The sequence below is a fragment of the Apteryx mantelli genome, chromosome 10 (genome assembly GCF_036417845.1).
Source record: "Apteryx mantelli isolate bAptMan1 chromosome 10, bAptMan1.hap1, whole genome shotgun sequence".
NCBI classification, from domain to species: Eukaryota; Metazoa; Chordata; class Aves; order Apterygiformes; family Apterygidae; genus Apteryx; species Apteryx mantelli.
In genome coordinates this window covers 7876219-8020397 of record NC_089987.1, presented here as the reverse complement: position 1 = coordinate 8020397, position 144179 = coordinate 7876219, and the positions used below count along the sequence as shown (strand labels likewise).

General features: G+C 38.8%; 1 protein-coding gene across 1 annotated transcript; it reads right to left on the bottom strand.

The window, feature by feature from the left end:
• Positions 1–61562: 61562 nt before the first annotated feature.
• Positions 61563–142042, bottom strand: ADAMTS18 (ADAM metallopeptidase with thrombospondin type 1 motif 18). Its single transcript, XM_013941257.2, has 23 exons — positions 141941–142042; positions 141706–141790; positions 139516–139832; positions 112694–112976; positions 109323–109522; positions 108499–108582; positions 107428–107587; positions 106696–106801; positions 101878–102015; positions 100232–100385; positions 99100–99195; positions 97986–98134; positions 92624–92796; positions 90526–90656; positions 90264–90387; positions 88790–89034; positions 77071–77212; positions 75415–75541; positions 70648–70852; positions 68110–68301; positions 67571–67783; positions 65981–66128; positions 61563–62249 (listed from the first exon to the last, which is right to left on the bottom strand). The coding sequence occupies exons 1-23, from the start codon at positions 142040–142042 to the stop codon at positions 62134–62136; spliced, it is 3690 nt and encodes a 1229-aa protein (XP_013796711.1). The 3' UTR covers positions 61563–62133.
• Between the last annotated feature and the right edge of the window lie 2137 nt (positions 142043–144179).

The window sequence follows — 144179 nt, the reverse complement described above, 5'->3', positions numbered from 1 at the left end:
CACATAAGGTGCAAGAGCTAGGTTGTGTACTGACAAGGGCACTGTCTGTGAATCGTGTTTCCCAGCTCTAATCCTGCTTTAACACGTCCTGTCCAGTACATCCTTGGGAAATCAGTCTCCTTCCATTTCCCTACTCTTTAGAATGTAAAATTCCAAGTGTGACTTTTCTCTAGCATACATGGGTGGCATAACAGGGTCCCAGTTTCATCTCATGACTGCAGGAGTTACAGTCATACAAATGCTATAACAGTAATAGTGTAATATAACAAATACAATAACTGTATATCTTAGTTACACAGATCTTTTACTAAAATAAATGAGAGTTTTGCATGAGTTAAGGATCATAATTCTTTTTTTAAAAATGACACTCTAAATACTCTTTGAGGCCATTTTCTTTTGATGTTTTGTTTACATTCCTTTTATGCTATGCAAACCATCTAAGATTTAGACAGGTGCCAAATTAACCTTCTCTTCCACTCCTCCAGCACCCTCAGGTTCCTGGGCACCAATCCTCCTTGTTTCATGGTCTGCATACAGTGAAGCTGCTGATGCTCTTTAGAATTATTATAATGCTCTTCCTGAGGTCTAACCTTGCTGCCTCGATTGACATTTATGTAAATTGTCACCAGAAGTTTAGGGCACATCTCTTTTCTTCCTTAATAACATGTCATACTGATGTGGCTTTATTTGTATTTCATAACGAGATGATTGATTAGAGAGGCCAAAATTAATTTAGATTGATATTCACTGGACTTTTTGTAGTGACATTGAAGTATAACTCCCCTGTATTTTGCATTTTAATTTGCTTCTTGATAAACTTTGTGACTCCACAGTCTCACCGACCCCTCTTAAGCCTTTCCAGGCAAATCACCAAATGTAGCCCTTCAATCTTCCCACCATCTCTCCCTCTTCCTAAGTCAGTATGTTACAGGGGAAATAGAACTCTGGAAAAGTATGTGAAAATGCTGTATTTGCATCTGTCTTCTCAAGCTGAAGTTTGCAAGTGCCTTGTAGGTGATAATCTGTGCAGGCCCATTATGTTCCCTTTACCGACAAGGTTGTTTTGCCATTGACTGTGATGGAAGCAAAATCAAGACCATACGCATTTTATTCAGGCAGATGAATGCAATGTCTACTGAAAACCTATCTCAATAATTCACATTTTATTCAACTTATTCTCTGAGTTCCTTTCACATTCTTTACTGTTCTCTCTATATGTAGTTAGGAAATACATTTTAGCTCAGATATATATTGGTACAGACATTAAAGCACTAACCCATGAAGCCCGATGTAACAGGTTGTTTCTTTTGTATCACAATAAAAGACCCTGATTTATTTTCAGTTTACCTAGTAGGAGAGAAGAAAATATGAAAGCTAGAGCTACTTGGGTGCCGTCCAAAAATGTGACTGATTTTACTCAGGTCAGGATCCAGAAGCAGTGTTTCAAATACTGTTATTTTATGGTCAATGTCCCCATAACCCCTCACAGAGCTGAAGCATCTCAGGTGGTAAAAACAATTTCCAAGATAACTAGCACCTTGTCACAAAACCAGGGCTTCACAGGATGGCTGAGAACTGAAGAAATTCCACTTTTAAACTGGTTTGTATTATCAAAAATGTTAAACAGAAATACAGCTCCTGTGTATTAGAGGCCTGGTCATTCTGGAAGGTATTTATCATCTTTCCAGACTTCTTGAACTGCCGTTCATCACAGAAGGAGGAGCCAATAGGACACTGTATGTGTGAGTTTGTGTCCTTTTATTTTCTCTGCATTCAAGAAAATTCTAGAAGTTCACTAAAATGAACATTTTACCTGCCTCCTTACTTTTAAGGACCAGTCTGTCCTCCATGCCATGAGTCCTTTCAAACTTTCTTTTTCCCGTATTCCTTCAGGAACCCAGAGGTAACCATTTACCCACCACAGACATGTGTGAGGAGCTATAGGGAAGAGGGCAGACCTTATGTCCATATGTTTAGGGACAGCTCTTAATGTAGAAGGCTGCAGTTTCACTTTCACTCTATGCCACATGGACTGTCTTTACTTCTCCATTCATAATGACAAAGCTAATGTCTGTGAGTGTGAAAATAACTAGCTTTAATAACTAAATTGAAAATAGTGTTTTAGTAGCTAGCATGCAGGAGTGTGCAGTGTTTGCTCCTGTGATTTGCAGTATAAAGGATAAATCAAATATCTTGTTGCATGCTTCATTGTAAGTGGCTTCTTTTGTATACAGCTCATCTCATGTAGCTCTTAGCACTATCTATGGATTTTCTGAGGCCCTGTTACCACCTCTGGGCAAGCTAATGAGTGACTGCTAGAAATTCTTACCCTACTGAGCTCATGTGTAACAGAACAAAAGGGTCAGCTAAATTCCTGTAGAGGATTCCCTATGAAAAAGAAATGCTGGTTATAGACTCAGGATGAAAAAGAACCTATGAAAATGAAGTTATACATTTGTTCAGGCTCCCTTCATTTAAAGAGGAAGACAAAACCCAGTTCTTTCCAGAGGCATCAAGAAAAGGAGCTACCCATTGTCACTAGAACCCACTGGTTAGCATGGAGTTACCTCACAAGGAAACTGGATTTTTTTCAAGTCCAAAAATAATTAGAAATGTGATGTTTATTCTGAAATGCAATTTGGGGTAAGAGTGATTTTGCTTACAAATCTGTGTAGTGAGTGCTGGCCTGCCTGTTTAGGCCTGTGCTTTTCTACATTCTTCATTTTTCTCCCTGTATATGGTTAGCCTTTCAGGTCACAAGGAAGCAGTTGTATTCTGCCAGGGACTGGAGCTTTGCTTCCCCTGGGATTTGTTCCCACAGATGTAATGAGACCAGCTGATTGCTCCTGTTGTGCAGCTTTCAGCAAGGACCACCTGCATCTCCATTTGGATGATACATCATCGTTCACTTTGACAATTCCATCATGATCACAAGAACTGAAAGCAAATTTAACACCCTGGTGATCTGAATTTGAACTGTGTCAGATCTACGACCATAGATATGATCCAGGTTTTTGCCATGGTGAGTCTGGATGAGAGATTCACAACACTGTCACAAGGACAGTGCTGACTGGGTGTGATGCTGAAGCATCATGAACAAGAGTTTCTCCTACACGCTGTATTATTTCTTAATAGGAACTCTTTATTGGCATATTTCATATTTATGACCCTATAAAGAATAATTTTAATTTGACACTAACATCTGAATATGATTGTCTGAAAGATAATAGCAATGGCAAACACTGATATAAATCAAACCAACTGATTTTCAGTTTCTAATTAAAGATGATGCTGAAAGCTCAAGATAAGAGACATATGAAGAAAAACACATTTCTTTGCAAGGAGGAAACCAAAACCATATGGGGAAAAAGTGCAAAGATATCAAGTTAAAATCTGAACTTCTTGGCTTCTGAAATGTCCGTAAAGGGAATCCTAAACTGATCATCTTCCTATAAAAATCATTTATCAGTCTCTACCACAAGCCACTGAGTAAGATGTGAGACATCTCAAGCTGTTCAGAACAACTGGGAATTGATTGTAAGTAACCTGCAACGCAATTGTTTTTACCAGTTGAGACCATAAGACAGATGGCATGAATATATTTAAAGATGGGGACAAAGCTGATGTGACACTGAGCTGGATTACTGAAATGAACAGTGTCAGTTGTGGATTTCTTCTCAGATGAAAAGGATTTAGTTCAGAAAAAATGGGTGCCAGTGTAGCCAGTGGTCTCCAGATGCCGTGGACTAGGAGAATAGACTGCTGCTCCCAGAATCTGCCCCACCATCTGCAGTCTCAATAATCAAAACTCTTAACTACTCCCTCTGTGCAAATAAGGCTTGAAATAGGTATGGCTTTCATCATGTTACAAAGGGTGTTTAAAATGTTCACAGAGGACCAATAAGGAGCAGCCTAGCTAGAGGCTGCTGATACAACTGTTATATTCTAGGCTATTTCACAAGTCAAATATTGGGAATTGCCTTATTAAAGTGCCAGTAAAAGAGGGAGAGAAATTTTGAAGGTTTTTAGAGGCTTTAAATGATCTCATGTAATATTGCAGTCTTACTTGACTGTATGTAAGGCACTCATACAAACTCAGAGCCTTGTTTTTGTTGCACTTTGACATAAAACCGTTTGCAGTATTGAGATTCACTTTTGCTGGGTTTATTGTACCATCAACTACTTGTTTATGGGGGATAGAGGATGAAGTGGCTAGCTCTACTACTTATTTGCTGGGCAGGAAACAACTCTGTCTGAAACCTGATGTCTCAGATCCTTCCTCTTAATGTGCCCTTCTCTCTAAAGACCTTTATTTTTTGCTTTAATGACAGTTTAAGCTGCAGCTATAAAAATGAGTTAACTTCACATTTAGATTAGTTCTCATAAACCTGATTTTTAAAGACCTGATTATCTTCCTCGTTTGTAAGCATAATTTTGTTGCAATAACTGAAGATGCAAATTCTACCGACTTAAAGCCCAAAGACCTAAGAAAAAGAAGGCTAGAACTAAATATATGGACTGTAACAGGACACCGAAGACAAGTTGTGAATTTATTTGGGTCAATATGAAGCCGTTCTTAGGAAAGCAAATGTATTCTTCAGGAGTCAGGAGTACCAAAATTCATGCATTATGCTTTAGTGTCTGTATTCACTAAAGAAACCTAATGACCATACTGGTATGACACAGTAAACATTGTTTAATGTTACTCTATTTGTAAAAAATAAGCCATGTTCCATCACTTCTAGAAGTTATGACATTATGTTCATAAACATAGTGATATGCACTCATGGCATAAAAATAGCACAATTACCATGGCTAATTACTTACAAGAATCAACAGTGAACACTCTTAAACAAGCACTCTGACAGGGCTCAGGGCGCTTTTAGAAGAGAGAGTGAAGAAGAAGAAGTAGTTAAGTAGAAGTTATCCATTGCTTTTATTATGTGCTAGAGAAGAGGTTCTATTTATTGCTCAAGCAGTTAAGCAGACTGGCTTCACTTCGCTTGTAAGATGACAAGTTCATAGCCTGAGGTAGAAAGTCTGCATCATACCATTCTGTTATATCTTACCAGAATAGTCTTAATGACCTGGCGTCCCAGATACAACACATCCAACTCTCTTTTTACTCCTTTTAGTTCTCAGCAGTTCCAGGGTCAACGTTATATAATCTGATGGGTGAATAAGCATCTGTGAAAGAGTTTGATATATGTCATCTTCAGTGTGGCTGGAATCAATCTCAGCCAAGTCTTCCTGGGACACTACAGTAGAATAATTTCGTAAATCTAAGTCACACTCATGGCTATCAACTTTTAAAGTTGAAAAAACCCTACTTTTGTTTTCTGAAAACCTCGGGGTGGTGGGGGAGGGAGCAGTGATTGCCCTAGATGTGACAATGGTAATAATTTGGTGTCAGGTGTTACTTCTAAGCTGACAGATCTCTTGAAACACTCAGGTTAAGGCTTTGAAGATGGTTTCATAAGGAAAAGGTACTTCAATGATCCAGGACTTTTTTCTTTACAAGATGAATTCCAGATGAAGTCCCAGATGAAGGCACATCATCATGTTAATGTAATTACAGAGAAATAAGGATTTGCAAAGGATTGTGTCAGATGAATTAGAAATCATAGTGAAAGAGTGAGAACAGGAGAGGTTAACATTTCCTTGTGCTGGTCTACATTAAAACTTGACAGAATCAGCAGAAAGTGACACTACTCGGTATGCCAAGCAGCGTTTTATCTCCACAGAACCGTCACTGCTAGGCAAATCTTGAAGGCCAGTGTAAAAGGGGTAAAATAGCATAATTGCTCCAGTGACCTTTTTTTTTAATCTGGGCAAATTCTGTTCTTTTAAATTCTGTGTCCTGAATAGGAATATAATTCATACTGTTTCCAGTGTTTTTGCTGCACTGTTTTGCAATCAACCTCTTTTATTCTTGTTGTACAAACAAATTGCCATTTATTATTTTTCAAGGGTTTTTTTTTTTTCTGAATGAAATTGTCTTAGTGAAAGTTTCCAGGAATATCACACCGGAAAGGAAACTCGTTAAGTGTTGTTGTTACACTTCTTGTTGTTACAAACAGTATAAAACAGAGACATCAGCAGAGTCCAGTGCAAAAAGTCCACAAATCTTTTTGTCAGTAATAATTCAAGAAAGTGTTTAGACACATATTTAACTTTACAGATTTGTGTGTCTTAAGCACAGGCTTACTTCAGTGCCTGACATTTTGCCTGTGCCTATTACAGCATCCACGATGGTATGTTAGGGAAATACAAACTTGCACAAGAATAAAAAAAAGAAGAAATAAAAATGAAACCTTTTTATAAAATAAGATTCAAAGAGAGACCTTAATTGTTGAGAAACAAGTGCAAACTATAAGACAAACAGGTATAATTAGAGGCTGTGCTAACTGCCTAGATTCAGCAAGAATATATCTGACATAAAATATTCCTTCCAGTTTGTTAGGAGGTGAGGACAGAAGTGGGAGTTTGCATTGCTGAAGACAAAAAGTCTTGACGACTAAATGGAACTGGAAAGTTCATTGGGAAGTGCTAACAGTGAGGTCAACTGGTTTGTAATGGGAGAGTACTGGGAGACCCTGGAACACTGTGTATAGAAGCTACAGAGGACTGGTTCTGAACTGGGGAGTGAAATTCTGAAGAGCTGCCAGCTGAAATAAATCAAAAGCAAAGGACAACCATTTTTGTTGGAGCCTTTCACTGAAATATTGGCAGCTGCTGATACATAACAAAAGCTCTGCTTGTGGGATGAGATATGAGAGTCAAAACCGAGGAGGCAAATGTTCTTCTCTTCAATTGCAGTGCATGAGTAAATGGCTACCAGCCAACACAAAACACCTAAGAGAATAAAATATTCAACAATATTCTGATAAATTATTCTAAAATTATCTTTCTCCATTTTATCAAGGAGCAGTAGTTCTATCTCATTAACTGCTTCTAGATTATTTACTGTGTTCAGCCTTTTAAAATTTCCTTTTGTAGTTCTTATTCAAAAATTGTTGTCCAGCTTTCCCTATAGCTTGCAAGGAGCTTCTCTGTTATAATGACAACTTACTGCATGAAACCGTGGAGTTAAAACAGAGTTGCACTTGGCACCTACAGCAGGAATTCAACCTCTTTGTTCTACTTAAAGAAGTACAAGGAAGTGTTAAGTTTATTTAATGACCTTTTCTGTCCTTAATATATGCATATGTCTTGTAAGTGTAACCTTAACAGGGAGATTCTTAGGTTTGCAATGTATGGCTTTGGGAATTTACAATATCCCTCTAATATTTTATATCCTTAAGTGCCTGCCACACATTAATCTGAATTTTATTTCCATGTAAGTTTTGTCAGGTAGTAACAGAAGATTATGTAATAAAATAAAAACCAACCTGGATTTTTTAAGATGAAAAATGCTGCTTTTAATGAAACAATATGAAACTATAACATATTAAGAGTTAATTTTATTATAGGCATTGTTAATTCTTACATTGTGTCATTGCGGGATCATTTCCTCGGTAAATTATTTTTCTCCATGCCATGACCATGTGTCATGGAAGCAGAATGTAATAGCATGCTCATGCAGTTTCTCTGCTCATTTGTATTAGATCTCCAAATTATGATAACTTGTACTGCAAGAAGACAGATACCTCCTCAGTGTCAGCACTATAAATTTCCATTTACTCTTTGCTGTCCTACAGCTTTTCAGCAGTGTGGGAGAAATTCAGTTTTGCAGTGATGGCAGAGTGGGTTCTGCACTGGGGCTGGGAGCAGTCGGCAAGGGCAGGTGAGTAGGAAAAGAGTGGGAGTTTTATCAGTGGGGCTTAGAGATTTAGGAATGGAGAAGGGGCTGAAGGACACAGGTCTTTCAGAATGGCTCTGACTGGGGGAGAGTAGTTGAAAGCGGTCCTCAGTTCCCACCTTCTTTAAAACATTTGCATTTCTCTACCCCCTCCTTATGGGGTGTAAAGGAAGCAGCTCTCCATCACAGCACCCCCTAGTTAAGTGCTTCTCTCAGCTTTTGGAAGGGAAAGGAGCTGCAGGAGGGGGCAGCTGGTGCTGGCAGGGGCTGTGGTCTGTACCTGTAACTGCATGTCTTGCACATTCACCCCTTTGTTGGTAGCGATACAGCATCTGCTGTAGCAGTTCAGGCTGATCTGCTGTTTAAGAGTGGAGGAGGCAACAGCAAAGCAGGGAGTCTGCCACTTCTTTTAGTCTGTTCTGCTTGTACCTTGAGCAGGCTCCACATTAGGAACCCCTGTTGAAAAGAGCTACCAAGGGGCTCCAGCTCTGAATTTTGGCTCTTGCAAGGTCAGGGTTTTTTTGTTCAGCCTTGCCCAAGCACGCTTGAAGGCAGCTTCAGCTTGTTATGTTTGATTTCAGGTCCCCTCTGGTTTCATTTTAGTTTTCAATTAAAAAGGAAAAGAAGTAAAAGTGGGAATATATGCAAGTTATTCAGAGAAAATTATCAGTTTAATTATTCACCAGATATTGCTGAAACATCAGGTAAACTACTGAAATTATGATATTTTAATGTCATCTACAGCATCTACTTTGACGTAAAATGTCAGAAAACATCCTGTAAATTATTCATGATTCCTTTTCCCTTTCTCCATAAATCAAGTGGTCCTTTCCAAAGACTGCTGATCCTGAATGAATATTCTAATTCCTAACAGGAAACATTTCATACAAGTGCTTTCCATTCAACACTTCTGACAGGGTCTCTCATGAGACACTCTCATGAAAACTAAGCTGTCAAAGAATAAGAGAAAAGGCCTTCTCATATATGAAAAACTAGTTAAAAGATAAGAAATAAAGGGTAAGAGTACATGGACAGCTTTCCCATTGAAGGAAGGTTGCTAGGGGGATACTCCAAGGATTTGAGCTGGGATTTGTACTAATCAGTGTGCTCTCGGTTATCCTGGAGGGAAGTTTCACATGTAGTGGCAACAGAAAAATTATTAGGATAGTGAAACCGAAACCCGAAAAACTTAGACCTTAAACTCACAGGAGTAATAAAATAGCAGATAAGAATTAGTACTGAGAAGACCAAAGTAACGCACAGAGGAAAATATTAAAATAAGAGAAAGGAAATAAGGATGGTCAAAATAGGAGGAGAGATTGCATAGATTAGGAGTCTTTGGCTTGGAAAATAAATGAAAGAGAATGCATATGATGGAGATTGATAAAATCATGAATGGTGTAAGGAAAGATCATTGGGAATTAGTACTTTACCAGTTTTCATGATTCAAGAACAAGATCTAGTGATCTTACTGGTGTAGGTTTAACAGAAAAAGGAGGAAGTTCTTCACATACTGTATGATTAATTTGTGGAACTCATTGCTACAGGGTGTTTAGAAGAGAAAGAAATGTATTTGAAATGTGTTTAAACTCTTGAAGGACAGGCTTATTAGTGGCTATTAAAAACACATCTGGATTCAAAGCTTTTGTCACAGTAACTGTTAACTGCTGAGCACAAGAGGTAAAGAATTGCCCTGTTCATTCCCTTTTCTTGTACTCTCTCCCTATCCATCAGTGAGTGCTCACTCTCAGAAACTGCATATCATGCTAGGTGGGCCTTTTGTCTAATTCAGTATAGTAATTTTTAATTTTTGCCCAGAGAGGTTGTGGAGTCTCCTTCTCTGGAGATATTCAAAACCCGCCTGGACATGATCCTGTGGAACGTGCTCTAGGTGACCCTGCTTGAGCAGGGGGGTTGGACGAGATGATCTCCAGAGGTCCCTTCCAACCTCAGCGATTCTGTGATTCTGTAATGTCTGTGAAAGTGCATTGTTTTTCCTCTGTGAGGATTTTTTTCAAAATACCACCTATCAGCCAGGGTCTGTCAGTGTATGCTGATTAACCTCTGGTGAGCAAGGCAAGCAAATAAACTCTTTCTATTCACAAACATGTATACACCAGCTGAAGAGACAAGCATTCACAGACATGGATAGCAATTGCATGATAGTGCCCATTATTCCACTTTCTGACCTTATTATTTTGATCCCATAGAATTGACAAAGAAATATTGGATTCTTTCTAAATTTTTCTAGTGTCCTAGAATCAATTGCATGTGGAAAGTAAAAAGTTCAGAATGAACTATTTTCTGGTGTTTCTTCATCTTTGTTAAATAAAAGAAGATACAGGCATTAGTATCTGAATGTGTGCCATTTTATACATGATGCTTACGCCTTAGATTTTTCTTTTCTCTTCTGCAGGAATATGATTGTCTGATCTTATTTTTAAATGGCCTTTTGAAAATTATATTTGAGGAGAAATATCTTTGACTGCCCTCCAGTGAATTAAAGATTAAAGTAGAGGGATTGTTTCCATAGTTGGAGGAAGATGCTATATTTTGCACTGTAATGATTTCATAGTATGTCTACATTTTGCAGTACTAGCCAACATTTACAGGTGAAGCAAACCCATCCAGTAGCCCTAGAGACCTTAAAATGTGAAGGCATTTGGGAATGTTCCAGGGAGCAGTGAAGCCAAATGCTCATAAAATGGCTCTGGAATAAGAGAAACTGGAAAAGGAAAGGGCTCTACTGACCTCCCTACTGCTTGGATATTTAGCTTGAATGTAGAGATTTTCTGTGTCTGTTTTTTTATTTGATTTTTTTCAGTCATTTCCATTTATGGGTTTTTGAATGAACAACTGATTTTTTCTCTTGCCTTAATGCTTTCTCATTGATTTCTGTAGGAGGATCTGGATGTTCATTGCAAAAGCAGGTTGTTTTGGACAGAATCAGAAAGGTGCGTGTTAGAGGGCCAGTCAAGGCTGTTAGCAGCGCTGGGTCAGGCAGAGGTTGGATGCGTTCCGGGGGCATTTTTGGAGGACTGGGCCCAGTCAGAAGGCTGCCCGCATACTAACGTCACGGGATGCAGATGCAGTGCAAACAGTGGGTTGGCAGCAGCAAGGTCCCCATGTGTGACTTGTAGTATACACGATAGAAACAGGTTTCAAGGAGAGCAGGAGGCGAGTTCAACCCCTTACATCCTGTCCCAGTCTATTTCTGCAGGATAGGTGTGTTTTCCTCCGTTCTTTTGTTATGCAAAGTTTATCTCATTTTCTTCAGTTTAATTAAACCCTTTTCTTTTTGTAACTGTCAAAATCTGTCTCTGCATCTCCAACTTGAAGAGAATGAAAATCACTGGCTAAAAAACCCGTTGTAGCTTCCAATTGTAAATAGATCAGCTGATTCTGTTATTTGATTCCTCTCAGGTATTATGTTTGTCGCTGCCTTATACAAGGTGGACCACTGCATGTTGAGGACGTTCACACACTGATACCCTGATTTCTCTGTTGATCATATTTGAACAAATATTAAGTATATAAATGCTTCAAACAAAGCACTATCAGCCAAACCAGGCCTATTTTCATCAGTCAGTTTAGCCACCTACTGTGTTGCAATATCACCCTAATTCTGTAGAAGGGGACTGCCTTTGATTAAAACTAAGTGACCCTCACTGCTGGTGAAAGTCATGTGGGGGCTACCATAACAAAAAGCATATTCATGTCTATTATGGTAATGTTCTTCTTTTTTTTTTTTGCCTACCCCAAATCAGGGAACTGAATAAAATACTATGTCTTCCATTAATAGTTTACAGATGAAAATGAAAGGAGAAAAGAGACAAAGGGATGAAATGGCATGTCCAAAATCATTGGGCAGTGACATGTCCAGGTTTCCTGATATTCTGCCCGGAACCACCTGCTTCTCCTTGTTGCTAATGATGTTATTATTAATAGTGGTATTATTAGTATGACTATCATCATCATTATATTTACTCTATGCAACTATATACATGATCATGTTTCCCTTGGAAAAAAGTAAATTATTTAAGTAGTTTTTTAATTGGGACTTCTGGTGACATAGAAACTCCAACAATTATGTACAGCATGTGTGAGTACATGCAGCCCTCAGCAAAAGAGAATGGGCCCATCCCCAAATTATTCCATCTGGCAGAGTCAGTACCTGCTGTAGTTCACACATGAATAGCATCAATTTGCATGTAAATAGAGGCCTACATGCTTCTGTGGAGCTAAAAGCTGTATTTCAACATTTCACAGTGGAATTAGGCAGTGGGCACATCACTACATGATGGTTCAACCTTGTAGTGACGTGCCAGCTAAAATCATTTTAAATGCTCTTCTCCATATTTCCCGGTAGGATTATTTATTGAAGTAGTGTGTAAGAGCTCAGAAGAATCCTCTATTGAAATGCTGCCAGCTCTCAGCTACAATTCTGACATTGATGTTGTCAACTGAGATTAAGCATTGGTCTTAATGAATGCTGACAGTCTTGTTTCTTAGGTATGGTCCTGCACTTCCTTTCAGCAAGGAACCAAAATAGAAGGGGTGGACATATAGAGAAAGATTTAGTATCAAAGATGTTTACCTGCTATTTGTGCTTTTTTTCATTTCTGCTTCTTTCCATGAGAGGTGCAGTGCTAACAGTTAACATTTTCATATCAAGATGTAACAGCAAATGACCCTGGATGAGTTTCATGTAAACAAAACATAAACGGCATATTCCTATGGCAATGGTTTCAGAGAAGCTGGGAAATTCCAAACTGACAATGCAAAATAGAATGAGACCTTCCTTTCACTATATTGATTCAGTGTTTTCTTTGAGAGATTGACTAATGTTTCCTTTCCCTTGCCCACATAAATCCCAGGTTTGATCAAATTGTCCTTAAGTTTGATCCCTTTCAGATTTACAAAACTCTGCCAGCCCCTTTTGGCCCCATGTGATTTTGCTTGGTTCTTTTTGCAAGTACACACTATCTGGACATATGTCCTGATGGTATTTAGGCAGGTAGGTGCTTAACTGAGAGGCCTGCACCTTCATGTGTTGTCTTTAAATTCACGTAGTTCATTTATACCTAGTTCTTGGGATGTGTGTGGTCTATGTAGCTCCTTGTCTGTGACTGCAAGACAGTGCTCTACTTTGTCATTGTACAAACATGCTGCTGTGTTGCAAAAGGAAGGTGACACTGTTAAATTCAATAACAACCCTGTCATGTGAAAATCCCCATGAGCAAAATCTTATGACTAACTCATCTAGTTACCTGAATATGAAAAAAAGACGTGCATCGAGGGTAATTGTTTTTGCACTGGAGGTAGCACAGAGGCCTGTCACTCTGAATACCAGCAGTGAAGCACACTTCATTTTAAAAGCCAAAAGGGTAGTGACAGAAGATATGGCCAGGAATGCATCCATCTGGCTTGACCAGCAGGGATCAGCCTGCAATAGCTCATGCAGTGTTCCCACCTTTTCCTGCACTGGGAAATTCAGAAAGAAGTTGCACAGAGGCAACAAGGGTGTGTTTCCTTGTAAACTCTTGCTGTGGCTTTAAGCCTGAAATCAAGCAATTTCAGTGGTGGGAAGATTGAAACCTGAACATATAATGTACACTTAATATTTGTCCAACTCATAAAGGGTGATACATGCTCTGTATGTTGAATGGACCAGGACAGACTTTCAGGTAGATCCCTTCAAGTAAAACCGAAAGATTTTGCTTGTCATTTTTGCTGTGTGTGGTGTTTGCAGCCTAGCATGCCAGAAGAACACAGTGAATGACCAGAAGGAGACAGCCTGGCCTTCCAGAAGCAAGTAAAGGTCTGCTGATGACCAATATGGAAAAGCTCCATCTAGGCACCTAGTCTGGTCTTATCAATGGTTTCTTGTGAGAATTGCAATAGGGTGTCAGATAAGGAGTGGTAACAAAAAGCAAACAGCAGGATCATTGTGATGGAAAATTGGAACTAAAGGACAATCAGGCTCTGACTTCAATTTGACATTGAGGTGCCAAGTTGTTGAATTTGAACCACTTGCATACTTCAATGAATGCAAGAGACCCAATTTATTGAACTTCTCCTTCAGCCTCCTCCCTCTTTTTGTGTGTGTATAGCTAGGAGAATGTCAGTTTGTTCCCTGAAAAAACGTGATGTCTTTGTTTTGTTGTTTGTGAAAACTTTTTTTTTTCCATGTTTGTCTGTCTCTTTCCTTGCTTCCTCCTTTTTCTTTCTTTCTGTCTCTATCCTTCTCTTTCTCCTCTCCTCTCCTCCCCTGCCCTACCCTGCCCTGCTCTCCTCTCCTCCCGTCCCCTCCCCTCCTGTCCCCTCCCCTCTTCCCCCCTCCTGTCCCCTCCCCTCCCCTTTCCTCCCCTCTCCCCTCTCCTCTCTCCTCTTTCTCTCTCTGTCTCTTTCTCTGTCTCTCTCTCTTCTTTTTTTTCCTTCTTTCCTTCTTTCCTTCTGTCTCTCTGGTTTCTTTCTTCTGTCTGTCTGTCTGTGTCTTCTACAGCTGTTGGAGACTTAGCAGCAGTACTGGTAGCTTAAGTATCAAGCCTGTGCAATGGCTGCAGCAGCTTAAGGTGCAACTTGAGTTTGCGTTTGATGGCCAAAAGGCTGTGGTTGCTGCTGCCTCACTGTTAAGTCCTATTAAGTAGTTTAAGACCACACTTAGCCAGACCTGAAATTGTGTAATCCAGGTTCATCAAAGGCAGATCATGCATTGCCCCTTTTTGGCACATCTTCAGAAGTCAATACCAGTAATAAAGGATTCAAAAAGTACTGTGACGTGTTGACAATTTGCTTTGTAGTTTCCCAGCAGCAAGGAAAACAAAGGGGCTAGCATAAATCAGTTTAGGCCATTGCTCCAACTCTGTTCAGCTCAAAAGACCTCTTTAGTCTAAGGGAGTTCCTCAGCAGCTCAGTGAAGTTTCATTTCTAGCTGGTTTGCACGGATAGCAGAGTGTACACACAGGCTCCGACAGAACTGAGCTTCTCCAGTGACATAGTGTGGTAGCCCTAGAGTCTTGTTATCTTCCATTGAAATCTAACTGAGATTTCAAAGTTTCCAGTCCATCTCCAGTACCCAGTTGTCAAAAGGGGAGACAGAAGTAGATTTGGATGCTGCCTTATCTGGCCTTTGAATTTAGCTTTTTCAGTAGGGATCACTATTAGGGAACATTCAATTACCATTGGGTTCTATTAGTGGGAGTTGGACCACCTTTAAAAACCCTATCCTAACAGCCAGAAGAATAATATGACCCTACAATAAAACTGAATCTATATGCAGTCCTTTATTGGGATAAATGTAGTAAGAAATGCATTAGGACAAGTACGATAGGAAAAAAGGTAAGGATTGCCTGGAAACGTTGCCTAATCATAGAAATTTCATTTCTAGATCTTTTCAAAAATATTAAACTGTATGTTTAGACTTGCTTTTTTGTTATTTCAATCATTTTGGTACTTTGATCCCACATCCGTTCATGTTCTGGTGGCCACAGCCACATGAAGAAATAAAGGCATAAACTTACTTTTAATTTAAGGGGGAATATTGGAACCTGCTAAGTATTACAGGCTGCACAAAAGCATAATAGTTTGTCTGAACCAAATAAGCATTGTTTTGGCTTTGTATCTAACTTCACTGGATCCTTAATGAATCATCACTGAGATAACTACCTGTTTTCCAACTTTATTGAATATAAATACTGATGATGGGCTCAGCTTCTGGCTTGAGGATGTACTGAATCATATTTAACTGCCTGTCCTTACTGATGTCTTCATTGACTATGAACCCATGCCCCACAGCTACAAACTTTCACTTCCCTGAGCAAGTCTAATTGTTGCTTTCCAGAAGTGCACAGACATACTGATAAATCCGAAATATCTCCTCCTCCTCTTTCTAATACTTCTTTCTTTTTCTAAGGACAGAAAAAAAAATGCTGTAGGGTAAAACCTTGTAAGTAACATGCACGCACAGGTACCTCTGGATGCACACCTCTCCTTGAGCACATCAAGAATGGATCAGTAGAATACACCAGGTTAAAAAGAGCGAAGGAGGCTACGTTAAGCATTACTCTGAATAGGCAGTTGACCCCTGCACTGCTCGTGGCACACTGGCGCTTACTTGCCAGTGATATATGACAAAGTGACATACATCTTTGGGAGCAGCCTGAGAAAGAAATGCCCCACCTGCAAAGCTGGTTCTGTGCCTATTTATTGTAATTGCCAATTTCTTTGAGAAAGGAAACAGATTAATGGAAGACCTATATTGACACTTATCTTACAGAGGTGCTATCAGGTTTTCATATTAACAAAATTCCTTCAAATGTAGGGCAATTATTGACAGTTCTTTAATATATATCTTGAAGGCAAGCTCCAGGTCCCTACTTTACTTTATTTAAACATATCGTACTATTGCAGAGCCAGGCTATTTTTACAAAGAAATGAGTTGTATCTTTATAGCAAGTGCTGTTAAAGAGGATTATAAATAGGCTTTAGACTACAGACTATAGCTTTGCTTTACAGCTGAAAAAAAACATCAATCACCTGGCTGAGACTAAATCCTAACATCTCACCTTCCTAATGGTTTTTAAAGGTCACAGATGTATAGAAATGTTCAGCTTAATCTTAAATGCATTGACTAGTCTGGCAAAAGCATTTTAGGGTCTTTTCCTTTTTATTTTCCACCAGCTATTTAAAATGTGAAAGAAGTGTCACTTATAACTAAAGAGTGGATCTTTAAGAGAAGGCAGAGAGTATCAGAGATCAGACTCAAATCTCAGAAAGGTCTCTGGCAGCTCTGCTCTGCTTTTCAGTCAATCTGATTCGTAATGTTTGCAGATTGCACTGGTCTACCCCCACTCCCCCAAATGGGTTATCAGCAATCAGCTACATGCAGGAGACAGAGAACAACCTCAAATGAGCTCTAGCCTAAAAATAGCCATTTTCAAATTAAAATCTTGAATCAGGAGGGAGAATGGGTTGCAGCTGGGACATCTTTTATTCGCTTATGTCACCAATGATGAACAACTACAACAACAACAATCTCCCCTCCGTCCTGAAGTTGTTGGGATTCTGCTTACTGGACATATTTTATTTTCCAGTGATGTAACAGAAACACAAATTAAGCTGTAGGGTGATTTTAAAAGCCTGTCAGTGAAATAAATAGGACCATTTTCAATCTGCATTCATCCAGACATAACTATGACAAACGTTCAAGTTCACCCCACCAAACTGAGCTAAGTAAGGAATATACCTGCTTTAGCTTCCCTATATATTAGTGGATATAAAGACTCTCACTGTTGACTGTATAGGGAGACTGGGATAATGACAACCCTAACTTCAGGATATTATTTTCAAGAGTTTCCAGTGAGGTGCACAAGATAAATCTGAGATACTTTCATGTTCTTGCCCTTTGTCATTTGGTCTTTTTTTGCTCCTCCTTCCAATCTCTTCTTCATTTTTTAACTTCTGCAAAGTTGCAAAACAAATTAGGAAAAAACCCAAATGAGACTACTTCTCCCTTTATAGATAGCTGTTCTCTCATCGATTGATTTTTTCCTGGTATCCCTAGTCATCGCTTCTGATGAAATGCTTATGCCACAAAGTAAATGTAGAATTCTGGTGGCATTTCATAGGGGTAAGGCCAGCAATATATGGGAGTAGCATGTCACAACAATATAGGTTTATTTTCACATCACAGCTGGATTAAGTTCTAGTTCTATGAAATGAAAAGGAACATGGCTTATTGGGCTTCATGCTTAGCCTCCTAAACATTATAGGATGGAAGGAAGCTGGATGCCCTTCTGAAAGTAATGCTGTAATTCAGCCGCAACTTCCTGGCTTTCACAGGAATACTTATGTGGGATGAAACACTAATTAATTCAGTAGCAGGATTTACTGGATGATATGCTTTGGCCTGAGCTGTGCAGGTCAAACCTGCAAGTCATAGCTCTCTTTATTTACATTAAAATCCATGAATCCTGCAAGTTGATTTAGCCTGTATTCTTTAGACTTGAGTGAGGTTATGTTTATATTCTTTTTTGTAAGGCTCAAAATAAGACCTCAAAATAAGGCTCAAATAAGACCTTAGGAACTGACATCTTAAGCTGCTTGTGTATTAAAGACTGCACAACATCTGCATAAGAGTAAAGATTTATCTTACTGTCTTTAAAATTTCCTCTCTCTGTCCAGTGTTTTTCCCCTGATGTACCTGAAATAATTTGGGAAAGGTGACATTATGTAGCTGTTTATAGTCTAAATGAAAATATAAAGAGCAAAACTATATTCCTTTTAGAGTCAAGTTACATGGAGTTAAAGTAACAGAAGATAGACTCGTGAGAGCATTGGTTTATCTATTTGTTTGGGAGTAATATGGCTGCGATGGAGTTCTGAGCAAAACAATCCTGTTCTAAAATGGGGTTTATTCAGTATCAGAGCTGGGGTGTCAAAACGAAAAATACTTTCCACACATCATTTTGAAAACACAAGATGAATTAAGCGATTCAAATGCCAAGCAATGAAGCAACCACCATGTGGACATTCTCATGTATGGCCAGTCTGCCTAACTGGGAAATTAATGAAGAACAGGCAATATTTTTGGATGAGTAATTATTTGCTAAAAATGTCGCTTTAGCCTGAGTCACAGATTTCTATCAAACTCAGCAAATTCTTTGTCTGAAAAAAAGGAAAACTAAAAAATTTAAATTTTTCATTCTTACACATGGTAAAAAATCATTTGATTTGTTGGGAGGTGAAATTTACTTAAATGTTACTCAGAAGCTTAAAAAAAAATCCTGAAAAATAAAACCTGAAACATCTGTGTTTTGAAATGAACATTTCAGTTGGCTCAGGAGGACTTTTTCATTTTGAAAAAGCCCCACCCTGATAATCTAATTTTGAACTAAACTGGAGAGGAATTGTCTTCTCATATTTCTATTTGGCTGGAATTTTACTAGCTGTAAAAAAATTAATTGTGGATAAAGGAAGATACAGGCTGTGTAATGAGGATGCCTGAGCAGTATGAAAATATGAGGAAGAACATAAAGATCTTTTTGAGGAAATCCAACTTCCTTGAAAGGTGAAGCCAGGCTGGGGAAGGTGTTCACTGGGTGAAACGGTCACTGCTAAACAAAGAGACCCAGGTGGGATTCCAAGAGTTCCTTGATCTAAGAAAGTAAAAGGGGGTAAATTGACTCCAATCTTCTCTTATAACTCAAAAGACAGTGTATATAAGTAGACATGCACTGAAGTGTATCATTAGGTATGACTAAATATGCAGATAGATTGCTTGTGGGTTTTTTTCATTTGCTTTAAATTTTTGCTACATTTGTTAATAGTATACTTGGTTAATAAATATAGTACTGGCAACAGGAATCTCAGGAGAGAAAAAAAGCTATCTGGTTTGACCTTGACATGATTGGTAATAAATGCCAGGGCATTTACAGATCCATATGAAAAACAGGAGATCTGCTCTCAAAAAATTTAAACCCTAACCCTGAATAGGTGCAGCCACAGAAGTCAGTGAAGAGCTGAAAGGGTAATTAGTTCTATAACAACAGTACTTTACTAAAGGAATATTTACAATGGTTACATAAACAAGTAGTCATTTAGATCCCCTCATTTTCCACAGCAACCTCCCAGCCCTACTAGTTCCTGGTGCACTCATGGAATAAAAATGGATATAGCCTTGAGCTGCCATCAGTTGCCATTACGCTTGTAGAACTGTCATTTGCTTTGCAAAACAAAAGCATCGTAGCAGTGTCCTTAGTTTCAAAATTACCCTTATAACCATTGTATTGTGTCTGGGCTGAAAATGGTAGAAAGGCTCCTTTTCAAACTTATACCTCCTATTATTGTGTATTGATTTTCCTACCTAGTAGTTTAGTATGTGATAGGTTTATGTATCAGGTCAGAAACAATTGATTTCCTGTCAATGGAAGGGGAAAAACACTTGGGTTGACTTAACAAGCTTAGTCTTCTGACCACAATGCAAACGGTGTCATTATTGTTTGCTTGTTATATGGCATATCCTGAACCAGCCATTCTGAAATAAGACAGGATACTTCTTATAGGAACAAAGTCTCTAAACCTTAGAGGAAAAACATAAAAATAACCCCTCCTTCCCCTCAAATCCTATTTGTATTATATAACCGTAACTGCACTTGCTTACAAAGATATCCATTGTAAAACAGAGCTCTTTTCTCTCAGCTGGAGTGGTAACTTCAACACAGATCCCTTTCTGTGAAATACCCTGTCTCCAGAAGGGAGCAGTGGTGGAAGAAGAGAGTGGTATTCAAGGATTATGTATGTAACAGTGAATCTTTCCCCCACATCCAGCAATCAGTGACTTGAGGACTTGCTGCTTTTGCATCTGGACTCTTATGTTTAGTGGTTACTAATGGACCTGTCCTTTGTGGTGATCAACTTGTCTATGCCTTCTTTGAACCCATTTACATTTTTATTCTCCATAACATATTATGACACTGCATTCCATAATCTAATTAAGCATCTTGTGAAAAAGTGCTTTCATTTTGTTTAATAAGAACCTGCTGCCAGACAAGACCATTGGGTACCCCATTGCATGATGAAACACTGAGTACTCCCTTCTCTAGTCGTCTTTTCCATACCTGGCTTTAGCTCTGCCATCTGCCAGATATGCTGTGAGTGGTCCTTTTGCAAACTCTTCAGACTCTGACTCAGTTCCCCAAACGGAAATGGAGATAAAAGTACACCCTCACATAAGAACAAGATTTATTTATTTACTGTGAAGAAAATAAGCTGCATGACTGCAAGACTCTTAGCTATGAGGGACCAAATATGTACCTAAAATAAATAAAATGCTTATGCAAGGCTTGTGCTAATTGATCTATTTAATACAGCCAAATTATAGACAAATGACAATTGGTCTTAAGTTTGATTTAAAGTTGTTTGACATCTCATCCAAAGTGCTGCTCCACTTCTTTCCAGCAACTGATGGTAAAAGTTATAAGACGAGAAGAAAGGAGGGAGAAACCGGATTGGTCTCTGTCTCTAAGAGCTGAGGTGAAACCCCTTTGCTGTACATTCATGAACAGTCAGGCTGCAAATATCAGTGTCTAAGGGACACACAGAGTGTCCTGTTATTCCTGCCATGGAGACAGTGAATTCCAGCAGAGGAATACGGTAAATGGCTGGAAGCCATAACTACATCAGTTGTCACAGGTACATGTAGAGATGGTGATGAAGCTGAGGTATCCACTCTTATGCAGGCTCTCTGAAAGGAGTTGGCCTGAGACACTAAATTACAATTTATATGCTTCATTAAGCAGATACTACACTGAGTAAGTCTATGGCAGCATTTCCTCAGGAGCTCAGCTGCTTCGGGTTCTTTGTTGATAACACTGTTTAGTGAGCACTAACCAAGTGTGCAAGTCAGGTTTTCTTAATGTGTTAGGAACGTGAAAAATACTTAATAAACAAAGTAGTTGAGCGATCTGGAAAGAAATACAAAATATAAGACAGATTAGCTAACACCTATGAAACCTAAAAGGTAAACTATGCTTTAGGTAGTGGAATGATACATGGATCTGTTAAAATGGCACAGCTTAAAAGACACCTCTGTTGTACTAAAGTGGCTTTTTGCAAATCTTGATGCAGCTGGAGTCAATATCAAAACTCCAATTGCCTGCAGTAATTCTTGGATCATGCCTGAGAGACTAATGCTCCATTGCTGCATCAAGTCTCCTTTAACTTTTCATTACAATAGTGTCATATTATGTAGAGGAAGAGAATGATCTCATTTGTGCACTTATAGAGAGAAATAGCTGAAGTTAATTGGCCTATTAAACAATTAATTCAATAAAGGGGTGTTGTACACTAGCATTCAGGTTATGTGAGGTAAATTGTCTAAAGCATAAACAGAAACTATGGTCCAAAATAAGAAGGGAAGACAAGCAGGGAATAAAAGAGTGAGAGATGACATATAAATAAGAATATAGTTTGAGAGAGACCTCTAGTGTTGCTTAACAAGATATTACATTACACAATACTGTTCTGCTAAAAATCAGAAGTACTCAATTCTGTTAACTCTCATTTACCATTTCCAGGGTGTTTTTAATACAATGTATCAGAAACGGCTATACATTTTTAAGTGTAATCAATATTAGCCTAAATTCCAATTTCTGCTATACTAATAGCACGGATCATCTAAGGCTGTCTTGTGGCCCTAGGGTAACAGAGAATCAGAGCTATATGTTTTCAAGTAGATGTCATTTTGATGCAGGATCTTAACAGGAATACATTATTATGGCTTGTTTCTTTTAGCAATCTGTCAAACTATTGTCTTGCTAGGTGTGGAGTTTCTTCAGTTCAAATAATTGCAGTATAATAAGCATTATAGCAAACATTTCTCAAGGCATTTTATTTTTAAATGGTAATCTTGTATGCTTTGAGATAGCTAAAAGACCTGATCTTCTTACCACCTATGAATGTGAGGAATTTTCTTTGCGTAATTTATGTCATGCATGGCATTAACTGCATAAGAAAACTTGTATAAGTTACTGTATATGGGCCTACACAGAACCTACTAGGACCAAGTTGATCTGATAGACAGTAATGAATGTCTGTGACGGTAATTTTCAGGATTAGTCCACCTCCTACAATGCACCTGTGTAAATTAGTCTGATTTTCAGTAATCAGCAGAAGTACATATAAATAAGTGCATTGTTGTGTATAGAAGTAGGTCATATTAAGGTAATCAGCATGTTCTTTCAATTTCAGAAGACGTAAAGAGATTCTGTGTGAGTACTAAAAATAAAAGACAAGTAATACTGACCTCAAAACAAATTATTTGTCTTGACCCTTGCTTATTATACTGAGCTGACAGGGAGAGAGCAGAGCAGGTCTAGCTAAAAGAAGAGAACCCCTTGAGCCAGCTTGCCTTCAGATCTTGGGAGAAATGTGCTTTGTAGCGGACTACAAGGGCTCTTTTAAACGTGGACCAGTGTGACCCCTCTCCTAACACTTGCTGCTACATGCAGTATGGCAGCAGCAGTATCCAGGCTGTCATGTCCCCTTTGCTCTGGAGGGCCAGTCATAGATCTTCTGGTGCGAGAAGACACTTCCATGTTTCTCTGGGCATTCAGCTCCTGAGAGCAACTGGCTAGAGGAGATCAGGCTGGCTTTCCTAACTGTACAAACTGTATCCTGATAGCTTCATATTGCCGAGAGTGATAAGAAAATGCCTACCAAACCCATACTAAAAGGGACAGAGGAGGAAATGAGTGTCTTAAAAGCAAACAGCTCTCCAGGATCCCATTTAGCACTGGGCATTCATTGTCAGCTGCTGTAGTCTCTGCTAATTCACTTGCTCCCACAGCTAAGATTTCAGATTACCCAAAAAGCCTTCATGTTGGCACAGCTCCTCTGCTAGTTATTTGCTGCAGTCTTCATATGGGAGCTGAACAAATGCTTGGTTGACTATCCAGGTTGACCATCCCCATTTTAGAATAAAGTCAGTTTATTTGATCTGAAGGTGCAAAATCCCCTTGTGCCCTAACTCCCTCCTTGTGTGAATGCCCTAAGGATTTGTTTCATATCCTCACAGAGATAACTGCATTTAAATAAACCACTGAGCAGCAATATAACTTGTTTGTGATGTAGCTCCATGGGATTTTCTTAACCCACTAACGACTGAGTGTTCTACTCCCTTAGAAATGTGCAAGTATTTTAACAATTGAGAGAAGGTCTGCTATTACAAAGGAAAAGAATGTCATCCTAATCTTATCACAAGACTATAGGGATGTCTTGGAAAATGAAGATGTTTAGGCTCCTATTAGCCCAATAGTGATGTTACTGAACAAGGATTTGATATTTGCCCAAGTTCACAAACTGGTGAAGCTCAGCTGAAGACAAAGCTGAAACACAGAGAGAGATGGACAAAGTGAGCTGTGATGTTACACGGCAGCTGGGGAACAGTGAGGGAACAGTGGAGAAGAGTGAACTATTGCTGCTCCTAGAATCAAACTTAATCCAAGCAATATTGTATTTCTAAGACGTGGGGGGGGGGTTGTTTTGTTTTGTTTTTGCTCTTGAGATCTCTCCTGTTCTTTTCCTGTTGATGGGCTTTTGGTCTTTTTCTGTAAGTCTAGGATATGTTAGGAAGCTTTGGGAAGTGTATGGTGGTGTATGGATGAGCTTTCATGTGTCCTTTCCAAACCAGGTGTCTGTCTCATCTGTCATATGCCTGCTCACTATTGTAGGGGTGGCCTCAATGAGTCAAGTAGCCTGTTGCCATTCCATGCTCTTGAATATACTGTTCTTAGTATACGAGCAAACAATTGCAAGAACTTAGAAATGTTTCAAAGAAGAATGTGTATGCTTTTCTCTGTCAGATGCTTCTGGTGGGTTAATAACTCCATCTACAGTTTGCCACTGAAATAGTTCCAAAAGTGTTGGGACTATGAGCCTGAATCAGGCTACTAATGAGATAAAATACAAATTGTGTTCACATATTAAGCAATGGACTACGTAAGGAGAAAACACTAGTGTAAGGGTAAGAGTGCAAAGTTCTGTTTTGTTTCACTGGAACTGCCTTGTTCAGGGCGTATCGCAATCAGGCAAGGTAGCAGCAAAACCAGCTGGTTGGTGTTCACAGAAACATTAACCCAAAATTGAAGCCATTCTACAGTGAGTGTTGGCCAATTTCTCTTTTGGCAATGGAGTCTTCAGGGTCAGTGGATAGGGCGTTAATGGTCTTTCTCTGAGCGGGATAGGTGCTCCCCCAGACCTTACTCAGAATGGGCAAATCTTTCCCCACAGATTCCAAAGACCTGGGCTAGGATGAAGGAAAGGAAGAGGTTCACAGCCAGCTGGCTCAGGACATGCAGTAGAGGCTTGTCCAAAGCTGATGTGCCGATACAGCTCTAGGCACAGTGGTCTAGTAGAAGATGAGCAACAGTGTTTCTGATAAGGTTCAGGGATATTTCCATCTTATATATAAATCAATATTCAGAGATTATTCTTCTACTCTTATTTGTTGGTGTACTTCTGCTCTTGGCTGTAGACCTAGGTAGTATTAAACAAATGTAGAGTCAATTACATGAACTACATAGAGAATCTGTGTTGAGTGTTTTTATATGTGTGCTTACTGTTTGTGACCTGTTTCCTATGTCCAGAATAGACACGTACTAAGAATTACTAATGTGTGTTAGTTAACAATGAATAGGCAGGCCTAGTAGTGACGGAGCTCCAAAAACTTGTTGTACTAATAATCAGTTTTTATTATGTCTGAGTTTGTCAAATTTGTAGGCATCAGTTTTTGTATCTATGTCCACATGTGGGCAGTTGTATTAAAACAGCTATGTTTTCAGAGAGGCTTAGTCTTTGCAGCTTTCACTGCCTTCTCTGCTGTGGGAATTCTATGCTTCTGAAGAGGAGATCACTATTATGTAGAAGGCTAAATAGGTGTTCTGGTGTATTAATTACTTCAGGCTCCTATGTAATTATTTAAAAAAAAAAATAGCAGTTAAACCAGCTGTAAATTTGTTAACAACAGACTTACACAGTAGGTAAGTTACTTAAAAAATCAGTGTTAACCAATTAAGGAGGGTAGAAATACAAAAATGGTTTTCTGAGCCCCAAAAGCAAGTAGGAAATAGAGCCAGGATATTCATGGTACTCAAATACCTCTCATTCTTATATTTTTTAGCAAGTTCCTAACGTAAATCCATTTCCTGCCATGATAGCCCTGTGAAGTATTAAGCTTTTGTGCCGTACTGCATTATAGATGTAAGGTAAGACCAGTATAGAAAACATGACCAAATGCCTTTCATTTTCCTGATAGATGTGTTCTCACTGTTGCACCATCTCCTTCCTATGCGGTTGTCATTCAACACTGTTTACTGACAACTTCAGCAAAAACTTTTAACAAAATATCTCTAAATACATTATTTGAACTAGATATTGAAGAAAATAATGTAGTTTATTTTACAGTTCTAAATGATCACAGTGACTAAACATTTTTTTGTAAATCATTTTTTTGCTTGGTATTATTTGCTCTTGAAATCCTTGGGAATTATTTGCTAGTGACATAACACTGCTGCACTTAACATGTAATTAGGAAGGGATAAAAAGAAAACAGAAAACAAAGTTCATTCCAGTCTAAATGTACTTGAAATGTGCCAGATTGATAACTCTGGAGAATTGAGTCCTCTGTTTATCCTCTGAATTAGCACAGCAAAATCAATGGCAGCATAAACTTGCTCATGTCAAGCTGCAATGTCTTAGGCATATTCAGATGTGAGGGCAGCCTAGGCTTTGCATCGCCTATACAGTCCTTCGGATCCCGTTAGGAATACTATAAAGGGTGCCATCCCATGATGGAAGGAGCTATACTGACAACACTAAACTTACTTTGAATAAACTTCTGAACATCCATGCAAGATCAAACTTTTGGTTGTACTTTGCATTTTCAGTATGGATTACAAATGGTGATTTTGAATTAAAAGGTTTTATAGTACATTTCCAATCTCTTAGCTATCTAGTCCCCTGGTGTGTTTTATTTAATGCATAAACTTCCATTGACATGACAGAGCCAGAGGCATTACAATCTATCATGTCAAGGCTTCATACATTAACAGTTCTTGTTAGCACGCATTGGCACAATACACTGTAATAGTTCTGAATTATGCTAATGATCCGTGGATAATGGGTCACAAGGAGATTTTTGAACCGTACCTTTAAACCAATGCCACAGTGCTTTTAGGAAGTGTCAAAGTGCATGGAGGCTTGGCACTATAACACGCTTTAATGCATCTTCAGAGCACCTTATCTTGTATGTTCTGCTTTAATTGAGATTAAATGGCTTTGAAGGACCTAACAGAATTTCAAGGACAGTGCAATATCTCATATTCTCAATGAAAGGTTTTTAATGTATTTCCTTAAAACCAAGACAAATATTCAGTACAAGCACATTACACCAAACTGATGTTAAAGGTCTGTCTCAAACCCGGAGAAGCCAATACAATTAGAATTAAAAGCATGGCATACTGTTCCTTAGGATATGACTAGGATGGGGTGAGAGAATTGCATAGGATCTTGTGTTCTGCAACAGCACCACAAAGCAATGAAGCAATGGAAGCAATATTTTTGAAAGGAAAGTAGAGGTGCCTAGATCCTATTGAAAATCAGATTGAATTTGTGCCAGGGAAGGCTGGTGAGAGTATTCTTCTGGGACGGCATGCTCTGAATCCCTTGCATGATGTCAAGGCAGGAACAAAGCCATTATGAAAGTTTGGTTTAGTTTTGTCCCCCAATCTTTACTACGTTCCTATAATAACAGTTTAAGAAATACTAAATAGATACTACAGGAGAAGAGAAATGACAAAAAAGAGACTCAGGCCCCTTCCCCCTTTTTTTGTAACTTCAGTTTAATACTTAGCATTTTATTTAGTTGCAAACTTGTCCTCTCTGGCTTGCTTCAGTAATGATAAAAAGGTGCTGCAGTATCTTGGAAGATGTTGTTGTATTCCAATAATGATAACTGTGTAGTTTCATGACCCTCCTGAGCTTACATTTGAGGACTCATTGGAAAAAATACTGTCATATCACAAGAATGTGAAGTGTAATACTGCCAATTTTTTGAATTATTCATTAGAAGGAAAAAAAAAGCAACCAAGACACTGGCTTTTTCTTTTTATTTGTGGTTTTACTACTCTTTGTATTTTTTAAGTGAAGGGAATACTATTCTTCCATCTTTTCTGCAGCCACAACTCATAAAGAAAAGAAAATATGTATGCTTGAAAAGTTGGGATTTCTGGGAATACATTTTCTTCTTTTAACTTGCATTTTAACATAAGGTAAAACATTTTTTTGACAAGGTAAGTAGAGTAAACAAAGATCAGTGAGAAAGTAGAAATTATTGAAGTACTGGAAAAACTGCTGCAGGCTACTTTTTCACACATTGCTGCTCAAGTCAGGATTATGCTATGACAGTTCTAACTCTCCTGCTGACATCCTTATAGACTCTATTACATTATTTACTTCTTGTAAAATAACATTCTATTACAGCTCCTTCATGTCCTGCTGCTATTCTAAGTTCAAGGGGAAGAAATTCTGCTCAACCATAATTCCTCGCTTCCAGCTCGTTAATATGGCTCTGAGATCATTATTAAAAAGACTGATATGTGGCCTCTATTTCATGCCCCATTTTCTGTTGCAGTAACGACTGTATTTCTACGGTGTTGGTCTTCACTTAAATCAACAGCGCTGCGTAAGATGCATTAGCCTGTGTCTTGAAGTATCAGATGAAGCATGCTCCACCCTGTGCTGAAGATGTAATGTCATTTTTATGTCAGTAAGGGTGAAAGCTTTCAAATGGTTCTTTTGCTTTTTCATTGCAAGGAAAAGTAAAGCCAGTCATGCAATCATACCTGATTTCAAAAGAAAAAGAATTGATTCTCAGTAGACTTGCCAGGAACATCTGTGGATAAAACAGGGTTAACAGCAGACAGGTTACTTGAACACTCTCTGAAAATTGGCTTAGGTCTCTTTTTCAATGTCAGGAGATAATCAAACACATATCACTGAGTCCCACATAAGGAGTCTGTTGAAACTTGTTTGCTGGGAAGACATAACTTGTTAGGACCCAGAAAATGAATTTGCCTACTGTCTCTGAATTCTCAAGTCTTTCATCACTGTGAGTCCAGTTAGGTGTACCACTAGCAAAATATTCCCACAGTATGGTAGAATGCTCCCAAAGCACCAGCCTTTGAAAAGTAGTACTTTCATGACTGCCTGAAATCACCCTGGCAAGTCAATCATCAGCCCTGCTGCTTGCAATGTGAATCTTGAAAGCAGCACTCAATACTTGAAGAACTGGCATCAAACCAAACAGCAGTGACCACATGCTTTGAGATGGTCAGAGGACAGGGAACCCCCGGCATTACACATGCAGTTCTGAGCACTGCACTTCATCTTTCAAAACCTATTCGGATCATCCTTCATAAAACTAAGGTAGCATTTCATCAGTAATAATACAGACGACATGATAATTATCTAGGTATCTAGTCCTTGGGAGGAGATACTTAATAAACTTCACAATAAAAAGTGAATTACAGGTGCTCTTTCTTCAAGGCAAACAGTGAAACAGCTGGAAAATCAGCACCAACTACAGTAGCATTTCATTATATGTGTGGTGGGTCCTGATAAGAGCAGTGCAGAGCATTTGGCCCTTGATCTCTGAAGACGGGCAGGGACTGTGTGTGAAGTCAGTGTGACTTTTGCCACTTGCCTTTACCTGAACATGACTTTAGTCACTGTCTCTGTTATTTTCCCAGTTTGCTGCACAGCTTAAAGTTATGGCACTGAAATTGGGGATGAAGTTATGTACATGAGTATGCTGTGTCAGACATTGGTGACTGCTATCTCTCTTCCTGGCAAAGAATGTGACTAATTAAATATCCCAATCATGATGAAAAGATTCTCTGATGGTCCTTCACAGAGACAAAAGGTGAGAGTGGAAAGAGGTCCTATTTAAACAGAATGGTTAATAATTCTACTACAGCAGGTGAACAGGATAGATACTTGCCATTTCTTTCAGATATGGGGCTACTGATCAATCTGAAAAAAATATTTTGATCCCTGGCACCCCTTAACTTCAATGGTCTTTGGGACAGGTTTGCATTATGTTGCTTCACAGCCTTCTCGGTGGGTTAGTCTGTGGAGTCCCTGGATGGGTGACACAGGCAAAGACATAGGCCATATATTTATTACTGGCAAAGAAAAAAGTAGGTGGCTTGCTAGTGCTGCGCATTTTCATCTCCCTTAGGCATGAAAGATGGTTCTCTTCTTCATCCCCTTGCCTCTCAACCTCCCCCTCCATCACCAGTCTGGCCTGTTTCTGCGGTCAGAAGAGTGCATTCTCTTGGAAACACATTTTTGAAGTAGAAATACTGTGAATATCTGAACAGTTGTTGAAGTCATTTAGTTCAAGTGCCTGTGGGATGTTTTTAAGATCCAGTGTCCTAGCTCAGTTTGCTCTGGTAATCCAGCCTCTTAACCAGGGAGCCATTATACATATCTCTTGGGGTTTGGGTTTTATATACCACCAATTACTCTTATCAAAATATGTTAAATGAACCATGTTCTAGGAAAGCAGATAATTTCACTTTAGACTGGTAAATATCTGATTATAAATGAAGCTACCTTTTATTTATTGCAAAGGCTAGCACATTCATCAGCATGCCTAATTAAAATTTAACAATTAATAAGCAGTGGCAAACCCCGTACAAAGGTCAGTAGCAACCTAAGCAAACTTATCAAAAATGCAAAGGGGTTTAGAGTTTTTAAAAAGTTCATTCTGTCCTTAATTAACAGATCTAATTACAGCTCTGCCATAGCAAAATGCAAAATGATCTCTTCAAAAGACAAGAAGTCAAAGGTTTAATAGCGCAGATAACCTTCTTCTTCAGTACATACTGACCCAAGTGTAGAAGGGAATTTTACCAGGCAGTCAACAGAGTTGATGAGATGGCTTTGACAGAAATTAAAGCTAAGCAATACATAGAAATCCCAAAACAGCAAAGGAATTGAGAGGGAATAAAAACTCTCTCATGTCTTGGGATTTGAACTAACACCAAGTCAAGACTTTGGATAATCTCCTTTCTTAGTGAGTTGTCAATGTATTTATTCTGTGACCTTTGCTGGTTAGTTTTGAATAACACTTTCTGTTCCATAGACTGCGTATGTTTAATTATCACCTCATTCAGCTAAAATGAACAGTGCAAAAATCAAGGATAATACAGTATAGTAGAGCTAAATACTATAGAGCTAAGCACTTTAAATTCCTGCAGCTAGTAGTCAGCATTTAGGAGCTGAAGGGCTATTTTCCAGGTTTCACTGAAGTGTTTAGCTATGCATTACTGCTTCAAGAAGACTAAGGAAAAACTGCGCATTACGCTCAGAGTTTTGCAAGAAGAGGTTGGAAATGAACAGAACTGGATTCATCAGTAAGCAAATGAAATCTTCCTGGTTGATTTATGTGGGCAAGGGTCATTACATGTGGGTAATATAAAGTGGCTGAAAGAAAAATTAGACTGCTTAAAATTAATAATATATAGCTGAAATGAATTGTTACTATTCATCTTTACGTTTGGATTAGCAGGAAGAACACTAGTGTAAGAGGCAAGATCTCTTCAGGGAAACCTGACCTATGTGAATATCCTGATTGTTCCCTTTCATACTCTGCCGGTGACGAAGTGAATGTAGACCTATGAAACATAGGTACATAAAGGAGAAACAGTTGAATTTCAGTAATTATCTTGGAGAGGCTCAAAAACACAGTAGCCCTATTCATCTTATACTGGAAACAAAGTACATCATAACAAATATTTCAACCAAAAGGCCCATTAAACGCAACATGAAAACAGAGAGTCTGTTACGAGCAATCTCCATGAACTGGCCTCTAGCTTTTCAGCTGCACTATCATGACCTGAATTAATTTCATATGGCATGATAATTTTCTGTTGGCTGTAGAAGGAAAAAATGAAGCCTACTCAGATTGATGAGCATGTTAGGACTTATCCATAATTTCTTTACTTAAAAAGAAGATGATATTCAGTTTTTTATTTGCCTGGATTGAACCTGTAAGTGGCATCAACCATCAATAGCATACCATACTAATGTAGCATCATGCTGGTCCTGTGCAATGTATTTGAAAGCAGAGATGGTGAGGCTTTTAAATGTAACAAGTGTATTTATTTTCTGCCCAAAGGAGCCAGACTCCCTGCGTGGCCACACCATGATCCCCACCTCACCTCCAAGGAGATTACAGTGATCTCTAAAACTCAGGTGCTCAAAAAGAGCTTTTTCTGCTGTTTGATCCTTCTATGCATCCTGCCTTAGTAGAGGAGACAAAACTGGGTCTGCTGCATTGCTTAAAAGCACAGATAGTGGAAGACACAGCATTATGACATTCCTTTCTTTGGTAATACTTGCTATAAGATAAGATAAGAAATGAACATAATTACTTGAGTTCTGTTGATGGGAAGTGAAATATAAGAGGTATTACTGTTACTGTTATTATTATTGAAGTAGCAGGAAGCACAGTGCTGTAAAAATTCTTCTAAACAGTCACTCCCTCTCACAGCCCATTAAAGGTTCACTTCACACTTACATCTCTTTTTTTCAGACTGAATCCTGAATCATTAATTTTGCACTTGACATTCCTAAAAGAAAGCTTTTTTGAAGCAGAACCTTTTCTTGATGTCTGAATGCACTCTGAAGATGTTAATCACCAGAGCCATAAATTCCAGACAAACATCCATCCAGGTACCTTGAATTTATGGAGACTTGAAAGCAGTAGGATGTGAAGATTTTTGTTTCATTTTCCAGCACAAAACAACATCCAAGCTTTAGACAATATCCTTTATTAACAGCAACAACCTGAGTAAGCAAAAGTTGTTTAATATATGGCCCAAAACATTATATGAAAGGATGATAAATTAGATTCAGGAAGAAAGAGAAACAAATCAAATCCTTGTTTCCCCTCCCCACCAAAACTCTTCCAGGTTACTGATCAATTAGCTTCAAAGCTAAAATTTGTAGAGAGAGTTGGCGATAAAAGGCAAGTACAATCATTGGGCTGTGCAGGTAAGATACCTCTAACAAAGAGATAAAAAATTTTATGACTTCTCACTACCTCTATGATCTCTCCTTTGCTCTCCTCTCCGTTCCTTCTCCTTTTCCTTTTCCTTTTCCTTTTCCTTTTCCAAGAGATCTTTCTCTGTCAGCATTTCACTAAACTAGAAAACAAACTGAGGGATCTTTAAATGTTTTTAAATATTATGTTTGGAAGAGACAGATATCGCTGTATGCAGATATCCTTCCCCCAGAAAACTCACCTTTTTTAAGAATATAACACAAATGTGAAAGAAAGCAAGCAATTATTTCTTTCTATTCATTTGTGAAGCCTTTTCTTCCTCCTTTCCTATCCCAGCACCAGTTCTTTGCAAATTAAAACAAACACATGGAGCAAACAGTTGTTGAATTTTGTTTAACTATTAACAAATGAAGATCACCCATTTCAGACCTTTTCAGGCTCGCAGATTCTGAATATCTCATGCATTGTTGCCCTCTAGTGTTACTTTAAAATGTATGTAAAAGTTTCCATCTGTAGAAGTGCTCAGGAAGTGCATGTTTCAAAGAGACAGGACCAGATGTAAACCTGAGGAGCAGTGACTGTATCTGTGGAAAGAGGCATTTTGCAATACCTTCACTTTGGTTGGGTCAATTATCTGAAGATCTTTGAAGTACCAGTGCTTTGAATAGCTATTTCCACATGTAGGGACGGGGGGAGCACAGGGATCTTGACTTTTGTCTCTATATGTCTGTACACATACTCCAAAGAGGATGCCACTGGTGCCATGCAGGAATTTTGATCTACCCCCAGATTTCCTGTGGCAAAAATTTCTCAGGGAGTATAAAATGCTTGCTTTAGCAAGCATTTATACTGACTTTGGTCATTATAAATGAAGCAAATAAACATGGCAGTGTAAGCTCAAAACAGCATTGTAGTTGAAGAAGCATGAAGAAATTGAAGTGTGACCTCTTTACTATTTTTGATTCGTCTGTCTTAGCTGTGCACCAGACAATGGAGAAAGAACAACTGATTATCATTTTCTGTGGAAATATTCCAAGGCTTTCCAGTTCCAAGGGAAATTCGTGAATTGAAGTGAGAAGAAAATTATTAAGTCCCTATTCGATCTTTCTATCTGAAACAAAATCCATGAGGCAACCTTCCCACACTGGGAGGGAGTGTGGATCCGGTTCTGCCCTCTCTGTGAAGAGGGGGGCAGAATAACCACTGTCCACTCTGCCAGAGAAAAAATTTATTTTAGTAAAGAGGCTACTAGCAGTTTGCTAGAGGGGATGCTGAAAATTATGATCTGAAATCAGTATTTAGGTAACTCATTAAAGCTGATCCAATGACATGCTGACTAGTTACAATTCTAAGTAAAAGCAATCAGGACTGTTCAGCTTCTTTGAAAATCAGACACTTAAAATCATGTATCAGTTGATATTTACATCATGTTCAGTGCCATTACCAGACAGGCACCAAACGCTGCATATTTATTCATCGTAGCAGTCTGTCTCCTCATTTGATGGGCTGGAGGATGTATCGTGTGGCTTAGTGGATAAAGGTACCTGTGAGACGTTCATAGTTTGAATTCTGGATTTAGTGGATCATGTTCTTTTCCTCTGCTTCATTTTACCCATATAGAAAATCAGATGATGAAATAATTGTCTTTTGTAGAATACTTTGAGATCTGTAGGTGATCTGTAGTTGGTCTATTAGAGCTGGGTATTACTAAATAATATCCAGACTTCCTCTAAAAGCTCTAAGCATAGTAAGATGAAATACTAGCTTTTTTCATTCTCTCAAAACTCATTATAGTTGTTCAGAAAAGTTCTCTAACCTTCATGAAAATTTTGAGCCAAGATCAGCAGATTAACGCACTTTCCTCAAAGCCTGGAACATTTTCATTTTGCTACCATTTATGGTCTTGTTTGAAGGAAAAATCTAGAGGATTCCAATCAAGAGACCCAGTCCAAAGGGCTCCATGCAAAGTATAACTGCCCGTTGTCTCACAGGTTGTTTCATCCTACGCTTGTGCAGCAGCTCATGTAACTGAGATGTTTTTAAGGTCAGCAAGTTCTATCAGTGCATGCACCACTGGACAAAGATTTTCCTGGGAACATGCTGATGAATTCCAGCCAAGAGCTCTTTCCTCATTTCTCAATCAAAATCTTGAAATCCCTAACATAAGCTGAGTCATGACACTCAATCCTGTTTACAAGCAAGAAATGTTCGAATTTTTTTGTATATTCATGTTGGGCAAGATTTTCATTTCACACTGCTTCTACACTGGTGTAGTGCAATTAACTTCAGTGACATAGTGTGACCTGTATCAATAAAAGGAACAGAATCAGATCAATGTTAAATATCCCATCAACATTTTGTGGTCTCTTTATCTGTTGCTTTAAATGTGCAAGATGTCCATTCTGTATATTCTTCTGCCAGTCATCTGAAGGCACTAATGACTAGATTTTTAAAGTAATTCAAGCACTTGCCATGCTCAGTACCTCCTGAGATTTTCAAAACACCTGAGATACTTACTGATCTAATTGATTTTGACTAGAGTTAGATGCTAAAATTTTTCAAAACTCTCAGTAGGCTTTTATCTGCATCTTTAGAAATGAAATGTCTTTCAAAGTCTGACCTTAATCCCTTAAGCTAACACTTTTTGAGAAGAGCAGACCATAGTAGGCCAGCACTGGGTATGTTGTATGACACTTTTAAAACATGCTTTGCGAACATTTTTACACATCTCCTTGACTTGACTGCCAGAAGCGTGTTTCCATTTAGACAACTTTGAAAGAATGATTTAAAATTTGATCTTGAACAAGACACTATTTTTTCAAAAGATTGCAAATGTCTCTAACATTTCATGCTCTGATGCTTATTTTTTTAATGATGCTCATAACTAGATTTTATGGTGAATCTTTATGATTCAGGCAAATCAAATCTCAGAGTGATTTGTGTCCCCCTTTGGCTATGGTTATAGCTTTATAGTAATCTTAGGATGTGCACTAGTTGTTCTTTACATTCAAGACCTGTTACAGGATTTATATGTGAAGCTAAATGGAGTAAATGTACTGCAGATTGCTCAGTTCCCTAGTAGATCATGAGGCCAGTTGCCTTCAAGTGTGAAGCCTAAGTGAGAAGTTTCCCACAGAGGAGTTCTGCTAGAGTCAGGGAAAACTTCAGAGCAGCAGCAAAAAAGTCTGAAGATTTACTCCATAGTGCACAGTAGCTGCAGCCATCTCAGTTATAAACACTTGTCTCCGTAGAGGAATCAGTCAAGGGGTGAGCACAGCATAGAAGCACCTGGCATAGCTCTTCAAATACGTTAAACACATTTGTATCAGCATGAGAGGAAGCTCCACATGTCTGGGCAAAAGACACAAACAATGTGGAAATAAGCTCTGGCTTCTTCTGAGCAGAACACCTGTACCGATTGATACTAATGAAACTGCAGTTCTGACCTCTGAGCAAAGGAACTGAACATGGTGCATACCTTCATCTGCTTGCTCTGGCATATAGCTGCCTTTGGACCATGACTGGATTTGTCACACTTTAGAGTTACTATTGAGCCAGTCAGAGTAGTAATTTGTATTAGGAAGGTTACACCTGGGATAGTTTTCATGTTCGGAAGATAGAGGTTGTTTTAATTTGGGGAAATTTCTGCAAAATTCACCCTGAACCAGAAGGTCAGCTGCAGAATAATGTAAGAAAAATTCACTGAGTTCAGAGAACCCACAAGTCATTGCTTGCAACTGCCTAAACAGAATTTTGTCCCTGTTTTTCTCCTCTCCTTCTGGTCAAAAATGCAGCTACATATAGTGATCCCTTCACACCCATTAGATCTGTTCTCTGCATGTCTTCTTCCTTTTCTATGGCAAAAACAATTTCTGGGATCTCTTTATTCTTGTTAGTCCTGTAGAATCAACAGAGCTGTAGGGAAGTAGTTTGGTCTATTTTTTATCTCCTACATTAACAATATAATTTTAACTAAGACGCCACTTCAGAAGAGCAGTAATGAAATGCACAAGTCAAGGAGAACACGGCTGTGACTTTCAGAGTTTGCAGGGCTGTCACCTAGAGAAAATGTATCTTTACCTGTAAAGTGGGCAAATTTATTCTGTAAGACTTTCAGAGAAAATAAATTTGGAATTTCACAATGCTCTTTATTCAGAGTCACTTTTCAGCATATAACCACTTCTCAAATTTCTCATAATAGTCAGTAGGAATCTCATAAGCATCTCAATGTGCCTTAAATTCTTACTTCTGTCAAGAATCAGCAACCAAGTTTATAACAAGACCTATCTTCTTTTATTTTGCTGGAGAGACTCTTTTAATCAGTTCACAGTTGCCTGGTATGTGTATAATTTTATGCAGCAAGAAAAAGATGAGCATATCTGTACTGTTGTAGCAAGTTCAGAGATATTTTGCTTTGAAATTTACAAGCAGATAGGATATCCATGACCAGAATTACAAATGTCATTAGGCACAACACATTCAGAATTGCATTTCTTTTCTTCTAAATTGTTCCTCTGCATCTTGTCACTGCTTGTGTAGCATATCAACAGACTCAGGACAGGCACAATAACATAGATGTCATTGGGCCACACTGAGACTAAGATGCAAACTCTGGTTTTATATCTACAAACACATATTTTAAAATCGTACACATTTATGAAGAAAGCTGTGCATGAAACATATAGGGGCATAACAAAAAAAGTTCAGCTTTAAACACATTTCTGTCGTTATGTCTGGAGAATATCCACTGCATTCTGTACAGTTGAAATCTGTAGTGAGAAGAAAATTTGGCCATGGAGAGAGCATGGACCATGCTGTTTAGGTCTGGCCAGGAGCATGCTGAGCTAGAAGGAGAATGGAGAATTGGATCTACATGGTTTGAGATCACAGTTTCTGCCTTGAGTCCCATAAGGCAGAATGATAGAGGGAGACCTATTTTAAGCATCCTTCTTGGGCTGAGGGGCTGAAGAGTTCAATGTCATAAGGCTGTTAGTTGTGTTATGTATACCTCCAAGCAGACATCTAGCACCTAAGGCATTTTAATGACGGGAATTTAATCTGAGACTTCAAATGTTCATAGGGTTAAGTGACAACTCATTTAGAGATTTGAAGATCCAAGTAACTTTAACCTTACTGGTTTTGGTACCTGCACTCAGGTCCCACTTTGAGTTCTTAGAGTCATATCTATTCCTTCTGTCTGCAAGGTCAGAGCACACATGTGAGCTGGTTTCCTATGCCCAGGTTTCCTTAACTGGAGAATAAGAGAGGGAAACAATATGTAGGGCTGTATGTCTTATTGTAGAGTTTGGATCCCAATCCTCCAAGGTATGATGCTTTCAGCTGGCTTGAGATGCAATAGATAGATAGATAATAGGTGCTTAAGCATATTTAGGATCTGGGCCTCACTCTAGTTCCAAAATTAATGTTGGCACTAATTAGCTTCTTAAATCACTGCAGAAGGAACATGCAGAATGAACAAACTTTTTATCATTATTATAGTCCTTTCCAAATTAGGACGAGATGTTTGCCAGGAAGAGAAAATATCTTGAACATATTGTACTTCCACTGTACCTGTTCTGTAACGAAGCAGAGATCTTGGACACCTGGCATCTCTCCCAGACTCTGCAGTATGCTCACTTTCAGTTTGAACCAGTTAGTAGCAGAAGATCCTGCCTTGGCAGTGGCTACAAATATCAGAATTCCCACTATGAGGAAAACTTTAAGTATTCAGAAATTTCCTATCAATTGGGAAATCAGTTGAAAATCACTATAAGAAGTTCTGCTCTTGTCCCTGTCTTTTATCTTGTGAAGAAGAGCAAACCCATGAAACTTTAAGGAACAAGTCTGTCTTTGACATTACCCCAACCATCCCTTGCCTGGTTTGGGCATATGAATGTATGGAACTAAAGGCTTTTGCTAGTTAGAAACTGAATGTGTTTCAGTTTAATGATATGGTATCCAGCCTACTCACTCACAGTAGCAGAGCTTGATCACACTAATAACAAACTCTTACAGATTTGAAAGCTGTATTCAGCTGTGGTAGACTGATGTTTGCTAGTGCTTGCTGCTACTCTGTCTACCTCTTACAGGGCACTTGAGTATCTGCTAGTTTGGGCAAATTTAAGGTTGATATTATCTTAGAGAGGTAAGAGAAGTCTACGGCTGCATGCCCTAATTACAGTTCCCGAAGAACCTGAACTGGGCCAGCTATGGGTAATTAAGTAAATATCCCAGTCCCGTATAAAAAGGATCTGATGAGTACTGTTCTGGTTGACTGTTGTTTTGATGGAGGGGAGATCTTTAGAGGGAAAATCTTTAGGGGCAAATGGTAGTAGAATTTGCAGAAATTTGCAAGCTGAATATACTGACTCTCGATTACATTTTTTTAGTGATCAGGCTGAAGAGAATTGTGTCTTTGTCCTTAAGCTTTGAGTTTAGGGTGTAGGAAATACACTTGTCTTTCTAACAGGCTTTAACTGTAGGCTCTGAAACTGTAGTTGACTTGGTATGTTCCTGGCTTGCTGATTCTGCTTTATCCTCTTAACAGAATAAATGATCTCATGTGATAACAAACCTGACAGATCTTCATAATTGATCACTATTCCTCACAGATCAAGGGCACAGGATGCAAATGGAATGAACGCTAGGCAATGTAACTATTGATTCTTTTAATAGCAGTACTGCTTATCTCTGTAAGTGCCCACCTCAGCAATAGGAAGTTACAGGGAAAAATAGAGGGGGAAAGTAAAATTAGAATTAAATGAAAGAAAAAAATATGTAATTGATAACTCAGTTCCTGCCAAGTAGTCTCTTATTGCCTAAGGAGTCAGTTTTACATAAAGCCCTTAACCATACAAATAGGTTCTTTTTGGACTTCAGAAGGCCAAAGTAAGTTTAACTGAGGGAAGAGTAATGAATCAACCTTGCTGGAAACAGACACAAGTTAGTGATATTCAAAACCCCTTCATACAACTGGAAGGACTTAGAGATGAGTGATGGCATAGGCTCAGAGGTGCCATGGGTAATGGATAGAGTGGTGTGGGGAGGGCTGCTCACACCTCTTACAGCAGTGTTAAAATCTAGCAAATTCTGCTTTTAGAGCCTCATGTCCTTGATAAACAAGGACTAGCAGAACTTATTAAAGTGTAGTCCAATCACTGTTGTATCCTGATACCGGAAAAGATAGGTGTCAAGTTCTGTTACTGCTTAAGTTTTCATGGCATTCAAACAATCTCTTTTTAGGTTCTGGGAAGAAAGCACGTTGGCATAATATCTGCACACCTATTCCCAAGCCTGCAAAACCACTGCAGGAACCCTTTAACCTGCTCCTTCATCTTCTCTTTTACATTACCGTTGTCTCACAATCTGCTCCCGCTGTGCACACTGCAGTTGTCTAACGAATTTCACATTCAGGTGGTTGACTTGCATTATGCTCCACAGGGTCACATAACTGTTCTGAAGCTGACAGTTGTGATTACAAGTTAGTTGGGTAACAAGAGGACCCCTGGGCACAAATCTCTGATGTACCTGAACATTTTTTTGGCAGCAGTGACTAAATCTATCCCAACCCTACAAGGTCAATTTGCAGCTCGGTTGCTATCCATATTTATTTGCCTCACACATTGAAATTTTACTATGACAGTGATAGGAGCTCTAGGAAATACCTCAAGTAGATTGTTTCCATGGGTATCCCGTTATCCTCATTGTCTTGATACTGTCTTCCAGGATATGTCAGTCTCCTGATGACACCATCTTAGGTTAAGTTTAAAAAAAACCATATTCTTGTAGTAATGGAATTCACCTGGACCTCAGGTCTCAATGGTCTGTAACATAGTAAGCCTTGGCCCCAGTACTGTCACCAAATATAGGCTTTGTTCTGCTAAGCAATGGAGGAAAACAGCTGGCTGGTAGAAGTGACAAAGAATACAGTGTAAGATCAGTATTACATTACATTTCTTAAATTTCTTCTGTTAGCTGTGATACCTTGTAGGTGATATTACTTAGACACTTAGGAACAGAAAAAATATGGAAGAGAGGAAAAATCCTTGTTATATATGCAGCATCTCTTCTCCTAAGCACTTCCAGTTTCTGATTATTTGTTAGTAGATATTCCTACTGAGAATTAATGTATTTAATCACAGTAATAGTATGGTGAAACCACCAGATGACTACAATTATGAAAGGAATCTTTTCTATATGTGTCATACAGAAACAATAAGGCATTGGACCTTCCAGGAGGGAGCAAAAATCAGACTGCTGAAACTGATTTCAAGGTATTTGGCATTGAGGCTGATATCTGTGAAGTGTTCAGCTGAGTGTCTTGCCAGAGAACTGGTTCTCTCGGTCCATGGTTCATGCAAGGCAGCACATGTTCTTATGTAATGTAGGTAGATGCCTGACATGGAGGGAGGTTTTATCCAGGATTTTGTAGGTAACTAAATGAAATGGCCGGTTATTGTCAAACCCCCAACACAATCAACTTCTGAACTGGTAAATATTGGAAAAATGGAAAGAAAGGTCATTGCTTTGAAGCAGCTGTTTAATATTGAGACAATGCAGCTGATATTTTTGTCTGATTTTGTATGTAAAAGTAAAGCAGGATGCTTGGTGGCTTGGAGAAACTGTGGTATTTATGGGTTAGGGTATAAACTGAGCCCTGAAAGAGAGGGAAAATAAGTTTCTCCAACTCTGTCTTATATGTGCACATTCAGTTGTGGTATGTCCATGTAGCATAAGGTCTCAGGAACTTCAGCATTCAAACATTGTCACTACAACTGATGGCACCAAGGGCCTAATATAATGCATGCTGAAGTCAACAGAAGTCTTTCCATCAGCTGGAATGGATGTTGGATCAGGTTCAGCACGACACAGAGATGCAAACTCTGCAGCTCTTGCTCTCAAGGAACTTTCCACTTCGTCAGCTAAAGTGAACTCTCCATTAGCCAGTTGATATTGTCATCTGCGATACTGAACGCATAAGCAATTCTGCAAAATAAGCCATCCGCTAGAAGATAGTGATAGGCACTAGATGCAAGTTAGTACATCTCAGAAGCACCATCTCTAAATAGTGCATGCATTATGCAAGGCTTCTGCTCAGCAGAATTAGTCCTTTAATTCCGTATTTTGTAATTTTGATGTTTAGTCATAAACCCTAATTATAGTTGCTCAACAAATAACAAATGTTACAAACAAATATGGAAATACAGTTTTTTTTCTGAACCCGTACGTTGATCTCCCTTGTGATCTAAAGGCAAAGTTACTTTAGCTCTTTCTCCTTCATTATTCAGTTGCTAAATAGTAATAATAACAATTAAGGGTCACAGAATGCTAACAATGTTCTATCATGAATGCACCTTCTTGCCATTAGCAGCTTGGAATCCTAGTCCTGCAAAATTTAGCCTTTTATTTACAGCTAAGCATATTTCTAGATATAGATGATACAGTCTCTGTCAAGGATAAAAACGATAAAATATTACTATATAGCTGACATCTCTGAAGCTATAATACAGCCCAATCAACTGACACAACTGATAAAATTCAACGCTGCAACTTTTGCAAAGTCTTTACAGCACTCTGAACTGCTTGAGTACAGCATGGTCCTGAAATCAGTGTGATATTTTTGACATAAAAACACTACATCAGAGCCAGAGAATAGCGTCCTTCGTTGCACTCATCTAGTGCTCCATGCCAATTCCATTCTCATCAGGAATTGGCCACTGGAGGTAACTCAGCTAGTGTTTTGCTTCTTTTAAGTAAGAAATCTAAATTAGTGGAAGTTTCACTACATTTTATTTTGCTACATAGAAACCCCTTGCCCTTTGCATCAGTAAAACTGATTGATTCTAAATTTGCTAATTCTGTTGAAAATGGTTTTATTGTGTTCACTCTATTGAGTGGGGATGGAAGGTGATAGTTACAGTAGGTGCAGTATGATATAGATGGCGAGTTAGAATTCCTGAAATCCTGCACATAGCTTTTTTTCTTTCCTTGTTTTTTGCAAGTAATCTAGGGCTAGATTATATGTTTACCTGTAGCCCTAACATATGCTTTGCTTATCACTTATTTCTTGAAGAACTAACTTTTGCATTTTTGCTCTGCCCACTTGATGCCTGGAGAAAATATTAACCATTTCTGGCTTTGCAGTGTCTGTAGTGATAGGATACATAGCTTCGCAGATTTTATGGTCAAAAGGGACCACCTAATGCAATCGTCCTATATGAAACATGTCAAAGAATTTCGTTGATTTTTGCCATTTATTGAGTCCAGAAACTTGTTCAATAACTATCTAACTCTTAACCACTTGGTTTTCTGTCCTCCCCTCTACTTCACAAGAGCAATGTAACTTTAAATGAAAGATTTGCAATGTTTTGAAATAACTTGGCAGATGTTAACTGCAAGTGTCAAATACCATTAAACCTGATGTGAAGGATGAAAAAAGACTGCGCAAAAATGCACTGTTTGTAACACAAGCTCACAGCAAAACTTCCACCCCAGCATGTTTCCTACTGCTTTTCTATATTGCTGCAGGTGATACCAGAGAGCTAGAAAACGAGAAACGAAGATTTTACTTTTTCAAAGCTGCCTCTTTCCTTTTTTCATCTTTCTTCTCCTCTTATCTCTTTTTGTTGTTCAGGGCCTCCTCTAGGAGCAAAATTAAAGAACAATATGGAAAAACAAAGGAAATAGTAAGAATATTTTTTTAAGGAAACCTTTCTCAAGAGCCTCTGCTATCAAATGCTTACCTTCAGATTGTAATTTTGCTGTTTGTTTTTGTGTTGAAAGACATTTCATTCTGTCTTAAACACTCCTTGTCCCATTTTCAGTGGCAGGAAGGGAAACTTGGGGCTTGAATTGATTGTGTAAAGGTACAGTTACAAGGAGAAGCAGATGGAAGATAAAAAACTGGGTGAGATTTTCTGTCCATCTAGCTACTGTTCATTTATTGTTCATATCCCTCTGTCTTGCCTGGCTTTCAAGATTGCATTGTGTATTTCTTTAAGTGCTGTTAAGTGCCGGAGGTTTGATGGAGTGCCACACTTGCGCTACATTAGCTACTTCAGCAATAAGAAATACTATTTGGTTTTACTGATTTGGTTTTGAGTTCAGGGTTTTTTTTACAGGATTTTTTTAATGTATTTGTTCATGTGTCTGCAGAAGGCTTTTATGACAGGTTTATTGTGTAGCCCATCTTTATTGAAGATATCTTACCTACAATGTAGCACCCATGCTTGAGGGTTTTTCTTTTCTTCAGTGCTCATATCTTTATTTGCCTTGAAAGCTTTAAATCCTTATTCTCACTCTTCAGTTGGCTTGACTCTTTTTACTTTTTGTATTTTTTTAAAGATTTATTTAGCAAAATAGTTTTTTGCTAGCATGGGAAACAAAAGGATTCAGTAAGGTAGGTGGGACTGGATTCGGGATTTAAGAGGACTTTTCTGAGTTCTAAGCAAGTATCTCATCCTAATGCTGAGTGTCTAAGTGTTGCTGTAGAAGGGACATAAACTTCCTGCCTCTGTCTCCCCAGCTGGAGCATGGATATGTTAATGCCACTCTCTCAACGCAAATGGCTAGTTGAGAAGAATAGTTGAACAATATCAACTATTGACTGTTTTATACAACATCCTGAGGGTTGTAAAGTGCTGCAGGCTCAGAAATAGTCTCACAAAACCTTATATTGTGAAACAGACTTGCAAATTTTGTTCAGATAAATACCAGTTTTACATGTAACATGAAAATCTATGTATATACCAGCATGCAAAGTCTGTTGTGTGCATTACCACCAGCCTCAGGTCAGAAGACTGCGATGACCCAAAACAAAACCACTAAAATGTCACAGAATTCTGCTTGGAATTATAATGATAGAAATGTGCAATGAACTGAATGATGCAATGTTAACCATTCCAGGATACAGAAAATAAGGTATGAGTACTGTAAGGTTAGACAGCCAGAGCTAATGGCCAGGCAGTGATGTCAGGTTAGAAGAGCTTTTGGGGAAAGGCAATGGGAACTGACCTAGGTCAGATCTGCTACTGAGAGGGGATGTACGTATTCAAGAAAAGATCAGGAGCTGGAGGTAAGGGTGCTTACCATTGGGTCATCAGAGCAAGGTGATAATTTCAACGATTTAAAAATACAAACTCTGACACCTTTGAACACCTAGGTGGTGACTGCTTTGTTCTCAGTGTGCTTCTCTTTAAACTGTTCAGTCATTCATCATTTCTCTGCTTTCTTGTCCTGAAGTAATGATTGTGTGAATTGACTGAAGAATGCCATGAAGTTACGTAAGGTTTTGACAAGTTCTTAACCTTAGGGAAAAAAATCCTTCTTCTCCATATTTCTTGGATTCTTGTCCTCCCTCCTTATCTTAAGAATAGGTGCCCTGATTTCCTGTCAGCTCTATTTGGAAAATACTTAAATACTTCTAGGCTCTTTGAGCATTGCTTAATAATCAGCTCAGCCATGATATGCCAGAACCTTATCTGCAATTGCTTTGCTATTGTGAAAAAAAATTGATATGCAACTTATTTCTCAAGTTTGACAAGCATCTCTTTTGTTGTCAAGCTTAAATATATTACTAGTTGTTTCATATTATTTTTCACTCACCTGAGAATACTTCTTTATGCAGTAGACTTCAGTGAAAGCCATATAAGTAAGAATTATATGATTAAGAAATGTAGGATTAGGAACTTTGTGCACAGATGAGTTGTTGCTTTCTCTCTATACAATTATTTTCCTAGAGAACAACTGGAAGTTCCCCAGAACTCCGTGTCTGAATTTCTGAAGGAGTAATTTCATCATTGTGATGATTACCATATGTTTTGTAAGGAGAGAAATAGCTGTCTGTACTCAATTTGCTTGAATGATATGCATTCAAAATATTTATTATATATTTATAGCGGAGGCAGATACAACGTGTATCTTACAGTGTCTTATAAGACCAAGCTATAGCAACAAACAGTGTTTTTTTGTCTGCTGGCCAATTCCATGTTATAAACCTTTCTGAGACACCATCCTGTTGAAATCTTAACTGACATGTTTTGTGTGCTGCTAAGATGTTCAGAGTGAAAAAGAAGAGAACCTGGAGTTTGTTTTCTTCAATCTCTATTTTACAAACCTGGCAACCCTGTGGTATAAAGTGTTTTCTACGTACTCTCATGTGAATTTCCTGGTGTGAGGAGTCTCCAGTCTGTGTAAAAATACAACAACCAGCTTCTCTGCCATATTCCCTTAGAGAAGCTGAGCACATAGGAAGAATGTGTCTAATGCATGCTGAACTCTAACCATCTGCATATGGGAGATGTCAGGTTGGAAGCCACCCAGTGTAGATTAAGACTAATTGCTCTGACTTGCCTGACTATTAAGACATTATAGTTGGGTTTCTGTTTTCTCTGACATAGTCAATCCCATCTGCAGAAAAAGTTTTCATGTGGTACTCCCATCAAGCTCTACCGTAGCCAACTTCATCACCATTTTCTTTGGCACCTCTCTGTGCAGATGCAGATAACTGCACTTTCTAGGATGTTATTATGAGCTCCCTTAGGTAGCACTAATTCCCTTATGACTGACACCAGTTATTCCAACAGCTCATCACAACATAGACACTACTTGCATTTCCTGATGCTGTTTTTCAAGTAAGAGAATGTTTCTGTGTTGAGAAAGATACTGCATGCACTACATTCTCTTTTAAGTGTTTATGAAAGAGGAAGAGATAGCTGTTACAATGTCATGCAGGCTGTCTTTCCAACCCCACAGTTATCTGGCAATAAGCACTTGGACAGGAGAAAGCTGAAGCTGTGAAATCTAATCATGATATCTCAACAGATAGTCAGAAGCAACCTAAACATGAGGAGAGTGCATCATATGTGGAACATGACTCTGAGGAGAAGATTTATACAGTTACGTTCTACCTTAAAAGGAAATACCTTTGCTAACCTGGATCTGTACTACATTAACTTTCAAAGATACTCAATATCTCCATTGCACTCTAAGGTAGGTTATTGGTTCTTCTGAGCCAGGAGGCATGTGAAGAGTGAGAAGAGGGAATAGACTCCTATTGAATTTACCAGAACAAGCTGATGAATTGTATATGAAAACAGAGGTGGGAAGTATAAATATGTTATACATCCTTTCCATGACAGGCTATGGAATATTTATTATAAATGGAGACATAAAGCGGGAATAATCTTCCCCATGACCTCACAGTGACAAACTGGCTTTCTAATTCTTGCTGAGTGCTGATTATTACTTGGCTAACACTCTGAGCTAAAGATGAAGCATGTGCTAAGTTGCAGGAATTCTTACAAATAGACTGAGCTATTTTCAGAAGGGCAGTTTTAAGGACACATTCCTCTTTTTACTTGCAGGAGTATTCTTTTCCTTAAAGCCTGCAAGTGAATTCACAGATGTGCAAAACCTTCAGGCAAATGATATGAATGCAATTGCTCATTTATACATTGCATTTAGTACCTGGTTCAATGAAGTATTGTGAGGTGGGGGTTCGATAGCTCGGTTACACTCTGTGAAGGTTTCTCCCTTTAAACGCCGTTTCTGGAGGTGTGTATCAAAGGAACAGGTGTAACATTAATAAACTTGCTTCAATTATAATCAACTTGGAGGGGATGCTGCTGGCAAAGGAGCTCAGAAATAGGTGGATATAACATGAAAAAAGGTAGAGTTAAGAGGTTCCTTAATGAGTTTTGTCACCTACTGGAAAATTTTGAAATTATATTCAGGTACAGACCTTCCTCATGGGAGGAAGGAAGGACTCTGCTTCTTGTAGCAGTGCAGCTGTTTTGCCATGTGCTTCTATACGGTGCTTTCAGAAGGCCAGAGAGAAGAGCTACACTCAAATCACAGAAAGAAATAGGAAGTCATGACTAGTACCATTAAATCAAATAAGAGTTTTTCCATTCTTCATGCAAGGTTTCCCTGTGTGCCATCGTGGTGATTTTGCAATGATCTAAATTCAGCCAAAGCTACTTCTAGTCTGAACCTCAAAGGTGGCAATACCCTTGAAAAAAACTCGCCAGGTCTGTCTGGCTGGAACTAGGCCATCTGCTCTCCAGACCCATAACTGTAACTGTGAGGAAGCAGCCTTGCCAGTGTGCTGAGAGCAGCGTAACCAAGACTTTTTACAGTTTAGATTTCATCTGGACACATGATTTGAATGTAGCAACACGTCAGGCCAGCCAAGTCTACCTGAGCTTGTTGCTCCCTGCCCTCCCCGTGCTGGGGAAGCTTTGATGGTTTCCTCTTATGCTTACATAGCAATGAACTATGGTAGGGAAGACCTGTGCAAGCTTCTCCTTCCCATATCTTCAGAGCCTATTAATAGTAGCCATGTTGTAGTTATGTTCCACAGACCTCTTCATGTGTGGATGCAAGAACAGGAGAAGAAAGTGAAAAGTTTTCAGGTCTCACTGATGCTGTACAGCAAGAATAGCACACTTTTGGGGATGGTTGTTTTAACTTTTCTTATAATAATGTCCATAAAGAATACAGAGGAAGGATTTATCATTCACTTTTTAATAATCTAAACACCTGTAACTTGCTTTTAAAGTTTTCCCATATGGCATAAGAGTTTCTCTACAGCTTATTCTACCATCTCACCATGCAGTCTGCTTCTATGATACAACACTTCTGTTCTGAAGTTAAGACCACTAGGTGAGATCAATGGAGGGAATTGTCTCACATGAAGAGTGTAAAATATCAAATAGCATGAGCAAACACCTCTTTTAAGTTCTAGATGAGCCGTGGGAAGTTCTTGCTTCTATGAATTTTCACAGACTGCCTGAATTTAAATCCCCTAAATCTGTGAAAACAAAGAGGTTTTTTTCTTTCAGATCCAAAATACAAGACTTTCTCCATACCCAGATAGGCTCAGAAGCATTGAGCAACACTGACAGGAAGGGAGAAAAGCTATCTCCAAGCTCACTAGTGTATTTCTATTGGCTCTGTCATCTGAGCTTCTGTGGTATTAGCAGTGCAAGCACACTGTTAATCCATGTAACAGTATTAAACCAGTAGGCATATCTCCATTTCTCAGATGGGTCAACATTTCTCCCATTCCACAAAAAGTCTACCAGCTTTGTCTCCCTGAAGTTGTTTTCACTAAAATGGAACAAATCAGTCTTTGCAAGGAAATCATCCAGCAAATGTACGGTGTTTTTTTTTCTCTTATTCTTGTAGTGACTTTGAAATTTTGCTTTCTGCAAGGATTCTCAGGCAGTCATGGCTGCACAGCATCTTTTGCGAGCACACACTGCAGAAGGTTGGTTGATTGTAGCCCAGGTGAATTTGTCAGAAATTTCAAGCAAATATTAATAATGAAATCTGTGTTCTTGTATGTCTCATTTTCACAGGATAACACAAACATTTACATAAATATACTGAAGATCTAAACATATGCTTTCCTAGTACTATGGGTTACTCTGCCCCATTCTATGCCAGCATGTCAGTTTTGAAAATGTAAAAGCAGAGTGAAATCATTTCCAGTACATGTCTAATTTTACATGCTTGAGAGCATTTTATATGTTGATCTACAATGTTATTCCTATAAAATGACTTTGCCCCGAAATCAGAGGTGAATTTTTAGTAGTTCCATACTTCAGGTTCTCACTGGCATCAGCTGTAATTTCATGTTCTTGCATGCCTTGAAAACTTAAAAAGAATAACTCTGATTAACAAAATAGGGATAGAAACAACAAAATAATCCAAGCTCTGTTTTACAGCAGATCTAAAAAGTTTTAAAATAAATGTTTCTGTAGTTAATGGCCTTGGAAGCAATAAAAATCCACCAAGCTGTCCTCTACAAGAGAATTTGTAATTCTAATTTTGCTAGTCTATTTCTTACAATGTTTTCCAGAAGCTTTGGGGGATACCATATTTACATTTACAGGGATAACTCACCAGAGGGAATGGTAGAATTTCTTTCTAAATTAGAAAACCTGGAGAAGAACTCCAGAGAGATATTTACTCTGAATTATTAAGGGTTAAACCCATGATCACAAAGATCTTCAATCAAGTTCTACCCTATTTTCAAACCAAAGAAAGAGTGACGCAGCTTAATAGTCATTCATATGAGAAGTCAGATATTTTTCTAGGGCCCACAGAAAGTTGGTCTCCTGATGACTGAGCCAAGGATCTTTTCAGTTCCTGCCTAGATTTTTCACTCCATATGGCAGAAAAACAGTATGAAACAAATTATCAAACAAATGAACAGAAGTCCTGAAACAAAACTCCTTATATATTAATTTGCTAGACTCCTTAGTTTGGCATTAAAAAAAAAAACAACACAAATTCAAAAGTCACTGCAAGATCTACAGTGAACCCTTGATATGGCAGATAAAGCTTCCTAGTAAACAGCAGTCATTCAGCCCAGGATGAGGCTTGTGTCGCTTAGGCACTGGGCATGTTTGAACCCATAATGCACCAGAAACCCCAAAACAGAACCCTATGCATAAAAACACTCAGGGCCAAGAAAGGAGAAATCACACAACAGACTAAGGGACCTTGAGAACTGTGACAACCACTATCTGTTGTATTGAGGCAGATGAAATTATTCTATTATTTTGGGAACATTTCTAAATACCTAAATAGAGCAAACTGGATAGCTATATCATTCTCATGCAGTACCAAGTTTAGTACTTGTTGTTAGTAAGTATGGTTGGGACAGGGGGAGGTGCAGGACTGTCCTTTACAGATTCCCCAATTATTTAATGCCAAAGCCTCCTGGTGAGCATCTGAGTTGGAACTGGGATGCCGAAAGGTGCCCATCTCACATGTCTTTGCAGCGGCACAGAACACCACAGCAATATGGCACAAATTCCTCCCCGGGTGCAAAAGAGAGGAAAACTGGGATTAGTGGTGGAAGACGGTAGAAGTGTTGACCTTGTCCGGATGTGTTGTGTCAGTGGTGGTGCCCACTCTCCCTCTGCTGATAACCCTTCAGGAAGGGGCAAACTGCATTGTGCAGCAGCCGTGAGGATTTAATCAGTAGTGCCCTGTGAGGTGGGCAGTGAGATTTGAGTTTGTATTCTAGGTGCTGGGCTGATAGCAAAGCTGGTTGTGTCTGTGGGAGGATAAGGGGGTTGTAACTTTATTCCAAATAAATAAATACTGTTTCTCCTCCTGCACTGATTTGTGTAAAACTTTTGTGCGTATGCTGAGCTTCTCCTACACAGAGGCGTGCCATATGCACGGGCCATGTCTTCCTGAGGTATAAGAGAAAAGAAATCAGCAAATGGCACCAACCCCTGACATGTCTGGGGAGTTTCAAAACCTGAGTTCTGAGGGCCAGATGAAAGTAAATTCCTAACTAATGCGGAGAAATCAGGACAAAAAAAGGAGAAACCAGTATGAAAGGGGAAGGAGAGGCCTGGACCACAGTGTGCAATCTCAGCGTGACTGAGTGTTTTGTAGCAAGCTGTGCCATGAGACGGTAGGAAGGTTTTGAGTGAGACCTAATTAAAATCATCTGGCCCTCATGAGAGAGATGTCTTTTTCCTTGCAATTTTTTTGTGTGTATTGAGGATATTTAATTAGGCATGTAGAGCTGATGTTTCTGAGAGGAATTAAAAGCCAACTTACAGCTATTTTTAGTATATTATTTTATTGTTGGAGTTGGGGATTACAAACATTATAAGTCTATAAAGAAACCCTGCATCGAAGGCTGCAGCAATGGTTTAGGATTGACGTGATCTGCAGCTATGGCAGTTCTCTGTATCTGATTTTTGGAAGGCACTAAATTTCTGCATAGCAGTTCTACAGTATCCCATATAGATTGTCATCAGTTTGCAGAAATGTTGGGATATAAACATGCCAGTGAAACAGACTCTTTATGCGAATTCCCAGGGGCATTTCTGAGGATCTCTCCCTTTGGGCTTTGACCATTTTTTTATATTGCATGGTGTAAGAATTTTTAGTCAACAGTAGAGTTTAGATGCAGAAATTGGTACGTAAGAAAAAGGTGAGATGAAGATATATATTTCTATAGATATAGAGATATATAAACACATACACATATACTTGTTCTTAAGCATAATTTTGAAATGCATTTGACCCTCAGATATATCTTCTTTAATAGTCTTAAACTCCCTCCCAAATCTTCATTTTTAGAATTGCAAAGTAATGAGGAATCTTGTCTCGCAACTGTTAAGTAATTCAAAAGCATTTCTGCTATGCTACTGCATTTACTTTGAGTAGAAAAATCTACAAAATGTGTTGCTAATTGTAGCACTGTATTTGCAGTGTGACTCCTATCTCCGTTAAGAGTTCAGTAAATTTTCTTCCAGCTCTGTTTCTTCACTATCCTCACTAGGTGGCTGTCTAAGAACACACATATTCCTCCATTTGCTGAAAGGCAGCTCGTTCGCTGCTGTGCTGTACCATGATTTCACGCTGGAGAGCACTCTCTCATCAGCCAGAGCAGGTACAGGTGCCAGCTGCAAGGTCTCGGTTCAGAGAACCCAACCACAGGCACTGGACATCAGATCCCCTCGGTTAAACCACTTTGTCTCCAGGAATGTGGGAAAGTCTAAGGAGCAGAATTAAATATTTATATCAATTAAGTTCAAGTCTTTCTTGAATGACTTCCTTACATCACCACTTTTTCAAATTCTATGGGATATTCGTATAAAATAGGTAAAAACAGGGACTAGGATAAACTGTCTGTATGTAACTAAGGCTAGTTTGTTCTTCCAGGAAGCTAAAGGAGTGAGACAAAGCAGCCTCCAGAAACTGGAAATTGTGGTTTGTATGTGAGAGGATAGATCCAGAAAAAATGTATGCTGGTCACCTAACATCTTTCATGTTGTTATAGTCCTTACTAGCAGATGTGGTTTGAGTTTGGCTTGTACATGCTGATTTTGTATGGTTATGACTCCATTAGCTTCAGGGAAAATACTTCTGATTGAGATGAAAATGGGACCCCAAGGCTCAGGCTGAGCTGAACTTCAGGCATGTAACTAGGTTTTTCCAATGCTTTTCACTGGAAACCCTGACTTATGAAGGAAAGTATGCATGGATCTCTCTCTTGTCCTGTGTCATCTCATTGTCTTCAGAAATGCCGAATATAAAGCAAGGAATAAGACCACACAGGAATGCATCTCTCTAGAGCACCTCTGAAGCTTAACTGCATGATTTGTGTTGCTCTGTTCCACCCCAGAAACACGAGGTAGGGAATATGCAGCATCTCATCTCTTTGTCTTACTGTAATTGCAGCAAAGCTGAATCAGCACAGAGCTGGAAATGATATTAATTGCTCATGTGTGGAGAAGCGAGGGGGAGGATGGGTGAATAACAGGGAATATAAATGTTATCTGTACTAGATCAGTTTTTTCCCATCACTGTGTTTTCAACAGCAGACTTACATTCCATAAAACAGTAATTTTTCTTTTGGTTTAGTTTTGTTGAAAAACTTAGATTTACCTGACACTTTAACAATTTTCTGTTGGAAACACTGAAATGAGATACTTCAGTCTGGGGGTTGGGTCAAGCCTGTATCTTCCAGAAAATCTTAGACTGTGAAATAGTTTGTTTCCTGTCATCAGGACACAAAATGCTGATGTACAACTCTCCAGTGCCTCCTGGGAGTTGTAATTTGCTTGTTCTCTGCCCAGCTCTGGTATTTTTTGGCATCTTGCAAGTACATGATTCTTTTTCCACATGAAGATAAATGCATGGTTTTAGGCCTTCATTTGCCATAAATCTTAATTTGCATATTTGCAAGTTTAGCTGGAATAATAACAAATTGCAGAAGTGTTTTTGCCTGGCCATCAGGAGAGTATGAAAGCTAGCATTCTTGGCTCAGAATCTACGGGATTAATATGAAATGCTAAAACATGATACTGGAGCTGATCAAACCATGCAACCTACACCTGAGGGGAATTTTTCTCATGGAATTCATAAAAACGTCTTTATTTTCTCTTGATTAGATGTGACTGTTAAGGTTTAAATGGAAAGCAGCAACTTGTACATGGACAGCAGTGGGAGCTTTACTCTTCCAAAGCCATAACTTTTAATCAACATAGTTCCCTGTCAGAGTGGATTACCCCAAGACACTTCACAATGGACTCTGTTCCCCATCCCCCAGGGGCTTTGGGGGGAAGCTCTGGAGCAGGAGGAGAGAAGCAGTGAAAAGGGGGATGCAACTGCCCGAGAGAAACAGAACTATGTGCCAAAATGTCTGAAGGTTTCAGGACTGCATGAGTCTCACATTATTGGAACTTTATTTTTTAATCAACCACCGTTTTTAAAAGGACAAATTCACTACTTGCATCCCTCTTCCATATAGTTAGTGTGTTACAGTTACCCAGTCCGGACATTGAGGTATAAACTGTCCTTTCAAAGAATCCTTTGGTAGTTGAAAGATGCTGGCTGGGATCCAGTAGGCTTGAGGTTCAGAAGGTTAATGAGAAGATCAGGGAAGAGCATTTATGAATGCCAGCACAAGAATAACCCAGTTCTTGAAGTACTCCATTATTAACTTGAGCAAAGTGTGATTGTGTCATCTAGTTGTGAAACTACCTTACTCTGGCTGTTTTCTGAATAAAAATGTATAGCATGAAATATTTATTTTCATTTTTTTCACCATAATTGAGTTGCTCATATTAAAAAAGAAGAGCTAAATTAACAGCCTTGAAGATATAAGTCTTCTATTTATATATGCAGATAAGAACAGTTTGGGTGGTACTTCTAGCATCTGCCTTGATAGAGGAATAACTGTTCTGACCAAAAAGAAGAATAAGATTTGTAACATCCGTTTAAGTCACCATCTGTCAGCAGATCAGTACTGTTATCAGTATCAGTCAATAAGAGGGCTCTATTGTGCTAGACTCCATGCAGACATGAGGTGAGAGTTGATGCCTACCCCAAATAATATTAACCATTTAACTCATCAAGGAGGGGACAGGGATATACTGAACTACAGAGAGATGGTCAAAGGGCTGTATCACTTGGTGTATCAAATCCAGTCTCTGGCCATAGGAGGCTACCATGTCATAGGTGTAAAGTCCAGGATGAATGAAAAGTGTCTGCTGTTGTGTTCCCTTTCCCTCTTCCTTCCCCAACCAAGTACCAGAAGCTGCAAAACACTATCTACCTCCTTATAGTAACTTTGATACAAAAGATCAAAAACTCAAAACCTAATAATTCACAGGAAGATTATTGGAGAGGTTAAAATATGTGCAATACTACTAGGAGTGTATTTGAAAATGTCCAGATGATCTTAACTGGTTGGGAAAACATCCTCCTTCTTGACCATACATTTAGCAGTGGGTGTAGAAGGAGTGAGCAAATCACCTTAGCGAAGAACAAAAGAGTATCAGCATATCTCATCTCTGCCTTTTGTCAGTCAGAAGATAGCTTCCCTTCCATTTTGTGTTTCCAAGTTATGCATCAAGATGAAAAACCTATTCTTGGCCCCTGCTGAAGACCAGCAGGAACAGTGGAGCATGGGTCAAATTCAATGCAATGCAAATACCGTGTAGCAAACACAAGTCAGTCTGGCCTCTCTTCAACCTCCCGGTTGTTGATCACAACAGGTCAAAGCTCAGAAGCCTTGTAATCTCAAACTAATTTATAGCTCTGGCATCAACCCACTCCTGTTATTTAAGCAGTTCTGTGAGCTTCTGGCTTCTCAGCTACTTAGCCCAGATGAAGTTTTCTCACCACTGCTCAGAACTAATCTACAGCACTGCCTTGTGCCATGGAGGCAGGGTCTCTGATTTAGCTCCAACTTACCTTACAAATAACAAGATGACTGGTGAAACTGAACAGGATTCTCAGAAATGTAAAAGTTTGAGTGTAGAATCACTGTGCTAAGGAATAAATAAAATGCCTGATGAATGTGCCAGATGTTAAATGTGTCTTAGTGAGTTATGTGTTTTATATCAGCTTCCTGAGAGTTGCACTGGTATGCTCTTGAATCAGTATGGCTAATGTAATGTAGGTCTAGTCTAGCTACAGAGTAGTAGACTGTTTACAACATTTGAGCAAACTGTACAGTTATCTGAACAATAAACTAGCTATAAGTTCATGATTTTCATTATGACTTCCATTGCAATTGAAAAAATGTCAGCATTAGATGTTAACTGGCCACAAAACACAGTTACAGTTCAAGTTCAGAACACGTAATGTAGATGCATATCACAGTAGCCCATATACCAGCTTAAAATCTCATGCAATAGCTGAATGTTTTTCAAAGGAGCTGTCCCACTTTGTTCATATGCAATTTTGGTTTTGCAACTAGTATTTTAGAAGTGGACACCAAAACCCTCAAAATTAAATTGTGGCAAATGACACGTTTTGAAGTATATACTATATCTAATTGGAGAGCTGTGTTTACAGCCTGTTATTGTCTGTGTTGGTTGACTTTTCCCCATAGACCAGCAGAGATGATAATAAGTCATGGTACTACTGGGCAACTTAGCATTTGCAGTGTATTTTTAAAAAAGAGCTAATGGCCTTTCTGCTTACAGGCAATGTCAGTGGCTAGAAATGACATATTCTGATCCAGTTAAAATATTGTTTATAAATGGAGAGTGCTGTACAGTTAAATTAAATTATTTGGAAGTTACACTTCCTTTAATAGGCTCAGAAGTAGAGTATCTTTTTTTGGAGGGTGAAATAATGATGTGTAAATTTAATCTTCTTATCCAGCTCCTGTGGATAAATTGTGACATATCATTAACACAATTAATAATCTAGAAGCACTGTCTTTTCTGCAGGATTCATCTATTTGTATCATTTGGGGGAAAATCTGTGACATCATCTGTTTGGGTAGTAAAAATATAACATAGAACACTTCTGACTTTTTAAATCAAAAATTATTTTTCAGCTGTGGAAAGCCCCCAAAAATGAAAAACATAAAGCATTTTGTTTTATAAACTTAGAAGAATCATTTTTGGTGGTGCATTATGTGAAATACAGAGAGCTGATTTACTTTCTACTTCCTCAACAGTTACACTGAACGTACAATGTGGAAATGTGAGTTCTAATGCTCTGGGGAACACATTGCACTGGAATGGCTTTTCTTGTGAGACTTGGTTATATCTGTATCCAGGGAAAACAGTAATGGAATTTTCTCTCATCTTTCCTCATGGAAGGAAAATTTACTGTTTCTGTTTTCAGGGTCCCCCTCTCTGCTTGAGGGGGACTTGAACCCTCCAGGAATCCTAGGTCTCCGCGCAGTTTCCTGCAGTGCTTGAGATGAGGAATCAGGATGGCTGGAATACATTACCTTGCTAAAAGCCCAATGGAAGTTAGTCAGAAAGGGCATTATAGATAGGTGTTGAGTACTTTGTACAAGAGCAACTCTTGAATCCTGCAGTCATCTTGAACTGTAAGCTAAATAGAGCCAGTAGAAGTCCAAATTTCCGGTGGAAGCACATGAGTGTGAGCAGGAGATGCCTGCTTTGGGGAGAATGCCTGCATTAGTTTTCCGTACTAGACAAACATAATTCAGATAACGTGGTGTAGTTAGAAGGGGAAGTGCATAAGGGGAAGATCCCAATGAGGGAGTTCTTGTCCGTGTTTTTCTCTGAAACTTGTTTGCTTTCCATAGGTAAGAATTTCGTGAGTAAACATTTCTGTTGTAAACCCTTTCGTATTCTTTTTGAATGAGCTTTTGTGTCAACTCTCCTATGTTATTATGAAAGGATTACTGAGCGTTATCACAAAAGAACATAATAAATTAATGCTTGGCAGCCCAAGTCATGTAAAGGATGCTAAGGGGCTGTCTTAAATCCTGGTGAGTACCCAGTGCAGTGTTAAGGGTGAAATGTGTGGTGACAATGGCTTGATTTAGAAAATACGTTTGAAATTTAGGGTTGGCTGAAGGTTTGTGCCTCCGTAGGTGGAATCCAGAAATTAAAACTGAGTCTCTTTGTGATTGAATACTTTTTATCACTGAGCACAAAGTGTATAAAATATTTATTCATTTGAAGTATAGGTCCTATAATAGATGGTTTTCTTCAGGGAACATGAGAAAAACTGGTTTTGGCATTACTACTTTGGGTTGGGAATCAGGAAATTCAGGTTCCAGCTCTAGTTCTGCTCAACTGTGACATTCAGACGTTTTGGAAAATGAATATGCAGCTACTTCCTTTAACCCTACTAAGCGTGTGTGGCTGGTCAGAAGGCACTCTTTGGGGCAGAGTGCATGTCTGACCCCCCCTAGCCAGGGCAAAGACAATGACTTTCCACAGACAATGCAAAACAAGTGCTGTAAATAGTAACCAGCATCTGTATCATCTGAAGTGCCTGTGAATGCATGGGGCTGCATTATCAGTCTGTCACTGCCTGTGCTCCTGGGAATCAAGGACTATTTGTAAGTTAGAAGCTGAAGAAGTTGGGCAGCAGATAAATCCCAAAGCACGCCCTTGTAGCCCCAGCCTGGAGTGCCCCTGAAGAACAGGGGATTGAGACTATCTATGACAGTGGTGCACAATGTGCAGGAAGTAGACAGGAAGGTCAGCTTGATTTGGCTGATGTTCAGATGAGATTGGCTAGGGAGGAATTCAAGGTATTTTCTAGCAGCTGTATCTCCTTATTTCAGAACTTTTTTGATGGAAAGAGGACTTATTGTCTTGCCAAAAGCTCACATCTCTGCTGTTCCTGATAACTGCCATGCTAACTGTTTGAATGATTCATATTTATTGCTTTCCTCTAGTGCTAGCCACTATCTTTGGTTAGGATTCAGTATTGAGCACACCTCATTTTTGATTCATTCCACTGTATTCCAGCTTCCCTGCTGCCTTTCCCCTCTACTATCCTCTCAGACCTCAGTAATGCTGAACATTTGCTTTCAAAACAGAGTCATGATAAAGTTCCTCAGTATTTTGCTCTTTCAATGCTTATCTGCATGGAGATTCCTTTGAAATCTTCTGCAATATCCAGACAGACAGTAAGCCATGAGCAACACTTTTTCTCCTAATTATGATGATCTCACTGTTAACATGTTATTTTCCTATCGTTTCTTGTTATATACTTGGGACTGTAAGCCTTTCATGATGTGTATACAGTGTTGTACACAATGAGACACCAGTCACTGAGTAGTGTGGGACTTCTGAAAGTTGTGTTCTAAATGTTAATTTATTTTATTGATGCTTTTGAAACGGATTTGCTAAAAAATAAAGGAAATATGGATGTGGATCATGTTACCATAAAACCACATGCAGCGAAATGTTCGTCTGTCTCCAGCATTTCATGTCTTCTGGGCATCCAAGGTAGCTGTGTTTGATTTACACAATCAAGCCATTCATTAAATATCTGTTTGAGTTTTAGGCAGATACATCCTTTATCTAGTGATGAAATCTGACTACAGGAAACGGAGATAGTCCTTTGTGAAAAGACCCCATTCTGCTTTATAAAGTCAGCCTTGCAGCAATATACTCCTTGGAAACTGCCAAGCTTTGTATACCAAATATCATTGTGAGGGCTCAGCAATAAAATAGTTGCAGACTTGGGGTTGATCCAACTGCACAATAGCACATTTTTATGCAATATTTCCTCTTTCAACATCCATCTCCAGCATTGTAATTCACTGACAACTATCAGTTCATTTTAATTCCAAAATTCTAGCCCAGAACACAAAGCAGTTTAGAGCCTGAATTCTCGTACAGGCATATTAATTATTTAAATCACTAGTCCAGCTCATGTTCAAGAGAACACTTGCTGGGATTCATTCAGTAGCAGACTGACCTGTTGTTTACTACTGCCTGCTAGATTATACTGGAAGTTGGAAGTACACGCAGTACTGCCTATCAGCAATACTCCATGGAGCCTGCTGTTGCCAGAGAACTGCATGATGGTGGATGAATGGACAAGTGGCCAGTATGTTAGAGAGTATATATAAAATGATCCAGTGAAGAGATGTAGTCCCTACCAGTCTGTATGAGGGAATGGCACGGAAACTTCTACTCTGAGTCATTTTTAGAAAAATTAAGTCTCCCTGGGCAGATGGAAGAGGCTGTAAAACCTAGTGCTTTGTTGGAAGAGGCTTCTTATCTTGCAAAGCACCTTGCAGATAAATACGTGCAGGGGGCAATGGTGCTGGTTCTGTGATACAGAGCTTCCCAGTGTCTTTGGAGAGACAGGTCAGTTAGGTCAGTTTTGTCTTGCAGAAATGGGGGTAACTGTATTTTTGTGTTTTTTAATTTTTGTGTTATTAAAAAATAAAACCATAAGTTGTGGCCATTTTGCCTTTTTGTGCCTGAAATGGGCTCAGCCCAAACCAGCTCAATGGTAGGGTAGTCATTCAAATGAGAAACTTCTTCTGCCCCTAAAAAGCAGCTACAATATATTTATTCTGTTGAATAACCAGCAGTGCATTCCACACTTACCAGTATAAAGGGACCTTCAAAAGTAGAGAAGTTTCACATGACCTTAGTACCTATGACGGACTTGAAGCGCCTTTAAGGAATGACCTCCACCCCATTCATCATAATGGCTTGTTGACACACGAATCCAGTGTTTTGAGGGTTCCCCACCAATATTAACCCATTGCAAAACTTGAATGGTAAGGGCATGGTTGGGCAGAGAGGTCACACACAGCTGTGGTATCTGTGTTTCCATTGCCCCAAAGATGGCCTTTTTTGTGGGCAGCCTTTGTTGCTGCCACTCCACAGAATTCGGGTAGGTTCAGAGTCACAGACGTTTGGCAGTTAGTTACATAGCAGAAGAAAATAGGATAAAATAATATTTTACTTACAGATACTATGGATATCAACACAGATGCAAATAAATGTATATACCACTTATATTACTTGATATTTACTTATAACCTCCATATTTTATTCATGAATTTTACAATTCCAAATACAATGAAACCGTTAGAGTATTTATTACAAAGCTTATAAAATAATTAAATATTACACTTATATTTTGGGGTTTTTTTTACACCATAATTCATACTTTGTGACACTACCATTTTCTCTTCTCAGTTGTTGTCACTTAAGTGAGCAAAGAAATATAAAGGAAAAGCTATGCATTAATAAATTAATTATTTTACATCAAATAATAAAAAGGACACAATTATAAAAACAAAACAAAAAAAAATTGTAGTTTTCCTAGAAAAAAGTTATAGTTATACAATGTCCAGTATCAAGACAGAGCCTGTAGACTGAGATATGTTTCCAATCATCATTTCTTAAAAGTATCAGAGGATACATGTTTTTCATTTAAATTGTTGCAAAAGAAACTGCTAATTTTAACTGACCACTGTCTGGCATTAGTGCTGAGCTGGCTAATCTTACACTGAAATGATACTTTAAAAAGCAGTAAAACTGGGCTACATTCATCAAAAGAAACTGTGGGATTTGGTGGAATTAGATAAATACGTCCCTCATAGCCACTCCCCAGAAAATTACAGTAGGACACAGCTCTGTCTCAGAACGGTTTTGGCAAATAGGTTGGGTATTTTTTCAACAAAGAAACTTTTTAACTTGTACCATTTGATACACAGTGTCACCTAACATCTTGATACTAAATGGTTACAAATATCATTGTGTTTATAACATTTATTTTGTTTGCTCGTGGATTCTGAAGTGAATAAAAGTATTTTGAAAATGTATAAAAAATAGAATTAACTTTTATTTGGTGAGAGCAAATCATCACTTTTTTCCAGTTTTTTTCATATCGCCTGTACGAATAAATAACTATTTAGGGAAGTTTGTCATGAATTAATGGACTGTCATATTCTTGGTATTTTCTTTGGGTACTGATGAATCAAAATTTGCAGAGAGGTTTGAGATTAAAGAGAAGACGTTCTTCAGTATCTCGGCATTCAAACAACCTAGCTTCTGGGAAAAAACTACTTTAAAATATCAAGTTTAAATTTTAAAGTTATATCTAATGAGCTTAGAAAGTTGAAAACGTAACCACTGAGCTCAATAAATCTGAGTTCCTTGAGTTAGTTGAAATGTGAAATTCTATTTTACTTGTAACACACAGAAATATTAAAAGTCCCAATGTTCTAATGCTGAATATTTCTAGGAATACATTTCAAGTTGCTAGTTAACCACCTCCGAGTTTCTACACAAAGCAGAAAGTGAATTCTTCAAAACAATAAAAACATTATAATGATGCAAAACTTGCTTTTCCAGCAGCAAGTATAATAGAGAAGCACCATATATCTTCGTAGTGCACCATTTACTTCTTGTGGTCACACGTGTGACACTGCCTTCTCCAAACAACAGCCATTGGAATGTCTTTCCTGTAAAGGTGGCAGTAAACAACTTCCTTACTCCAGAAGGATATTATCATAAAAAATATGAAAGGAAACACTTTTGGTAGTGCCATCTGTCATGCTGCCACGCTGTGACTTTACTCCTTCAACTCCCAATCTCCTTCGCTTTGCATTCTTATGTATTAGCCAGCCTTCCTTGCCTTAATTTCTTCCTCATAACATATGACAGTGCAAAATGACACTTTTAAAGAAAGAAGAACTGCCCCTTGAGTCTCAGTGTTCAAGTGATCCCTAGTACCCTGTACTTTAGTGAGGTCAGCAAGTAAAGAAAAAAAAGAAATATTCCTTTTTCAACATTTATGCACCAATTACTGTACCTCAGACATTCCCTTAGAAAATATGTCTCGTCTCTCAGTGGTTTATGTGGCACCATGTCCTGCCTCAAAGCAAAGTTAATTCCAACATAAATTGAAGAGGAGACTCCTGTCACTGAAGGGTTCAGATAACATTTTGCTGTCAGTTCTTCTTCGTGCATGATTTACAACATTGCTTGCCATAAAATTTGTGGTTACAGACACCATGCTGGGGTACCAGATGACACCAAGTGAAGAAATCCACACAAGAAGGATCATCTGAAGGACAGAAATCCAAGCAATATGTTAAGACAGTGTTTTAGCAGTTCTACAAGTCAGGCAATACTTCCACATACTTGTATGCATTGGTAATGTTAAAAATATTCAATTCAAAGACAAGGCACCATGAGCTACTTTTCATCTCAAAATTACTAGTTTCTTTTTAATTTCTCAAGTTATATTGATAGAGCTAGAGATAATAGAGCTAATACAGTAGTATCAGAGACTAAAGAAATCAAAGAACTAAGGGCACCACACTTCAAAGTTCAGGAAAATAGGAAGAAATGGGGATTAGACCACTAGTGAGTGGATAAAGAAAGTCATCCTTGTTCTCATTGCTGATTATAAATGTTGTTCTTAAGCCAAGTACTTGCACAAACGAACCCGCTCCAGTGCCCTAGTGCTTGTCAGCATAAACATTGCCTGGAGTTTACCTGAGCCTCAGACAAGTGTCAGCTTGGAGCATACCTACGGAAACCTGAATGCATGGACTCGGCGCACACAAAATGCTTTGCTAGGTGTTTGTATTCCAGCACTTGCCAGAGGCTCTTATATCTCTCCATTTGACTATACAGGAAACCTAAGCAATCTCTCTTCTAACTCGGACACTTCAGTTAGGTGTCATGAATCAGGCTTTTAGGACTCTGAATATGCCGTGTTGGTGAAATCTTAATCAACTGTAATGGGAAAAAGAGACAGGCTGACAATGTTTACTTCTGAAAAGCACGGCTTTTAATTACAAAAATAAATAAATCAGACTTTTCAATTAAGATTTTATTTCACTTATATTTATGTACAGATTATTTATGCTCACAGTCCAGTAGGTTTAAAAATATTTCATAGCTGCTCCTTTCTACAGTTTTGTAGTGGATGCTTTATGTTTCTTTAAAAGAGCAGAGTGATGATTCATATGGATGATTTATAAACAAATTCACAATGTCTGAGAGAGCAGTAAGACATTTAAATGAGATTTAGCAAAATTTATAGCTAGACTGAAATCTCCTATGAGCATGGGAAAAGATTCCATTCAGCCCTGAGAACTACTGTTTACATGGTCAATGAAAGGAATTTACATGGAGCCACTGTTGTCTGCGTTCTCAGATCAGCCACGTTGAGACACAGAAGATAAATGCTGCCTCACACAGCACAGACAACTTCTTCATTTTCTACAGTCCAGGAGTCATTTCAGTCTTTCTTATATGAAGTTCTTTTGATCATTCATCACTTTTTGCTTTTTTGATTCCCTTTTTTTAAGATGGCAAAGGTGATTTTTGGATACCTTTATCACCCTCATATGTATTTGTATGAATACAAAAATCAGAAAAGAGATGTCATTTTATTCCTCATTTTTTTCAGAACATATTCCTCCCTGTAAATACTGATGTTATATAAAGAAAATACTGTCCTTAAACAATTCTCCAGGAACTAGGAGCCTCAATACCATACTGCAGCCTTCGCTCTCAACAGTGTGACATTTGTATTCTTACTTGAGTGTCAGTAAGGGTGAAACTGGTAGCTTAGCCACATCTAGCCACATTACTTGAGCTACTGTCCACCACACAGAATTTGCCACAGGGAGGACCCAAAGCAGACAGCAGATGAAAACCATGCAAAGCACAAGGTGAGGAAAGCCTATGTTCTCGTTAAGCCAGACACAAGATCGCTTGCCATTTAAGGGTAAATTTTCCAAAGTTACCTATGACTCACTTTTTTAAAAATTATATAAGCAGTGAGGAGGCAATGTCAGTCAATCTTCATGTCCCTTTTGAAGATCAGAGTGCAATGCTAACATTACAGAGGTATGACCAAAAACTTTACTCTTGGGACCTAAGCCAAAGGCCATTGAAATCAACAGAAACACTCCCACTGACTTCAATGGGTATGGATCAGGCTGACAGCTCCTTATTTCCATTTATTCAATTATTTTTACGTTGTTTTAATTTTGATCCATTTCAAGCACTTAGATTTGCTGGCTAGGGGTTATGGTGACCGTAACTGCATCTAAGAGAGGGATGGAAATGACCCAGCCTGTCTAGGGAAGTGTGTAAACTCTCCCTGAAACATTAATTTCTTGATGTGTGATCACTTGTGATCACTGAACTGGAGCTGCATGGCTGATACTAGAGACTGATTTGCTTCAACGTGATTCCAGCACAGCTGGTTCCCTCTCTTTTTGCTAGTTTAGACAGAAAGTTAGAGAGCAGTGAAGAGGTAATTGATCTCTAGAGCCTGACGACCCAGTTATAATAAAGGAGAAAGGGCTCCTGCAGATGTGAGGAGAGAGAGAAACAGGCCAAGGCCAAAATTAGTAACAGACATTACTCCAGACATGAAATATGGCAGAGGGAGGCTGGGGTGAAAGAACAGTGTTTGCTATATTATGACAAAAAAGGATACAATACAGAAATTCTGAAGTACAGCAGAACTTTTTAAGAAAGTTATTTAGCATTTTAATTATTAAGACCATTTAATTGCTTATAAAAACAGCGACACTGCTTACTTTTCCCTTTTAGGACCATTTCATCTAAATATTCAGTCTAGCTGAGTTTCAGCTGACTGAGAGGAGCAGTTTGGATTCAGGTCGCCAGATAAAAGTTTGATTCTATGTGTGTCTTGAGTCAATGTAGTAGAGTGGTCTACATTAAGATATTACTCAGTTTTACAGGGTTTCTAGGCACACTGAATGTCTTGAATCAGTATAGATGAGAGGGGAGGTTGGCTAATTTTAAATTGCAAGATACAGGGCCAGAGCTTGACCTTTAATCTCAGCTCTGTTACCACTTTTCTCTTCCAATCCAGCCTTATAAATATTACTTTCAGCTCCCTGCTTTAAAAATGGTAACAAGACAGTTAGTGTAAGGTTATGTATGTATATAAGAAAGTTAATAATGTGTGAAGTGCTTCAGTATGCTTGGCTAATTGGTGTTATATGGGACTAACCTGGACCTCCATGAGCTTTTTTCCTCCATTAAGAAGGAGCACAAATTGTAGCCAGCTTGTAAGCAAATATATGGGAGGACAAATGCCCTTTTTCTGTGGTCCTTCAGAGAATTCCCATTCTGCTATCCAGAGAGACACAGAGCCTCTTGCTCTTCCTACTCTAGAATTGTAAAACATGCTAAAGAGATGGAGAGGGATACTGGAGATATACAGGTGCAGGTAGAGCTTAATTCTGTGTTTCCTGGCTGCACATGTCATACACTTGATCAAGAGCAGAGAGAAGAGCAAATACATCCTAGATGAAGCATTTTTGGACAGCAGGGAGATGGGTGCAATCTGAACCTTGGGTGGACTTCAAAACACCAAAAATAAATGGCATGTTCTCATTGCTCAGTTCAAAAGTCGCTATTTTTAATCATTTATTGGTACCAAGATAGGATGTATCAATGTGATTCAACAAGATAGTCTAAAGATATAGGTCAGATGCAGGTCAAACCCAAAAGGCAAAGGTTCCTTTAACATACCCTTTTTTTTTAAACATAACGCTGTTTTTAAAATCTTCTCCCGTCTGCCTCAGTTATACTCTGATGCATGCTTTCAGAGGGTTCTCTTTGAGAAGAGAGATGCTTTAGTATCAGTGACAGTAAAGCTGGAAAGTTTGGGGAAGATTCATGTGTGCAGGAACATGCCAAATATTAATCTCCAGTGGGTATAACTGAACAAGGTGATTTTTGCTGGATATAGAGTTCTAAGCAATGAACCCTTCTGCAGCATGTAGAGCTGGGTTTTACCTCTTTTGACAGGGGCTGGGCAGAAGTTTGTGTTGCAAGCTCTCAGGATTGCTGGTTTCTGATGGGGCAAGCACCCAGAAGCTGGTCTTCCTTGGCGCAGGCACTGTACGCGCCGAGTTTGCACTCCCCCTCCACATGTTACTGTACACTGCCAAGAGGAAAAAATGAAAAACCATGTTTCATACAGAGAATCTCTCAGAGCTCACAAAATCCAAAGGAGAAACATTCAAGGGCTTTGGATGAGACTATCAAAGAAAGAGAGGTCAGGATCAGATGTGCTGATGTTCAGCAATCCCCACCAGGCCTAGCTTTTCAAAGATCTGTGCATCTGTTCCCCATGTTGAACTCTTCAGAAAGTTTGGTTATTTAAGGACTCAGCTGAAAATATGGTTCCTTACTTTGATACCTAGACATGAACCAAACATTTTAGAAAACCTGTTCCTGATTGTCTGCATTGATTTCTTTTGAACTCTGAGCCTCTGGGCCCAATCCTGCTGTCTGAACAGAGATAAAACTCCTGTGAGAACCATAATAATGACAGTACCTGGGGAAAAACACTATGTATTTGCAGGAAGATCTATGAAGTATTTTAAAATGAATAAGCCTTACTTGTATGTGTTTCATGAAAAGTTGTCTTAAAGATAAATGTGATCATTTTCATCTGATTACAATTATCAGACATACATTGTTTCATGTAAATGTTACTAAATAAGTGTGTGTCTTATTGATATGTGACTCATAAAGTAGACAAGTTCCAGAAATACAGAAGCTTGTTTGCAAGAATGTAGAAACAAATACAGACTGATCCCATAATTAATCATAGTATTTAGGGAATTCCAGACAATCTGTGCAGATGCTCAAATACACTGTGCATATAGGTATGTAATAGTTCAACCACAGTGCAGTTTGAAGAAGCCTGAGAAGGAAGAATTGGAAAATGAGCATGGAATGTAGTGCCTCTGGAGCACAAATAACATTTTTAGGTGACATTCTTCAGTTCCAGGACAAAGAAATGAACTGCACCAAAATACCTGATGAATATGGAGCAGCTGCATCAGGCTTCAATGTCTGAGTGGTGTGACCTTCCTTAGGGAATGGCTACGTGCAGGAGACACCTGTGGACTGTTATCCTTGTGGATATCTCCTCAGTACAATCAGACGTTTGATTGCAGCACATTTAGGTAGACTGAAGCTAGCTTTATTCTAGGTAGCTCAGACTCATGTGGCCCTAAAGACAAAGCAGCATGGACTTCAGTAGTTTTTGCCCCTCCTGCTGTTTATGCCAACCCAGCTAGTGTCCATTCTTTGGCATATAACACCATAGCTCCTCTAGGTTTGGTGTCTCCAAGACTAAAACTGCAACCCCACCTTCTCATTATGGTGGATAGATTGTCTGAGAGTCAACAGTCCCATTGCAGTTGTTTTCTTCTTCAGTGCTCTGTAATGAAAAGCTCTAGGGGATGCTGTTTGAACTACTGTGCAGAGGAAACGTGTGCCTTTTATAAACTCCTCAAGCCAAGATATGCAATTACTGCTGGAGACAGAGTGTTAGGGCAGGGAGGGAGAGGCAAGAAAGCTACTCATTCCTACCTGCTGCCAGGGGGAGGAATACCAGCCAGACACCATGTTATACAAGGTGCGTGATGGACAGGGCCCATTGTTGCAAGCTTCTTCCAGTTCTATATTTGGTTTCTTGATGTTTCTACATCTTCTCTGAGGAAAGGTGATCAATTTCCCATGGATGCTTTTCTCACCACATTTCAGTTCTCGCTTTTGCACGCCTGGGCCACAAGAGGCTGAGCACTGCAAAAACAAAGTACAAATTATGTGAAATTACAAAAGCATTGTACAACTGAAAACACAAAGACCATGTTCCAGTCCATAATCTGTAAACTGAAATATGGATCCCAGCCAGTCGAAAGTTGAGAAAAACAAGGACATCAGGGTACATCTAACTACATCTTGATGTATAGACCTGTGTTTTTTATAGGGCCTTGCCTAAAACACCTGATTTTCAAATGAAGCTCAGCTTTTTTTTTCTTCCATGTGGTTTGTGCATGTCCTGAGTCAACGTTCTCAAACAAGACTAGCAAAGGAACAGAGTCAACCATGTAACTGCACCATGTTACCTCACTCCAGGAAGAAACCACCCACTGGAGCCGGTCATTTTTGGGGCATCGTCCTAGCACGCAGGTCTGCTGGGATTCAGGTTTCTGGTCTCTGCTGCACATGCTCTCAGGCAAGATCTTCTGCTTAGGAGGACTGGTACTTTTGCAGTAGACATCCCGTTTCTTAACACCTCTCCCACAAGTCTTGGAGCACTGTGATGGAAAGAAATACTCATTTGAGCTAGAGGAAATGAAAATTGGCATTATTTGTATTTTACAGCAGAGCATAGAAAACAAAGTTAATGTGCTATGTAGCTGCTATTATAATACAAGTAAACTTGAAATTCTGTTGGTATATGTGTAGTAAAATGACATTTATATGCCACTTCTCAAACATTGTTCTAAGTGATTTCCTTATGTAGACTATCAGCTTTTATAGCCCGCATGTAGGACAGATAGGTAATATCTCTCTTCTGTAGATGAGGGAAGCTGGAGTTATGAGCAAAATGCTTTTTTCCCCGGACAGCATAGTTGAAAGCTGGTCCTAACCTCCCATCTCAGAAATCTCTCACAAGATGTTCTCAGCTATTTGTTATTTTGTCTTTACCTGGGCCTAGAGGGATGAGATAGAGGCAGAGAAAACTACCCAGGGAATCTTTACAGGACTCCTTCACCAAGTTAATCTCACTACAAGATAGACTGTGATACAGACAACAGTTAAGATGTTTGACCAAAGATATGTTAATTGCCAAGGTTACAACTGAAGCTTAGGGCAAGTCACCAGTGAATAAATATGCATTGCTAAGCTGTGGTTCAGTTTAAAACACATTCTATAATTTTCATTGCCTTAGCAAGCAACAAAATGCATTAATAAGTCATTTCTGGTGAAACAGGGAAATAAATGGCCCTGAGATAATGCTGCTGGCTTTCTACTATGTTGCACCCTCTTTCAATTGCTCTTTTTAATAATAATTAAAACAGGCACATTCCAGTGCAGAATCCTATGCTACCACTGTACGTATTAAACCATAAATGTTTTAAAGAGATTTCATGAAAGCAGAGTTGTACTGGGGATGCAACAGAAATATCTGCTTGTTGAAAAGCTATGATTTATAATCTTTCCCCTAAACAAAAAAAAAAACCTTTACATTTAAAATGACTCTGATTTGTGAAGAGAGACTGAGTATTTTCCTTTTTTTTTTCTTTTAACTCTTTTGAGTCTGTGATATAGCAGCTTTCAGCTGAAGTCTTAAAAGCTTTGCTAAATTGTTCAGTAGGCCTGTCACTACATTTTGGCAGGACTTGGGGACCTAATTTTCATAGACCTCCTTTGAAAAATCCCAACCTGAGGCATGTATCTCCTAAAGAGGAGAAAAGCGCATACTTAGGGTTTTAAAGGAAATTTGAAAGTATGAATATGTTTGAAGAGTGTGTTCTTCTCTTTTAAGCATCTAATCATCTTCTCTGTTTTTTATAAGCTCATGCCATGGTAAGAACTCCTTCACATACACTGGAACAAAAAAATCCTTTTTGAGTGTTAAAACTCTGTTATGATGGACTACTGAGTACTTACTTGTCTGTCTTAGTACATGACAGCGTATTCTCCTCGAGGGGTAGTCTGCGCTTCTCAATTGGGATTGCTTTGGTCAAGCTCTTCTTGAACACTTAGAGAGTAACTACCAAAAAGTGTGCACAGAAGTAATAGATTTTGCAGTGCATTTAAATCTACCTTGAATCTCATTAAATGAAGATGGAAAAACTCAAAAATTATGTAGCTCCTTTTGATATAGGCATACTGTTGGCTCTCTCTCTAATCTACAGATTTGCCAGTACTTCATTTATCCTTATGTTAGCAGTTCACACCAGCATCAATAACAGCGAAAGAAAGAGCAGAAATGAGTTTCATTGAAGTGTGTGTGTGTTTTTTAACTCAGACCTGTAGACTGTCAGGCCTTTCCTAGGCTTGTGAAGGAGGGTGTGTACACACAGGAATCTGCCTAGGGGCCCATGGCTACTGCCTTATGCTCCGATGGCAATTAACTGCAGCACTACTCTATTTCTAGGAGAATAGTTACACTCTTAACAAAGGCAAAAGTACAGAAGTGATTATTGTACATGTAAATCATAACTTTATCAGCCCATAATTCAAAAATGTGTGTACATTAATATGCAAATCTAATCCCAAATGATTCTTCATTCCTTGACTGCCTCTCATCTCTAAGAAAAGTTAGTATTGCTGTGGGAATTAATCTCAGGGAGGGATTCATGGCCTTAAGGAATCCATAGAGCCTTAAGCTATGAAACCAGAAAAAAATTATCAATCTGTTTGTATGTACTAAAAAGGAACGGATGTGTCCACTTCCAACAAGCCCTGCTGCCTGATCATGTATAAAGGCTAGTTAAAATATATACATAATTTACATATTATTTTCATGAATGGAGCCACTTGCAAAGTATTAGTCCTTACAAAGTTTGTCCTGTTCCCTCTCTTTTAGCAGAATTTTTGGCAATATTTTCATTATGCTAGCAAAAGGAAAAGTAAGTTTTTCTCCAGATTACCTGAGACCACAGTCCAGGGCTCCATTCAGGTGGGCAGTCTTGATTATTGCACATCTGCACTTGTGTAGGGGTGCTGACAGGACACAGGGAATGGGCCACCACCTCCTCTCTTTGGAAAGCCTTTTTCTGGACACACTGAATGAGACGACTTTGCTGCCCTCCTCCACAAGATTTGCTGCATGCACTCCATTCCCCTGCCAACCAGCTTAAAGGAGAAAATACATATTAGAAACTAGGAATCCAATTAACTTCATAAAATCAATGCATGTGAGCCACCTATCAAATGTGAATTATTCAGTGATTCTGCTTAGTTTGCTCTACTGATACACTGATATCTTTTCAAGCAATCAGAAAGCCTAAGTTACATAATCTATCTTCAAAGCATAGAATATTTTAATAGGGATGAAGTATAAATCATACAAATGGAAAAATGGCTATTACTTATTTACAGTTCTCTTCTACGAGAACAAACTTGTCTATGAATCTGACTTGGAATTTGTAATTCCATGGGGATCAGAGTGATACAGCCATTGAGAGTGGTAGAATATCTAGAAAATCTAAGGATCTGGATAACAAATCACCATTCCTTCTTAACCATGTCTATGTTTTTAATTGAAAACACTCTCTCTAAAACAGCAGAAGAAAAAATCTTGTCTAAAGAAATGATAGGATGATCTCTTCTGTCACTTTAGTTGCTAAAGAGACATCCAAACGGACTAATACTCCAGAGGAAGAAATCAGATATGCAGAGAAAGAGATGGTCAAAATTCTGTAAATAGATGAGAGTGGGTTATTGCCAAGTTCTGTCCTTTGTTACAGTTTTCCTTGTTACACTCTCTCTCAGAAGGAGGAGGAGAAGAAAGATTCACCTATGCAGATGCTAAGGAGGAAGCTGGCAGGGCAGGCAAAGAATAGGGCCAGTTTACCTGAGTATGTGCCACCAAATGCATTTGTACGGAGAAGCATTTGCATATGACTATAAATGTCAGCATGGTGCTGTCCAGTGATATTTATGTCATGCCTTAGCTTTCCTCTGTTTACAAAAAAGAATTGGCTTGTTAAAATCAGCAGCCCTGTCATTAGTGTTTGGAGGATTTAAATGTCCTCAGACAAATATATTTGTCAGCCAGATGATGGAGAACCTAAAAAACCAATATGAATTTAACCAGCCAAAAGCTATTGGGCAAATCTGTACTTGAGTCACAGGCAAGCTTCAGTCATGCACGATTATCACAAAAAGTACCTAAAGGCTGAAGAAGTATTGTCAATTGTTTAGGATAAGCTCAGTTTTGAAACCTTAAAAGCTGCTCAGTATTTGTATTATTGCAGCACTGGGCGGGTCCCCAGCCTCTATGTAATGTTGCGCAAACATACAGCAAAGTGTCTTTGTCCTCACAGGCTCACAAGGTAAGTGCAAGACCATAAATAACAACTGGAGAGGAAAACAGAAGTGAAGAAAGCAAAGGAAATTATAAATGACTAAATGATTAGTCAAGATAAGAACTCTTATTCAAATACCCAGCACGGAATTTAAGGTCAGGATTTTAAAATAGCAGTTTTATGCATTTTTCATAATTTATTTCACAGAAAAGGTTCTTGTCTCAAATCCAGCTGCTTGACCTATCCTGCTTGGTGCTTTTTCACAGCATTAGCCCTGTGACAACTAGAATAGCTGCCTATATAGAATTTTAATGACAGAAAAGGCTTTTTTCTTCTCACTGTGTAAAAGATGAATAGCATCCCATTTGCCTGTTCTTTCACATCTGTCTGAAATCAAAAGTAATTTTAATTTGTAAAGATGTGTTAAAAGCCTATCTTGGAAAAACTCCTTTGGGAAAAGAGGAAAGCTTGGCTCACAATTTAGTAACTGCCAAAAGTGTTGGGGAAATGTAAAAGGCCCCAATTAGGACAAAGAAATGTTAGTGTGAAAAAAATCAGTAGTTATGTAATTCCTGAAAACTTCAGAAGTTCTCTTTTTGTCTGATTTGTAAATATTTGGAATATTGAAACACAAACTTCTGGAAAGAAAGTATAGTCTTAATCCATGCTACATCTTACAATTACTTTGCCTTGATGTTTCTGGTGACTGATTGGTAGAGCACCCGAAAATGATCATTTTAAGAGTTTACTCACCAAAACTATCAAAAAAGTCTCCCTTTTCACAGAGGAATGGCCAATAAACCTGCTTTAATGTCCTCTAGTAAACTGCCGTTTTCCAAGATTATCTGGGCTGTGATCCAACAGTATCTTTCATTAGCTCAAATATCTAAATAATTATGACCAGATTTGGCAGCTCTGAAATCCAGCAATAACAGTGTGCAGTTGTGGTGCCTTTCTGTGTTCGTACTGTTAGGATGGTAACTTTGCTCCTCCTCAGATTAATAAGTCCTTGTTCGTATGCAGTAATTATTCCTCACTGAACTTTACAAGTCTGGAGTCTTCGCTTTTATGTCACAAGACTGACACACTTGTATCTCCATCTACTGTTCACCTCTTTCCCCGCCTAGCATGCCTGCCTCATTTGTTTCTTCTTTATTTGCTCATTATTAAGCATGCGCTTTGTTTCCTCCATGGTAGTTATTAATACTACATTTTTTGATGTTTGGCAGTCTCAGTTTTATGGGAGATACTACATGCCGTAGGTTTCTGGCAGATTCCTCAGCAGAGATAATCTGGTTTAGTTCCATTCATCATTCAGTTCAATGGCAATCTGTTGATTTAAGACATGGTCCCACATGTAGATCCGTCATACATTTAATGTATTTTGAGGATTTAAAAAATAATTAGTTACTTGAATACTTTCTCTGCAGTTTGGGGGCATTAGGGTTTTTGTGGTTTTTCTTTTTGTACTTTTTTAGGGTTCAAGTCACTAATTGTGCTGTAAAGTACAATAAGACTACTAGAGCAGTACAGCATAAAAACATTACATTGCATGTCAAAACAGATATTCAGATATTTTCAGTGATAAATTTATCAGTGGATCTTCAAAGTATATGGGGGCCTCCAGTTAACAGAAATGGAGATTTTGTGTGTGGTCTAAATGGACCGAATAGAAATGAAGAGCATGTTTGTGAAACTTTATACCAACACGATGCCACATAAAATGAAGGTGAGCATAAACAGCTTAAAAGGTGTCCTGGAAATATCATAGAAACTACGTTTCTGTCTACATGATATTGAGTCCACTGGATAAAAATACTTCTGGCAGAAGATAAGTCACATACAAACAGATTGTGTTTGGCTACAAAGATTACTTAAAATTAGTATTCAGAAAATCATGTGGCTAAAAGCAATCTAAAGAAACTGCTGAAGCAGGAACACGGAGCTCTCATGTGACATGCTGCCATTATTTAAACCTTATCTCTATCCTTTTGTGGTCATACTGTATAATTTGCCATTTGGATTTTGTGTTCTCTGCTGTAATCTTTAAATTTTGCAGGAAATTCCAAACTATTACTGGACCATTTTTGAGTATGTCGAACATATTGCAAACTATGGATTTTTAAGTAAAAACAAAGCCACTGCACAGCCTATATGTCTTTTCACTTTACCCCATCATCCTCTCCTGGATTGGGAGAGATAGGGAAAGCCTATTAAACTATTAAATGTGCTGTTTTTATATAAGTATGGGAGTGGGCTTGGCCAATTGCTTTTACCACCCATTGCTGTTATCACTGCAGAGTAAAAACAGCAGATGATAACAGGACAAGAGCTTTCCTCCATTTCTTCTGCCTTCTGCTGCCATGCACCACTGCTGCATCTCCAACTATTTTCACTTCAGTTTCTCACTGAACCACTCTTAATTTTTCCACATATCTCTTAGGAAAATCCACTGTTCCAGAAGTCAAATGGCTTGTCCAACATAATATTAGCTTTTCTGATCTTTAATATAAAACCAAAATAATGCTATGGCTGCAAAGTCAGGCATGCAAAAGTGAAAAAAAACAGCAGAAGAAAGACTGCCAATGTATCCTTAAATCTACCCATTTATATTCTAAGCCACATGAAACTGTGTTTAATTATATGAACACACAACATTTTTTTCCAAAGGACCCCTACCACAGCTACTAGAGATCAGTGTGACGCCCTTGTTTTTAAAGGAGCTCCACTGATTTATGCCAGCTGGATTCTAAATACTAATCTCTATGTCACTGTCTTCCTTTGCATCTCTCCTTTCTTATGTCTTTTAGACAATAAGATTGTTAACATAGGAAATGTCTCCATATTTATTTTTGTGGGCACCAGGAGCATTGCTGACAATTTATTTGGCTTAGATAATCTTCTTACTGGTATCATAATACTCTATGGCACATTTTGTCCAAAAATCAATAATTACACTTCACAAGATTCTTTTAACCTAATCTAATATGCGGAATCTGAGTCACGGGGCCATGCTTCCACATGGGGAGTAGCACTTTACTCAGGAAATGGTCTTATTGATTCAAGGTGAGTAAAGGTGGTAGAACAGGCCTCTAAGTAACTGAGATTTACTCAGTGTCACATAGCTAACCCCAGCATGGTGACAGAGCTGCAAGCAATCCTCAGGAGGTCTCGCTTAGCAACATTAGAAACACCGCCTCCATTATTATCATTGGGCAAAAGCCTACACAAGTAACATTTTAAAACAATTACTGTTTTAAGTTACAGAATAAAAGTGGGTTCATCTAGCAGGCTATACAATTCTGTGTACCTATCAGAGAGGACTTCTTCCCCAGCAAAGTCCGACATAAGGCACAGCGAAAAGATACAAAAATAAAGTGCACTTACTATGCTGGGCAGGGATTAGTATTGCATAGCTTTGTTTCAGTTAAAGGCTTCATCCTTGGGCCACAAAAAGAGGAATTAACTTGTGTACGATGATCTTCTAAACAAATTGCTTTTGCTGTAATGTGTCCTATAGAAGTATTAGAAAGAAATATAGTAAAATAAGTGATTATTCAAAATGCAAGAGAAAATGTAGTAGGAAAGAATTTTAATCAAACAAGTCCAAGCTCATGCTTGGTACAATTCCACTGACTTGAACTATATAAAATAGAATTTAATTTGGCAACATGTTTTTAGCACTAATTTTCTTCTCTGCAACACAAGTACTATTGAAGTCAGATGAAACATTTTAGTTATAAACAACATATTTGGAGACTCTTCCCCCAGCAGAAATTAGTAATACTTCAAATCCTGATTTCCCGCAGAAACAAGCAGTACTTTCTTAGGGCTTTCCTCACATGTTTGCAAAAACATTTTGCAATTGTTCTACTATGTCTTTACAGACTTCAGCATTCTGGAAGCTCCTGTACCTCGTGTCTATCTAGTTTCAGCAGCAGGACAGATTAGAGAAGGCTACAAATGCCTTAAGGGATTAAGTGATTTTATATATTTATCCTTTAATTGAGATGGATCATTTACTTCACACATGGTTCATTGGGCACAGCAAGCCAAATTAGGAACACTTTTGTTTCCATTGTCTTTATATGTATGCTGTTACATTCATTTGTTTAAAGGGAAGCAAGAAAAATACAGCTATCATATTTTATACCTACAGTACTCCTGGTGGCACTTTTTCCCACAGGTAAGCTATTGATATGCTAGGAAGCCTGACAACATACCAGCAAGATAATCCCAAATGTCACCTGGATTTTTTTTTGCCAATACAGGAACATAGCTTAGCACTTCCTTGGTCAGACAGTCCAATTCTTTACTATTGAAGACAACTGCATCATATTATCTTGTTTATATGACCCAACTCCAATTGAAAAGCCATTAAATTTTTAATTCTCAATTCTTTTTGCAAGACTTCCCACATGCCAGTTTTCTGCTTTCATTAAATCCTAGAATTACTTTCAGTGACAGAACATCCAGAATTTAGAAAAATAAATACATGGTGTGAACGGAGTAAATACCTAGAGGAATACGGTAATAAGAAATCTTTAGTTTATATAGAATTTCAGAATTTGACCTGGCTTAACTCAAATATTTGTAATTAAACAATGAGAAGATCAGGGTGGAACTGTCAGTAAAGGTCTTGATAATATTTTGGTCTTCAATTACTCTCTACAGAGAGATACATTTTACTCCTTATTATTTGTTTTCTTTCTATGTTCCCAAATTACGACTACATCAAAGCATGTATTTAATTCCCACATTACTTCAACAGGAAGATATTATATGGCTACAATTGACCTGAAGAAGAAACATTGAGTCACCTTAAGTGACATGAATTGAGATGGGGATGAGTTTTGTTTACTCTAAAGAAAGTGTGAAAGTACATTTATGTGATAATTTGTCACATAAAAAATAAGGACCAGGCATTCAGTGTAATCCCCTGTATCTACTGATACAGACTTGTACAAAATTGAAAGGTGCTGAAATGTTTGAGATGTCTTTAAAAGGAAAAAGGGGAGGATTGGAGACTGGAAGGTTACCTACCGCCGCCGCAGGCAGCTGAGCACGCTGACTGCACCGTCACCCAGGAGTGGCTGGGTCTTTTGACAGATGTCTTGTTCTCATGCGTGATTCTGGAAAATGTATATTCCCAAGCAATCCCAGGATTTTTGCCCTGTAACAGGATCTAGAGAGAGGTATTTGGGTTTTGTTTAAAAAAGGGGGGGGAGAATAAAGAAAAAAGTTCTGTCATTCTGAAGGAAGTGGAACAACACATAATACATACATAATATATTTATACACATCACATTTCTGACAGAATTTTCAGGGGACCTAATTCTTTGTTAAACTAAAACCACAAAGGTAATTCCTAAACAGCAAAGTTTTTGCAAGGACCAACACCTGCAGGGCATATAAGAGAAGAGTGCAGAAATACAGGATTCAGTACAACGCTCCTTTAAGGCAGAAGGAATTTGACTGGAATGATGAAGCAGAAATGCCTTCAGCTGGTGTGACCTATCCTCCAAAGACTTATCGCAGTGCAGTGTCCGTCACTGTCCCTGCCCTCTTGCTCAGTGCTGCGCATGGAAACGGCCGTGGACGAGGGGATCCCTCCATTCAGGAGCTTGCTTGCAGGTATTGGAGTTTGCTTGTGGCAGTGCTGTGGATGGAGTAAGGATTTGGTGCCGGGAGAAATTTTCTGTCTTGTACTAAGCAAAGACTAGTCTAGCTGAGCCTTTCACAACACCTTCTACACATTCAGAAGCGTTTGCCCGCTGGAGTAAACAAGACTAAAATGCTTTACTGCAAGGAGCTTGAGGAAAGTGGTAGTATAGCTGCGTGGGGAGTGGGAAGAGAGCTGGTTAGAGATGGCTTCCAGAGGCTGATGGTGACATAGCATTTTTTCTTGTAAATAAAAAGTTTTCCTGTACATATCTTGCAATAGGGAGTCCACAACAAATGAAGATGGGTGATCAGTTTTTGTTGGGAAGACCCTCAGCTGGTGGTTTTGTCATGATGATTGAAACCGATAAAGCTGTCAAAAGTTATTCCAGGAAAGGACCTGTCCTTTACAATGGGAAAGCACTGGAAAAATCTTTTATTTCTGATTTTATCAGGATGTTGCCTGTAATAGAAATTTTATAGAAAGTGTGATTACTGGCTACAGTAACAATCTTTGTCACTTAACTCAGGGAGCCTAGCTCTTGGAGGTGTTTCTCAGTGTCTGTTCCGCTATTTAATATTTTAGTGGCAAATTATATTGCAGCTTTCACGTAAACAACTTTCTACAGTTCACTGTATTCATTCCATCAAAGTCTGAATTAAAATCAATGCAAGATGTATGAACATCTGACACATATCTAAATTTGGGGAAATTTTTCTATTAAACAACATTTATTTTAGAAAGCATTTTTGGCAGCTAAGTACCTTTATATTCATACTTAATAGAAAGAGTACAAGAATTTACAATTATAGAGCTCTATTAAGTTTTATTTCTGCATCAGTATGGGTCTGGTCATACTAATATAAAGAGCAGGTGCAGTTAACCTCACTTCCTAAACATGCTTTTTGATAAGCACTAGCATTTCAAGTATGATTCCGGTCTATGTTAATGATTACTATTCAAGATATTCATAAAATCTGGCAGGCAGTATGTCACATGATATCTGAACTGAGTGGGTAAGCACATCCATGTAGGTAGAACTGACCTCTATATAGATAGGTTTCAAAAAACATCAACAAACTTACATTTATGTCTTTTATGACCAAGAAATTTAATAACATTTTAATATGTGGCCAAGTGCTTTAAAGTATTCAAAAAATGTACATATTGGAAAAGAGAAATTACCCATGACAGTGAAAATTTAGACCAAATTTACATGAACTGGAGCTCAATAATATTGAACACATGAAGGATCTGGACTGCATACTGTTTACTTTTCTAGAAGAAAGAAAAGCGGATGCTATATATTCCATTCTTAGCCAAATATTTTATTTCAGTCAGTGAATCTTGATAATGATCCAAACTAAGAATATAGGAATTTAGAACTGTAAAAGGCAAAATACATTCAAAAGAAAAGGAGAGTATGTGCCTTCTCATTGAAAGATTCGGATTAGAGAACCTGCTAAGGGTAGGTAAATTGAAATATGTAAACAAGACTAAATGCTTTACTGCAAGGAGCTTGTTGCATGAACACCTTAAAATACCTGTCCCTATTTCTAGTGAATATTCCTGACAGAAATAATGTTACTATATCTGCTTTACGGAAGAGTCATATGAGTAGATCACAACAATTTTACAAGAACAGAATTAAAGTCAAGCACTCGGAAATTAGAAAACATTGGAACTGAGACTGCTGTGCAACTTCAGGCTGTCCTGCACAAGCGCACTCTGAATCTTTGGATCACATTATATCTTCCAGAAAGCTTCTAGCATGTTCACTGCTCGCAGCACATGGTGCTCACTAATGAGCATATTGCAAAGTTTCCCATAGTTTTTTATGTTCATTCTTCAATAGGCAGTTTCATGCCCATTTGCTATGCCCTGTTCAAATCCTTATCACTTTTTCAGGACTCTCTTTTTCCCTTGGCCATTCATCACTATTTGATACAAGTGTTTTATAATATTTATCAGCCTCTTCAGGTGAAGGAAGATGTCTCTTCCATATGAATTTTGATTTTTGTGAGGCAGTATAACTATGGATTGATCCTTTGTCCTCCTACGTTTGGGGATTTATACAAGCAGTGCTGCAGTCTGTGTCATTGGCCACACTTAGGCAGATTCTTAAAGTGATGGGAAAAAGTCCAACTCTCTTACAACACTACTCCACAATCACTTTGAATCTTGAACTTAAAGACCATGGGCATTAGAGTTCCTACAAAAAAAAGGCTGCAAGGTTTTATTTTAAAACAAGCAACAATACGTGTTCACTCTTCTCTCCTTTTCAATTTAAGACAGACATCTAATGTGTGAAGCTCCAGAACACATGCTTCAGTAAAAATTGTGTGCATCAACCCTAATAAGAATTGAGCCCTGGAAAACCATTCTTTAAGAAACTAGTACCTTTCCTGTTTCTTCTTATAGATCAGACCTCAAAATGCTTTAATTGCCATTTACCACTGGAAGATCCTAGGAGTCCAAGGTATTAGCACAGATCTCAGTGTCTGAGGCAGCCAGAAAATTGTCTGTATCCCAAACTATTATTAGTAAGAAGAACATCCTGTGTTCATTCAATCAGTAGAAAAAGCTATGGTTAGTCTATTTGCAGTGAACGTTTTGTTGACCAAGTGCTGCCCTGTGAAGTGGCAACTGAGTAATGAAGAAGGTTATACCTTCCCTTTTGTGAAACTGCTTTACCTTTTCCAACCCTGTCAGAGCACAGAAGGTGCCAAAGGCACACAGTGATGATGGGACTAGGACAGTATCCTTTGATATTCCACCATGCCTACAAAAGTAGGACCCTGATGATAATTGCAGCCTTTGGGCACTGATCATTACATTTTATTTATTCATTTGCTTTTACTTGCTCAATGCTTTTTTCCTCTGCTTTATTTTAATGAGAAACCTTGGTCTGCTGGTGCTATGGCTTTAGGAAGAAGAATTAATTTGAATCATGAAAGGAGACTGATTTACTGACCAGAGCTGGGTAAACAGGGAACAAGCCTGAACCACAAGAAATTTATAGTTTTAAAGACATCCCAAACTTAAGATATGTGGCCTTTGAAGAGATATATATGTTGAAATTAAGCAACATACCTAGGAAATATATTTTTAGTGTGATTATGTTGCTATTAACTAATTGTCAAAGGTCAATGAAATAAAATAAGAACAAGACATGAAATCAAGTGTTAGTGTAGCTACTGTGCTTTCAGTGTGATTATCTGGGGCCACTCTTCCTCAATGCACTTTTTTCACAGTAATGGGTGGCATAAAGCCACTCTTCAAAAAAGAGAATATTTAGTGAGCCTATCCAAATACAGGGAAGCAAACAAGTTTGAAAAGTAACTTTATTTTCTTCTTATGTTGGAAGAGGTCTGGCAAATGTATGAATGGTCAAAGTCAGGTCTCTTTCATGGTCCTCTGAGGATGCACTTTCTCCCATGTCAGTAGATGCTCTGTGTTCCTTCAAGTGCTGAGGCTGAAATTCTACTGGGCCTTCTAGTAAGCCAGGTAGCAAGGAGGAGGATGCTTATTCCCACTGTCTATATCTCAGGACCATGTGTAAGGGTCAGCCCTTGTTTCTAGATTCTGACAACTGTCATAAAACTGCTATGTCGGTGGCCAAAATAAATAGTCTTCTGAAATAATAGTCTTCTGAAAAGTACTATTTAACTGTTCTTTACTCTGTGATAATAGAGGCAAGAAACAAACAAATGCACCTGAGCAACAGGATTCAGAACCCACAAGAGGGAAGATGAGAAGATAGAAGAAATGTGGCAACCAGTTTTATTCCTGTTAGAGCAATATTCTCCGGTGCTTCAACACAGTGGTAGGAAAGAGAGCAAACGATCTCTCACAAGTTGGAACAAGACATGTTAGTATCTATCACTTCAGAGAACAACCACACAGTGATGTAAGAAAACAGCAACCTCCAACTGAGTGAGTGCCTGTGGGGTAAATCCTGCTCACCGTGCAAGCTGACCTGTCCACATTTTAAGGCATTGGGCTGCATCCCCTTCTTGTGCCCTGGACAGTAGACACAATTATGACAGGCAAAGTCTGTAACTTCCCCTCTTGTTCCTAGCCAGCAGCCAGAGCTAGAGCCCCTTCCCACCCATTAGATAACAAGAGGGGATGTTTAGAGAGCAAGAACTGTATCGTACTTATGTCTCCTACCTCCTGTATCATCCCATTTCAGCTAAATTGGGAACAGTATTGGAGACCAAATATTGCAGGGTACAAAAGCATATAATTTAAAGTCCCTTGCACTCAGCTGAAAAATGTTATACAATGTATAATGTTCAACCAAATTTTCATCAAGAATGCAATGCTATTGCAAAGTTGCAATTTTGCCAAAGTAATGAGCATATAAAAAGTTTTCTATACTTTCAAACATTCTTACTTTCAAACATTCATTATAAAGCCCTTTCTTAACAACCCAATAACTGCAGTCTGCATATACAGCCAAGTTATCAGGCCCACAAATTTGGAAAGACCTCCAGTGCTAGTCTACTTAACTGGATGCATTCCAGCATCTTTTCAGCCAACTGGCATTTGCTCCCAAATTTACAGCTGGCAAACAACCTCCTTAAACATTTCCAGTTCCTCAACAGAACTGTTTAATGTCTACCTTTAACACACCAACCACCTGACTTCAGACACAACACTCAGCAGCTCTGACCGCAGGGCGCAGAGTTATAAAATTTACAGCTTCTTGAGTTCGAAAACCACAGACTCTATGGCTGGAATCTGCCAGATCTATTCTGAAGAAAAAGAACTGGCTTTTGCTTAGGGCATAAAATGTTAAAACAATGGATAAATTGAATTCTCCTGAGTAAAGAACCTTTTCCTTTTACTGCTAATTTTGATTTCAAAGCTAAACCAAAACATTTTCTAAACTAGCTGTGCATCTGCTCCTCTGTCTAAGATTCTTTATTTTCTTCTTCTTTTTTTCCTTTCCATGGCTATCTTAAGCCTCCAATAAAATACTCTGTTTTGGGGGGGCAAATTTTTAAAGTGCCTATCAACACATCCTTTTTATGATTGATTTGTGCTTTTAAGGTATGTTTTATTGTAAGATGTGTATGTGAAGTTACTTGCAAATACACTGAATTTGGAGAGATTAACTTAGACAAGATAAAGTCCTTTTTCCTCCATAGTATTCTGTCTAATGTATAGGAAAACATAAAAGCGTCTGGCATGTAACAAGTTGAAAAAATGAATGATTATCTCTGTGAAGGACAGATAGACATTTATCACTTATGGAGTGAAGCTGAGCTTAAAAAAAGAGCAAAATAAAGGAATAACTACTGTTTACACACATGTGCTTCATGTATTTTCAACTTTACTCATTCTGCATTTGTATAACTTACAAAATGGGCATAAACCCAAATTTAGAATGCCAACATATATGGTGGCTTTGATCTGAGTATTCAAATTGCATCTACATTTCCTGTGTCTCTCCCATGTTTTGTAAATCTTTGATAATTTCTTTAGGCAGGTATAAAGCAGTTAGCTTTCTCGAGGAGGGCAGACGGAGAAGTCTGCATGTTTGAAAGAGTGGTAACTGGTGGCGGTATTGGTATTTTCAGAAAGATGCTTGTGAGTCCTGCGTTTTCATCTACTATGAACCTACATGTATTTAATAAATACTGTAACATCCAACATCCCGAGCCAGATTCTGATTTCTCTAATTAATCAAGGTTTATTCTGCTGACTTTCATGGATTTACTTTGTTTGCAGTAGTGCAAATGTAAGCATAGAGCATATGATGCTGGGGGAAACTGTTAAACCAGTTTAAAAACACAGGACCCTTGTCTAGAATGGGCACTTATTGGATGTTATCCATGACAGTGGCTAATAGCAGGAGCTTCAAAGGGAAGTGAGAGAACCTGCAGAGGAAAATGACAGTAAAGGAAGAACTACCCATTAGTTAGCTAGCCAAACCTTAAAACAAAAGCATTTTTATGCCTTCCATATTTGTAGAGTCACTTTAAAAACAATCTTAACTAAAAGCTTATGAAAAACTATTGTTTTTCAAGAAAGTCCACTAAGGTCATTAAAAGGAAAAAAAAAAAAAAGAAAAAGAGTATCCTTGAAAGGTCCTGTATGATCTCATTTCTGCTTCAGCTGTTTCAAATTTATCCTCTGTTGTTACTGGGTCTCCATCTTTTTACTGTTCACATGCTAAATGTACAACCTTCAGGGATACTGTCCAGCTAATCTCTCTTCACTAAAGGAGAACCCTTTTATCCATTATATTGCATCAACATCTGTATCTTATAAGCACATCTTAGCTCTCTTTAACTTACTTTCTCTTTAGGGGAAATCAGTACAAATTTATCATCTAGTAGCTAATAATAAACGTAATGCTTTATAACTGCAGCTTGGCTTTCTCCCAGTGGCAGCTAGATCATCAGTAAAGTCATTCCACCTGGCTTCCTTTCTCTTTTTCTCCCTATTGACAAGGAGGAAGTGATTTACTGGTTTTAATTAGACATTTTCCTGCTTTGAAGCTCCCTTCACCTTCCCTTTCTGTGAATGTTTGCCTCTTTGTAAAGCATCCTTTCCATCTGTTACCTATTGCTGTCAAGATAAACATCTTTCTTCACCAAGATTTCATAATTCCCTGATTCAGTATTTCACCAAGTGTGAGGCAGAGTTCAGTGAGGATACTGGTTCTATCTCATCCTGAAAAACTTTACTGTGCTTTCTCAAATCAAATTGGAGTCTCAAGTCAATCCATTCTTCATCAGCTCATTGACGAAACAGAAAACCGGATTATCAAATTCCCTTGTTTTCAAGTTAGTTTACTAATTCACACTCATGCAGTATTTTTCATGCCCACATAACAGTTGAGTTTGTTTTGCCCTCTCAAAACCTTGCTCCCAATCCCAGTGAGTCGGGGAGGGTGCCTGAAGATTGCAGCAAACGGCAGGCACGACCAACCGCCCAGAGCCCGCCGGTGGCCCTGTCCCTGGTGCTCTGCTAGCTGTGGCTGGCCTGCTATGGAAAACATCTTCATCCATCAGTGGACCACTGTCAGCCCTGATTTCCAGAGCTAGATAAATGACTGCTGAATTACAGTTTATCCTTCCTTAAGTTACATCTTTTTCAATTACCAGAAAAACACTGTCAAGGTCTTTAAATTAAAAGTGTTGACCTTAGATTACCTCTGACCAAATGACAGATAAATAAATAGGCTGGACATATTCAGCTACATTAAAAAAAAAGCCAGTATGTTTCCAGTTAAGATGATGCAATGACATTACAGGACCCATATTTTAAGAACCTGGTATTAATTCCTGATCCTAGATTATCATTTAACTATCATATTTCTCCCACTTTGAGCTTTGTCTGTTGTTTCATCTAGCCTGAATCTGGCCATTTTGGGAACTGCCTTCTGAATCCATAAAGATTTTTCATTTCAGCTTTTATTGGTTTCTACAAACCCAAAATCACCAAAGTATCAATAATAAAACCGCAACTTCAGAACGATGCACAAATTCTAAAGGGCTCTGATTCCCTGCCTTAACTGTGCTGCCTTCCCTCTATATGTGACTTTACTTCTTGAACAATCCAGGAAAAGCTCTGCTGAATTCATAAATCTGGCCATACATCTACACTTCCAGTAGCTGTGCTCCAGAGACACTAGTCCTCCACATTTCATTCCACAATCTTCTCACAATGTTCTCCTCCTCCCCAGAAAATATTCAGCCAGTGAAGTTTGTATTTTTTCTCTCGCAACCTAGCTAAATTACAGAGTCACTGCCCTTTGTCTTCTTTGGTATGACTGGTTCCCATAATTATATACCTATATTACATATAAATATATATATATAATATGTATATTTATTTTTTCTAAAGTTCCAATATAAATATGAAAACACTGTATCATTCTTTTTCTTGTCTCTTATCCATTTTTGAATAATGTTTTAGGACTGCAAAATCTGATTAAATGATACATGCTAAACTGAACCATTGAAAAACCTGATAGAAAAACACAGATGCAGATGCATAGGAACATACTGTACAGTAAGATATCACAAATATGAAACATTTAGTATGACTGCAAGACTGGACTATTGCTATTTTTGTGGTATGCAAGAAAATAGGGAATTTTAAGAATTTTTTCTTACTTGGGTTGCATCCTTCTCTCTTAACACATGCTTCAGATGTCTCTTTCAAGCAAATAGTTTGGAGAATAACTGCATTTCAAAGGAAGTGATAGCCTTGAGCGCTGACTTGCCAGACCTGTCTGGACCCATACCTGGAGAGCACGGGTCCCTTCCTCTTTGCGAACGCTGCTCAGAGGACACGTATAGCCTGAACTCGCTGGATCCATGCAGTCTGGTTTGCATCCAGAAACTCAGTGAAAAACTGGACTGTTAGGTTCACCACACAAATGTCCAGCAAAACTATGACTACAAAATTAAACAAGCACAAGCTCTGTTCATCTATCATACAGACGAGCACAGTGGACCAGCAATAAATACACCTACAAAAATTTGTATTTTGTGTCCACCTGAGTAAGAAAAGTTCCTGCATTTAGGCATGCCATTTATTCAGTTTCTCAGTACCTGCAGTGTACGTTTCTACAAGGGCTCCCATTGAATTCTTCTGGAAAAAAACTAATCTAGAAAATAATTATTAAATTGCTGTTGAATACAACATAATTAAAAATAAAGAAAAAATACCTAAATGTCATGGGAAGAAGTTGAGGGCTTACTTCTGGAAAGCCTTATCTGACCGAAAAACAACTTATTTGGATAAAAAATTGCTGGCAAGACTTGTTTTGTTTGCTTCTCTGAAAACTACAGAAGACAAAAAAATAAAAACAAAGCTAAAATGTAGTATGCTCCAGTGTTCCTTTTATTCAGCCTTCTATCAGTTTCTAGCATTTATAGTTGACATAGGAATTCTTTAATTATTACTGCTGCAAACAGATCTTCAGCAATATGTGTGTTTTATCATAAAAAGTTATTTCTTCAGTTTTCATTGGTATTTTTGCTGCTTAGAGTTATTGAAAAAGCAAAAATTGGCAAATCTTTGAACACATAAGATTTTGCATTTTTTTGAGAATTCAGTTTGCTGACTGTTGCTTAAATTATTGAAAGAAAAAATATTAACTACTGCTCATAGATATATATAATTGGGTAATACGTGACTGTAACATTTTTAGTTGTTAGAATCCCTAGTTACCAATGCTAGTGGTGTAGGTATTTCAATAAAAATACAAGGGAAGTTAAATAGGCTCTCATAGGAGCAATAGCCTCAAGTTAAATGTTAAATCTTAATAAAACTGTTTAGCATAATTTGATAGGATGAAAATAGAAGTGTTATTTGGCATTAAAACAAAATCGTTTTTTTCCTTTAATCTCTATTCTGCAAAGTATTTGCACAATATGCAGCCAAGTAAGTCATCTTGTAGGCAATTTATTATTCATACTTTAGTTCTGTAATAATGTAGTTCAATTTACTTTGTATTATGACAAATAAAATTCCCAAGAGTTCAGTTTAACATTTCATAGTATTTATAAGTGTGCTTGCTGGTTTGGTGTAAGGTTATTTTGGAAATGATTTGCGGACAGGGAAGCATGTCTGTAACTTGTAGACCAAACTCTTCTTCGGACTAAAATATCCTTATTAACATACACACCCAGAATGAAAATTCTTCAATTGAGAAAAAAAAATGTTTAAAAAAGGCATTGCAAATCATGATAATCACTCGTGAAAATACTCACCGTTAGCCCATGACAAGTTGTCCATCCTAAAGCAAATACTTAAACAAGTTCAAGGTCCATGAGCTTCAATGGCTCTTAAAGATGAATTTAAGTACATTACTCAATCAGTATGAATGTCAGTAAGGCTCTTAAGTATTCCAAACAAAACCTGTACTGAATAGTTGCAAAAGTTCAAATAATCCTTGAAGAATATATTTCATAATACAGTCTGTATTTACTGTGTTTCTTAGTTCAACAGAACAAAGATGTGTAAGAGAGGATGCAGAGCTCTCGGGTGACCATTCCTGCTGAACTTCGGCAGAGAGCAGTTTTGAGTTGTGGTGTTACGGGCTGGAGTGAGGAACCACAACTCGCTGCCTCGGCGAGCGGCTACGGCACTCAGTCTCCTGCTCCTCAAGGACACTCCAGAGAAAACCACGGGTTTGGTACCAAGCCGACCAGAGTACTGCTGGCAGGTGTGGGAAGAAACTGAACCCTTCTGGGGAGGGCTCCTGCCTTCTCGCAGGGAAGGACTCATCAGAATGGACATAACAGATGAGCTACAAATCCCGGGATTTGCTAGAGCTTTCTAACAAAGCAGGCAAAGTAATGTAGCTAACAGTCACTAAAGACTTCAGCCAGCAACTGCCCATCAGATATTCTGATGCATTTTCAAAGACAATCTCGTAAAGCAACCTAATGCGGAAAGAGATTTTTCTTAGAACAAAAGTACTTACAACCAGTTTCAAAATTCTAACACTGGAACAAACCATATAAGCACCAAATTTATTTTCTGCTAAATATAGTTCCAACACAGGGCATCTGGCAGATGGAGTAGGTATAAATTTGATTAGGAAATAAATATATGTAAAATTTATTATTCTAGATGCTGTCAGCAATAAAACTGAATCAAGAGAAATTACATAGGAGCCTATGTGCAGTACTCAGACCATCTGTTTCCCAAGGAAGATGTAAAAATGGCTACATGTGCCTGAAGTTCAGAAGCATTATTTGAAACTGTTACCTTTAAGCTTTAACATGATGTTAGACTTTATTTTTACATCAATGAATTTTATTGTATACGACTTACGGGATGGACTTATAATCTCTATTACCATTGCGCAGCAACTGAAAAATAATGGTACATGGTGTGCTTTACACATTTTTCTTTTCTCAGAACTTGTGACACTTTACTAAACTTCAGAGCTTGATAAACCAGTGAAAGGCCTTTCAATCTAGCATGGCTACACAATTAAATCTGAACGCTATTATGACTCAGTGCTATTCTTGTATCTCGCTGAGAGCAACAGCACAGAGCTAAAGCTGTCGTTACTAATTCTGTAATAGACATCAAGGAAAGAATAAACAGCAGAAAGCTTACTTCAAAGACTAGCGTCTCATTAGTCGGTCCTGCTGCATATAGACTCTCCGGATGGTTAAAAGAGCGTTGATAATCAAAAACGGTTCCAGCAAAAGAGAACTTTCCTGGCCAGTCAATTGTCCAGTCTCCCATTAGATAATACTTTTTACTGAGGTTGCGCACTGCAAGATAGCTGGTTGAGATTTGCATTTCGCGGAGCTGTATACTGCGTGCTCCTGCTGGAATAGTGACCACGGCATAGTAGTCTGAAAAGAAAGACATAAGCAACAATTTTGCAATTGTCATATAGGTAGAGATGCTTTATCCTTTCTGAGCCAACAGTTTGAAAGATACTGAAGACAGCTGTTCTGATCCACCAAAAGTTACTCCACTTTCACAAGGACATACCAGTTCTGATTTTAAAACTCCTATGCAGCCTGTAATCAGAGTAACTCAGAGGTGTTTCAGTTCCTGGAATTATTCTTTGTGACTGAAGACAAGAAAAAGCAAGTTCACCTTAGAAAAATGCATATCAGACTGACGGTGGTTTTACTGTAATGGTTTTACCATGTTTTCCCTGTAGTTCCTAGAGTAGCTGGAAGGTATTATTTCAATTACAGACGAGTTTTGGGGGTGAGATGCACTCGGACGCAGAGAGCTTTCACAGAGCCCTGTATACCACTGGATCTCCCTGCTGTGACCAGCTACACCCTGAGCATTTAGAAACCTCAGTCGTTGTAAAGTCTGATCAGACATCCCTGACAACCTCCAATATGCACTGCACATGGCTAATTTTGCAGAGCATTCGGTTCAGATTATTTTCCTAGCATTGTATTTTATCTCTATGTAACTATATCCTAAATACTTTCCTGGCCTCTGTCACTGTAGTATTGACATGTCTTATGATTATCAGTAAATGAATCCTCAAAATACCCCTGAGGGTAAAGAAATATTTATTATCTGCAATTTATGCCTGGGAAATAGAGGCAGAGAGAGATTATTTCCCAAGAAGCCTGTGACAGTCCAGTGAAGAAAAGTCCGCATCCCAGTGACTGGGTCATTCATTGAATCAGCTGGATAGCTTCGAATGAATTTAATTTGAAAATGGACATGGAAGTGCTCTCATGTTTGGCATTATGCTGTGTACCACTGTTCATATCTTCCACAAGCTCATTCCAGACAGAATTATTTACAGCTATTTTTTCACTTGCCTGAATCCTAAGATCTTTTTTAACAGAAAATTGAAATGTAAAAGGAAAAAAAGTGGCTTAGGAAACAAGAGGAATGCCTGCAAATTAACTAACCAAGACTTATGTTCATAGCTTTCTTGTTACCAAGGAACAGGAGAAATGTGAACTCTCCTCTCACTCTCCCTGTGATTTTCAGTTCACATCTGGACTTTCAGCCGCTGCTCTAATGAGCAAGGAGTCATATATATTACATGGGGATACAGCAGAGCAATGAGTTGATGATCATGTGGAACAGCTTTCCTTACCATTAGCTTTGTGCTGGATCAAGTATTGGCCTTTAAAGAACTTGCATGTTGAATTATCTCCTTTACAAACTCCACAAGCATCCAATACAGCTTTGGAACCAAGTCCATGATCACACCCTACTTGCTGCAACCAAAAGGCAGAAGTGAAGGACTCAGACACAAGGGAATTTGAAGAAACAGCTGCATTTTTGATAAAGGAGTCAATTGCCCATAAAAAAAAAAAAAAGACATTAGGATTGTAAGAAACTTAATTTTATCTTACTTCACAAATTCCATCAATGCAAACATCGTATTTATTTGGAGAACACAGCGTTCCATCCTTCACTTTGCTGGACATTGCAAAGAAAAAGTCAAAGTCTTCAGCTGTGCAGTACAATTTACATCTATCTTCCTCTGGGAAAAAACAAGACAAGAAAGTGTTAGCAGACCAAAGAAAGTTAAAAAACCCCAAAACCTAAACTCTGCTATTATTTCTTCCCACATCCTAGGTGACACTTGGAAGCTACAAGGGTTATCTGTGGTTGGTCACATATTAGGACCCCAAGATAGGCAGAAGTACAGCCAAATACAGTAGCTTATATTATGCTATTTTAAAATAAGAGGTGAATTTGACAATCCAGACACTCAGATAGTTTAAAATTCAACACCAGTGTGAAAACACGCATATTCCATTAGCTGTGCTGTTGATGTGGCCCTAAATTTTAGCAGCACTTGCCCACAGTTTCAAGTTTCATTTTTTATTAAGAGAAATGGGAGATTTGTAATGTTTTCATTAATTTTTAAGTAAAAATTGAAAAAGAAATAAAATGGCACAAATGATAAGTTTAGCAGGAAGCTAGGACTGGGGGCAGGTTTTCCCTTAATAAAAGCACTTTTCCTCTAAAAAATTCACAGCATTGTCAATCAGATTTCTACTTCTATATGGATGGTATATTATGCTTATGAAGGGCTAATAAATTCTAGGAAAATCCAGTGGTGGTATTGAAATATTGTAACAATTGCTGAAGAACACAATTTTCATGCAAGAAAAGGACTAAATAAAGCAACATAAAAACATTTTCATGAAATTAGATTCAAAATACATTTTGCCCTTAAATAAGCAGCTGGATTTTGGATAGTACTTAGCACTCCACTCTTTCTACAGAGCCACACGTGTAGCAATTTTGAAAATCAGCTCATGGTTTTAGGAGCACAAATATAGATCTTGGGGGAGATTTTGAAAAGCAGCTAGGAGAGTTAGGACAGTGAGGCATTTTTAATTTCAGAGTTACGTGGGGACTTCTTCCTTTTGAAAATTATGTCCTTTGTCCCTAATTTTAAGCTCCTATTTCTTTTGCTAAACATATCCCTTTTGCCTTTAAAATCAATGCAGGTTAGCTTAGTTGCTGTTAAACAAGATGCATCATTCTGCCTATAATACAGCATCCGTTGTGACATGCTGTGAAACCATATTTCCTCTTTCCTCCATTCATAATGGCTGGTACAACATAGATTTCTAAATACCAACCAAAGTGCCTCCAAAATCTTTTGAAGGACATATAAACAGGCTATAAATAAAAGTTATATGTGTGCATGTATAAAATTATACATGTAATATCCTTCAAAGCAAATTTGTACAGGACTAAACAGAGCAGCTACAATGTGATATACACTAGCCACTTTTATTTAAGTAGTAACAACTGCACCTATAAACTGTGCTTTCAAACTGCAGAAAATATTGGTAATATAAGATAAAAATGAATATTGATTCTAATTACAAAATAAAGATGTGTAAAGGAAAAATGAACTTAACCTCTACAAAAGACAAGAAATAGTTATGGAGACCTGACCTTTATAAAGATCTAGTAGTAAAAGATACCCTGAAAAAATTTATGTTCAGTACATTATTTGTTTTTCCAATTCTCATGGGACTATACCAGTAGAGAAGTCAAAAGGTTGATTTATTGTTACATTTAGAAATCTGAGAACATTCCAAATGAAGGAAGAGTCTGCTAGTGTTATTGTGGGAGCTCATATTTCCCATGCTGAAAAATCCATGGAAATTTTTTTGCTGTTTTGTTTTGTTTTACACTAAAATATATCTAATATAAAATAAAAGAGAGGGTAGCAACAGCCAGGGAGTCATGCCAAGGACAAAGATCTAAATTCACAATCAAAATCAACTGCGTGTTCATACAGGCAGTATCACACAGAGGGCGAGATTCAGGTATGCTGGAAAGCAAACACATCTCCAAATAAGCCAACTGAATTTCTGTTTGCTTACATCAGGGTGATATTTGCCCAAAGAATATGGATGAATTATAGATCTATAGCTTGCTTCCTGCAACTGACGTTGTCCATCAGAGCGGTGCTGTAATTACCTTCCACTTTAGTGTACGGCTTCCATTTGTAGTACCACCCCCGGAAGGGTTTGCTGTTGTATTCTGCACACTGCTGGGCACGGAAGTCCAGACTGTTTGGTGGACATGGCTGATAATTGCAAAGTTGATAAATACGACTTGAGCCTTGACAGAATTTGCCGCCATACTGTGGCCTAAAAGAGAAAAAAATCTTTTGCACAGCCTACATGATGTTACACAGCCTGTATGATATTACATGTGCATTGACAAAATGAGAACTTATTGCCTTAAGAGATCAATATTTCTAATATGGCAATTAATTTTCATGGTTGCTAAAACCAAGCAAAGCAGTTGCCATGCAATACCTATGTGGATCACTGCAAACGCAGCAAAGATGCAACCAGCCAGAGGTGAATCATGTTCTCACTGATTTAAATTTATAGATCTATTTTGTATTGGCTGGTTTCAATCTTGTTCTTTAGCTATTTTTACTTTGCTGTAATCCAGGAATGAACATGTGCAAAGAATTACCTATCACAGGAAGAGTTAATAAGGGATAACATAAAACTGATCAAACATAAACAGAATGAGTAATTACATTCTAGTTGCTTGTTTTGTAAATCACTGTAAAAAAAATGTACTTTTAAATAGTCAAGGAAACAGGGACTGTGCATAATTGCCCTGCTTTGGGAGAATACTGAAGTTCATGGTTAACTTTAAACACATTGCATCTACTTCAGCAGCCCTTACCTGGGCATTTTCCTTAATTCTGGCCAGTATGAAAAGAACATATTCTGTTACTTTCCTAATATCTTACACTATCAGAATAATATTTTTTTTAACTATTGGATCTATGTACATGACTGTAAACCAATTTTAAACATAAGGCTTGTTCTTTTCAAAGTGACCGAGAGGTCTCATAAGCTGCTGAGTAATGTATTCACTCACACTCATATTCCTTATGGATCTACATTGGAATCCACTGATGTTATTGTTGCAGTTTCACAATCAGATACACATCTGCAAGTATTGTGCCAAGTCTTCAAAACCCCAAACTATCGGAATGTGTGTGATATTGTACTAATTCTTGCATTAAGAGAAAAAAAATGTAACGATTCTGCACCTGCATACATTCATATCATGATTTTTAAAAACTTAAGGGAATGGACACACTTGGAAGACAAGCCATCTTTCAGCGGATGGCTTGGCCATGTTACACATTAAGGAAAAAAATTAGAATAATTTAAAAGATACAAGATTTATACAGTTGCAACAAATATAATGGAGTTGTTTGTCTAAATCCCTAAACTGTATGTGAAAATTTTATCCCATATCATGCAATTTCTCTTAACATGCATCCTGCTATGGAGTAACATGGGGACAGCTTGGTACAACATGGATGAGAGAACCCAGGTTCATTTTATTTTTACACTATTTCCTTATTGTAAATTCTAACCCTCATACTTTTCTAACAACAAGCTGGGGCTTGGTTTTCATGTTTTGCCTCAGCTTTGAAGGTACTGCTGGCTGAAGGTATAGCCAGCTTTGCCAAAAATCTAGGCTGCAAAACAGTCGGGCAAAGGAAGGGGTGGAAACCCCTCTGCTAGTCCATTTATAGCTGGCTAAAGCACCAGGGAAATGTGCTGTAGGAAAAACCTTCCACTGACCTTTCCTGAGGTTATCTACTAGCTATGCCGATGCTGGGTCCAACAGCAAAGGTCTTAAAAAGGCAAGTGTTCTGTCCTAATTGGTGGCAATCCAGTTTTTGAAGGGCAGGGAGGATGTCTCTTTAAATAGTGAAGTCAGGCAGTATTTATATTGACTTTGTGCAATTGCTGGGAGCTTTGAGTTAAGGCAGCCAAGCTGTTGGGTCCATACTCAATTCTCTACTGACTTTCTTTACAGCTTCAGCACATTTATGTGTTTTTCTTTTTAACCTCCTTCATCCTCAGAGAACAAAACTTCTCAACTGTAAGGGAAAAAAGCAACCTCTTTCCAAGTAAATGCCACCAAACAAGCAATATAATAGGATTATTTATGGCTAGATCGTGACTTCTAGCCACAGTCTTGCATTTGAGGATGATGTAAAATTCCACCAAACTAAGGGAGTACTGGAAGAGGTGTTCTGCTTTCCAGCTCTGTTGCAGCATTTTAATAATACAGCATGCTCCCATCACTGAAACTGCTGGCCAGAGAATTGATGGACTTTTCCCCACCTTCGATTTCTTACCAACAAGTTGTCAGTAAGAATTATGTAAGCCATAGGAAACTACGCTAAAGATCTACAAAACTGAATTTCTGAGCAAGGCTATTATCTGCACTGATAAAGTCATGACATTTATACTACTAGTAGGGTTTGGTTCGACTGTCCGCAGAAGCTCTTGTTAGTATAACTGCTCGTGATGGAAAGCTTTGCACAGAGGGGATGCCAATATTTCTGTAGCAGTCCAGTGCTCCTAATGCAGACCTAGCCTACGCTTTCCAGCTACCTGTGTACATCCCCAGCTTTGGAGCGCACAGGTAAAGATCCTTGCATGAGTAGGTGCGGTTAGAGCTGAGGCCTTACTGAGGATTATTGAGAGGAATATTCACTGGAATGCAATACAGAGTGAGAAATCATGGAATGATATGTATAGTAATCTGATCAAGGAAAATATTTCATGTATTATAACGGGAATTAGACCCTGAGATTCTGGAACCTTATTTTTTCATGGTTTGTGATCATTTATTCAAGTGTGAACATTTCTGCTTGTATTATGACCATATTATTAGAAATGACCATAATGTCACAAAGCTAGATGATTTTTCCTGCATGAATTCAAAGGTCTTACAAGGTCTTTCACAATTTTCATTTTTAATTTAATATTTTAAACAGCAGCATTAGTTTACATCAGTTTACATCTGCAGTGTCTGCAGTCACTCTTGCAGTCATTGTACACAGAAGATTAAAAAAGGATATGTGCTGAAGCAATTTTATTGATTTTGTCTTTTGGTTACATATATGCCTAAAACTGCATTCTACTCGTTTTGTGAGCAATGCACTGTTGTGAAGTGGGTACGATTCAGTCCCACAGATACGACTAAGGAGTTAATTTAAATCTCTGGGGCACTCTTCAGGTTCTTTACCAGCTGAGCTATTAAATTACGTAATCTATTTCTTTCTTGGAAAAATATCTCAACTGTAAAATGTTGTGATATACGAAAACCAGATCCATGAAATTACACTGTGGCAATTTGTAGAAACATAATGATTTTAGCAAATCTGCATAGTTATGTGTACTACAGTTGACTTCCATAGGTGTTTGTTAGTATGAATTTGTACGTAACTCAGGCGGTAATTCAGAAGCCATATCCAGAGCTGTCCGGGCATGACGACAAGGTCTGCCCTATGACTGTCAAGAAAAAGAGAATTGAATTGGTTGGCTTTTATTTTCAAGAGGAGAATTGCACACACCACAGATGAGAAGTTTTCAAAAGTCGCAGCCTGAAGTTACATTCCTCACTGGTGCTTAAGCTCCTAAATAAGAAGTGTCATCTTTAAAATCACTGGAAACCTACAAATCTCCCTCAATGTCCATAAGAAGTCAGTTGTTTTGAAAAGCGGACTACTTATTTAAAAATCTTATTTTAGAATTCAGTCAGTCTTCAGAGATCCACAGCCTTTGTCCTGATCTCTTACAGAAATATATTTTATTCTTTGTCACCTTCAGAATTCTGCTATCCAAAATCTTCTAACAAGCTTTTGAGCAAAATAAACATTAGCTCCTACACAAATCTGGATTAGGAAAACTGAAATAAATATATTACATATGAAGTAATATATATACTGAAATACATAAATGTCTGAAATATATTTACGAAATTAAAAAAAATGAATCATTATTTGTTGTTTATGTGTAGTTATAGAGGTTAACAATGAACAGTGAGTAGGTTATTAATCTTTCCATGTAGTTTAACATTGAAAATGGATAGGATCATTTTTCTAATGAATCCACATTTATATAAAAGCACTGTTGGTCAGTGATGTGAAATGCAGCTACACTGTATTATGGATGGCTTGCTTACCGTCCTGTCATTTCATCACTCTGAGAAAGATTTACAGTCTCTTCTCTTTGCTCCAAGTTAATTATCACTAATGTAATAAAATTAAATTTAGTAGAGACATGATCTAGTTCTGGCGTCAAGTCTTATATGAATTCATATTGAAGTTAAAACAGACAGATCACTCTCAAAGCAAGTTCTAAATACACAGAGCTGCAGTAACAGACACATTTCATGCTCAAGAGCTTTAGTTTTAACACCATTTGAAATCATGATCAGTTCTAACACTGAACCAAACGGAGACATTCCAACTGCCAGACATTCTGCTGTGGCGTAGGGAGAGCAATCAAAGGCGTGAGAATCAATGCAGAGAACAATGTGCCTGCATGCATATTTAGCAGGAAAAACAGGGACCAGAGTACAAAAATGAAAATACATGTATGACATGCAATTGAGACCCTGTGTTCTCTTGCTAGAGATAACACTTTACATCTCCTTTGAAATAGTATGTAAGGAATAGTAGTATTTATGGTGGTAAGATATTCACTAAAGGAAAATATCAGAAATGTTTCACCAGTTAACATACAGTTCTAGCAGTCAGTAACTTTATTCTGACCTGTGAAACATAAAAGAATGCAAAGAACATGACAGACATGCAAAGACATCCATCGACAACTATCTGGAAATTGACTTTAAACATTTCTGGTTTACTCTCCTGGATAGTATGATGTCCTCAGAAGTCTTTAATAGCTTATAAGAGTTTTTTCAGTTAGTTTTAAGTTATTAGGTGTGAATATTTTTGTGTGGCATTTCTTTATTTCTGCAAGTATGTGCAGTTGCACAAAATAAATTGCATTTAGTTTGCATATTTGTTCCAGAGGTGCATTAGAAAATTGTTCTGTGGATGGTACGCGTTTTAATGTAGAACATACCTCCAATATAGATATGGCATTGTACAAATACTGCATATGAACTTCAAAAGAATTGGGAGATTCATCTAAGTTAAAATGCAATGCAATGAGCATGAAAAATTCTTTTCGTCAAAACATTTTCCTTTTTGTCTTCTTTGATGAGCTCTGTGTAGGAATCATTAAATCCTAATCATGTGAAGACTTCCTTATGTTCTGCCAGTCTTCAGACAAACCTCTACTTTCTAGTATCAGAACATATACTGTCTTTTGGTGTTCCCTAACTACTGATTGGTCATATTGGAGATGAAGAAAAATCTTAGAATGATTTCCACACATATTATTTCCTTACAAAAATGGACTCTATTTCTTTTTTGACTTAATAACATAAATAATTAGTATAAAAATAATACCTTTTCATATCTATGTCTTACTTTGGATTATTGCAGTGTCTTTCTTGATACGTGACCCCACCTTCACAAGTCCGAGAACACTCTGACCACTCAGACCAGGCAGACCATTGGCCATTGACAGGCTTGGGTCCATGTTCACCATATTTGACACACTGTCCTCTTCGACACCACTGCCAAAAGAATGCCGAAAAGTATCCCATCAGTTAGTGGTAACTACTAAGTGCAAAAAAGAAAAGATCCACTTTTAAAAGCCCCAGAGCAAGTGCTTAATCCTGTAAACATGAGGTCTCCCACTGGACTCAATGAGATTACAGTAGAACAAGGACTCTGAAGCAGGACATTGGTCAACGCAATGATATATGTAAGTAATGTCCTAAAATTTGCCCAGGCTCTGGGTTTAAGATCTCCAAGGTACAAATCTTTAAAACTGTACTCTAACTTTTCAGCTTACTCGTTCCAAAATGTTCCATGTTAGTTGATGCTCTTGGGCTGTCAGAACCTCAAAATTGCCCATGTCATTTAAAAATAGACTGCTAAAGTTCTGTTAAAATTGCTTCCTTTTATCATTCACTTATTAGACATTGCAAAAAGAGAGAAAGGGAGATACAACATGATATCAGTAACTGAAAATGAAAACAATATTCTAATGGAAGAAACACGTTACAACAAAATAAAATATTTCATGTAACTATAGCCTTGAGTAAATTACAGGGTTCAATTAAAACAAATAACCGTGTTCTTTCAGTAGTGATCACTGATGATAGTATGCATGACGACCTTAGTTTGTATAGCAAATTTTATGACTTAAGGAATGCTTATTGCAGAGTGGAATTTGAAGTCTTGATCTAATTTTTGTTATAATCAGTGGAATTTCTTAATGACTTAGATTTGCCAGAAGTATCTTATTGCATAGTTTGATGGGAAGGGCATCACTCGCTCCCATCATGTATGTGTCACTGCAAGGAGCAGTCTTTTGCAATGCAGTCTTTTACTGAGCAATCCAGCAGCCCATACTATGAAACCTGCAGTGATCTGGATAAAACTGGTTTTGACAGGAGTTAGTATTTGACCCAATACAGTCAATACAGTCAACAATAAGTTAGAATGATGTAGTACTATTAATAAAATAACATACCATACTTATGCCACAAGGTGTTCCTTCTGCTGCTGGCATGAACTTTGTCTCACATCTGTGACCCACTTTGTGACACCAGAGAGACTTGCATATATCCTGGAAAGAGAAAGAAATTGTACTCATATAATTGCCCATTATTTCCTGGTATTTAGAAATAGTGATAAATGATATATGCCTTTGCTACCTTAAAAGCCATATGAATAAAACCTTCTTCTGAACTTAGAAAATCTGGAGTTTAAGATTCTTAGCACAGCAGTATTCTGTATATTGCCTTTGTGTTCATGCACCGTTTCACTGGATTTTTTTTTTTAACTTTTTTGAGTGTGAGACTACAAGAGAACAAAAACTGTGGTAAAAAGTTCAAGGTCAAAATTAAAACAAATCTACAGGGGTTATGAAATTCCGAAGAGACCTGGTTTTCTAAAACACAGGAGATGTCTGGAAACACAGTCTCTTCACAGTGCTGTTCACTCTCACTTCTTTGTTTATTGGCTATAGAGGAAAAACAGCTGCCATCACCTGATAAAGGCAGTTAGTATAAAATAAATCAAAATACCGCAGGATAATAATAGGAGTATAAGAAATGACAACACTTCTTTTCAGAATGAGCACTCTGGATTATTTAATAAAACATCTTCTCTAAAGAGATCAGCAAAGGGTATAATAGTCACTAAAATAACAGGTTAAACTAGGTTAATCCTCAATCAAAAAACAAGAATATAAGTTACATTTTATTGTTCTAAAATAACGCTATAGATCTGTTCCAGACTTCCATGCCAATGTGTAAGAGTAAAACAAAACACAGTGAACTTCTCCCTTCACCCTGCAACACTCTGTGCAAGTTTTGATCAAAACTGCACTGCCTACTAATTTCCCTTAGCATAGCAGGCACTGCCTGATGGATCTTTATGCAAACTTATAGCTCCTGAAAAGAACATGTTTCTTTCTGAAACTCCCCTGGGATGGTGATATTCCTCAAGGAAGGCCAATGCTTTCAAAGTAAATTGCCAGGCAAGATAAGGTTGAGAAACAGCCTACCCTCTGGAGAACACTATATTACTTGTACTTATTGATAAATGCACTGCAGTTCTCTAATGTAATTTTAACTTTTCAAAAGTATATCAATAGGTACCTTTACAAAGCTGAGGTTGCATAGTTTTGCTTTCATTCCAAATTGCCATTTGCACTGGGTATCAGCATCATATATCTGCCCTGGCAGTTTGTCAGGGTATTTATACTGTCCTGTTTGCTTGGGTTCATCAATCAGGCAAGCAGCTTGAGCTGTACTATAATGAGAAGGTGAATTAATCATGACTATCATGTTTCTATCAGAATATTTTATTTGCTACAGAACAGCAAAAACACATAGTACAGTATACGGTACCTTTAACTAGCTTTATTGGCATGCACTGGAATAAGAATATCTACTGCAGAAGCCAAAATATCTTGACATCTTGTTGTTAGCCTGACCTGCAAAGTTTTAGGACACAGGAATTTCCAGGCCTTGGCATTATTATGACAAGAAAGAATGCTATCAAATTCTTTTCTCCCTTTATTTCTGTGTAACCAAGAACAAGGTGATCTGGTCTGCTGCTTTCCCTTAAATGGATTCCCAGAATCAGGATATAAGACAATGTACAGAAGCAAGACGAGCAGTGTCCCATTCACTTCATGTGGATTGACATACCAAAGGCTGCTGTGGCTGTGTTGCGTGCTTTGGCTTGGCTGCGTCTAGCTTAAGACCAAAGGTACACTATGGTCTACTTCTTTCCTTTGTATATGCTTAAGGACCCACATATACAGAAGGTCAGTCTATGCTGGATTTATCTTCCAAATATATGTCTGTTGGACCATACTGCATGCTGGAGGGCTTATATGACTTTGTAATTTGCAATTTGCTTGTGTACTTAGAATATCTTTGATCATTGTAGCAGCCAAAATCACCAGAACTCTGTCATCTTTCCCGTCCACTGGTCTAAAATACTAATTTGGAGTGCAAGGATCAGATCCACAGAAGTATCTAGGTTCTTGATTCTGACTCTAATTAAGGAATTAACATCTAAAACACCTTTTAGGATCTGGGACTTAGTACCACTTACACATTTTTTTTGGAATGAGGCACATTATGTCCATGTAGGACTAACAAAATAAAATAAATTTGTACAGGAAAGAAGGACTGCAATTCTCATGATATTAAATATGCATCAAAAGACAGCTCCTTTAAAAGCATCACTGAATAATGCTGACATGGTGGAGAAACAATTGATCTCTCTCTCTCTCTCTCTCTCTCTCTCTTTTTTTTTCCTTCCCAGAAGCAGTATATGGAAAATGTAAAATGTGCTTACTCATGGCATGAACTAGATCAAAAGAGAAAATTCAGGGAGAAAGGCCACTAGTGTTAATTTACATCTTGTAATGAATTTGGTAGCACTGTGTCTGCCTTCTTTTGTGTTCACTTCCTACTAATTCTCTAATAAACTGAGCTGCGGACAGGAATGCCTGGGAAAGAATGGCATGCCAGTCATTACTGCAGGATATTCATGGAGGGTGAAATTCATTCTTCTAAAAAGAGGCAGGACAAAGACACTTTGCATACATAGCATACCACTTATACGCCTCATAAGTCCAAGTGTGTGGGCTCAAATAGTACATTGGTTTGAACACATTTTAAAAAGAAGTGAATTTCACACTTAAGTAATTTTTATGTCTGTTCAAGAGTTCATGCCCTGCTACTAAGATATATTCCCTGGCACTGGCCCAGATTTACATCTGACCTACCTGAGAAATTTGTTGAGATACTGCCTGCTGCACACAGACCAAGAAAACACTCCATTGTTTCCTGTGAGTGTGGGAGACATTATATTACCCTCAGCTTTTCTACAAGGATTTCCTTCTCCATCATGAATCATACCAAAGCTGAAAAGAGAACCATACGTGAGAGTGGAAATCTAGATTAATCAGAAGCAAGACACAATTTGGGGCAGAAGAAACTCTTTCTGGGCAACATCTCTATGCCAGAATTCCACAAAGCGATGAAAACATATGCACAAACTAACATACAAATGACTATTAGTACGAAAAAAGCTCCAGTTAGTAGCATTCAAATGTTGTTGCCATCATACACTTATCTGATTAGAGAAAGGTCATCAAGTTTCCAGAAAGACCCATATTGGTGATGCACAGGAGCTCTGCAGTGTGAGTTAATGACAAGACACTGGGACACAGACACCAGAGCTGCAGGCTGTGAGAGACGTTTCACAGTTAAACAATTTCCTGAAATTCTGCCTGTTTATTGTATCATGCATTGCCAATGAAACTTATTATCTAGGAGCTATTTTGTGGTGCCTCTGAAATGAGTGGATGCATTCAGTCATGGAAGTGTTTCACCTCACATTATAAAAATCACTATTGTACTTGGCTGCCTTGTTGGTCATTGCAGAACAAGCCAAGAACTGAGGTTACTTGGAGTCATCTTCCTCACTACTAGCGATACTGCTCTTGGAAGGAACTGCTTGGGGTAATAGGGGAAAAAAACTAACATGCCACTGTCTATAATAGGCCTACCCTACAGATAAACAGATGCCAAGTTCCTTGCAATATCGTCGTAACACAGGCATGTTAAGTCAAAACTATAGCTCTTTGTCTTTGTAGCATTAGTCAAATGGGACGATAATATACAAATCAATGCCAAAATCAGGTTTATACTCTAGGTACCATACTGTCACATGAACAATACATGAAGTACCTTATTAAAAAAACAAAACAAACAAAAAAATCCTTGTGCAGATAATTGCATTAGAGAAATTGCCTTGAAGACACTTTTACTCTATGTGCCCTTCCATCTGCTAATCCTGCCCAGCAACTTGGTTTCTTGCTTCCACCAGAATTTTCTCCTCTGCCACCAAATGAATCAAATCTGACAATAGCCCCATGATGGACTAAATAACCACCATAATGTACCACAAAGAATTAAAGCTAGTTCCATTGCGCCATGTATCTCAGTAATTACTGAATAGTCTGCAATTTGACTGAATTTTTTATATCAGATCATTTTGTGCATTGTGCTGATGACACATTTAGGAAGGGGTAAAGAATTTCTTTGCATCATTTACAGTAATATCCACAATGATAGTATTTTTCACCTTTTCATCCACCAGTTCATAAACACAGAAACCTCTTAATTAGTGGATTAATGCTAAAATCGAGTCTGTCAGAGTACATCACAACCCAGTTTTCTCTGTAATTATTTCAAGCAGGTTTTTTATATTGTGTTTCTATGCAATTTTCTGAATGTTTTTGGAACAACTGAAAACACAGTACTCAGGTATGCTTGAGTATGTATCTCTTGTTGATATCCATGCACAATAAAGAGAATGGTAATAGCACCACTTCTGCCATTCTAATCAAGAAAGACCTTGCTAATAGTTATTAATCCTTGCAAAAGGGAAGATGCACATTTAGGGCATGTACAAAGAGGATCCCATTGAGATAGATGGAGGTAAAGCACTAGTGGATCTTATTTTCACTCACAGTTGTATACTGCCTATAAATCTATCAACTTAAAACATGCATGCAATCTGAGCCTTTCTTATCATAGTGACAACTCCCATTAACTTGAATGCCATGGAAACCTGAGCCCCAGCAAAATATCAGTGTAGGAATAGAATAAAACTGTTCTCCTGATTTGAAGGAAGAACTATAAAGCTACATTCAATCTGTGCTGCAAAAGAAGTGTGATTAAATGAATAGAATACCAGGTATTAACATAAACATCTGATTCCATTCCTTATTTTGGCTATTAAATTGCTATATTATCTCAGTCAAATCACTCGCTTTTCCGTGCCTCTGATTTCCTCTCTCACTTACTTTGTCTAGACTGCAAGCTCTTTAGTGGGAATACTGCCTCTTACTGGGTGCTTTGCGCAGTCTGTAGTGTCACACGGCCCTGCTTTCAGTAGCAGAGGTGCTACCATAATATAATGAACAATAAGCAATAATAAAAGCCACATTAAAAATGATAAATGATGTGGAATTTATGGTTATAACAAAACTAATTTTCAGGTTTTTTTCTTTCAGTGCTTTATATTTACTCACTGTACAGGACATCTGTGAATTTCAATGTGTTTTAAATAGAAATTTCATAATCTGCTACTTCAATGTTGTAGTACACTAGTGACTTTATGAATATAATGTGTGCATGTGCAGGGAATATCTAATTTACTGGACTTGATCCTCTACTGTTATAAATCATTGCAGGTCCATCAGAGTTACTACATGTGTTGCCTCCAGCTGAGGATGTAAAAATATGGCTCATTCTATAAATGGGCAAAAAACTCCTAACTGAGCTAATATTTTGTAATGCTTTAGAAAATAATAATTTTGTTCACATGCATTGTAGCCAAAGAATCCACAGATTTAATACCCACTGACACAATAGGCTCCCAAAGGAACTACTAAGCTTTCAGGTAAAAACACAAACTATTTAAAGAAAACCATAAAAATATGTAATAAGTGGAGCCACTGAAAGTGTGACCTCTACAGTATGCAGTATTCTCCTATTATGATATCCTTAGCTAAATATTTTCACAGTGGACCTCATCACCTCCAGAGCTGTCACAGTTTTTCATACATGAGCACCCTTTGTTTCAATGGATCTGTTTACATCCTTTATATGATGATATACTGTTTTCAAAGCTGCATTCCCACCCACTCTCTGATTATTAGTGAGATTGTGAGGTGTAAATCCTCTGGACATTTTTCTTCCAGGAATCTGAGTATCATGGAGACCAAGTCCTGTCTTCTTCCACTTCATAGTAATCAGTCGCAGCAACATGAGCATGGACAAATGTTAACAAAGATATTTTGTATCTGTGGCAGGTTTTTTTCTTTTTTCCAGGAGATAAAATGTATTCTATTAGACAAGATGCAAGAGTATGGTGCAGGAGCATGGAAGTAAACCAAAGACAGGCTGAATAGAATGGCAGCGGTGAAAAAGAAAAAAATCCAACAACACTGGAGAAAATCCAAGCATAAGATATATAATTAATATATAATTCTCTCAAAGAGAATAAGAAGAAGATAAAGAAGAAGGCAGGCAACTAAAAGACTAAGGGGGATAGTTCTTGAAAAATAATCTATGGACCTGATTCTCTCCTAACGCTGAGGGAGGGGCGTTAAAAAATTTACTGAGGTCAGTGAAATTGCATTAGTGTAACATGAGCATCAAGCCATAGGTATTTTACTTATTTGGTCCCATTGAAAGCTTTGGCACAGTTCCCATGGACTTCACTGGTAGCTGGATTATTCTTTAATTCCTTGTTTCCCTTCAGATGTACAGAAACCTGTGAAAGGGTCACTCATGTAGACATTAGGTCATAGTATATACTGTAGAGCATATCTGTACAATGAAAACTAAATAGTCCTGATTCAGTCATGCAGAATTGGAAGGATTCATGCCTTGACTAAACAGCAGAATACAGTAGCACTGCCTTTCAAAAAGGTATTCTGTGCAGAAATGTTGCTGCAGAAAATAGCGATCCTATACCCATGTTTTCTCTAACCCTTGATTTCTTGTTTGTGATCTGTACCACACAGAGAAGCTATGCTTCTGTACTGCCAGTGGTTAGAAAGAATTCTGTTTGAGCTGTGTTAGAACTGAAAATCAAAAACTTGCAAAAAGTTGTGAAAAAGTAATTCAAAATCATTTGGGAAAAAGAACTTCAAAACCTAATCACCTTCATTAAATCTTAATTCAACAATTCAGAGAGTAGCTGAAACTCCATGGAAGATTCTTACTGATTTTTTGAGACCACAGTTCTTAGAAAAATGACAGTCTTCTTACCATAGAAATCCAACAGAAAGCCAATGAACATATATGCAGAAAGGCAGAAACCCCCACAAAGGTTGTTTTGAACCAAAGCACCCATTAAATAGGTACAGAGAACAAAGAAGGAGGGGTTGAATGGTATGAATGGATCCAAGATCCTATGAACCATGGAGTCTTCTGGGAAAGAGACCTTTAAGAGACTCAGAGAGATTGCATCTCCATACTGTAAGCTGCTGTGTCCCTTCTCTTTTTGGAACAACCGCACTACTACTAGGAGCAATTTGTCTACTGGCACATGATAGGAGCATGGGAACATTGTAGATTATTATTGTCAGCTCTTACTGTTTGCTTCAGTTATTTACTAGAATATATATAATGGCAAAAAATAAAAGAACCCCAGGCAGCCAGTTCACCACTTAATGCTACAGGACACACGTCTGAGTGAAGAGCCTTGATTTCTGTTTGACCTAAAATTGTCTATAGCTTCCTGCCAAAGCAGGAACAATAGTGATGTACCTGTGTCAGAATAGGGTCTCTTCACCTACAGCAGCAAAATGGATGAAAATCTCACAGTGGTTAGTTTTATGATTGCTGAAGAGATGATATTTAATAAAGACCAACACATTAATGGGAAGCTCTATGTATTCTAACAATTATATTGCTCTGTAAATGATCTATAATTAGCTGATTTATATTAACTGATACTGTTTCCATTCATTTACATACTTATTTATAGAAAGAGAATGCAAGATTCATGAAAAATAACTTACTTGTGTCCAGATTCATGAGCAATTGTAAAAGCTAATCCAAGGCCTGTATCTTCATTGATGGTGCAACTACGGTATTTACTGCACATACCACTGATAGGGGCAAATCCTGGAGGAAGGAAGCATTCAAAGAGGTTGTTCCTCTACAGAATGTAAAATACATATATCATTTGCACTGGTCCTAATAGGTCAGTATTTGTCTGTTGTGATGCATAAAGATAGTTTTCTGCTTGATCAGTTTTATCACGGCAGAATTTCAGCAGATTTCTATTTGATACTAAAGAGATTCCTGTAAAAGAAGTATATGCAAATCAAGCCTAACCCAAAAGAAATGCATTTTTCCAGTAAACATTATTCTTTCCCCATTCATGCCTCTACTGCTCCCAAATTAGGGACAAATCCCATTCACAAAGAGTCAAGTATTCACAGAAAAACAAAAATCAGCATGGTCCAGAAATATTTTCAAAATCACAGATGTTCCTTGAAAAGGTGACAGTCCAGAAGGATGTCTTCTGAAAGCTTATTTTGCCATTTTTACTGGGACAAAGATACCAATAATTCTCATTTTCTTCTAGGTACCTCAAAGGAAAATGTTAATACTGCTCTGTCACCTTCAAGAAGATTATGGTTATGTGCAAAACTGGCCTGTCCTTATTCTAAAACATTTCAGTTTTATTAATCAAGATGCTGCTGTTGACATCCATGAGTTTCTCAGAACACATTTGCATACCATACCTAAAGTATCACAGGGCTCATTCTTCCAAGAGCAGATATCAAACCCCGTAAGCAAGATGGCATGGTCATGGCGCTTTCCATTCTTCCCAACCAGAGCAGATTGCCATTGACAAAAGCTGTTCAGTGACTGGTCCGCATGGTGGTTAATCAATAATCCACCCTGTAGATATTTCACAGACACAGAAATAAGGTGCTTCCACCAGTACTTGAGGAAGGTAAATGAAGGAAGAAGAGATGGGTAGGGAAAAGGGAGTTATTTTTTTCATACTTGTTGCATATAAACTTATGCATTCTCACGTTAACTGTGATGACCAATTCTGTTGATTGATGAATCACAATTATAAAATAAAACTGAACCTCTCCCTAGACACATAGTTATTTTCAAAGCTAGTGGTTGGAATTACAGTTGAAAATGAAAGGGTTTCATCAGTTTCTTAGTGTGTGCAAATATATTTGGTTGTTGTCAAAGCTAAAAGCTAAAACATTTTCAGCCTTTTGTTTAAAATGTTTGGAGATTTCTGTGGAGGAACAGTATTATCCAGCTAGATTGGCCCACCACAAATTCATATTTCTTTTTATCAAAACAGATTTTTTCTTCTTTTCTTTCACCATCATTGCCCAAAGAATAGGCTCAACTCCCACCTTTGTTTACATGCTGTCTTCAGTTTGGGACTTTTGACTCCTTCCTCCTGATCATACCCTGGAAAGCCATTCTTATCTAGGCCCACTTCAAAATCTTTATTTTAAATCTTTAATCATTTATTCAGATACTTCTTAAGTAGACTTCTAATTCCAGCCCTCTCCCTTCAAGAACAGGTAGGGAATTGTTAGTGGAAGCATTTCAAATTTCTCAAGAACATTTTAACCAAAATCATGATTTACTATCAAAAAAGTAGAAGCAGTGAAATGTAGAAAACGTGATTTTGCAGGTTTTTGTGATATCAGTCTTCCTCTTGTGCTTTATGTCATAAGCAACCTCCAATGAAAGTTCATACATAACCTGGACACATCCAAGACTCCCTGTGAACAGTGTCAAATAAAGTGTACTACATAATAATTATGACAACTTACAGGCTCTTGTTCCAAAAGAAGAAGGCTCACAACGATAATGTTTATGTCACTTCCGATTGTTCCATCTTTAAACAGACTGGAAACCTGTAATGATTATTCAAGCAGGAAATATCACCTACGTGTATAAAAAAAACTTTTTAAAAAATTGACTATATGTATTGGGTTATTACATTGGGCTTCAGTTTTCAACACAAATTACTGTAATTATATGCCTTGTAGGATTAATCCAAAAGAGCTTAACTCAGAAGAATTTTGCAACAAACCACTGCGCTTATTTCAAAAAACTTGAAAAACTTCTATTGATTTCACTGGGTTTTGTTCTGTCCTTGTTCTTCTGGATCAAGTGTAATCAAGTTTAGGTTTTTGCAGTACAAAACTAAAGAAGAGGAAATCCTCAAAGGAAAAAATATTTCCAGTTAAATTATTTTTCTCAGAATAAATATGTGCTTTCTTAGAAATTTTTGTTTCAAGGAGTGACATCGGGTGAAACAAAGTAAAACTCTTATAATACTGAGGGAAATGAAACTTTCAATGAGTACCTGCTTCCTTTGTACTACAACAGAAACACTTTAATATTTTAAATATTTTTCAAACATTCCTATTTTTTGCCCTGTAGTAGTATTGCCATAGCCGTGACAATCTAAGGATGCATTTTTAAGCAGCTTTTAAGCATAAGTAATACATAAGACTAGGCTTGAAGGAGAGCTTGTGTATCTAAAGTGTGCATGCTCTTTTTGCTATTGCTGTTTGTCTGATGAAAGGTGCTACTTTGACATACCAATATTCCACAGGGAAGGACATACTTCAGTAACATCAGATCTTACCATATTCATAACTGTTAAGATATAAGTTGTTACATTTTCCTTGCCATGTTTCTCCAACATTTTTTTATCTGCCACAACAAGAGTTTCAACGTTTAGACTCCCATTCTTCTGAATTTTAGCAGATGATCTTTTGAACCTTGGAGAAGTCCCATATTCATCTGAGCGAATGTATGTCTCTTCTGTGGGTGGCTTAGGTGCATCTAAAAGGAAATAAAATTCAGTTTTGGAAAGGGTTCAGATCACCCATAAGCAGTTTTATCAGATAATGAAATAACACAAGTTTAGAGCCTTAGATTATTTTTATAGCATGTGATTTAATATTTACCGGTGGGAAGTTCTAATATATTTAGTAAATAAGACCCAATTCATTCTTGAGGGGAGGATAGTTACAGGGAGGGAAGGAAAAGGGAGAACCACATTTGTATGCAATAAACAGTTTAACATAAGGAATTAATCTAATAAAATGGCAGCATTTGCAGCAAAAGATATACACAGAATTTCTAACGGAGTATCAACATTTATTTTGTCTGGCAGGTAACTTCCTGAGGTGTTTGGCATGTGCTACTTACCTAGCAGTTGGTTCAAAAACTCCTTTCCACAACAGATGTCCACCATGAGTACAGAAAGGAGACACATGCCAAAAGCAGGATTCCTGTCGGAGTGCTGTTTGACTGACATTAGCCTTCTATGCAAATTTGCAACTGAGATTATCCCTGCTGGGAATATATTTATTTAGTATAGGAAATGTCAGGAAGCAGCAATCAAGGCTTGGTCAACAGGATATGTATATCCAGCCTGCTCATCCTAATGTTGGGGTGCACTTTTCCCCTTTGTATTTGTATAATTGCATGGTTAAAGAAAGGACTCAGTTTCTACAGAGAGACAGAAAATGGGAAAAGAAAGCTATATCCTATAATTCTCTTGCTGCTCATAGCTTCTTTTGCATATACCTGTGCTTCCTTGGCTTCAAGAATTAACTCAAAGGTCACTTCAAATATTATCTGGATAACAGTAGGATTTCTTTTTTTTTGACATAGGGATGTAATATGGCACAAGTGAGGGAGTCTCAGGTAATTAAAAAGTCCCGTCTATGCCTCATCAGAAAGATATTCCAATGGCGGGGCTAAAACAGTAGCTGTCTCCTTCCAGGCCAAACTGGGAAATCAAGAATACCGTAGAATGGACAACAGTATCTACTTTCAAGAACTGAGTCACTCTGAACTATATTTAACACTACAAGTCCTTGTATTAGTAAGATTTTAAAATGCAATATTCATTATAAACAATTTTCTTTTACAAGCTCAAAGAACTCCTCTTCTAAAAACATGTCGACATGCCTCACCCAAGAATGAAGCGTGCAGTTCAGTGCACATCACTTTCCATGTACTATTTTGAAGGCAAAACAACTTGAAGGCACTTAACTCATAAAAAATCGTGTTCATATTCACATGTCCTGTAGACTGATCCACAAGCAATGTAGTTTTGCTCTCAGATTAACTTTTTGGCTACTAATAAAACATGAGCAGCAGCAATATCTTTCAAGTATGATTTACTGACTACAGACCATTCAGTTTGCATGATCTAAAAACATGTAGATTGTGAGGAAGAGTTTGAAAGATGATTAACTGGCTTCTCTAGTGCTTACAAACTGCCAGCATATGAAATTTTAAAAGATGGTGAGTGGGACAAGCTGCTTTTATGCCATTAAAAGTGACAATGTGCTCTGCACTCTTACTGATCAGCAAGCTTGGATTCATTGTTAGCTTAGGACGAATAAACCTTGAATATAGGCAGCGTTAATAACAGAGGACTGTCTTCCATAACACTGCATTCTCAGTTCTTATGCCTTTGTTCATTCAGGATGAAATTTTCTATTCCAGGTGTCCAGACTGATATTCCTCAAAATTTCAAACTGATATGACTTCTGATTTCAGAACAAGACCACAGAAAAATGTAAAAACTACAAAAAAAGGGGAAGAGGGAGAAGAAAAAAAAGTGCCTGCTTCCGCTTGTGCTTCAAATAATCATAGAAGGGGTGTCGCCTTTACCTGAGTGGTATCTTTTCTTCTATATCCTTTGTTTGACCTACTCAGTTAAATGATCATATGATTTTATTTGGAAAACTGCATTCATTCAATGAACATGAGTTATACTTGCTCTACAGATTAATGAAGGCTAGGTAGAGAATTAAGCTGTTATTTTTTAGAATTCCTCTTTCATTTCTTTCAGAAGGTCACAGGTATGTACTGTTTGAAGTGGAAGACTATAGGATGTGGAAAGAATGAGTTTCATGGTTAAGGTAATTAAATGCTACCTTATTTAATTGGATTCTAACAGTGCTTCTGACACCAACTTCCTAAGTGACAAAGGGTAAATCACTTATACTAAACTCTTCACTGTTGGGTGCTAACTGTGTGTTCTTCATTTAACGTAAACCCAGTCAGAAACTGCAGCTAAGAACTCATAGCCTCAGGTAGGCATCAGTTTCAGCCACCTTTTCCACCACCTTCTTTCTCCTTCCTTCCTGCTATTTGTTTTCCTCTTTCTTCCCTACATAGCCTTTGGAAAGGAACCTGCTCATTTTCTCAGAACTCAGGTAGGAGGTTGGAAGAATGTAACTAGCCTGAGACAATGTTTTCAATACTGTGTGCAGTCCTGGAGACTCTCATTAAGAAACTCAACCCAGAAGCAGATCAGCTTTCAAATGGAATCAGCTGAATGCTATAAGTACAGCTATATGCTCCAAGGGAGCTCTAAAATGTTATGCAATCTGAGGGCCTAATGAAGGCCTCAGAATAGACCTTGGCAGGATAATATATTCCAATATGTTTTTTAAGAGGTGGCTACAAAATTTTATTTGAACAATTTATGTGGGAGGTTCTTTTTGAAAATCTCAGTTGCTGAAAATTTCATTATCAAATGGTGAGTTCTGAAAGACATATCTTCCATCCTGTCAGAACTTAATGATTCAAAAGGCTTTTCCTTCATCCTCAAGCCTAATTAATTACATATCCCAGACTAGCAGAGAACAGCTCAGGGAGCCGGCATCAGTAATTGTGCAAAAGTGGCAATCTGAAGCCGAATGGCCTACTGAAACCTAGGTCAGCTTCAAGAAAAAGTCAAGCAAGAAATCTTTTAATTTAGGTGGAGAATAAGAAAACTAATCAGTGATTCTGATGGCTTAATAACAAGGATGATGGCTTAAATTTAAAGGAGTAATCAAGTTCCCCATATCTATTTCCCTTTATAGCCATATTATTTAAAATTATGACATCTCCATCACAAAGGTGACTACAAACCACACCTAAGAATCACCATAGTGTCTCTAAGAGCCACTATCTCAAACAAGGAGAGAAAGTTTCCTTACATACATTTCTTGCGACGTCCACAAAAATGTTGCTTTTGAAACATTCCATGGTGGTAACCATTCGCTTGAGCATGAGACTTGTGGGAAGTGTGAATTCTGTGATGACGAAGGGAAAAGTATTTGGGATTGGACTCTACTGTGTACTGATGCACCTTCTCTTCTGCTGTTCGTTTATATAATACATGTGGATGGTGTCCAGGAGGTGATGTGTAGTTGTGCTCCTTTGCTAGCTGCTGAGGTAATGGAGATATAAGGAATTCGATCTTCTGTGTCCTTATTAAACCTGACTAAAAAGCAAACACAAATTAGAGGAAAGGCTGTCAAGTTTCACAGCTGGAACATGCTAGCTCTTAAAGTGATCTCCCTCCAAAGGCTCTAGGGAGACTGAAACGTTCTCTGCCAAATTAGTTTTATTCAAGATATAGTCTAACTATTCTCAAACAAAATATGCTTCGCTTCCCTTTGGAGGTGACCAGGTTTCATGTTTGGCACAGAACAAGAATGCTTCAGTCTGTCGGGTTGTCAACATAACACCTTCATATGGTGCCAGGACTAATTTAAGATGCAATATTAATCTATACTTCACAGTATGTATTTGTGTGTGTACACACATATACATACAGGCTATATAGTCTCAGACAAAAAGAAAATGCTTTTGAAAGATGGGATTTCTAATAAGTGCATAGATTAGGAAAGCAAAAATGTTTGAATTAAGATTCGTTTTTTTCAAAACCAAATATTACCAGCCAGGAAATCCAGATTTAATGTTTCTCTAAGTAGAAAGCCAAACACATTGTGGTGCATCAGTGCGAAGTTAAAGCTTCGAAACATTTTAGTACCATTATTCAGTAATCAATTCCTAGCAATTTATCATGATAAAGGCAGTTTAAATTTTATTGCTTCATACAAGATAAAACTGATCAGTGAAAGCAAGCATCTTTTTGTTTTCCTTCTTGTATCCCTAAAAGACAGAAGTAAGCATGGGAAAACTATGTTGTATTTTTCACATAGTATCTATGCATAAAACTGCACATGTGATGAAGTGTTTCCAGGATGAGGGCCAGAGAAATGTGGGTGGCACTGAGGAAGTATTTCCATGCAGCTCATTAATCAGTTATGATTTTAGTTCATTTCTTGTTTTTGTGAAACATGTAATAAACACTCCTTTTTACCAAGTCGAGAACCAAGAAGTTGTTTCATCAGGTAATTCTATTACATTATATATGTAATACTAGATACAGATTTTTGTTTTGAATCAGTGAGGCTCTACCATGTGCCAACACCTTTCTGCCAAAATTGACATCCCACGAGGGCTACATATCTCTTTTGCTTCAGAAAAGTATGTGCAGACAAACAAATGTCAACTGCAAACCATCTTGCCCGACATCTAAGTCCTCCCAGATCATGATTCCACCTCCTCCCTCAAAAAGCATTCTTTGAAAATGCAGGTATTTTAGACATGTATCACATAATCCCTTCTGAAATTAATGCTTTGCTTTTGCCTGAGCTCCTAGGTCCAGAATGCCAATGATATCAGAAAGAGAGCAATTTCAATACCTAAGACCAGCACGGTATTTCTTAAGGATTTGTGGAATTTTACGCACTTTCAGAACTGTTTCCCAGGAGGAAAATTCAACAGAAAATGTAAAGCAAGTGAAAATAGGAAGTTACATGTGAAATCTTCACAGCTTTAACTGTTTACTTAGCTAATGCTAAAACTGAATTTAAGTGCATTCCTGTTAAAAGGATTTACCAGAGATATACAGGTTCTCAACACTCTGCAATCAGACACCATGCCTTTTTTTAATGAAATTCACTTCTGTCTTCTTCCAGATGGATGGAACAAGATCAACAGCATCTTCACAGTACTCCCCAATATAAGCATCTCTCATGGAAACCTGCTGCAACTGCTCACAAGATCACACCATGCTCTTAATTTTGACAATAAAAGAGGTTCCATATTATGACTTGGGAGGGTCTAATTGCTTCCCAAATGATAATATGAAAACAAACATAGAAAATATTCTGAAAAAAAACTTGCCCATTCTCTTTCCTTCAACATAAATTCATAATTACATATCTCATATCTACTTAACATTCTACGTGAAGGATAAAATTGCCTTTGTCAATAAGAGAATAAAACAGGCTTTTCATCATTGACAAGAATTTAACTTGCCTGCTCACTGCAATAAGTTGGCATATTTCAAACATCAGATCACATTTGGTCATGGCAAAGTACTTTCCTGTAGGGAAGACAACTAATATTTTAATCCTTATGAGGTTTGTCATCACATAATTTAAAAGTGATTTTAACCAAGAGGCAATTTTTATCTGTTAGAGAGCACTGATAACTGGGCACTGCTAAATGATTTTTTTTTTTCTGCTGGAAAACAGAAATGGAGTAAATCTGGTTTTTATTTCCCCATTTTAAAGGTTTCCACATTTGAAATTATTCCTTTAGGATTCATTTTGTAAATGATTCAAACCATATGGAACAAAGGATTTTCTAAATTTTCCTGTAAGAAACTGTCCCTGATGTACACCAAGTTTCAGCCCCAAATGTAATTTCTATATTTAACATTATAAGGGTGGATTGAGAATTCCGGAAATAAACGGTGAACTGAATTCTGGACCCTGTGCTGAATGTGTTTTTCTGCACAGTTTTCATATGCTGTAACTGGCTAACAAATATATTCAAATTTTTCCAGCAGAAAAGACTGTGAATCTCCCAATAAGACCTCTTTCCTTTGGGTTTTACATCAGACAGGTCCTCCAAATTGAAAAATGTTGTGTGAATGAAAGATGTCTTCTTTTTTGATAACGTTCAGTTTTATGACATTGTCAAGAAGAAAAGGTGAAGTGTCACAGAGCAGTCTGAACACTCATTCAATCACAGACCATTTTGCACTTCTTCCAGTTATGGGCTGGTTTCAAGGATTCTTACTAAAATAATCTCTTCAGTAATTCCAAAGCAATGCGGAGAATGCTGACCTGGCTTCTGACAGAGATGCAGCCTTCCGGGTTGGTAGAAAGTGGGCAATCGGGCAATAACTGCCAAATCCTTTTCTTGCAGGTTCTTGAATTTTAGCCTTAGCTAAAGTGGCCTATGGCTATGGTTAGGCCAACTGGAGCATATGCCAGCTGAGAAAGACCAAGGCATAGATGCAGGATGGTGGCACAGGATCAACTGTTCTAACTGCACTGCCAAGGAATTCCAGCTTCCTGAAGAAGGCCAGATTTTGGCTATTCTCTACTCCTGGGCAGTGTTAGAAAAAGTGTCGTTTGGAACTTTTTCTACAGAAACATCACCAGAGTCATGACTTCGATGCAATACGTTTCTCCAGCTCAGATATTTCTGTAGATGAACAAACACTGTCAAAATTGTCATGGAATTTTTTTGCAATAGGTCTTTCTGCTGCCAGTGTAACTTCAAGTGTACATGTGATTCTCCTTGAATCAGAACTTGATACCTTTCCACTAACTTTGATGAGTTTGGGACCCAAAAAGGAGGGGGTCAGATATGTCCACACTCCAATTTTTCTTCAGATTTTCTGTGTTTATAACACTGTGAGAGGAAGCGGTATGACAAAATCTAACATTTTTACTAAGTCTAGACAACACAGCATGCAAAAGGCCAGGGACTCCTACCTACTCTCTCTCTCCCACTGTGGCTATCACTAACAATAGCAGCAATTGTGCGAACGTGGTGGGAAGGAAAACCCAAGAGATTCCTCAGCTGGAATTTGCTGTTCTTTTATTCTTCCCTCACAACACAAATTCGCCATCCCTCTGTAAGGGATATTGCACACCATCGGAAAGTAAACTGAAAGACATAGGTTGATCTGTGTGGCTAGCAAATAATACTGCAATCAATAAATTAGAGGAACTTGCAGTTTGTTTGCAGACCAGTAGAGAAGAGATGAGAAGGCAACATTCCTCCCATCCTTTATTTGTTATGAAATGTTTGCTTAGCTCTGGGCTAAAGGAATTTTCAGACTGGAATACGCCTTTGTAAAATTCCTTAGTATCAGGATGTTATCACCAAGGCAAGGCACTTGTTCTTTTTTCTTGGTATTTTCCAAAAGGAGGAAGAATCTCAAAATGAAATTTGGACAAGGGAGATGATAAAAAAAATCTGCTTCAGGATTTTTTTAACTGACATTATATTATGAGCTGAAGAATAATGGGAATTTTTAAACCACTGAAAGTTTGTCTAACTATACAAAAACAGGTAAATATTCCACTGATTTCAGACCCACATAGAATGATTTTGAGAGTCCCGCTCTAAAATATCATCTGTTCAGGGAGGTTTCATTTGCATTTTACTGAACCAGCATGGAGGTGCTTCCCTTGAGCTCTTAGACTCTGAGTGAGGTCTATGGGATCTTACTGACTTGTAAACCTAATTCACTTTGAGGTTTTCAGCATCTCCAAGAAACAGACTCTCCATACAGCAAGGACTCTGAGTGACCCATCACACTGAGGAGGCTTTTCAGAACTTACTTTTCTTGCCTGTATTTTAAGAAATCAAAGTTCTGAGATAGCAGAGAAGCCTTGCTCAAAACTAGAAGGGCTTCATGGCTGTGGGTTCTATGTTTGCATACAAGGTATTTTCATTATGTGCTAATTAAATTAAAGGCAACAGCTTGGCCATATGCATATTAAAGTTACTGGAGTTTCATAAACCAGATGCAAAAAATGAGCTAAGAAACATAATGAAACTGAAAACTAAAACACATGAATAAATGAACTGCAATGTCTCTGCTAAATAAAAGTGCTTAGTACTGACTGATGCAAAGTTAAACTACACTTTGTATGATGACAGGAGTATCTAGACTAAACAGAGTGCTACAAAATATGTGCACATATTGTCTAAGCAACACTGCTTATTTCCAGAATGCTTTATTCAGTGTTATAATATGAGTATATATATATAAAACTAAGAGTGTTAAAAACCACTCTTTTGACTGATAGCAGTTAGAACAGTGGCCAAAGAACTCATGAAGTCTATACCATTAGATGAGTGCGCATGCACTCAAGATGAAAAATTTCTCAAAAGGAAGAGTTAAATATAGTTTCACACCCATTAAAATGGTTCCAAATATTCACACAAAGTTTTAAAGGATTTGACAAAAGGCCAACTGAAATTGGCATAGAGCTTTCCACAGACTCCGGTGGACATTGATCCAAGACCTCTGCTGTTTATTTCCAACTGTCTAGCTCCTAAAAAACACAAATCATTGATTCAAACACATCTTAACAAGCATTATAGCACGTACCAGAAACATAAAGTACAGTTTTTAGTTCTACTTAAAACACAAAAATATAAATGAAGAACTTCTTTGAAATGGAAAGAATCAGAACAAATGATCTAGAAACTATGGTTGCTAATTATTTGAAATTTTCAGAGGTCCACAGCCAGGAGATGCCTAGATATCTAGTAATCCCGTCACGATATTACTGGGACCATCTCATGTCACAGCATGTTACAGTCTTTTCTCACTCACTCTGCAGTGAAAACTCATGACATGATCTTAGCTGCAGGTCATTTTAATCAAAGCCACACTCTCGTTTCCCGCCCTGAGGTTCTGCTAAGTCTCTGGCCCTTTGGCACGACAAAGGAAGCACAAAGGACCTACCTCTGCCATCAGGGAGTTCCCTTGTTGCAGGAGGGACTCCCCTAGCTCCAGTGTCCTGCCTGTGGGTTTTGCTGCGAAACTGTTTTCCCTTCTGGAATAATGAGCGTATTAGAAGCAGAATGAGGATATGATGGAGTTCCAGCAAACAGTAAGGTATTCACACAACTTAGAGCTACCTCAACAGCTGTAACTTGCCTTTGGGCCCAGACTGGCCTCTGGAATTGGGCAGATGTCAATTTTCAAATACCAACATGCTGCACTGCATGCTGCAAGAAGGGAGCTGTCTCGCACAACCCTTGCACCTCTGCCCGGATTCCACCACGGAACGATGGGGGATGAGCCCCTTCCCTCAGGTTTTATAGCCTAAATAGTGGTAGTCACCTCACTAGGCATAGAGCGGATCCACACGTTTGCAGTCAGCCCTCTGTCCGTTCTGCTCGTGCTCCAAGGCAGCTGGAGGCAAGCCAGCCCAAACCAGAAGCAATGCAGCTGCTGGGAGACTGGGCTTATTAGCTCAAGCACAGCACAACACTAACGTGTCTACATGGTTTTTTGTAACAGAGCTAGCTGATGGCCAGCAGCTAGGAGAAGAGGCAGAGTGATTTCAGATCTGTCTGCCAAAGGCATACGCAGAGAAACCTATGTGGAGATGGCAGTCCACTATGCACATACCAGCAGCCCGACACAAAATCCATTCAAGACAAAGGAAAAAGTGGCAGCTGGTTAGAATAGGGTTTGGGTCAAGCCCTGAAAAGGCAGTAAAGATACAGTTGCCTCATACATGCCAAGGAAGCCCAGGAAGAATAAAGTCCTGGTAATTCTGCCCGCATTCATCTTTTGGATTCCTCTTTCCCCTATAGCAGGGATATTCTGTCACCCAATCCTAGGACAAGGCTGTTCAAAGCAATCCCACATCATGTGAACAGTCCAAATAAATTATTGGTTTTTTTAGAGAATGAGTAATGAAGCAGACTCGCACCTCTTGGGATGGGTTAAGTTGGTAGTCTGAAAAATATGCAAGACTATAACCTTACTATAGTCATAAGCAAAACTATTTCCAAGAATTACAGCCAGCAGTATAGTACACACTGACCTAGAATTGTAGATACCTGATATCACTAACTGACTTTTTGAAAGATGGGTTATTGAGCACCTCTCAGGTTAGGGTCAAAATGTCAGTGCTCTGGAAAATATAATCAAAATGAGCAAATTAAGATGTGAAATTAGGTAGGAAAAAAATGACAAGCAACATATCTGGCAAAGCAGAAAGTAGGAGCTGAACTGCACAAAGTGTTGCTGAGGTGAAAGATATCTTTACCCCCAGGACGCAGCATGAGCAAACAGCCAAACCAATGGCAGTAAATCACAGTAATTAAATATGTTCGTTCCCTCTCTGCTGTGACCTACAGCCCCTCCCCATGGGTGGCAGCTCCAATGGGGACACCAGCAGCTAACAGGGCTGAGGCACGTTTTGCCTCCAAACACCGTTTCTGTCCCCTGCAAAAGGGCGCTTTGCACAGATGCACCCATGTTATTGGTGTGCTGGGTGAAGTTAAGGAATATTCTGAGACACAGCAGCAGGAGCATGGCCCAGGATTCTCCAACAAAAAATATAAAATCTGGCCCCTAAATCCATACATACGTTGTTAAATAAATGACCTACTTTTAAAGAGTGCTAAGCACCCAGCAGCTCCCACTGAACTGAATATCGTCTCTTTACCAGAGTGCATTTAAACCAATCTGGGAAAGAAAATGTTCTGGGAAACTAGTGAGAATTGACTCTCATGAGGTTTCCAATAATACACATGTATTATTGAAGTCAGAGATCCCACGAGTAAAACTCAGAGCATTTTAATTTTTGATCCTATCCCAAACCAGGCAGCGCAAAGGCATGTGAACACACTAAATGAAAGAGAGAATTTAAGTTAACTAAACTTTTCCCTAGCTTTTATGTTTGTCAAATAAATTCACTCATCCTTTAGGAAAGTATCAAGTCTGTACATGGGCAACATTTGCTGATGACTATCCCAGAGCCAGGGGACAAATACAGTATTTCATTGGACTGGGTCCTTGTCTGATGAGAATAACCTCAGCAGACCTTTACTGATTTTCACCAGATTGGAATATCTGGCTCTGTACCACACCAAATGTTTAGGTTAAGTTAATGGCTTTTATACAGACTAAAATATTTCAATCATGAAAGAGGCATTAGAATCACCGGTTGCCTATTTTGACTTGAGAGTTGTACAGCAGATCACCTTTTTCTTTAGATTCCAAATGACTCACAAAAATAACTCACTTCAGTCTGTTTTCTAACACAATATAGATTTCTTGCAAATGTAAAATGTTGAATTCTTAACAACATAGCAATTTACTCTCCTTCCATCAGGTCCTCAGACAGTAAGACCTTCAAATTGCCAGTCTGAGTTAGTCATGAAAGACTACTCTGTTCATTTTCTCAAAAAGAGTGCTATGCAGAACATCCAGCAATTATTAAAACAAGGTAACAAAATTGCTTGTCTTTAATTATTCCTATATGAACAAAGACGGAGTTATCTCTGAATAGTGCCTTTGTATTTTTGCAGTTGACTGAACTTGTTTAAAACATCTTTATGCAATCCTCTGTCAACATGTGGCAAATAAGGAAATATTCTTATTTGTTCCTCCACTTAAGGTAATTGAACCAGTCACATTGGTATTTAAATGTATTAAATTGTAGTATAGAAGGGCAATGAGAAATTCTAGAACTAATACAAATTCAGTTGCTTTACCACAAATTAAATCCTTGGTATCTGAGGATCTGAGCTTCCTCATTTCTCATGCTTTTAAAAACCCAGCAGTATACATCATAAATGAACAGGAAAAATACTAATGTAAACTGCAGCAGCATGACATGAACTATACACTAATCACATTTAAATTAAGTGACATTCTAGATCCCTTTGTTAATGATTCCATCAGCATGGGCCCAGGGTAGCAATCAGGACAAGCAAACGCACTGGCTGTACGGCTCTCTGCCTTGTTCTGATGGTTCCAGAAAGCAATTAGCTAAAACCAACAGATCGAATTCAGACTTGGTACTTACATAAGCAGTTGGGTATAGCCTGTTTAAGCAAATCCCTGCAACTGTAAGATAAAATCTAGATATTTTATTAGTTATGACAGTTCTGAAAGCAAACAGGAAACAGCAGGATTATTTTATGAATGCATTTATGCTTCACTTTTCCTAAAAAGAGACAGCCCACTATTTGCCCTGTGCTGTCTTACAGTTGATTAGTTACTTATGGTACATCAAGAGTAACTGAATAACTGACTTCAGAAGGTAGCTTAGTGCCCTAATCCAGCATCCCACTTAACAGAGTGCATTGCTGGATCAGGGCTTAAGAGAGCCCTTACAGTGTGATAGCAGCTACCTCTGGGCAATTTTAAAGCATAGAAAATGCAACCCTCCCCTTCATCCCATTCTGTGGAGCAGCACAAGATAAATGCACCTTTTATATCCCTCTCAAATCTCTAAAACTTGACTTCCGGGTATCTAGATCTTTAGCAGACTTTTGGACAGAGCAAAATTTCACCCTGAGGATGGTTTTCTTTGAATTATCTGTGCTGTTCTAAGGAATCGGTGCAGTGAAAATGCACTGGCAAGATTCTGCTCCTCCTCTGTGTAAAGCTAATCGATTCTGTGTGGTGAAATTCAAATGGACTAATATTCTAGGGAAACTACATGCCTTTGTAATGAATCATCTGCTCTTGTAATTGTGCTAAAGGCAAAAACAATAAAATTATTTTAAAATAATGAAACAGAGAACAAACTCCTTAATAAAGAGAGCTGATGACAGTTAACTAAAATCAGTAGTTGGAAATTCTTTTCCATAAGTATTTAGCATTATCAGAGGCTTGCTTGAGTGTTTCCGACTAGGAACATTCTTCCCCATCAGATGTGTAACTCCAAACATTAGAAGTCATGAATCAGGCCTTGCAGGAAACAAGACTATAAATCACCAGATTTTTTTAAATAATGCTGAAGGGGTCTGGTGTTTTGCTTGCTTTCTGATTTCTTCAGCCATTGTGGATTGAGATTTTAAGGTTCTTTTTTAGCCCTTCATGATCATGTGCACTAGAATCATACCCAAATTTTTTTTTTTAGTGAAAACTCAGCTTTTCCTATGGTGATGGGACTTTGGCAGCCAGACCGTTCAGAAGAACAACACATATCATGAGCCTCAGAGTGGCTCACAAGCATGAAAGACTCCCTCACTCTTACGAGATACCTTGCTGAAGTTACAGCCAACAGAGAGGCGCTTTCTAAACACGCTTGGACACCCCACTGTGCTAGCTGACAGCAGACCCTTCCCTCTGAGAGAGAACAGCAAAGGTCTCAGCTTCGGAGTGACTTACCCTGCGTGAAATATCCAAGTCCCAAAGGGACTGCTCTAGATGATGAGGGTTCACTACCCAAATATACTTGTCTCCGATCAAGATCCAGATAAAAGCTTTGGGCTGGCAGAGCTGATGAAAATGAATTTAAGGGGGCAGAAGATCTGAGCCTGTCTGACCTGGGATAATTTGCATTCAAACAAAATATATCCAGCTCAATTCCCATAACAATTTTATTTTGCTATGAATAGTTCAGGCAGCTCCAATAGCAAGGAGCTCAGGTTACATCTGATTGCCAGCTGTATTGCTTACTAAGAAGTTAAATCAGTGGTTCCCAACCTTTTAATTTTCCTTGTTGGAGTACTCTTCGCTATGGATTAGTTACATGAGAGAGTGGTCACAAGGAACTCTGCAGGGAGCAAAGTATCAGCTTTGCTGATATTCCACACACACACAGACATATACATATGCTGAAATATCTATGTGGGAAGGAGAAGGGGACTGGAAGAAAGGCCATCAAGGGAGCAGCAATCAAAAAGCACCGGCAGTAAAGCTGGCCTAGTAGCCAGAACGTCAGGCTAGCACCTGGAGCCTCCCAGTTCTTCAGTCATTTAGCTTGCCTGTGCCTCATTTCTCAGTTTTTAAGACAGGATGTTTACATTTACTTTCTTGGTACAAGAAAAGATAAAAAACCCTATAAAAAGTGAATTCTTCAGGGACTATGGTGTAGTCTACCCTGCTCAAGATGCTCAAGATGCTCAAGAGTGACTTGTGAAGTCTCGCATTTAACCCCAGTGGGGTTGTTCTGTTAAAATGCCTGTATCTCCCTCACTATAAGCACATGGTCTTTCTCCTGCCACAGCCCCAAGCTTGGGGATGCCGCTGAGTCGCTCGAGCTGTGACCCATCGACCAGCTGTGTCACGTGAACACGGTCACTGCCACCTGGTGGGTCACCCAACAGGGTTCATGCGGAAATGTGCCCTGTTCAAAGACTCATTCCTCAAACACAGCTCTGCCCTGGGGTCTGTCCCTTGTCACATCCCTGGATGGACTTGTGCCGTGAGACCCCACTCACAGGAACAATGCTGCTACATGATACATGACCCAGAAATATGCCATCACATTCAACGGAGTCTGGGAAAGTTGATAGGTTTGCTCATGAGCAGGAATTCTCTTGTTATAATACATTCTACTTTACATATGCCTATATACTACACAGCCACATTGCTTAGCATCATTGTGAAAGGGGGAGCAGAAAAGAAGAAAATTCCTGTAATCACATCTTTGAAAAAGGCTAACAGTCTAGGCATGGCTGAATCTTTTTTTTTTTTTTTAAGAAATGGCAAATCAGTAAAACTTTGGACATAATTCATACCCTCAAACCTGAAAGGCACAGCAGCAACATTCCAAAGGTCCACTGACTTAAAATAAGATCTCATCATTTTCTCGGTTTTTCACAACATTGCAAAAGCTATACAAGGACAGATATATGCAATACTTAGGTAAACAGTAAACCATCCTTACCATCCAGGTCTTAATTTAGAATGGGCATTGGAATAAGCAGTGAGTTATTTGGCACAGTAAATGAAGTAACGTTCATCTTGATTCCATGTCATGAAAAAGCCTCATTTTTGTGGGCACAATTTACACCCATAAAATTTCCATTCACAATATTTCATGAGTCAAGTGCACTGTGGGTCCAAAGAAGATTCTTTGTTGTCCTACTTGTAGCTAAGTGCAGTAAGCCAGCAGCCAGCAGAGCACAGATATCCTGCACTGATTCCTGTCCCGGCTTGAGTGGGCACTCATTCACACTGCTCTCTCCCACAAATTGGCCCACATTTCTATTTTAAGGGAATGATGCACAAAGGGGAGCATGCTAACTGCTTTGCTGATGTAACTGCACTGAAATTAAAAGCGGGAAAACTGGATGAGTTTGTCCTAGTCTAGAAAAGTTTTTAAAACGATTATAAATGAAAGCTTGATGAGAAATAATTTTCAGTACCATTTTCTAACTACAGAAATCTTTGTAGTAGAAAAAAGTTTGATCACATGCAAAAACTGCCCCAGATATATCCTGGCTTGGTATAACATACAGGATCATGTCAAAACTGTCTTTGTAGAACTGAAACAATAATACTAGCTTAATGTTAGTCTGTATTTTCAGTATAATGTGAGGTAAATCCATTAAAATCAGTGTATCTACACCAATTTACATCTGCTGACATCCTGTCTACTGATAGGGTCAAAGTACGAGATACAAGTCTAAACCAGTATTTGGATTCTTAACATAACAAAGACTCCAAGCATTCAGATCTGGGTGCAACTTGTACTTACTGACTAGGCCTACAAAATTAAAATAGTCATGATTTTATCATCAGCACATTTTAGTATAAGCCTGTGAACTACGTGACTCTCTAGCTGTGATGAGTCTTAAGAAAAGTAAGAAGAATGGTGTTGGAGCGTTTATGTATTCATTTCATTGAAGAAATCAGTTCTATTATACTTCTTAGAATCAGAGATGAGAACAGAGGACAAAAAAGAAGCTGAGGAGAGGACAGAAACGTTCCCATTTTTACAGAGACCCATAAACTGATCCAAGAAAGGAGGCCTTTGATTCCTGTGGCAGCAAGCAAACATTTGTTGTTGGTTTGAATCAAGTGGATAGCATTTCTTCATGAAAGCACTTGCACAGTAGAGTGTTTTCAATGTACTACCTACCACATTAGGTTCCCCAAGCATGGTCTGTGGATCACCAGCAATCTATGTAATTCTGTGACGGTTTCTGAGACCTCAGGAAATGGGAAAGATAAAGTGACAAAGGGAAGCTGTGCTTGGAAGCAACTTCTTCTTTTAGGAGACAGTCCCTGTATGATATCAGTCCAAGAAATTTAGAAATCTATTACCATCATATTAGTTTAGATGCTAATGCCGAACCCTCTAGGCCTTCTTACTGAAAGGAAAATACAGTACCGTCTAGGGAGGTACAATTACATGGAATCTGTAGGCTGCTTAGCATGCTGCAAAGTCATAAAGGAATGGCAAAACACCATTAAAAAAAGTTTCAGCAGAAGATTTAGGAGGCCAAATTTCCTAAGCGGCCTGACGTTCTTTCTGCAATGAATCTACTGTAGGTTAAGCAAAGGTCAGGTTAAGCATAGGTTAAGAAAAAAGCTCCAAGAAGAGGAATGTGCTGCCAGGGTCACAGAGGCTCGAGGACACCAGGGAAGCATATGAGAGCTGCAGACACATCTCGTACGCACCTCCTAGTTCCAGGGCATGACCAGGCTCTCTGCTGTGACCTGCGTGTGCTTCCTCCGCTGCATCCCCGCGGCCTCCTGGGCCATGCCGCAGCCAGCAGTTGCTCTCTGTGGACCTGAGGCACAGGCCAAGAGGCGCATGGCCCAGCCTAGTGGCCGACGGATCTTGAACCCTTACCTAGAAATCAGGATACCCTTTGCATGCCGCAAGGTACTATGTGAGTCAAAGCTGCAGTCCATCAAAGAACTCCATCCCCCCAAAGCATGAGATAATTTGCCTAAATTCATAGGCAGGAATTCAAAAAGAGAAAATGAGGGGTGAGAAATGTGTCATCCTCCCCCCAACTCTGAGTATCTCAGAACTTGCACAACCACTGATTTATCATTCCCAGATTCAAACTCCTCTGCTAAAGCCTGTCCCAACCCCTGCCTCTCACATTGGAGCTTATCCTTGAATTTGCCCAATGTGATCTGGCTGCTTGGTGGTCACTCAGCCTGTCTCTGGCTAAAGGGCACTCCATCTGCACTGCCTTCCACAAGGCTACTGGCATGAAGCTAGTCAAGCACTATTCGTGCCTAAACATTTTCCTGTGTAGAAGATATACATGCTTCCAGGAGTTAAAGTGCAATCCTGCCACTTCTCAGCGTGAATTTGCCCAGCTTAATGTGTCATGACTAAAGATGTGACTGTTCCTGCAGTCCATCTGGATCATCAGTCATTTACTCCACCTTTTCTTCTTTCCAGGTGGTAACATAAACAGAGGAAAAGCCAGAAGGACCTCTCGTTGTGAAACATTTCCTCTCTTCACAGCATGTTACACTATACACTCCTCCCACAGCATAAAACCAGCAGTGTTAATGTTCTATGGAAGTAAATTAGGCACAAATAGCACCATAGGGAACTGAAATACTTTGAATGTATACCATATAATCAGGAAATGCCCACCCTCTTTATCTGTCAGGAGCAAGGAAATTGAAAGCTTTGTAATTTTAAACTGCACATCAGTTGCTATGAATCAATCAAACATCTCACTGTGGAGAACCACCATGCTCAAGGAACACTGTAAGATAACAGAGAGTTTAAACTGCACTTCCCATCCAGTTGAAATAGTTTCAGCCCAAGATTCCACATCTGATCACCTCCGGGGCTGCTATTTGTACACCTCCTCCACTGAGCACCTCAAAAGCACTACAACAGGACATGGACTCACTTTTTTTTCACCCCATATTATTTATATTATAACACATTCTCACAAATTTCATCAATCCTAAATGTATTTGAAATTTTTCGCAGAAAGTAAATCAATTATAAGATAATTTATGAATTCTTAGTGACTTCTTCCTTTAATATATGTTGATATTCTTTGTAATGATAGCAGTCATGCAAGACTGATGATGACTAAAGATGACTAAGTCATCTACATTGTTGATTTTTGCACTAACCGCACATCCATCCATTTACTAGAACAATCAATCTAGGAGAGATAAATCACATCACCATTTTTAAAATTTAAGTCCCTTCCTGGAAGAAACAAGAAGGTGTTTATTTTAAATAATAACTACTATTTTGCTGGCACATACTATTGCTGTTGAATGGCAGAAGACAACAACTCCAAGGATCATGGTCTTGCGCTACTTTATGGAAATAAAAATATATTAATATTTCACAGATGATGAACACTGAATTGCACAATCTTTTGTAAAATCAAGATTAAAGATTTGGCACCAGTTCAATGCTTTGGTATAGATATGTGTTTATATATAAATTTCTTTCTCTTCATTTTTATTGGCAAGTTAAATGCAAGAAGTCAGGTCCAGATGGCAAACTGTCATTAAGGGCATGTGGCATATCCCCGGGGGTATTCTGGGGCACAAGGGCACCACTGAGGGGAGGCTGATGGCAAGCAGGAAACATGAGTCCATGGGGGAACGCTCCATATCTTGTTTTATTAAATCTAATACAGAAGTAGGGATGTGGAGGTAGAGTGACTTTAGTTATGCACAAATGCTGGTTTGTAGAACAGAGACCTTCATTGTGGATGAATAATATTCTCTTCCTTCTGTTTTGTTTCTCATATTAGAGTGTGTTCCTGACTTTCCCAAACTGTAATCATTAGAATGATTAAATGAATCAAGTGCAGACAAAACAACAACAAAAAATATTGTCCCCTCAGACCCCAAGCTATTTCTAGCTAATGTAGTGTTGTGCAACTATTCTGCACACCAAATAGCTTGTTTTCAAGAAATGCTTGGAAAATAACAACAAAAACAAACCTCTCAGGGCAGTATATTCCCCAAAGCCATAAACCTGTAAACAGAAGGTCAAGACCAAAGTCTGGCACGATTTGATCACCAGCTTCAACTGTCTATGGTAATTTATCAACCTCTCTTGCTGACTCAGCTTCTGATCCAAATTGTCCTTTTGTTGGTATTTCATCTGTCACACAGACCGATGAAGAAAGCAAGCCTTTGTCACCATGCCATCAGTCTGATGTTCAGTGACACAGGGCACTGACTGTAAGCTCACACATGGTATTTGGGGTATGCACAGCCTTCACCAAGTGAGAAGTGCAGGACCCTCTGTGCCTCAAGCAGTTGAAACGGCCGGCCAGGACTCCCTGGTAGAGAGAGGAATCACAGCAGATGCACTATTTCTATGAGACTACATGTCCTCCTCTCTGAAGCTACTCAGCTCTCCTACCAAGAGCAGAAGATGGATGAGGTTAAGTCTTGCCAACTACATGCACCCCCACGATGACAAGTGATAATGTCCTCGCACAGTTCTCTTGCAGGTAAAGAACTTATGTCCCTGTCTAACAAGGGAAATAAACCTCAAAGCCACTTTCCTCTTTTACTCCAAATGCCAGACTTAGGATTTTGACTTCACCAGGACTTGATCAGGATTAGGCCAAGTGACCTCTTCAAATTTACTCCTAACTTCACATTTTTTGGTGGCCAGTATGCTTCTTTTACCCCTTCATTGTCATAATACTCTGGCAGCAGAGCAGTATTTGGCATTAGTACACTGAAATGTATCTGGCAGCTGCAGGCCCCAGATGCCAAGCATTTCAGTGCATTTTTGTAGCAGCAGTAGCAGCAGCTGGTTCTCTGGGTAGCTGCCGGACCTCCCACCTCCTTTCACTTCTGGCTGTTATTAGTCAGAGTGGTCCAAGAGAGGGTCTGTCTGCAGATGGGTTTCTTTGCCCTTCAGTAGGCTGTTTTCCTGCATCTCACTTCTGATTCAGTGAAATCTGAGTATACAGCACTACCTTGGATTATTTACAAGATGTGTTTTGGAGTCTGTCAGTGGAAACCAACACGTTTCACTTTCTTGATGAGCCAGCAGTATTTTCCATTTGCACAATGTCGTTCTAAACCAAATAGTAATTGTAGTAATCTCTCCCACAGAAATGGCATGCCTCCTGGCTCAAGGGGCAAGATGATATAGTGAGGAAGAGAAGGGAATGCTTCCAGGGCCAGGTTCTGATCATTCTTGATCCAAAGCAAGTCAGTATGAATCTTTTTACTCACTAAACAGGCTTTAGACAAAGCCCACAAACCAGCAAATACCTATAGTATTGTCAATGGCAGGGGAAGTTCCTGGGCTGCAGAAAATCAGAGGACATTGGTTGCCCACTTCTGTCTCAGCCTGGAAATTGCACTTTATTTCCCTCGCTTTTCTCTGTGCTTGGTATTTGGCTTTTGCTGCAGGAGGCTGGTTAAAAGTCTGATCGTCAGTGCATCATGCTGGGAGTGCAAAAAATGCCCGCACAGCCTTCAACATAGCTTCCAGCATAAAGAGAAGACAGAACCCAGAGAAAGGAGCTGTGGCCTGGACATACTGTTCTGGCCAGCTCGTCTATACAGTGATTTCACAGACAGACATTGCAAACAATGTAATGTAGAGCAGACTATGAAGAATGATCCTCTCTTGGTCAGAGTAGTAGTAAAAAAGTGCAAAAGTGACAGAGGCGTTTTGCTTGTCTCTATTGTGATCACCCACAGTGGGCTGCAGAAAACTCAGCTTGGCCCTAGTCCAGAATTGGTGCTTTAATCCTTAATGTATACCTGCATCTATGAAAATAAATAGCACATGTTTCTGCCAAGTGTTAACAGAGAATGGAACTGGGTAGATACATTTTTTAGAAAATTTGAAATTTTCTTCTCTGTCACTGTTTTACACCATTTATACCTACACTTTACCATGACAGATTATATTTTAATTACAATATTAACTTAATATATTTCTTGAGGTTTAGTCTAGCCTAATGTTAAGATTTATGGTTTTGATGACTTCTTAAAAAAAAAAAGTGGCATAAAAACAAGCCTGCTGAAGATAGAATTATTTTTAAATGCCATTCTTTTCACTACAGTGCAATTATTTGCATGGAGAAAAGAGCAAAACTGTTTTTCATTTCATTATTTTAAAAAAATCTAATTATATTCTGGTGTTATATAAATTTTATATGTCATGGCAAAGAAATTACAGATCTGAGGAGTAATCCATGTTTCATTAGTTTGTGTATTCTGCCACGGAATATAATATTACCTTCTTAAATTAGTTGGAAGCCACACTGTGCTGCAGAGTATAAAAACAAAAGCAAAGGCTCAAGCTAGGTCAAGCATATTTTGTATAGGGCCATTAAAAATCTCATTCCATTAATATTAATAAAGACGTTGAGACACAAAAGTCCTTCAATTAACATATATTAGGCAGGCAGGCACAAGCATTCAAGTGATCCCACTGTGAACAGCAAGAATCCAGTCCTCACAGAATAAATCCGTGAGTGTGCTGTGTACATAGTGGGGTAGCTAGAAATGCTAATACCACCGAAGAGTGAAAAGGCAACACCCTGCCGTCTGCGCAAGTAAATACCACTTTATTGCCTCAGCTTTCTTTTCTATTGAACAGGTTGATTCTGGGCCTTGTTATTCCAGGAGGAATAACTTCAAGATCCATCACCTTTGTCATCAAATTGTTTTTTCTTTTACTAATTTGTGACAGGAACTAGCTGGGCAGCCACACATAAACTTCAGGAAAAGGATCTTCATCTGACTGCGCAAACTGTCTGAAGATTCCCTTGGCTTATGAACTAACATAGTAGAAGAGAAATGACTCCGGACGATAATGGTTCCCACGGTACCAAGCTTCAGCCATCAAGGCTCATTCACTTGCGTATGACCTGATTATTTGACATTTCTTCACCCTCATTCTTAGTGACTTCCGAGCAGGATAAACAATAAAAGGTGACTGATGTCAACCTATTATGAGTCAGGAGGCCTTTCCTGTCTAACACACAGCCCAGCCGTGTACTGAAGCTTAATTAATACATGTTTGTAAATTGTGCTGAGCGGCAAGGTATTATGATTTCAGCTTTCTGTAAATGTTTACCTCCAAGCTTTAGTCAGTGCTCTACTGTCTGAAGCAAAGATAAGTTCTGCTTCCATCAGCTATTCACATAGCTGGTCAAATCACTGTCAGAGCAAATCAATGGGAAATTCCTTTAGCATACTGTAATTTATGGTAGACCTGCAGCAACAGAATTGGGATTAAAATGGGATAAGAAAAGGCAAGAAAGAACCAACATCTCTGCTCCCAGTGACATGATCAAAAAGACAGAGGAAAATCTTGTTTGTAATGTAATTATCCATTAAAGTTCAAATCAGATACCACTTAAGGGCTAGTCAGGGCCCTCCTAACACAAAGTGAGTGGTCTTTTTAGAAAAAGATAATGAAGTCTGACCTTCAGCTGATATAACTCAGCGTAGCTCTAGTGCTCACTCTCACTGCTGAGATAGCTCAGTTTTAACCTCTCCTGCTAGCTCACTGAGAGAACATCATTAAAAAAAAAAAAAAAAAAGTCACGCAGAGCTAACAGCTTCTGTGCATCGTCAGGAATCAAGTTAGAGGGGACACTTATGCTGAATAAGAAGACTGTTGACTTCAGTGGGGCTGTTGTCAAGTGATCATTAGATACTGCAGCTTCCAAAAAGAAAACAGGTATTTTCTAGAATATCCCTAGACAGCTATAAATCCATATGTCCACAACATTACTCATGTCCAGGAGAGAGTGAAATCAAGTGCAAATATCACTGAAATTGTTTTGGAGGACCGACTGATACATTATTTGCGTCACAGCTCAGGATGTCTTTTTCTAGTATGGCCCCACTTTTTATCTTGCCCCCGTCCATGGACTGCAAATTTCAAAACCACAGAGGTTGAGAACAGTCTTTAAGCCTCAGCCCTTCTCTCGCTGTCTACAGTACTGGCCAGCAGCCCAAGTGATGAAACTGCAATCTCTGTATGTTTCTGAGTATGGTGCATACCTCACGCATCAGAAAGACAATCCCTGCCCTAAAAAGTTTCAAATTAAAAAGCATTATTTTGAATATCCCCCACACAAACATAATTGTGACTTAAAGAAAACTGTAGTGTTTCTAGAAAACTTTCTTTCTAGAAAGCTGGAAGTGCCAAAAGGACTGGGAGTGCAGGGAGTTTGTAACAACCTCCCAGTGACCGTCCAGACTGATCATGATCTTTTCTGCCAGACTGGTCATGACCTCTTTTGGGCAGCTTATGTTGAATCAAAGTCAAGTTCTCAATTCCGTTCAAGCGTGCAAATCACAAAGCTGTTATCGTAATCAGGGCACTGGTTTTGCATAGAGTCTAAGGAGGAGGCAAGCTTGGAAAAGAAATACTTCGAGGACAGTTTTGATACCACTGTTTGCTCAAATTAAGTGGGCTGTGCTGCAGGGGCAGGGCACAACCAAGATACTCCTGTGCTTTCCACTCACTCTACTGCTATGTGTCATTTGCGGAGCTCTAGGAGCGGGCTGCTTGAGCTGGACTTGAACCACAGTTTTACAGACTGTCATTGTGTTTTGGGTAAACAAAAGGCTTTTGACTCCAGTTCTGCAAACCTGGTATCTTCCTCAAACACTGAATTCCCTTAAGTGGAAGAAGAAGGGAAAAGAAAGAAAGAAAGAAAACCTTGTTTAGGTTAATTATTAGTGACTAAAAACTGCTATTAAAATCTGCCTATGGAAAGAGAAATATTTTAGATGTTCAGCAATTCAGGGCTGTGGAGCAGAGAACGTCTTGCATCACAAAAGCAGAGATGGTATGGTCCAAATAAAAATAGTGGCACTTAAAATAAAAATACTCATTTACATCAAAGGCATCCTGTTATGAGGAGGTCAGGTCCGTGCAGACAGGTCATCCTCTGCTGACCTTTGTGAGGGCATTTGAGTATAATCTTCCCTCTAATGGGCTATGAGAACTGTGGGAACTAAGCTTTGTGGAAAGTCTTTGCTACAGCAGGAGAAATGCTGATGTTTCAAGGATAGATGATGAATACTAATTCCCTTACAAGTTATAAGACTGTTTCTTAAAAAAGAAAGCTGGGAAGAACCGCCTGTCTGTGCGAAACAGGATGGCTCCCCGATTCTGGAACTGATTATAGGGTGCAAGCCGTGTTGCTTGCAACAGCCTAAAGCTTTCTTTGAAATACGCTGGCAAACAGCTTCCATGCTCTTACTGCCAGCTGAGCAATAATGGAGCAGGCAGAAGCCTCTGAGCTAGAGGACTACCTTGCTCCTGCAGGCAGTCTTGTGAGCTGTTCTACATCTGCAGACCGCTGTGTTCAAGGAGCAATCCCATAAAACTGATGACACAGTATTTGCTGTCTATATGTTCAAGGGTTCCAGATTCTTTTATATAGATTTGGAAGAAATACATTCTCCGTTACTTCTGCTGTCCAGTGGGGGCAGATTATTTCTCCAGCATTCTCTATAATTCCGATTCTCACCCACTAGGAAGCAGGGAGACCACAATGCCCGAGATAACACTGCCTTGGTCTTGCAGAGTTAAACCCAGAGCTAAACAGAGAAGTTATCAGACAGATATAGAGAAGGGCAGTCAATAATCTAATCATGCAGTTCATTTCCCATCAGCAGCCAATACAAAGCTGGGACCAGAAATAGTTTCTCATAGTTGTCTAGTACAATCCTCAAGAATATAGCTTTTTCTCTCATTGTCACCTCATTTTCCTTGAAAGATTTTTCTTCCCTTCGTCTTTACCCTATTATGGGGTGAATAATGGGACAATGTCCATCCAAACAGTGGACAAAATGATGACCCTGTAAAAAATAGTTTGTGTTTTATAAAGGAGGGAGATGGCATGGTCAGGAAAGTCAGAGAATGTGTATTCCAGATGCTGGTAGTGTTGTTTTGGTATAAGGACAAAAATTATAGGATTTGTGTATTGACTTGTGGAGGGACTAAAAATAGTTTTGAGAATGAGTCAAATTCTCAGTTCTGTACTCAGTTTCTCTTCAAAGTCCCTCTGGGCCAAACTTTATCCTATTTTTACAGCTGTAGGTTTCTACAGGAACTTCATTGCAAACAGCAATTATTTTGTACTTTTACTAGCAGTCTAGCCCACTGATTTTGATGGGAGCTTGTCTGAATAAGGACTTTGGGATTTGTCTCAACATATTTAATTGGACTTAAAGTGTGAGCTCTAGGAATAAGAGGCTGTTGTTAGCATGAACTCAAATAATGCTAATACGGGCTGCAATTAAATGACTACAAAGAATGGGTACATGAGTCGCCTTGCCTGCCTGCCTCTTAGGTGGCCAGGCTGTGTTAAGAAGCTTTAATTTTGTGGCTTCTTTGATACTTTGAGCAAAGTCCTCCCCTCAGACATGCACGCACAACTTCCATTGAATTAATACATCTCCTGTTTATCTCTCAGTGCTACATCTAACCCTTTCTCCAGTTGTAGACTCCTCTGACAGCTCAGCGAGTGTAACATGATTCATCCTTTCCTCCTCTTTCTCTTCCCTTGACTAGACACTAACAAACACAACAGAACTTGAGACAAGAGAAAGAGGCCCCTTATAATGAAAGATTCAATCACATCTTACCAAAAACAAAGGAGGGCACTAGCCAGTGCGTGAAGCTGACACCACTGCTCTAATTGTGGTACATAAATAAAAGGGAGAGAATGGCCCCCATTCACCTCCAGTGTAAGCAGGTGCAGCTCCTCTGGCCTCTATGCTAGGACATCTGTTTAGCGCTGAATTTAGCCTAAATAATAAAACTGTGTATCATACAGTTTTAAAGGGCCAGACTCTTTCCACTGAATTATACTGATTTTCTCTCTGACCCAAAACACACATGCGTATCTCCTGATCAGTGTAATGGTAGGAGAGCTCCCATTATGTTATACATGTATTTCTTTCTTTCTTTTTTTTCTCCTTGCTCTCTCCTGGGGCACATGCTTTGTATTTGCTATATAACCTCACCTGCCTCCTCCACCAAACAGCAGCAACATTCCCACAAATGCTATGTGATAACAAACAACTCATTCATGATGCTGATTATTGTCTGTTTTGTGTATGGGACTATAGAGTAACCTTCTACAGCTGTTTGACTATAAGGGAGAGTTCTTGTTCACAAGGGGAAAGTGACTTCAATTTCTAAATGCGCAGTTACAAATGACTTTTGAAATTGTCTCAAGAACACAACTAGTCTACTGACAACTCTGGGGTTCTCTTGTATTCTGCCCTGACTTACTGTGTGATTGCAAACAACTCACTTAACTACTCTATACAACAGATCATGTACACATAGACCTAACATAAGCAGCACATAAGAAGGAGATAAAAAGGAGACAAAAGGTAGCATATCAAAAGAGACAAACAATGCACACTATATACACAGAGCAGCAAGACAGCAGGGAGGGTTTTAGAGACAATGTCATCATGAAAGCGGGGTTAAAGATGGTGAACAAGTCTGATATCTGTTTTTATGCATGAGAGATAGCATAACATGTATGAGGATGGGTAAGGGGAAGGAATTCAGAATATAGGAACAGCCAGACTGAATAAGTCCTAAGATCAATTTCTTATTCTAACAGTGGCCAGCACCATCTGCTTCAGAAAAATTGCAAAACCCCTTCATTATGTGGATTTGGCATAGTCTGCCTCTCAATTATAGCTAAAGGCAATTATAAGTAATGATATATTACTAAATAATAATAGCAATAATAAATTATAATTAGAATAAGTAGTAATTAGCTCAAGTCAGGAGTCTGCAAAAAACTTAAATTTGGGAAGAATTAAGAGATTGAGCTGGAGAATGTAAACACCGGATAAAGCAGCATGATATACCAGTGGCCTGAATATACATATAAAATGGGAAACGGCAAGGAATTGAAGGAAACTCCAAGTAGCCATGTTTCCAAACCAGAAGTGTTCTATTAAAAGTCATAAAGAACACTGGTGAAGAAAGGAAAACTTTGCAGGAATTTCTATTTGGGCCACATTAAGTTGACGCCAAGAAGACAAACTAGTTTTGTATTTATTAATGTAAATGAACTCGCTGACCCAAATTTGTAAGAGTTAAACAAAAAAACTGAGAGTGAGAATGTATTAATGAAATATATGCAACTAAAAAATTCTGTCATGGCTGCTTTAGAGGAAAGGTATCATCTTCTGCATAGATAATTTGAATACATTTTCCCGGAGGTGTATGAAGTACATCCTTCTTTTGGGCAGCTTTGAAAAACTGACTGAATGTAATGTAGAACATGAGCCTGGATTTTAGTAAATCTGACATACTTTATCTGTAAGTAAGTACGGTGCTGCTACTCCATGCCTGGCAGTGAAACAGGCACTTAGGAAGAACAAGGTTTTCTTGCATACCAGTTAATTTCATCAAAAAATATCATGGTTTTCTTGCTGTATAACAGATTCCCCAGCAGTCAGAAGATGCTGACTGAAGCAGAAAAGGGCAGAAGATGGAGGAAAGCATGTTTGCTGTTGACAGTCAAAGCACATAAACACTGGTGATGGAAAGTCAAGAGACGGTATTCATAGTAAATTTGTACACATTCTCCTAAACTGCTAATTTAGTGTACCAGAGTATTTTTTCAGATAAAGAGCATGGATCCAGTTTTGCCTTCTGATACATCAAGAAACTTGTGTTGACTGATGGAAGCATTTAGTCTAAAATCAACAAAGCAGCATAAAAATGTGGGGACTTAGTGTCAACTAAGCTATTAAAACGTGAGCACACATCTCTTAACAGATCTATACCAAAGCAACAAATTCTTGCTCCTTTCCACTGCTAAGTTAAGGTCACCCTGCCTAACAAACCATTTCACATAGAACCTTTCTCTCAAAAGTCTACTCTGCAGGCAATGGCAGATAACAGACAGCTGAATGACTGAATACTCTAGGTCATCCAAAAAATTAGATCAAAGAGTCCCTGTAGTCTATTGAAATGCAATTGCTTCCAAATCACATTGTGGTGTTCCAGGCTTGAAAGAATGGGTCACTGCGGTTTTATTGTAGAGAAGCTATTGCTAATGAAAGGAACAATGGAAAGATTAGTGCTACCAACCATACAGAAGAAACACCACTTTCGGTTTAATTGCAGTGAACAAAGCAAATAGGAAAGAAGGGCAACCAAGTGACAAAAGCAGTTGGTGCAAAGAGGATATAGAGGCTATTCACAAGGTTCCCTTGATCAGAGCACAGCGTCCACACTTAACATATGATTACTGAATTTGGATCACAGTAAAAAATGACGTGGCTGTCATTAGAGACAGCTGACGACACTTTTTTACGAAAGCGGCCTCACAAACTGAAAGACTAAGAATCCTGTTGATTATTTTCCTGGTATTCATTAGTTGCACTGAAATTAATGAAAGAATAGAGGGGAAGGAACTATTACAGTTTATTTGTGATACTGACTGTGCAGGAGATCTTTGTAGGCAAGTAAAAGTGTACCTCAATTACCAGTTTAAAATAACAATTCAAGGTGAAATCTATTGAACCTCGGAAGTGATTAAAGAAAAAGATAATCTAGGTACTGAAAGGTTCTCCCATAATAAATTTGTTCATGCTACAATATTTATTCTCTTCTGATCAGTTTCTGGATCTTTCCTAAGTGAAATCTCCCAGTCATAACAACCCATGGCGAGACAGTGGTAAAAGATCCGTTTCAGTCTAAGTTAGGATCACCACATTTTGTTTCTCTGTGACCTGAGGCAGACTTGAACTTTCCTTCTCCAAACAAGACTTGACAAGCCCAGCTCCACTTAGCTCCTGAAACAAGTTCAAAAATCAAAACCTGACCAAACAGGGGAAATCACCCGAACTGTAGCTGTTGTACGTAGACAGAGCACTTCCCTTGGAGGAATGACAAACGCTGCAATAACTGAAAAGTTTTTTAGAACAAATATGATAAAAATTAGCAGTTGTGAAAATGAAGCTTCCACAGAAGTACAGTCCATATAAAAACTCACAGCTAAGCAAATCTGATATTAACAGTTTGGCACTACAAACAAACCATAAAAACAAAAGAAAACTTTATTGCAGTTCCTGGCACCAGCTCCAAAGTCGTGATTGCAACTGTTCGAATGAAACATAAGATACCAATTCTTCTAAATTGCTGGGACCAACGAAGAAAAAGCAGACCATTCAATGTATAATCCAGCCTACTTCCACCAGCTATTGATATTCAACAGCTTTTCCCAAGGGAGCATCCTCTTCTGAAGTCACTGACTACGATTTCAGAGAAAGCACTGGATATCTCAAGTGCCCCTTTCTTGATCCCATCATGCAGCTTAATAGCCCTTATGGACAAGCCCTTGGAAAACACAATTCTAGAGGGTGACTCAACATATCATCTGGACCTTAATCAACCACAAAGCACACAGATAGCTTCTTATAACCCAACGCTAGTAAATGTCCCTGCTTTAATCTGCATTCATAGGAGACTGGTTGTGAAGTGTAAGGCCTTTACCCTAGGAGCCATCAGTAACTATTAATTCTGTAGATGGTTCTTCTGAACTACATCAGTGAAGACTTCTTTGCAGACAATGAGCACTGTCAAATGTATTTTTTAAAAAAATAATTTCTATTAGTAATAATTTTGCATGAACTTGGAAGACAGTCATAAATGGAAGATATGCAGAGATAATATTTAGATTCTTCATAAGAGGTCAATTAATCAAGACTTATGAAGCAAAGCAGGCTGGAATTGTCAAAGGAAGCTAATGGAGATAGGTTCATAACTCCTGCTGAACTGCGAAATTCACCCTTCCTTAAAGCAGCTGACAAACCTAGGTATAATATTTACTTTTTCTCATAACCTTATGGTTTATTTTTTTCTTTACTCTTAATAGTAGTGAGACTAATCACAAAGACAGGAAGAGCATTTACTTAAGAGCAAGCAAACACTGTATAAACTATCACAAACTATAACAAATAAAAATTGCCATGGACTAATTACCAGGACTACCAGTCAGTCTTCTCTTTTTCTCCTCAAAATCCACAATCAAAAACCACAAAGCATGTGATGCAGGCCATTGGCTGTAGCTAAACCTCTTCTGTTAAATGCAAGAGCAACTACTGACAACAGGAAAGCCATCAAATGGTGTATGGCATCCAGAATGTTATATCAGTTATATATCTTTGCCAAAACAGCTACTGTTCCATGTATGAAAACAGTGATTTGTTTTAAAGAAACACTTACCAAGCCTACACACGTAGATATTGCTACCGAAGAGGTGCTATCGTTCCTTATAAATCCCTGATAGAAACACTGCTCAACTTCATGTTCCTGAGAATCTGAGACTCCATCTTTCCCGAGTACCTGGACAATAAAACTGTTGCTTAAAATGGTCGAAGGTTTAAGTTCTAAATGAAGTTCCTGTCCAAATGCTGAAAATTTGTAGTGCAAGGAACTCTTTGAACTTTGAGTTGATCTCTTTTTCCTAGTACTGTGCAAAACGTCATGTGAAATGTATGATCCACTGGAATCCACTTTGACAGGTGTCACAAACACATAATCTGTAACAGTAAGAAGTTCATGATCAGCTTTTGCACCCAACAAATAAAACAAATGTCATTCTAACAGAGTAAGCGGCAGGTTTGCACTACGACACGGAGAATTCCCTCATTTAGGGAATGGTCCCAAAGCTCTACGGGCTGTGTGTATACAGGCCTGGCTGCATAATTCACCCCGCTAAGTCAGGCGGGCTCTCAAGCAGTGTTTGTTTCCTTTCCGCCCCACTGCGAGGTACAGAGTAACTAGCATAGCTGTGAACATTCCCACAATCACTCTTCTGAAGACATTTGTCATCACCAGCAGATCTGTAGATTTTGCCCTTCCCCCATATTAATTGCTGTCAAATGTGAAGGCTGTTTTAGTTTAAATTTTTTTTTTTTCCTTTCCTTCCCAAAGAATGCAGCAAATATTGTATCATTGTAGGGGTAACCATGACTGAGACTTTCTGGAACTGTACCACTTGTTCAGATGGATTAAAGGATTAATTTATTAATGCCTTAACAGAGTGAGACCTCATCTCTTTGTAGTGACTTGATTAGACTGGCTTTCAAATTGTAACTGACCTCCAGCAGAAAGAGATTACATCCTACCTAATAACCTTTAGTCAGCCATTGCTAATTGAATGTCAAAGAAGTTTTCTGTTTTGGATAAAATATGTGAAAAATTACAAAACTATTTGTGAGGACATGACCAAGATCTACTCACAACAACCTAAGAAAGTGAAAAAATAGAGGCCAGGATTCAGCTAGCTACTTAGGCAGGTGCCTAGTTTTAAGTACATTACCATTGCTGTTGATTTATCCACAAATGGATTACTTGTATCCTGGAAGTTTGGTCTGAATTTTAGTTGTTTGCTGAACTAGGACCATTAGCATGTATTCCTGGTTATATGGGTAATTTTGCTGAATAAACTGCTTCCTAACCCCATTTAATTTCTGAGCTCTAGTCCTCTATGAATACTTAAATATGTCCATGTCTCCAACTGTAAAACAATCTACTTTCTTCCTAAGTTGAAATATACTGTTACAAAAGGGGGGGGGGGGAAACCTTCCTTCTAATGTTGTAACAGATGTTGCAAAAACTATTAATCTCTTTGTCTGAATAGATTTTATTGGACACACATTAAGCTGAAAACATACCCAGTGATAGGTTGTTTTCGCTTAGACAGTGGAAACAATACATCAAGAGCTTTCACTTTCCTCGAGTGGTGTTAATCAATGGCAGGAGCTGAGGGCGCTAAGCAGGCTGGTGGCCAAAAAAATGTAAGCAGCTGCTGGAGAAAGGGAATCCCCCACTGAACAGACGATAGGGTGCAAGAGGGTTTTCCTTTCTGCACCCTGGTGTGGTGCTGTATTGAGCTTTTTTTTTTTTCCACTGTCACCCAATAAAAAGCATACACTGCACTGCAAACTTCCCAAAAGTCATCAACATCAAAGTGTTAGACTTTGCAAACTGGTAACAAACAGCTCCTGAACTCTCATTCACACAAGCCCTTTCTCTGCAGGTCTCTGCATTGCACTGCTTCCTCCTCTCTCCCACCCAAATCTTTTCATTATTTTTGTTTCTTTGCTCCATAACAGACACATGAGGTTTTGTTGTTTGGGCTACATGCACGTTCGTCTAACTGCACATATAAACGTGAATGTATTTACCTTCTTAGTTACGCTTTTGCTTTGCCTTCACGTACCGTTCCTCTCAGCTTTTGCCTACAGGGCTGAGCAAGTGAAGCTCTGCCCAGCTATTTTACAGCAGCCAACTTGCTTTCACTTTATATTCCCCTAACACTGTGGCTTCCTCCTTTTAAATGCTCAGCCTACCCAAAGAAGCATCCATGCAAATGTTCACACACACAGATACAGAGAGAGCAATACAAACCATGATTTAATTCACTGATGCTGATGCTGTCACTGGTTAAAGTTGTTGCATGAGACATGCAACAGAGGCAGCACAGCTGAAGGGTCTGCAAGAGAAAAAAAAAGAGAGAGAAAAGGGAGTGTTGGGCGAGATATACTTGACAAGGGAAGGCAGAAAGACAAGGCACCAGAGACAGTGCGGTAACTTGGAATGAAAGTACACTAGGCGATTGCAAGAGAAAGTGCTCTCGACCTGCCTTGACAGCGCTTCCAAGCCACGGGAGGGTCGGGAACCGCATGGAGCTGCCGCTGAGGATCGCAACAGGCAAGGTCCAGACGAGGAGCAGGAGGCAGCCCATGTTCCGCCGCGCACCTGGCGTGCTACCCGCTGCCCGGAGCGTGCGGCGGGCCGGCCCCGATCGCCCGCATGGTCACCTGGGCTCTGCCCCGCCGCGGCGCCGGCGGCCGCCTCGCAGCGCCGCGCCCCCGCCGTGCGCGGCGGCGGAGCCCATGGAGCGGCGCCCAGGTGAGCGAGCGAGCGAGAGCGAGAGCGAGAGCGCCCTGCCCTGCCCTGCGCTGCTCTGCGCTGCTCTGCGCTGCTCTGTCCTGCCCTGCGCTGCCCTGCCCTGCCCTCCCCGCCGCCGCCGCCGCGCACGCTTTAAGCCCCCGCCGCCGCCGCCGCCGCCGCCGCCGCCGCCGCCGCCGCCGCCGCCGCCGCGGGGCAGCGCTGCCTCCGGCGCCGCGTCTCGGCGCGGCCGCCGCCGGGGGGCCGCCGCGGAGCGGAGCGGAGCGCAGGGGAGCGCAGGGGAGCGGAGCGCGGCGGGCGGGACCAATGGGGAGGCGGCGGGGCCGGGGCCGGGGCCGGGGCCGGGGCCGGGCGGTGGCGGCGGGCAGCGACACGCGGCTCGGCCGGGGCGCGGGAGGCGGCGCCGCGCCGGGCACCTGGGAGGGGGCGGCGGGGTCCCGGCGGCGGCGAGCGCGGCGAGCGGCGGCGCGGGCCACCTGCGGGGCCGCCGCGGGCCGGGAGCCCGCCCTTCCCCGCGCGCCGCCGGGCCGGGCCGGGCCGGGCCGAGCCGAGGCGCAAAGGGGAGCGGATCGCGGTGACGGCCGCGCACCTGCACTGGAGGGCGGCACGCGGTGGGAGAGGGAGCGGAGCCAAGCGCCGGGCAGCCGGCTGGCGAAGCACCGCTCCTTCCCAGCGACAACGCCCGTATTCTCCATTATTTTGTACGGCGGCTTCAAGAAAAAAGGAAGATCAAACGCAAAGATTAGATTGCCCGGGCGGGGGGGATGCAGCGGCGATAGCCGAGACCAGTTCAGTATTGAATGCTGATGTCCATAAAGGAGCTGACTTTCGCACAACGGCTTACACGTCTTGAGCCAAATGCAGCACCAGGTTCTAGTCTCTGCTCATCTAGTCTGCACTATCGGGTTACACTTTCCCTTCCACAGAAAACTTCAGTAAAGGATGAAAGGTCTAAATAACCTGAAAGGAAACCGAAGTACTGAAGCTAATGGGACTGGTCCAGGCGGAAATCAATACAGAACTTGTTTCTGATGTTTTTGGCGCGCTTAGAGAAGTGTCCCTCACCTCGTGATCTCCCTTTTGTGCTAGGGAGCTTTCCAGGGCGTGTGCGTCTGTGCAATCGCATTCAACATCTCCCTTGTTCAAGTGTCGCACCATGAAAATAAATGGTCACTGTGTCAATCTCTGGTGCCTTGCTGCTCCAGCTGGCACGCCAGCCGGAGAGCACTGGGGACCCGAGGTGAGCCAGAGCCCCCGCCTCGGTTGCCCTCCTTAACTGCTGGGTCCTCGGTAACGACTTTGGGGCAGTGGGCTACAGAGACCGATCAGAGATATTCCCCTTTCTAAAGCATTTCCTGTCTATAAACATTAAATGACTTCCCAGGTGTGGAATTTCTCCTTCACCTCTCTATTTTCCAGTGGTTTTATGTTATCACCTTGCTAAATATATTATGATAAAGTTTCAAGATCTTTTTGTAATAGTGCGTCTGTCACCTCCTACTGAGCATATTCAAAAGAAATAGCTGGCTACAAGTTCACTGTGGCCCCAGTGGAGCAAAACACATAAAACATGCTCTGCACTGGAGACAATAGGAGAAAAGTATACAACGACAGGGCTGTAATTTTACTATCAGCCTTCAACACCCTGAACAGATAGCCTTGATCATTTTCAGCAGACTACTTGACTATGAAGTTTGACATTTTATTTGCTGTGAGGGGAGGGAAGTAAATACAGTTTTCTAGGCATTACAAGAACTGATTAAAAACAAACAACTTCCATCATAAACCTAGCACCACTGAAGGGAGTTTTGCTCTTGATTTCTGTGGAGCTAAAATTTCACCCTTGGGATTTGCATTTTCTGAGTGTGATCAAAGAAGAAGAAAAAAATGTGATACTGCTTTGCGTGACTATAAATGACATGCGTCCAAATTTGAGTTGGCATTAGGCCGGGGTCCCCAACCTTTCTTGG

Excerpts from the sequence above, each read along its gene's own strand:
- ADAMTS18 (XM_013941257.2), bottom strand. The coding sequence starts at position 142,042 with ATGGGCTGCCTCCTGCTCCTCGTCTGGACCTTGCCTGTTGCGATCCTC. Across the intron at positions 109,523-112,693 it reads TTGTGGACGTCGCAAGAAAT|ATGCACCTAAGCCACCCACA; the intron begins GTATGTAAGGAA and ends ATTTCCTTTTAG. Across the intron at positions 100,386-101,877 it reads TATCTCAACAAATTTCTCAG|TACAGCTCAAGCTGCTTGCC; the intron begins GTAGGTCAGATG and ends TTCTCATTATAG.